A 144,179-nucleotide genomic window follows, 5' to 3' on the forward strand; every position below is an offset into this window, starting at 1 on the left:
GTTCTGATTTTAGAGCCATCAGCAAAGTTCATCCTCCACCTTTCTTCAAAATATCTTCCTCATTAAACGGATGGATTCTTTAATAAATTATGCTGTGTTAACTGGTTACGTACTTGGGAAAATGGTTAAATCACCATTTTTAAAACGTCAATACTTTAAAATGTTAAATGTGAAATTACGAAATAGTAAAAAAACAGTTAGAAAAAGATCTGATGAAAAGATGTTCTAATTTTTAGAATGCAATTTCTTTCTTGGCTTAAAAACTAAGAAAGAAACTATAAAAGATTGATAGATTTAGATCCATAAAAGTTTTAAAAAAAACCTTCTGCACTGATTAAGACGTTTTAAATTAAGCCAGAAAGAAAATTGAAAAGACATTTTAGTATTTATAACAGAAAAAGACTTAATATTCTAAATAGAGATAGTACTTTTCTACATAAATAAGAATCACTCAAACTCACCACAGTCCTTTGCCCATTCACACACTATGGTCACAAGACTAGAATCATTAATAATAGTAATAGTAAATAAAACAATACTAATCACAACAGCTAACATTTATTGAGCATTTCTGCTGAACCAGATATGTTCTTAGTGCTTATGTTTGTTAACTCACTTAACTTTTCCAACAAACTTTTGAGGGAGGTACTCTTATTTTCTCCATTTTACGATTGAGGAGATTAAGAAAAAGGAAGGACATTATGTAATTTCCCCAGGGTTACACAGCTAGGAAGTGGCAGAGATAGAATTCAAACCCAGGCTTTCTGCCTTCAAGCTGTGTGCCACTTCATTTCTTCCCTCAAGAGGCAAGAATAAGTTTTGAAAAGAAGTGACACAATTGGCCAATAAATGTATGCAATAGTCAACCTTATTAATAAACTAAAAAGTGAAATTAAAACAATAAGGACATGTCGGGAATTCCCTGGTGGTGCAGTGGTTAAGAATCTGCCTATCAATGCAGGGGACACGGGTTCGAGCCCTGGTCGGGGAGATCTCACATGCTGTGGAGCAACTAAGCCCGTGCACCACAACTACTGAGCCTGCGCCCTAGAGCCCGCAAGCCACAACTACTGAGCCTGTGTGCCACAACTACTGAAGCCCACACACCTAGAGCCCGTGCTCCGCAACAAGAGAAGCCACAAAAATGAGAAGCTCGCACACCGCAACAAAGAGCAGCCCCCACTCACTGCAACTAGAGAAAGCCCGCGTGCAGCAACAAAGACCCAACACAGCCAAAAATAAATAAATAAATTAATTAATTAAAAAAAAAAAAGGATATGTCATCTTTGCGAAATGGACAAGATTCTAAAAAAAGGATACCAGTGAAAGCAAGAGAGTAAGGAAATGCTTCACAATGACTATAAACAAGTTCAGTTTATAAATATCTACAATAAGTCTTAAATTTGAGCATATCTTTTTACAAAATTTTTGATTTAAAAATTTAAGACAATATTCAATGATTTACATAAAAATACGTGTTCAAGGATAGTCATCCAAGTGGATTTTTTGTTTCTAGAATATTTAATAACTTTTTGTTTCCAGAATGTTTTATCATATAATACATAGAAAGTATAGAAAATTAAATAATAAAACCCACCCAACTGAACATTCTTATTGAGTCTGTTTTTCATCCTTTAAAAAATGTTATGTATAGGGAGTCAAGATGGCGGTGTGGAAAGATGCGGAGTTAGCATCTCCCCACAACTAGGGTGCCTGCCGGCCACTGGTGGGGGACTCTGACGCCCAAGGAGATGGGAGGAACCCCAAAGTGAACAGGTAGGATGTGGGGGGACAGAGAGGGGAGGAGAAGTGGAGGCCAGACAGGATTGGCGCCCCTGAGGCTGGGGAGATCAGGAGAGGCAGGCGAGAGGGACTCTCTGGGAAAAGCTGGAGAGGAGGGAGGGTGTTTGCCTTGCCCACTCCAGCACGGGGAGCCTGCTGAGCTCCCAGGCTGGTCCCTTGCCCTCCAAGGCCACCCCTCCTCCCTGGCCGCATTGGTCCTGGGGGTATAGGAGGGAGGCCGGGGAGATCAGGAGAGGCAGGTGGGAGGGGCCCTCTGGGAGGAGCAGGAGAGGAGAGGAGGGCATTTGCCCTGCCCACTCGAGCCCAGGAAGCCTGCTGGGCTCCCAGGTGAGGTCCCCTTCCCTCCGAGACCAGGGTTGGGGGGCATGCCTGGGCCCCTTCTGTTCCTTGAGCCTAAACCCCCCCAATCCCCTAGGACATTTTCCCGCCCTGTGGGTCCTAAGCATAGGCCCTGCCCACCACCCAAACCTCGCCCTTGCTTAGGCCCTGCCCTCCACAGCCAAGGCCTTTCCCCCCCACCTTTTTTTTTTCCTTTTCCCTCCTCCTCTTTTTTACTATTGTGGTACTGATGTACCTTCCATTTGTTGATTCATCTATATATTCATTTTTATATTCTTTCTAACACATCTGTTAGTTTCCTAGTCTAATTTTATTTTTTACTTTGTATTGTTCTCTCTCTTTTTTTTTTTTTTGGCAGCCCCACGCAGCTGCAGGATCTTGGTTCATGAGCTGGGGGTCAGGCTGAAGCTCCTGCGGTGGGAGTTCTGAGTCTGAACCACTGGAGCCTTAGACAGAGAACCTCAGACCCCAGGGAATATTCATTGGAGTGAGGTCTCATGGAGTTCCTAATCTCAGCACCAAGACCCAACTCTACCCAACAGCCTACAAACTCCAGTGTTGGAAGCCTCAAGCCAAACAACCAGTAAGGCAGGAAGACAATCCCACTCATAAAATAAATAAATAAATAAAATGAGATGGGGAAAAAAATATGTCACAGATGAAGGAGTAAGGTAACCCACAAGACCAAATAAATGAAGAGGAAATAGGCAATATACCTGAAAAAGAATTCAGAGTAATGATAGTAAAGATGATCCAGAATCTCGGAAATAGAATGGAGGCACGGATTGAGGAAATACAAGAAATGTTTAACAGAGATCTAGAAGAACTAAAGAACAAACAAACAGAGATGAACAACACAATAACTGAAATGAAAAATACACTAGAAGGAATCAATAACAGAATAACTGAGGCAGAAGAATGAATAAGTGAGCTGAAAGACAAAATGGTGGAAATAACTGCCGAGGAGCAGAATAAAGGATGAAAAGAATTGAAGACAATCTCAGAGACCTCTGGGACAACATTAAATGCACCAACATTCAAATTATAGGGGTCCCACAGGAAGAAGAGAAAAAGAAAGGGTCTAAGAAAATATTTGAAGAGATTATAGTTGAGTCCCTAACATGGGACAGGAAATAGTCACCCAAGTCCAGGAAGCACAGAGAGTCCCATACAGGATAAACCCTAGGAAAAACACACCAAGATACATATTAATCAAACTAACAAAAATTAAATTCAAAGACAAAATATTAAAAGAAGCAAGGGAATACCAAAAAATAACATACAAAGGAATCCCCATAAGGTTATCAGCTGATTTTTCAGCCGAAACTCTGCAGGCCAGAAGGGAGTGGCGGGATATACTTAAAGTGACGAAAGAGAAAAAACCTACAATCAAGATTACTCTACCTAGCAAGGATCTCATTCAGATTCGATGGAGAAGTCAAAAGCTATTCAGACAAGCAAAAGCTAAGAGAATTCAGCACCACCAAACCAGCTTTACAACAAATGCTAAAGAAACTTCTCTAGGCGGGAAACACAAGAGACGAAAAAGACCCACAAAAACAAACTCAAAACAATTAAGAAAATGGTAATAGGAATATACATATCGATAATAACCTTAAATGTAAATGGATTAAATGCCCCAACCAAAAGACACAGACTGGCTGAATGGATACAAAAACAAGACCCATATATATGCCATGTACAAGAGACCCACTTCAGACCTAGGGACACATACAGACCGAAAGTGAAGGGATGGAAAAAGATATTCCATGAAAATGGAAATCAAAAGAAAGCTAGAGTAGCAATACTCATATCAGATAAAATAGACTTTAACATAAAGACTGTTACAAGAGATAAGGAGGAACACTACATAATAATCAAAGGATCAATCCAAGAAGAAGATGCAACAATTATAAATGTTTATGCACCCAAAAGAGGAGCACCTCAATACGTAAGGAAATTCTAACAACCAAGAAAGGAGAAATCGACAGTAACACAATAATAGTAGGGGACTTTAACACCCCACTTACACCATGGACAGATCATCCAAACAGAAAATAAGTAAGGAAGCACAAGCTTTAAATGGCACAATAGACCAGATAGATTTAATTGATATTTATAGAACATTTCACCCAAAAATGGCAGAATACAGTTTCTTCTCAAGTGCACATGGAACATTCTCCAGGATAGATCACATCTTGGGTCACAAATCAAGGCTCGGAAAATTTTAGCCAAGAGATCACTGAAGAAATCAAAGAAGAAATAAAAAAAAAATACATATAAAAAAATGACAATGAAAACATGATGAGCCAAAACCTATGGGATGCAGCAAAATCAGTTCTAAGAGGGAAGTTTATAGCAATTCAATCTCACCTCAAGAAACAAGAAAAATCTCAAATAAGCAATCTAACCCTACACTTAAAACAACTAGAGAAAGAAGAACAAAGAAAACCCAAAGTCAGTAGAAGGAAAGAAATCATAAAGATCAGAGCAGAAATAAATGAAATAGAAATGAAGAAAACAATAGCAAAGATCAATAAAACTAAAAGCTGGTTCTTTCAAAAGATAAACAAAATTGATAAACCCTTAGCCAGACTCATCAGGAAAAAAAGGGAGAGGACTCAAATCAATAAAATTAGAAATGGAAAAGGAGAAATCACAACTGACACTGCAGAAATACAAAGGATTATAAGAGACTACTACAAACAACTATATACCAATAAAATGGACAACCATGAAGAAATGGGCAAATTCTTGGAACGGTACAATTTTCCAAGACTGAACTAGGAAGAATTAGAAAATGTAAACAGACCTATCACAAGTAATGAAATTGAAACCATAATTAAAAATCTTCCAACAAACAAAAGTCCAGGACCAGATGGCTTCACAGGTGAATTCTATCAAACATTTAGAGAAGAGCTAACACCCATACTTCTCAAACTCTTCCAAAAAATTGCAGAGGGAGAAACACTCCCAAATTCATCCTATGAAGCCACCATCACCCTGATACCAAAACCAGAAAAAGATATCACAGAAAAAGAAAATTACAGACCAATATCACTGATGAATATAGATGCAAAAATCCTCAACAAAATACTAGCAAACAGAATCCAACAACACATTAAAAGGATCATACACCATGATCAAGTGGGATTTATCCCAGAGATGCAAGGATTCTTCAATATATGCAAATCAATCAATGTGGTACACCATACTAACAAATTGAAGAATAAAAACCATATGATCATCTCAATAGATGCAGAAAAGCTTTTGACAAAATTCAACACCCATTTATGATAAAAACTCTCCAGAAAATGGGCATAGAGGGAACCTACTGCAACATAATAAAGGTCATATATGACAAACCCACAGCAAGCATCATACTCAATGGTAAAAAACTGAAAGCATTTCCACTAAGATCAGGAACAAGACAAGGATGTCCACTCTACCCACTCTTATTCAACATAGTTTTGGAAGTCCTAGCCATAGCAATCAGAGAAGAAAAAGAAATAAAAGGAATACAAATTGGAAAATAAGAAGTAAAACTGCAGCACTGTTTACAATAGCCAGGACATGGAACCAACCTAAATGTCCATCAACAGATGAATGGATAAAGAAGATGTGGCACATATATACAATGGAATATTACTCAGCCATAAAAAGAAACGAAACTGAGTTATTTGTAGTGAGGTGGATGGACCTAGAGTCTGTCGTACAGAGTGAAGTAAGTCAGAAAGAGAAAAACAAATACTGTATGGTAACACATATATATGGAATCTAAAAAAAAAATGGTTCTGAAGAACCTAGAGGCAGGCCAGGAATAAAGACGCAGACGTAGAGAATGGATTTGAGGACACAGGGAGGGGAAAGGGTAAGCTGGGACGAAGTGAGAGAGTGGCATTGACACATATACACTACCAGAGGTAAAACAGATAGCTAGTGGGAAGCAGCCCCATAGCACGGGGAGATCAGCTCGGTGCTTTGTGACCACCTAGAGGGGTGGGATAGGGACGGTGGGAGGGAGGCTCAAGAGGGAGGGGATATGGGGACATGTGTATGCATATGGCTGATTCGCTTTGTTGTGCAACAGAAACTAACACAGTATTGTGAAGCAATTATACTCCAGTAAAGATCTATTTAAAAAAATGGTATGTACAGTACAAGGCCAATCTTAATTCAAAATAATTATGAGTAGACAAAAGATTAGGTAAAGAAATTTGGTTGGATTTTATTTTCCTCCTTGTGACTTTATGCATTTGCAAAATTTTCTCTTCGAATATGTATTATAATAAAAAATGTGACTAAGAAATTTAAAATATATCTTTTCCCTTGAGTTTCCAAAAAAAGGGAATGGAGAAGACATTTATTTGTACTTGCTGTTTAAAACACTATTGAAATGAAAGAAAATGCATATAATGTGAGCTATGGGGAGTGGCAGATGAAGCTTCCATCACTCACCAGCTGCTCACCTCCTACTGTGCCGCCAGGTTCCTAACAGGCCGCTGACCGCTATGGGTCCGCATCCCCAGGGTTGAGGACCCCTGATTTAGATCTTGCTACTTTCAAAAAGCACATGAAATCGTTTATAACAAATATCTGTACTATAAACAATAAAAATAGAGATAGGAGTGAACTATTTCACACACATAGAATTAGAAATGAAAGTCATCTATTTCTAGTGTTTTAGACCTGGCCAGTCATTAGTTACCTGTTTTAAAAACAAACCCAGGGCTTCCCTAGTGGCGCAGCGGTTGAGAATCTGCCTGCCAATGCAGGGGACACGGGTTCAAGCCCTCGTCTGGGAAGATCCCACATGCCGCAGAGCAACTGGGCCTGTGAGCCACAACTACTGAGCCTGCGCGTCTGGAGCCTGTGCTCCGCAACAAGAGAGGCCGCGGTAGTGAGAGGCCCGCGCACCGCGATGGAGAGTGGCCCCCGCTTGCCGCAACTAGAGAAAGCCCTCACGCAGAAACGAAGACCCAACACAGCCAAAAATAAAGTAAATAAATAATTAAACAAACAAACAAACAAACCCAGTTTTCACTTTGGCACTCAAATGAAAGCCAGTGGTGGCAAATGTCAGATCCTCATTGTGAAGAGGAGGTGAGGGGATTTTTGTGTTTCATCTGTGGGACTCATTCCTTCCCAACTGTATCAGATCCTCGGAGACTGTATATTCTTCAACTCAGTGTCTGTGAAGCAAGGTCTCTGGCATCTTGATGATTATGCCTGTAAGAAAAATAAAGAAAAAAACTTTGTGTCAAACGAAGGTGTTCACACACAAAAAACTGTTAAAGAATATTAAATAGTTGTCTTTTTTTAAATGCATGGATCCAAAAATTTTTCGACCCAGAGATTTCTGCTGGAGCAGAATCTCTCTCTCTCTCTCTTTCACTCACACACAGACGCACACACGCACGCACAGTATTATTACAGTGGTTAGGAGAAAGGCAACCAGAGAACTTTAGCGCTGTAGAGACTGCTGAGCCCAGAGCCCTGGATGGAGAATGCGCCTGGCCTCGGAAACCTTTAACCACACTGCCCAGGTCGCGGTGGCTAGTGGTCAGCGCGCGTCTGGATAGACGGGAACTTTCGGACACTCCCGACGACCCAGGGAGCCCCTAGAGACAGGGCGTTGGAACCTGGGACAGAGTGGAGGGAGGAAGAGACGGTGTGAGTCGGGGGTGGTGGCGGCAGCGCTCTGGATCTGTCGCCCTCGGGTCCCCCGGGCTGCGGGACAGAGAGACTCGGAAGAGGAGCGCGAGCGCCTTCCCGCCGCTCCTGCAGCCACTCGGGGCGCGCACGGATCCACTGCGCGCTGGGGCCGCGAGTCAAGGCCGGGACTCGAGCAGCTCTCCCCGGAAGTAGCAACCGAGACGCGAGCCTCCGCGCGGCAGGACGGAGACCGAAACGCACGGGGCACGGACAGCTTGGGCCCGGGGAATCCTCGACCAGTGGCCTCGAGCCCGACACCTCAGCTGCGCCGCGCTCCCGACCACAAGTTTGCCTCGCGCCGGCCAAGTTGCGAGTGTGAAGCTTTCCCCGGGCTTCGGGAAGAGCGTGTCTGTTCCTCGCGCGGGCTGGCTCGGGTATGGCCGGGCCCCACCTGTGGGGGTGGCTGCTGCTCGGCGGCTGCCTCCTCGCCAGAGCCCAGGTAAGAGCCCCTGTCCCGCGGCACCTGCTTCCCGGAGCCTCCGGCCGCTGCTCAGCGTTAGGGTGGCCGAGACCAAGGCGCGCGCGGGCGCTGACGCTTACACATCCACGCACTGACACACTCAGAGACAGACAGACAGACGCACACACAAGTGCACCCGGCAAGGTTTGACAGGCATTTAGTGGAGCTGCAAAGATATGCTTTAGGTGAATGATGTCCTGGGGTGGGCACTGTTCCGACCAGCATCTTGGCATCTGCAAAGTAAGAGGATATTTATGAACAACGAGGTTCTGGATCAGGAGGGTAACGTTGAGAGGTGAAGAACTTTTCTTACTCTTAGACTCCTTGATCCCCGTTTAATTAATTCAAATTATTTTTTGTCTGCTGGCAATTTACCGTCACTTCTGAGAACTTAGATTTCTAGGATTGTTTGTGACCACTGTCTGAAAGGATAATTGACTCTTCCTGTTACAGAATCACGTATCATTAAAGCGAGGAGACTAGATAGAAAAATATATATAACTTGTTAAAGCTGAGTTGTTATGTTTAGAATAAATGGTAGTTGTCATTTTCGTACTGCTATTATCGTTTAGAGGTTTTCTGGGTGATCTTTCACAATGGAGCCTTTCTAATGTGCAAGCCACAATTCATTCTCACATTTTTTTGAGTCAAATAAAATGTAGGGTTTACACTCAGCTTTTTAGATGAGCTAGAAAGAGATGCTTGTAGTGTAATGCAATTTAAGAGCCCTGTGACTTTAAATGGAAATCAACGTTATTTCTCTTTTCTGTTCGGAAGGGGGCGCACTTTGACCGTCAAATAAAGCCCCAAATTAGGTTTTTTTTTAAAATTCTTTCCCCATGAGAAAATTAAGGCATTAATTTATGTACTGGTACTGTCTAAACTTAATACTATGTTCTTGGCTTTCAAATGGCCAGTTTAAATTTGTTATTCTAAACGTGCAGTTTTTTGTTTTTGTTTTTTGTTTGTTTGTTTTTTAACCACATAGCTATATACGTTAATAGAAATAGGTGCTCTCCTAAATACTGGGCTTTACCTAATATGACCAGGGTATTTCAAGTGAACTTAATATTTTAAAAAAATCAAACGATGTGTGTTATACATTGACTAATAAGATGGTCAGTGAATGCTCAAAAGTAGAGTATGCTCCAACCTGAAAAATTTCACCAAGGTAACAGAAGGAATATGAATGAATGGAAAAACTCTAAGAATTTGGTGACAGTTATAGAGCTCGGGTGATCTCTAATGTATTTCCTGCATTTCTCTCTCATAAGATATTTGGATAATATGCTTGAAAACACCACTTCCTTGTATAAGGGACAAGTGACCTCTAGCCATTTACTTTATTCAGCGTTCCAGATTACTTTTTCTAAGGAAATAGAGAGACATTGTTTAGTACAACGAAGAAGAAAATCACTGTACGATTATGGGAAGAATATTTAGCTTTCAAAAAAACAATCAGGACATTGAACACTTTTTCTATAATTTTAAACCAAGGTTTCTCAACATTTTGGGCCATATAATTCTTCGTTATGGGGGCTGATGTGTACATTGTAGGACATTTAGCAGCATTCCTGTCCTCTCCACTAGAAACCCGTAGCAGCTCCCAACCCCTGCCTGGCTGTGGTAACCAAAAACGTCTCCAGATATTGCCAGACGTCCCTTGGGAGGCCAGATCGCCTCTGGTTAAGGCCCATTGCTTAAAACCCATTTCCATTTATGTTTATAGATTAAGAATTATGTGAAATGAGTTTGTGATAATACGTTACATTTTTGGCACTTTAAACAAAACTTGAAGGTTACATTAAAGTGATTTACGTTGACACACTGACACCTTCTTTGATCTTCAGTTTCTTCATTCCCAGCAAAGACATATGTTAAAAAATTTAATATATTGATAGAACAGCAAAGGAAACTCATCCAAGCAGAATGAGCTTGTGTAGAATAAATGTTTACTATCTGGCAAATATTGGATTACATTACACAATAGGCAACATAGGCTAGTACTTGCAGTTGTTTTAAGTATCCCTGTGGTTCTTGGTTGATGAAGATGCTGCCTTTGCCTCAGTGCACAGTTCAAAAGCCATGAGTTCATGCATCAGGCATCATTGAAGAGCCCAGCAATGCAGTTCCTAGAGTCAGAGTTTCACATGGTAATGAGGACAACTGTGTGAATATGTGTAGTATTTTCTTTATTGGAGGGTAAAACCTGAGAAAGGTAACAGGGTGAGGAAGCAGGATTGGACAAGGAGAGCCTCAGACTGGGCTGCAAACCTGACAAAGTCTTGGCCAACCCCATGGACAGCTCTGGGGCAAAGGTTGCCCGTCATAGGCATCCCACATGGTGAAGAAATGGCCAGGTCCTGGTTCTTCTGCTGTGCTCAGTCATCGGCTAGGGTTTTTTGTATGATTGTTGACTGGGATCCAGAGCTGAGACAGATGCTTGAAAGCACTGCAGCTGGAGGCTGTCAGCCAACTGCACTCCTTCCAGACAGGTAGCTGGTTCTTTCTAGAAGGACTGTCTCAGTGGTGCACCTCCATGGCTTTTCCCTCCCTTACAAAATTATCAAGGAACAACACTGGTTTTGCTGGGCTTGAGAATGGGCTGACGCCACATGATGCAGGCACCTTCTCCATCCTCCAGGGCTGCAGATCAGTGTGGCTCTCAGTGTGTGAGAGGAAGTGAGTACAAATCCATCACCACAACTGGAAAAAATTCCCAGGAGCTTGTGACATACTGAGTGGAAGTACATCAGTTCCATAGAGTACCAGGTGTGAGCAGATGCCAACGCAGGGCAGGTTTCGTTTTCTAGTTATTACTCATTTTTGCCTGAGTGGAATCCCAGCACCACCGTGGACATTTTGGTACAGGGGAAGGAGCACTGGCCTGGGGACCCCGAAAGCTGCATTCAGATCCCTGCTCTGATAACATGTAACCTCCTCGGGCATGAAACTTGATCTCTCCATTCTTCCTCGGTGCAGTTAGGAGGATGGGCTTTACTGACCTTCCAGTGTGACGATTCAGGGTCTCCTGGAAAGTCAGAAATCTCTTACTGGGTGGGAAGAAAATGATGACCACATACCACATACTGTGTAAGCACTTTATTATTATTTCCTTTAATTCTCACAGTAACTTTATGAGCTAGGCACTGTAAATTGTTCACGCTTTATAAATGAGAAAATGGGGCTAAGAGATGTTATGTAGCTTTCTTGGGTCACACAGCTAACAAGTAGAGTAGCCATGAGTCACACAGGGTCTTCTGCTCCTGAACCCACCCCTCAGACTGGTGCCCTCATCGTGGAGATCAGCTGGGCACTGATTAGCTGGTTATGTATACACACATGCTCTTTCTCAGCAATATCCATCCCTGGGTCTATTTCTCCAAGAATTTCTCACACAAGTCCATAATGGTTATTGCATAATTCTGTGGTGTTAGAGAGCTGGGAACAATCTGGGTGTTCAGTGGGGTATCAGGCAGCAATAAAAAGCAATGGATTCAATGTACACAAAGCAGCATGAATGAGATCCTTAAAATAGGCTGAGATACAGCACAGAAACAATGAGATGTATATTACCATTTACGTACATTCAAATACATGCACATAAAACAGCAATACATATTGTATCAACATGTTTAGTTAATATTTTGTATATATATTTCACGTAAATGGTTGTGTATGGGAAGGTAGAGAAGGAGGAGTTGGGTATAGAGATACAAGGGGATAGATAATCAATCAATCAATCAAATAAAGCAACATGCTGTATTGGAAATTGTGGTGATAATAAATGGAATTACCAACAAGCCATTATTGGTAGACTTAAGAATGAAGACATAGGGCTTCCCTGGTGGCACAGTGGTTAAGAATCCGCCTGCCAATGCAGGGGATTGGCAGGAACACGGGTTCAAGCCCTGGTCTGGGAAGATCCCACATGCTGCAGAGCAACTAAGCCCGTGTGCCACAACTACTGAGCCTGCGCTCTAGAGCCCACAAGCCACAACTACTGAGCCCACATGCTACAACTACTGAAGCCTGTGCGCCTAGAGTCTGTGCTCCGCAACAAGAGAAGCCACTGCAGTGAGAAGCCTGCGCACCACAAGGAAGAGTAGCCCCCGCTCGCCACAACTAGAGAAAGCCCACACACAGAATGAAGACCCAATGCAGCCAAAAATAAATAAATTAAAAAAAAAAAAGAATGAAGACATAACTGGGTCATCGTAGCTTTTCCAAGGTGGTGAGCCAGGGGACTACCCTTAGCAAATCAAACTGGAACTTGACTGCTCATTATATATTATTATATCGTGCTTATTTCCATAAGCACTATTTTTGTCAAAGATCCAATGGTTGGTTTGTTCTTCTTTCCTGTTGACAACCGGAACTTTTCCCATTTGTCTTCTAGTTATAGAGAAGCCTTGTATCCCTGAGGGGTAGACTTCTTGATGACCGCACTAATTCTGGGTAGTCTCTTCAGCCCCAGGGACCCAGAAGCAGCAAGATGGGAGGAGCCAGATGTGGCTTTTTCTTGGCAGTGTATAGCGAGTAGGTCTCATTTCCTCAGAGCTTCCTCAATTCTTTGTGGATAAAAGTAGAACATTTTCAACTAACTATACATGCCATTTATTCCCCTGTCTTGAGCATTGATTGGTTCTGTCATCTGCTAGAATCCATCTCCTTTCTTCCCCCCTGTTTAGTTTTTGCCTTTTCTGAGTTATTTCTTAAATCTTTAACAGCAGTGTGACTTTAGGCCATCCATTTCACCTCTTTGAGTTTCCATTTCCTCCATTCTAAAATGGGGGCAGGGGCTTCCCTGGTGACACAGTGGTTAAGAAAGAATCCGCCTGCCAATTCAGGGGACACGGGTTTGAGCCCTGGTCTGGGAATATCCTACATGCCGCGGAGCAACAAAGCCCGTGTGCTACAACTAGTGAGCCTGCACTCTAGAGCCCACGAGCCACAACTACTGAGCCCACGTGCCACAACTACTGAAGCCCGCACACCTACAGCCGGTGCTCCACAACAAGGGAAGCCACTGCTCCGCAACAAGGGAAGCCACCGCAATGAGAAGCCCGTGCACCGCAACAAAGAGTAGCCCCTGCTTGCCACAACTACAGAAAGCCCGCGCGCAGCAGCAAAGACCCACTCAGCCAAAAATAAATAAATAAGTAAAATGGGGGCAATAATGACATTTATCTCATAGAATGTGAGAGTATTAAAATTAAAAACATATAAACAACAAAAGCCTTAAGGTGTCTGATAATGAAAATGTCACCTCTTTCCTTCTATCAGCCAATTAGTAAAGAGCTTTTTAATGGAATGATTATGAGGTTGAGATAATTTCTAAACAAGATTGGGGGTAAGTGAAAGCTTTTAAAAGGTGTGTGTGTGTGTGTGTGTATGTGAAGTTTGAAAGGCTATTCCCTCTGCCTGCAACACTCTTCCTTCTATTCCTTATGCTTTCTTTTTCAGAACCCAGCTCCTTCAGATAGCAATAGGACATTTTATTCATAATGCTGATAGATGTTATAGTTTGCCATTTATTAATATGAGTCCTTGATTAACACCTATCTCCTCCTTTGAAGAAGTCGTTCTGAAGACAGTACAGCTAATCATAAGGCAGTTGCAGCAGTCTTATAATCACTGGTGTGTCCTTGTAGAAGTGGAGATTCAGGGAAGCAGATGGATTCGAGAGGTAGAAGGTACATTCAACTGAAGGAAGAGTGGGTTGGGGCAGGTGTCATCGATGAGTTAGATTTTTAGATAAGCTGAGTTGGTGGAGCCTGTGAGATATTTAGGAGATGGTTGGATATTGGATTATGGAGTTTAAGAGAAGCTCTGGATTTAGCATCATTCCGTTTTAAATAGGGAGTACTTGAAACCACATGAAAGAATGATATTCTCAGTGAGAGTATAGTGGAATTAAAAGGGTTGGCTAACTAGTTTGAAAAAAGACATGCAGATTGGTTTTCTATAAGATTACCCCTGAATTGTAAATTCACAGGGGAAAAGGGGCTAATAAGCAATTTGGAACCCTCTGTGACAATTAGCTTGGTGCCTTTGGGTGGTAGGTTCTCCGTAAATGTTTGATTAAGGTAATTTGTATTTTATTCATCTTCTTTGATCCCACTTGGAACTCAAGTCTCTGATCATTTACTCCAGTTTTAATTGAAAAAATGTCATTCTATTCTAAGGATCAGAGATGACTGCCCTGGGTACAAATGATGCAGTGGAACCTATATCTGGTCACAAAGATGGAGGAAAGAGAGCTGCTGGTAAAGCAACCCTGAGGGAGTTGGGTGTTTCCAGAGATCTCTTGTCTTAATAACTGACAAACTAGCAGGCTAAATGTTGAGCTTGCCAGTTAGTCCACTGGATGATAGAATTTTATCGACTCTCAAAGAAAGTAAATCATAGCTTTCTGGAGGAAGAGGGAACTACACAAAATGGTCAAGATTATGGACTTTCTGATCGGAACTGAATTTGGAATCTGTGTTTCCTATTCTCATGCTATTACTTATCTCAAAAACTCAGTTTCTTCATCCCAAAAAATGGGATAAAAAAAGGAAAAAAATGGGATGACCTAATGCCAGTTATTTTTTTTTGACGTGTATTACATGAAAACCTCAGGAGAAGCATTTAATGTAGTGCCTGCCACAGAGTTTGCTCACTGAACGTGTCAGCCATCACTGTTGTCGTCATCATCATTACCATAATTTCTATCACACTTTAAATTAGTTATTGTTGGTATAGAGAATTTCTGTTATTTTTATTTATTGAGTCATACCTATGAAGTTTATTCCTGAACAGTAACTATTTTCTCCAATATCTGTATCTGTTCTTTCTTTCTTTATTTTAGAGATAACTTTTATTTACAATAATAACATTAATAACAAACAGTTACTGAGCACTTCATCTGTGACTGTGTTTTACCATCATATTATTTATCTCTGATTATAGTCCAATAGTGTAGATTTTATTTTGTTCACTTTGTATAGATCAGGAAAAGAACTGAAGGACAGAACCTGTCTACTACATTGCTCAAGGTCATACAGCCAGTAGATGGTAAAATGGAACTCAAATTCTGGCTGCTTTAGTTAACTTGGCTTATTCCTTGCAGGGAGGATTTATAAAATTGTTTTTGAGAACTAGTATTTCATGAATTTCTAGAAGGTACATCTTTTTTGTTTTGAATACTTTATTTTATTTTTTTGTAATTTTTATTGGGGTATAGTTGATTTACAATGTTGTCTTAGTTTCAGGTGTACAGAAAAATGAGTCTTTTATACATATACATATATCCACTCTTTTTTAGATTCTTTTCCCATATAGGCCATTACAGAGTATTGAGTAGAGTTCCCTGTGCTATACAGTAGGTCCTTATTAGTTATCTATTTTATACATAGTAGTGTGTATGTGTCAATCCCAATCTTCCAATTTATCCCTCCCCCCTTTACCCCTTGGTAACCATAAGTTTATTTTCTACATCTGTAACTCTGTTTCTATTTTGTAGATAAGTTTATTTGTAGCCTTTATCTGTTATTTCTTCTTATCTTTTTTCTTATGTTACATTAGCTAGAAATTCCATATAAAGTTGAATGATAACAGTAATTATTGTGGGCATCTTATCTTGCTTATTACTTCAGTGGGATGCTTCTAAAGATTTATCATTAAGTATGATAGTTACTGTAGGTTTTTAATAGAAGTAACATCATTGCTAATTTTGTTAAGTTGTTAAATGTAAGGCTAGTATAGAACTTTTGAATGATAACATGTGATTTTTAAGTCACAAATGATATGTTATTTCTTTAAAAAATGTCATATTCATTGTATTGAGCTCCTGTCACAGATATTGGACTACTTGAGGGCAGGAACTGATTCTTAATCACTTTTCTAGAGTGAATGGTACCAGTAGATGCTCATTAAATATTGGTAAGTGTTTTCATAATCATAGGTAGAAGGGCTATTATATATTGCTTCTTAAATTAGCAACTAAGTCAAATACTTTTGTTATTATGAGATATAGGATAACAAATTCAAATGTCTAGCAAACAAACAAAAATGTTGTTTAATACTATTTGGCCAACTTTTCAGTCCCTTGTCTGCCCTCTCTCAAGAATTTGCCTGGATTCTTTCCCCTGTATGCATCACCAAGTTAATTTCCAGTTTGTCCTCTAGATATCAGCTCATGTGTACCTTATTCAGCAAAGCCTGGCTTACCCAGTAAGGCAAAATGTCCTTACAATAAGCTCTCAGAACACTGTATATCTTACTTTCTCTTGTAGCGTTTTTCAGAGTTGTAACTTAACATTTTCTGTGATCATGGTGTAATTACTCTTTCTCCTTTACTAGACTGTAATTTTCATGAAGGCAAAGGCTGTACTTGTTTTTGCTCCTTTTTATCCCAAATGGCCAGCACAGAGCAAGAAATCATAAACACCACTTGAATAAATGAACATTTAGTCAAGTAAAATAAACATTTCTCTGTAATAAAATGTAGTTCCCAAGTTTTCTTGGTCCTGCAGAGATTATGAATATTTTGGTTGATTGAAATGGCATTAATTATACATTAATAAATTGTGTTCTGATTTTAAATAAAAAAAATACTATTTGGCCAAATATTTATATGAGAAGATTGGAAGAAACTTATGTGTATAATTAAGGTAATTAAGGTAAAACTGCCTCTCTTTTATGAAACCATTTACATCAAATTGCAAACTGGCTGAAATTTCCTAGATGAGAATAGTTTATACTGCTTGTCACTTTCCTTACTTTTATAATCAGGTTAGTTCTGTTTTCCATGATAAAAAGTTTCTCAGTTATTTTTTAAAATACATTTTTTTCTGACAGCAGAGATTGTATTTAACAATGCAATTTTGTGGCCATGAGATATGCCTAAGCTTGAATATTCTTCTGCTTACACTGAAAGAGAAGCTGCCTTTAGCAAGCCACTCATGCATGTAATGAGTACCAAGGCGGGACTTCTCCTCTCAACATACATTCTGGCATCTCATTTCCTAGATGAATAAAGTCTGTAAGACACAATATTCAGAAGCTTTTGGTAGTTATCTAAGCAAAATTTAAGCACAATTTCATGTTGATTAATTGAGCTTAGAGATATCTAAAAACTGGAAGAAATCTTGAGTAGATACGTGGGGCTTTCCTGCATCCTCAAGAATGCCTTTTAAAATCATTCCAAAAGACACAGCATATTTCTATTTCCCATCAGATTGGTAATATTTAGTTATAACATTTTGTTTGTGGGTCTATTGCATTTCTTACCACTCATGGTTATAGTGTAGTCTGAGAGCCATATTGTACCTCTTGACCTACCCCCAGGCAAGATCCATGGCTTGAATTTCTTTTATGTCTACCTTTTGCCATAGTATCTTGCCCTTGGGAGGATTCAACGAATACCGTTGAAATAAATACTCTCAACACTCCTCACTGCTAAACCAGCACAATCAGTGTAGAATGAGTAGATGACTGGCCGAAGGCTTTTCTGTGAATTTGAGGAGCTGCCCCCAATTAAAATTCTTTTTCCCTAGGACTTCTCATTTTTAATTCAATAAAATTGCACTGCATTACTAAGTATTATGTTCATTGTGCAGGTTCCGAAAGTGGTTAAGAGATGACTCTGTTCTCCAAGGAGCTTTCACTCTACAGGAGGAGACAAGATTGCCAGTAATGCAAAAAGGAGCTCTTGGCCTCTGCTCTTGACTTCTGTCTCCCCTCCCTGCAGGATCTGTTCCTTTTCCTTCTTTCTAATATATCTTGTCTGTCTTTGACTTCCACATTTTTACAGTGTGAGTGGTAATACTCAACTAGAGCTGGGAAAACCTCTGCCAAAGGTTTCTCATGTTCAGCCTTTTTTTTTTCTTTTTCTTTTTACTTCACTAAATTTATTTTGGTCGAATATATTTAGAATGTAATAAAAGTATAGGCTTGGTGATAATAGCAGTAGTAATAGTTAACATTTATACAGTGTTCACTATATAAAGGCACTTAATTAGGCATCTCTATGCATTATTTTCTTTAATCCTCACAACAATCTTATGAGGAAGGTAATGAGCATTTTTATTGCCTCTCCAAAAATCCACTCCATTTCTTACCAATTTTTTGGCAAACAAGGACAAGTGGTAGAGTAAGTGAAAAAAAAAAATGCAAAACTGAAAATCCCTGCCCTCATGAATTTTACATTCTCCCATTCTCCTGAAGCCTGCTCTACCTATGGAGTCAGATATGTGCACCAAGAAATTTCCTTATGTTATCTAGTTAAGCATATCGTTGGCCCAGTCTTACGCTGAAATTACATAAGATCTGTGCTTTAATTCTGTAGATATGGGAAAACAAAGAATACCTTACCTATTGAACGTCTTCTCATTAAAATTTCAGCCATGTTAGATGACTAAGTTCTAGAGGTTGGCTATTCAACACAAGGCCCATGGTTAACAATACGGTGCACTTTTTTCCCCCCTAGTTTTCTTAGTTTTTTTTTTCTTGGCACTTAGTGCACTTAAAATTTGTTTAGAGGGTAGATCTCATGTTAACTGTTCTTACTACAAAAAACCGAAAACTAACAAAAGGATCAAAAGTACACTTTGGGAGATGTTGGCTACATCTTTTATTTTGATCATGGTGATGGTACTATGAGTGTTTGCACATGTCCAGACTCATCAAATTGCACACATTAAATATGTGCAGCTCTTTGTATATCAATTATACCTCAAAAAAGCTGTCTAAAAAAAAGGTATCCTATCTAATTTAAAAAAAAAAAAAAACCAAAACAAAAAAACCCATAACTTTTTATTCATGACAGTTCCAATCGGCAATATTGATACTTTGATGGTCTCTCATGCGCCAGACAATGTGATAGTCACTGGAAATATAAGTATAGTGAAATACATGCTCACGTTTTCAAGCAGAGCATGTTCAGCATTTTTGTAAATGTTTCTAAATTTGAGTTAATGTTTAAACCAGCCTTTGAGTGATGATGGTTCCTTTGGGAAAGGAAATCAACTTGACAAAACACCTTATTGTTGAATTGCAGCCTCTTGTGTCTCTCCCCCTAGTCTCTCCAAGGTTTGTGTCCCAAGTTACCCTGATCTCTCACAATCTTATCAAATATAGCACCCCCCTTTTTGCCCTTAGTGGGTTAAGTTTTGTTGGTTCAAAACCTCAGGAGCTCCCCGGGTAAAATGCGAAACTGGCTCCTGTACACAGAGGGCAAGAAGAGATGGAAGAAAGAGGCAGACCACTCCACATTGGTAGGTGGCAGGTTTAATAAGCAAGGGAACTTAATATGAAGCTTGTCTTGGGCAGCAGCAAGATGAGTAGATCTCCACACTCACCTGCCACCATCTTATAAGTTGATATAGAGGCCTTACCTGGGTTCAGTCACGTGTACCATCCAGATGGTCTCAACAACATGTTATCTCAAGGCTGCGTCCTTGAAAACAGCTCTCACTGTGGGAACAGTGGACAGAGTGTGCATTCCAAGGGCAGGGGAGGGGGTTAGGAGCCTCTGATTGCCTGGGTCCAGCTCTCGGCTCTACCTGTGGTCATGCCCTCTCGATGACCTCCCCCAACAGTTTTACTTTAGCTACAGTAAGACCATAGACTTTCACTTCTTACTCGTTCAGAACCCCTTTATCATTCCCAATCTATTAACTAAACTGCTCAATACAGCCTACCTTTTCCTCCTTTTTTCTCCTATTATTCACTCAGCTATCTAAGAACTGTTACATCTTGACCTCCTCTTTTTCATTCATAAAACTAGCTGTTGTCTGATGGAAAACTAGCTGTTTCTGATATCATTATATCAGAAATTAGGGAAACCAAAGTTTTATTCACACCTTTTTTGAGAGGCCTTAGAACATTGTTTAATTTACAAGTTCTCATTGTAATTTTGCTTTATTCGCTTAATAAACGTGCACAATTTTTATAGCTAATGAGTGCACAGTGTTTCTACTGTGTGAAACTTTACCTTATAGTTTGTTGACCTATTAATGGTGATTTTACTTCATTGCTTTTGCTCAAAATTATTCTCTTCACTGCTGATGATATAATACCAAACATGTTAATTTTCCAAGCCACTACTCTTTCCCAGGATCCTACAACTGTGCCACATGACAGATGTGTTGCCTGGGGTGGTAACACTAGTTATAAATGGAATATTGGACACTGCAGTTTGGCCTGTAGCCTGATTTTTCTGTAACTCAAATTCTGGTTGCCTACTGCCTGAAGGAAATGATCTTCTTGATGATTTGTTATGTCCCCACAAAGGTCAACACTGTGTGTGTGTGTGTGGAGTGGCTTATTTATTTATTATTTTATTTTATTCTTTTTTATATTATATAATGTGATTTGCAAAAAGGTGTACAACTTGATGATTTAATATCTCTATATATCGTGAAATGATTACCACTGTCAAGTAACCCATTCATCACCTCACGTAGTTATCTTGTGTGTGTGTGTGATGAGACCACTTAAGATCTACTCTTAGTGGGAATTCCCTGGCGATCCAGTGGTTAGGACTTCTGGGTTCAATCCCTGGTTGGGGAACTAAGATCCACAAGCTGTGTAGTGTGGCAAAAACAAACAAACAAAAACTACTCTCTTAGCAAAATTCAAGTATACATACAGTATTGTTAACTCTAGTCACCATGCTGTAGGTTAGATCCCCAGAGCTTATTCATCCTATAACTGGAAATTTGTACCCTTTGACCAGCATCTCCCCATTTCCCCCACCCCACAGTCCCTGGTAACCACCATTCTAGTCTCTGGTTCCATGAGTTTGACTTTTTAGGTTCCACATATAAGTGAGATTGTATACTATTTGTCTTTCTGTCAACACAGTTTTGATAGTGCTAATTATTGTCTGCTTTCCTTTCCACATGAGATGGACTCTGTCATAGTGCAGCACATTATCGAACAGGCTTGAATGACAGAATCAGTCCTGTGTGAGAACATTTCCTTGGGAGACAGGAAACTTGGCTTTTAGTGCACATTTTACTATAACTGAGCTGGGTGACCATAGATAAGTGACTAAACTCTGGGTTTCATTTTTTATTTGTAAAGAGTAGAAGGTTTTGATCTTTAATATATTAGGGATTCAGACTTCTTCAAATTATCAATATAGTTTTAGCTTTTAGAAAGAACTTCATTGAAATTTGTATGTAAACATAATAAGAATCGAAGACAATAACTGCCTACATTCTCATTTAGTCTTTGTCTATGCACATATTCAATGAATACATACTTTCAGTTGTGTTATAAATGAAACTTTATATGTTAATTTTTCACCTGACATATAGTACATATTTTTCCAAAAAATGACTTTTTTTTTCTGTTTGACACACACTTTTCCTCCTTCTGTCCTCTCACCACCGTTCCACCATCCCCATCGCACTCAGGTAATATGTGTCCTTCCACCTTTTTCTGCATAACTTATTTGATTGTATAAAATATAAACATACATGTAGGGGTGAAATAGCATTTTGTTGATGGTTTCCTTTGCTGTACAGAAGCTTTTTAGTTTGATGTAGTCCTACTTGTTTATTTTTGCTTTTGTTGCCTTTGTTTTTGGTGTCAAATTAAAACAAAACAAAACAAACAAACAAACAAACACCTGCCAAGACTGATGTAAAGGAACTGACTTTGTATGTTTTCTTCTAGGAATTTTATGGTTTCAGGTCTTGCCTTCAAGACTTTAATCCATTTTGAGTTTATTTTTGTATATGGTGTAAGATAGTGGTCCATTTTCATTCTTTTGCATGTCCAGTTTTCCCAACACCATTTATCGAGGAGACTATCCTTGAAAATTAGTTGACCATATATGTGTGGGTTTATTTCTGGGCTCTCTGTTCTGTTCCATTGATCTTGTGTCTGTTTTTCTGCCAGTACCATACTTTTTTGATTACCATAACTTTGTAATATAGTTTTAGATCAGGAAGTGTGATGCCTCCAACTTTGTACTTCTTTCTTGAGACGGGTTTGGCTATTCAGGGTCTTTTGTGATTCCATACAAATTTTAGAATTTTTTTTTCTATTTCTGTGAAAAATGCCATTGAAATTTTGATAGGGATTGCATTGAATCTGTAGGTTATTTGGGTAGTATGGACATTTTAACAATATTAATTCTTCTAATCCATGAACATGAAATATCATTCCATTTATATGTGTTTTCTTCAATGTCTTTCATTAATATCTTATAGTTTTCAGTGTAGAGGTTTTTCACATCCTTTGTTAAATTTATTCCTAAGTATTTTATTATTTTTGATGCAATTGTAAATGAGATTTAAAACATTTTTTTCTTTCTGATAATCCATTATTAGTGTATAGAAATGCAACAGATTTTTGTATATTAATTTTGTATCCTACAACTTTACTGAATTTGTTTATTAATTCTAACAGGTTTTTTGGTGGAGTCATTAGGGTTTGCTATATATAATATGTCATTTGAAAATAGAGACAGTTTTACTTCTTCCTTTCTGATTTGTATGCCTTTTGTTTCTTTTTCTTTCCTAATTGCTCTGACTAGGAATTCCAGTAGTATGTTGAATAAAAGTGGCAAGAGTGGCCATTCTTGACCTTAGAGGAAGAGCTCTCAGCTTTTCACCTTTGTTTTGTTTTGTTTTGGTTTTAGCAAGTAATTAGGTTTATTTTTTTCAGGTTTCTATTGACTTTATTTAAAAAAATTTTTATTTTTTATTGGAGCATAGTTGATTAAAAATGTTGTGTTAGTTTCAGGTGTACAGCAAAGTGATTCAGTTATACATAAACATGTATCTGTTCTTTTTCAAATTCTTTTCCCATTTAGGTTATCACAGAATATTGAGCAGCGTTCCCTGTGTTACACAGTAGGTCCTTATTGGTTATCTATTTTAAATATACCAGTTTTTCACCTTTGGGTATAATGTTAGCTGTGGGCTTGTCATATATGGTCTTTATTATGTTGAGGTACATTCCCTCTGTACCCATTTTGTTTAGAGTTTTTATCATGAATTGATGTTGAATTTTGTCAAATGCTTTTTCTGAATCTATTGAGATGATCACATATGACTTTTGTCCTTCATTTTGTTAGTGTGGTTTATCTCATTGATTGATTTGCAGATACTGAACCATCCTTGCATCCTTGGAATAAATCCTTTGATCATGATGTATGATCCTTTTAATATATTGTTTAATTCAGTTTGCTAATATTTTATTGAGGATATTTACATATATGTTCATCAAGGATATAGGCCTGTAATTTTCTTTTCTTGTAGTGTTCTTATCTAGTTTTGGTGTAAGCGTAATGCTGGTCTCGTAAAACGAGTTTGGAAGTACTTCTTCATCTTCTACTTTTTGGAAGAGTTTGAGAAGGATTGGTATTAATTTTTCTTTAAATGCTTGGTAGAAGCCACCTAGTCCTGGACTATTGTTCGTTGGGAGATTTTTATTATGATTCAATCTCCTTACTAAAATTGGTCATTTCAGATTTTCTATTTCTTCCTAATCCAGTACTGGTCAGTTGTATGTTTCTAGGAACTTATCCATTCCTTCTAGGCTGTTTAATTTGTTGGCATATAACTGTTCATCATTTAAGTGTAGTTTCAATCAAAGCCAAGAGATTTTCTTTTCCTAATTGGACTAAAACTTAATCTTTAGAAATTAATATGGAAAAATTGCATAAATAAGGGACTCTTGCTCAACTAGCTGTTAAAGCTTATGTATGGCAGAAATAAATACTTGGGTGTAGATAAAACTTGAGAGAGGGTAAAAGTGTACTAATTTCCTCATTTTTCAGAAAGGTTAAGGTCAAAGGCCTAACTAAACATGTACCCTGGAAACTTAATCAGGAAGAAAGTTAAATGTTAGAATTGTATAGTGGTAAATCCAAGATTAAAAAAATACCAAAAAGAAAGGTATAATTTACAATAAATACATAACTGATATACAATTGTATATGACTAATAACATAGTACTAATATTTAAAGACAAGTAAAGGACAAATCCAATTAAAATATTGGCAAAAATTTGATCACTTTGTAACAGATGATAGTAAGAATGGCCATTAAACACACAAAATTTAAATTAAAATCACAACAAGATACCATTCATACCCTCTAGAATGTATATAATCAAAAAGTCTAATAACAATGTAAAATACTGGAGAGGATGTATACTACGTGAAGTCTCATACATTTCTAGTGGCAGTGTAAAATGGTATAATCACTTTTGAAATATTTTGGCAGATTCTAACAAAGTTAAACATATACATTCACTATTGCCTAGCAATTCCACTCATACATTTTCCAAAGAGAAATGAAAACTATGTCCAACAAAATGTACAAGAAAGTTTAGAACAGCCTTAATTATAGTAGCCAACAAGTGTAGTTGTAGTATATTTATAGAGTAGAGTATAACTCAGAAATAAAAACTAACAATCCATGCAACGACATGGATGAATCTCAAAAACAGTTGTTATGCAAAAGAAGACAGAGGTTAAAAAATACATACTATAAGATTATATTTATATAAAATCCAAGAATAGATAAAAATGATCTGTAGTGAAAGTAGTTGCTTGGGGCTGGGGATGGGAGTGGGAATGCGTAAGAGAGGAACTGAATTGAAAGGGGCACAAGAGAACTTTCTGGAGTGTTGGAAATGTGTATAAAATTGTGAATGCTTAAACTGAAGACCTAAGGATTTTATTGTTAATTAATTAATTATTTGACATGTTATTCGTATTTCAATAAAAAATTCAAAAGGCAGCTACAAATTAACTGAGAATTTTTCACATATTTCACATACATTATGTCATTCATTTAATTCATAGAACAAGATTTGGAACAACTATTTTTCCAGTTTTACAAATGAGATAACTCAAGTTCAGAAAAGTGAACAAATAACCCTAAAGTTTATACCTAATAAGAATTCACATCCAGATCTGCTTGATATTAAAGCACCTGTTCTTAGTTATGATGTCATTCTGTTTTCCAATATCTGGAAGAGGAAATCTACCAGTCTTTTTCACAGAACCTAGGCACTGCTCTGAATAATGATTGTTATAGTCATTAAACTAAACAATTCACTAAAAGCTATTATATGCATTTAAAAACTCTTTATTTTGATAAAATTATAGATTCACATGCCATGCAAGAAATAATACAGAGAGATTGGTTCAAGATGGGGGAGTAGAAAGATGTGCTCTCACTCCCTCTTGCAAGAGCACTGGGGTCACAGCTAACTGCTGAACAGTCATCAACAGGAGGACACTGGAACTCACCAAAAAGGATACCCCACATCCAAAGACAAAGGAGAAGCCACAATGAGACAGTAGGAGGGGTGCAATCACAATAAAATCAAATCCCATAACTGCTGGGTGGGTGACTCACAAACTGGAGAACACTTATACCACAGAAGTCCACCCACTGGAGTGAAGGTTCTGAGCCCCACATCAGGTTTCCCAACCTGGGGGTCCAGCAACGGGAGGAGGAATTCCCAAAGAATCAGACTTTGAAGGCTAGTGGGATTTGATTGCAGGACTTTGACAGGACTGGGGTAAACAGAGACTCCACTCTTGGAGGGCGCACACAAAGTACTGTGTGCATCTGGACCCAGGGGAAGGAGCAGTGACCCCATAGGAGACTGAACCAGACCTACCTGCTAGTGTTGGAGGGTCTCCTGCGGAGGCGGGGGGTGGCTGTGTCTCACCGTGAGGACGAGGACACTGGCAGTGGAAGTTCTGGGAAGTACTCCTTGGCGTGAGCCCTCCAAGAGTCCGCCATTAGCCCCACCAAAGAGCCTGGGTAGGCTCCAGTGTTGGGTCGCCTCAGGCCAAACAACCAACAGGGAGGGAACCCAGCCCCACCCATCAGCAGACAAGGGAATTAAAGTTTTACTGAGCTCTGCCCACCAGAGCACCAACCAGCTCTACCCACCACCAGTCCCTCCCATCAGGAAACTTGCTCAAGCCTCTTAGATAGCCTCATCCACCAGAGGGCAGACAGCAGAAGCAAGAAGAACTACAATCCTGCAGCCTGTGAAACAAAAACCACATTCACAGAAAGATAGACAAGATGAAAAGGCAGAGGGCTATGTACCAGATGAAGGAACAAGATAAAACCCCAGAAAAACAACTAAATGAAGTGGAGATAGGCAACCTTCCAGAAAAAGAATTCAGAATAATGAGAGTGAAGATGATCCAGGACCTCAGAAAAAGAATGGAGGCAAAGATTGAGAAGATGCAAGAAATGTTTAAAAAAGATCTAGAAGAATTAAAGAACAAACAAACAGAGATGAACAATACAATAACTGAAATGAAAAATACACTAGAAGGAATCAATAGCAGAATAACTGAGGCAGAAGAACGGATAAGTGACCTGGAAGACAGAATGGTGGAATTCACTGCTGTGGAACAGAATAAAGAAAAAAGAATGAACAGAAATGAATACAGCCTAAGAGACCTCTGGGACAACATTAAACACAACAACATTTGCATTTTAGGGGTCCCAGAAGGAGAAGAGAGAGAGGACCCGAGAAAATATTTGAAGAGATTATAGTTGAAAACTTTCTTAACATGGGAAAGGAAATAGCCACCCAAGTCCAGGAAGCACAGTGAGTCCCATACAGGATAAACCTAAGGAGAAACACGCTGAGACACATAGTAATCAAATTGGCAAAAATTAAAGACAAAGAAAAATGATTGAAAGCAGCAAGGGAAAAATGACAACATACAAGGGAACTCCCATAAGGTTAACAGATGATTTCTCAGCAGAAACTCTACAAGCCAGAAGGGAGTGGCATGATATAATTAAAGTGATGAAAAGGAAGAACCTACAACCAAGATTACTGTACCTGGCAAGGATCTCATTCAGATTTGATGGAGAAATTAAAACCTTTACAGACAAGCAAAAGCTGAGATAATTGAGCACCACCAAACCAGCTCTACAAGAAATGCTAAAGGAACTTCTCTAAGTGGGAAACACAAGAGAAGAAAAGGACCTACAAAAACAAAGCCAAAACAATTAAGAAAATGGTCATAGGAACATACATATCGATAATTACCTTAAACATGAATGGATTAAATGCTCCAACCAAAAGACACAGGCTCGCTGAATGGATACAAAAATAAGACCCATATATATGCTGTGTACAAGAGACCCACTTCAGATCTAGGGACACATACAGACTGAAAGTGAGGGAATGGAAAAAGATATTCCATGCAAATGGAAATCAAAAGAAAGCTTGAGTAGCAATACTCATATCAGATAAAATAGACTTTAAAATAAAGAATGTTAAAAGAGGCAAGGAAGGACACTACATAATGATCAAGGGATCAATCCAAGAAGAAGATATAACAATTATAAATATATATGCACCCAACATAGGAGCACCTCAATACATAAGGCAACTGCTAACAGCTATAAAAGAGGAAATCGACAGTAACACAATAATAGTAGGGGACTTTAACACCTCACTTACACCAGTGGACAGATCATCCAAACAGAAAATTAATAAGAAAACACAAGCTTTAAATAACACAATAGACTGGATAGATTTAATTGATATTTCTAGGACATTCCATCCAAAAACAGCAGATTACACTTTCTTCTCAAGTGTGCACGGAACATTCTCCAGGATAGATCACATCTTGTGTCACAAATCAAGCCTCAGTGAATTAAAAAAAATTGAAATCATATCAAGCCTCTTTTCGGATCACAACGTATGAGATTAGAAATCAATTACAGGGGAAAAAAAAGTAAAACACACAAACACATGGAGGCTAAACAATATGTTACTAAATAACCAAGAGATCACTGAAGAAATCAAAGAGGAAATCAAAAAATACCTAGAGACAAATAACAATGAAAACACGATGATCCAAAACCTATGGGATGCAGCAAAAGCAGTTCTAAGAGGGAAGTTTACAGCAATACAAGCCTACCTCAAGAAATAAGCAAAATCTCAAACAATCTCACCTTACACCTAAAGGATCTAGAGAAAGAAGAACAAACAAAACCCGAAGTAAACAGAAGGAAAGAAATCATAAAGATCAGAGCAGAAATAAATGAAATAGAAACAGAAAACAATAGCAAAGATCAATAAAACTAAAAGCTGGTTCTTTGAGGAGATAAACAAAGTTGATAAATCATTAACCAGACTCATCAAGAAAAAAAGGGAGAGGACTCAAATCAATAAAATTAGAAATGAAAAAGGAAAAGTTACAACATACACCGCAGAAATGCAAAGCATCCTAAGAGACTACTACAAGCAACTCTATGCCAATAAAATGGACAATCTGTAAGAAATGGGCAAATTCTTAGAGGGGTATAACCTTCCAAGACTGAACCAGGAAGAAATAGAAAATATGGACAGACCAATCACAAGTAATGAAATTGAAACTGTGATTAAAAATCTCCAACAAACAAAAGTCCAGGGCCAGATAGCTTCACAGGCGATTTCTATCAAACATTTAGAGAAGAGCTAACACCCATACTTCTCAAACTCTTCCAAAGAATTGCAGAGGAAGGAACACTCCCAAACTCATTCTATGAGGCCACCATCACCCTGATACCAAAACCAGACAAAGATACTACAAAAAAAGAAAATTACAGACCAATATCACTGATGAATATAGATGCAAAAATCCTCAACAAAATACTAGCAAACAGAATCCAACAACACATTAAAAGGATCATACACCATGATCAAGTGGGATTTATCCCAGGGATGCAAGGATTCTTCAATATACGCAAATCAATCAATGTGGTACACCATACTAACAAACTGAAGAATAAAAACCATATGATCATCTCAATAGATGCAGAAAAAGCTTTTGACAAAATTCAACACCCATTTATGATGAAAACTCTCCAGAAAGTGGGCATAGAGGGAACCTACCTAAACATAATAGAGGCCACATATGACAAACCCACAGCAAACATCATTGTCAATGGTGAAAAACTGAAAGCATTTCCTCTAAGATCAGGAACAAGACAAGGATGTCCACTCTATCCACTCTTATTCAACATAGTTTTGGAAGTCCTAGCCACGGCAATCAGAGAAGAAAAAGAAATTGTATTTCTAATACAAATTAGAAAAGAAGAAGTAAAACTGTCACTGTTGGCAGATGACATGATACTATACATAGAGAATCCTAAAGATGCCACCAGAAAACTACTAGAGCTAATCAATGAATCTGGTAAAGTTGCAGGATACAAAATTAATGCACAGAAATCTCTTGCATTCCTATACACTAATGATGAAAAATCTGAAAGAGAAATTAAGGAAACACTCCCATTTACCATTGCAACAAAAAGAATAAAATACCTAGGAATAAACCTACCTAGGGAGACAAAAGACCTGTATGCAGAAAACTATAAGACATTGATGAAAGAAATTAAAGATGATACAAACAGGTGGAGAGATATACCATGTTCATGGATTGGAAGAATCAATATTGTGAAAATGAGTATACTATGTAAAGCAATCTACAGATTCAATGCAATCCCTATCAAATTACCAATGGCATTTTTTACAGAACTAGAACAAAAACTCTTAAAATTTGTATGGAGACACAAAAGACCCCGAATAGCCAAAGCAGTGTTGAGGGAAAAAAATGGAGCTGGAGGAATCAGACTCCCTGATTTCAGACTATACTACAAAGGTACAGTAATCAAGACAATATGGTACTGGCACAAAAACAGAAACATAGATCCATGGAACAAGATAGAAAGCCCAGAGATACACCCACGCACCTCTGGTCAACTAATCTATGACAAAGGAGGCAAGGATATACCATGGAGAAAAGACAGTCTGTTCAATAAGTGGTGCTGGGAAAACTGGACAGCTACATGTAAAAGAATGAAACTAGAACACTCCCTAACACCATACACAAAAATAAACTCAAAATGGATTAAAGACCTAAATGTAAGACCAGACACTATAAAACTCTTAGAGGAAAACATAGGAAGAACACTCTTTGACAGAAATCACAGCAAGATCTTTTTTGATCCACCTCCTAGAGTAATGGAAATAAAAACAAAAATAAACAAATGGGACCTAATGAAACTTAAAAGCTTTTGCACAGCAAAGGAAACCATAAACAAGACGAAAAGACAACCCTCAGAATGGGGGAAAATATTTGCAAGTGAATCAATGGAGAAAGGATTAGTCTCCAAAATATATAAACAGCTAATGCAGCTCAATATTAATAAAACAAACAACCCAATCCAAAAATGGGCATAAGACCTAAATAGACATTTCTCCAAAGAAGACATACAAATGGCCAAGAAGCACATGAAAAGCTGCTCAACAATCACTAATTATTAGAGAAATGCAAATCAAAACTACAGTGAGTTATCACCTCACAGCAGTTAGAATGGGCATCATCAGAAAATCTACAAACAACAAATGCTGGAGAGGGTGGAAAAAAGGGAACCCTCTTGCACTGCTGGTGGGAATGTAAATTGATACAGCCACTATGGAGAACAGTATGGAGGTTCCTTAAAAAACGAAAAATAGAATTACCATATGGCCCAGCAATCCCACTACTGGGCATATACCCTGAGAAAACCATACTTCAAAAAGAGACATGCACCCCAATGTTCATTGCAGTGCTATTTACAATAGCCAGCTCATGGAGGCAACCTAAATGCCCATCGACAGATGAATGGATAAAGAAGTTGTGGTACATATATACAATGGAATATTACTCAGCCATAAAAATGAACGAAATTGGGTCATTTGTAGAGACGTGGATGGATCTAGAGACTGTCATACAGAGTGAAGTATGTCAGAAAGAGAAAAACAAATATTGTATGTTAATGCATATATGTGGAACCTAGAAAAATGGTACAGATGAACCAGTTTGCAGGGCAGAAACTGAGACACAGATGTAGAGAACAAACGTATGGACACCAAGGGGGGAAAGTGGCAGGGTGGTGGGGGTGATGGTGGGATGAATTGGGAGTTTAGGATTGACATATATACACTGATATGTATAAAATGGGTAACTAATAAGAACCTGCTGTATAAAAAAGTAAATAAAATAAAATTCAAAAATTAAAAAAAAGAAAAGAAGTAATGCAGAGATATTGTATACCTTTCACACATTTTCTCCCAGTGGTAGCATGTTATAACTGCAGTGCAATATCCCAAGCAGGAAATTGACATTGATATAATTCACCTACTTTATGCAGACCTCACTGGTTTTATATATACTCATTTATTTGTGTATTTTGTTTTATGCAGTTTTATCACGTGTTGATGCATGTGACCACCACCGTAGCCAAGATATAGAACAGTTTCAGTACAGGAATCCCTCCTGCTACCCTTTTATGGCCACAACCAGTTCCCTCTCCTCTCTTGCCTCCCCTGCTCCCCCAATAACTGGCAACCACTAATCTGTTCTCCATCTCTATAATCATTATATGACTCTTAAAAGAATTAAATGTGCTTTGTTTCTAATTATTAATTGGAGCTCTATAAATACCTACAATACCTACAATAAATACCTACAATACCTACAATAAATTCGTGTGGTTGAAATGAAAGAGAAAGAATGAATAATAGGTGTGAAGGATGACAGCTCTATGTGATCATGTTCCTAATGCTGTCATCTTAACTGTTAATGAGCCATGCTGTAGATAGACACATTTTATTCTTTAAAGAAATTTTTTTTTATTAAAAATTTTTAAAAAATTTTATATTGTAGTTGATTTACAATGTTGTGTTAGTTTCAGGTGTACAGCAGATTCTTTTCCCATATAGGTTAATACTGAATATTGAGTAGAGTTCCCTGTTCTATACAGTAGGTCCTTGTTGATTATTTTATATATAATAGTGTGTATATGTTAATCCCAACCTCCTAATTTATCCCTCCCCACCACTTTCCCCTTTGGTAACCATAAGTTTGTTTTCTATGTCTGTGAGTCTGTTTCTGTTTTATAAATAAATTCATTTAGATACATTTTATTCTTAAACTGCTTTTGATTTGCTTCTCATATGAACAGGGTCATGGGGAATTTTATACAGCCAAATGTGCAAAATGGCCTGGTATTCAGATTTAGTTCTGGGTTAGAGGTCAGTTTGTGAAAGGATTATAAAACTGAGAAGTATGGACACTTTTGTGGTTTTTATGGTATTTATGCTTGTATTTTATACATATTGCTTGTTTTTCTTTGAATTAAAAAAAGGACAAATTGGGGGAAAACTTCCATAGCTGGTGATTTAATTAAAGGTGGGTGGTTCAATATTTTCCCCAAAACTATCAGTTTATTATGGCAGATTCCTGTCTCTGTTCTAACTGAATATTACAGACAATACATTCTAAATAATTAAAAACATGTTTCATTTTCAAACTCCCTTTACAATATAAAAACTTTGGCCACTCTCAAGGGAATCATACTCTTGAGAGTGTCAGCAGCATTTAAGAATGTAAAATAAAACATTAATAGGCATATATGAACTCTTTTGAGGCCTGTGTGAAAACATGGATTAGAGAGTTAATAAAATGGATTTATTATTTGGCAGTCAATTCTAGAGTATACGAGAAACCCTAAATTCCAAGCAAAATACTTTATATTAGGCCAGCTCATCCTTCTCATGGACTATGGAAAATAGAATGTCGCCTCCAAGGGAATTCATTCTCTTTAAACATATTCTTTTTTAAAATTTATGTCCTGTGAGCTGATTGCCAGCCTTGCTCTGAGGGTCAGCAGCTGTCCAGATCCCATTCCTCAGCAGAATTCAATAAACATATTCTTTTAATCCTTTCCAAATTAGAGTCTAATTTGATATATGAATGTTATAGTAACTTTCTAAGAGGACTTTTAAACGTTAAAGAGACTTCACTTTATGAAGGAAATGTTTTTGCAAAATTATAAAATAATCATATTTGAACAATTCTCACTTACCTTTGTTTTTTACAACCACCTTGTGGCAAATCTTCATTTACTAGAATGAGGTAATGTTTTTACATATTGTGTTTTTTAAAATTAGGACAACATAATTCTTTTTTGAAAAATTAACTTTTGAGATAATTGAAGATTCACATGCAGTTGTAAAAAAAAAAATGCTAAGAGAACTGTGTATCCTTTACCCAGGTTCCCCCAGGGTAACATCTTATAAAGCTATAGCACAATACACAGCCAGCACATTAACATTGATACAGTCAAGATACAGAACATTTCCATCCCCACAAGGATCCTTCCTGTTACCCTTTTACAGCCACACCCCCTTCCTTTCCACTCCTCACTCCTCCTCAACCCCTGGCAACCGCTAATCTGTTCTCCATTTCTATAATTTAATATGTCGGCTCTTTTTTTTCTTGGTCTGCTTGCTAGAAGTTTATCAACTTTATTGCCTTCTCAAAGAACCAGCTCTTTGTTTCATTGATACTCTATAGTGTTTTGCTGTTTCAATTTCACTGATTTCTGTTTTTATCTTTATTGTGTCCTTCCTTTTATTTTCTTTGGTTTTATTTTATTATATTCTTGAGGTGAGAGACTATGTTGTTGATATATGACTTTTCTTCTTTTGTAATATAGGTATTTAGTGCTATAAATTTCTCTCAGCATTGCTTTATCTGTGTCCTATACATTTTGATATGTTGTATTTTCATTTCCATTCAGTTCAATGCATTTAAAAAAAAAATTCCCTTAAGCCTTTCTTTTTGACCCAAGGATTATTTAAAAGTGTGTTTAGTTTCCAATGTTTGGAGATTTTCCTGGTATTTTTCTCTTATTGATTTCTAGTTTGATTCCACTGTGGGCTGAGATCATATTCTGTATGATTTCAGTTCTAAACTTGTTGAGATCTGTTTTATGGCCCAGGATATGGTCTACTTTGGTATCTATTCTGTGAGCACTTGGAAAGAATGTGTATTCTGCATTGTTGAGTGAAGTGTTCTATAAACATCTATTAGATCCTCTTGGTTGAGTTCTTCTGTATCTTTGTTGATCTTCTGTCTAGTTCTATCAATTGAGAGGAGTATTGAAGTTTCCAACTATAATTGTGGAATTGTCTGTTACTTCTGTCACTTCTATCAGTTTTTGCTTCACATGTTTTTCTCTTTTTTGATGTATACACATTTAGGATAGCTATGTCTTGAGGGAATGACGCTTTTATTATTATATAATGTCCCTCTTGGTCTCTGGTAGTTTGCTCAGAAGTCAACTATCTGGTATTAATATAACTGAGGAAATGGGGGCATCTCTTTGTTACTGCTCAGTGGAGGTAGAAGTTGAGGTTCCCCAGCCAGCATCTGTTGCACTCAAGTTGGAGAGTTCCTTGTTACTGCTGGGTGGGGGTGTGAATTCTGCTCCCCATGTGGTCTTCACCGACACCACAGTGGGGTAGCCTCATTGTTTCTAGACTGACTCTCCACTAGGTCTTCTCTGACACCACCCCAGTGCAGGGGATGTAGGGGCATCTCGTTACTGCCAGCTCGGGGTGAAAGTCTAGGCTCCCCTTGTAATCTCCACTGATACCAGGGATGGGGGGACTGTGAAGGGCCTTGTTACAGACCACTGTGGGTAAAAGTAATGACTCTCTACTTTGCTCTGAAACCACTCTGGGGAGGGTGTAGGGACCCCTCCTTACAGCCTGGCAAGGCTGGAAGTCTAGGCTCTCCACTTGGCCTTGGTAGGTATGGGTTGGGGTAGGACTGCAGTTTTTCTGTGGTGTTTGGCTTGGGTTAAGCTGTTATTGTCTATAAGTTTTCTGTCTTGTCAGGCTGCCCCTTTCCTTTCTTTGCTATAGAGAGCAGGGTTTTCTTGAGGCCTTTTTTTTTTTTTTGGCCAGCACCTGTTGGTATTTCAGAGTTGCCCACTTCTCCAACTCCAAGTTCGGAATATATGAGATAAAAAGAAAACCCAGAGAATTTACCACAGTATTGTTCTTCAGGATCTGAGGTCTCTAGCTGGTCTATATTTTGCTCTCCACTTTTCAGAGTCATCTTATGTTCATTTTATATATAATGTCCAGAGTGTTTAGTTGTACTCATTGGGAGGAATAGAGGGAAATGCATATACTCCATCAATGCCAGAAGTAGAAATTCCGGAATGCTTCATTTTGTATGCTACATCTAATTTATGGATTCATGGTTGTTTGAAAATGGAACATATGTGAATATTGTAATTATGAAGATTCACATGTACTGGCACTAACAATTAATATCTATAAGGATAACTCTACGTACTTTTAATAAAATATACATGATCAAATTACAGCTTTTAGCCATCAAATATGTGACAGATTGAAATTTAACATTTAATTTCAAATTGTAAATGATCACTTGCCCAGGAAAAATTGCTAACATCTGTTTTTCTAAATGTACCACTTTGTTTTGGATGCAATTGTTGCTTTTGGAGTAATAGACATTGAATATGAAAACTGTTCTTCGCTTTTAAGTACACTGTGATTTTAATGTCCCTCTATGGTAAAGAACACTTGTTTCTGTAACAAAGGCAGAAAAGAAAACAATATAAAGGAAACATTTTCTTACTCTCACTTGAAATGACTAAAAATCAATTTAACAGATCATCAATTAGCACATGCTAATCAAACTTGCTCCTGGTTAAACTGGCCACATTTTTTAGAACAAAATTATCTTTAGAAGCTGTAGTTTATTTGATGATTATGTGCCTGAAAAGGTTATCCCGGTAAAAAGGCTACATCTGCTCAAAAGGAAACAAAAATGAATTTGTTCAGGTAAAAATGGTACAAGCGGTGATTTGAAATGTTCATGTTTAATATTTGAGGTCAGATTTCTCTGAATCAAATGTATAGTTCTGAAACCTGGTCACAGCTTACCCAGTGTTTTCTGGGATTGAAGTAAAAGAAAGTAACTATTGAACTGAAAAAACAGCCAGAAAAAAATAAAATAAAATAAAATAAAGCCAACCAATTTGAATGGTGCCTGAGTGTTTCTAGAGGATAGATGGGAAGAAGTCAGTTTTTCCTCCCGGCCCACTCACTTGGCTCGTCTCTTTCCATTTCGTTCTCCCTTTTTGATAAGTGAGATTTTTATGGCTCACTTTTTTTTTTTTTTAAACATCTTTATTGAAGTACAATTGCTCCACAATGGTGTGTTAGTTTCTGCTCTACAAAAAAGTAAATCAGCTACACATACACACATGTTCCCATATCTCCTCCCTCTTGCATCTCCCTCCTTCCCACCCTCCCTATCCCACCCCTCTAGGCGGTCACAAAACACCGAGCTGATCTCCCTGTGCTATGCGGCCGCCTCCCACCAGCTATCCATCTCACATTTGGTAGTGTATATATGTCCATGACACTCTCTCACCCTGTCACATCTCACCCCTCCCCCTCCCCATATCCTCAAGCCCATCCTCTAGTAGGTCTGTGTCTTTATTATGGCTCACTTTTAATGTAGCTGCTTTTAACTCAGAATCTGCATTGTGTTAACCTGATAGCTAAATTATGGTGTGTATTCCAATCCCCAAAATTAGTTTTATTTTCTCCTTTCACATTAAAATAAATACGGGCATTGAACTATGACTACTATCCAGAAATCTTTAAACTATATACCTTTTTACTGATCTACTCTTTGTATTACAAATACATTAGAAAATAATAAATAATAAATTCATAATTTTCAGGAATAAGGCAATTTTTTGATGCTAAAACTAGTTCTTATGATAGATATTGTTTCTGTATCCTTCATTTCAGTTTAACCTGACAGTCTATAATTTTATGTCATTTAAAATCTTGATTATCAATAATCTCTAAGTGTACTTCCTATAGCTAGAAATGTAAACATCTTTCTATTTCTAATGTTCAGTCCATAATGTCTTATTGCACAACATTAAAAGATTTGTTTTCCCTCTTTCCTTAAAGAACAATTCTAGAGGATAATTTTATTTGCAGCCTGATATTAAAGATTTGGGGATGGCAAAGGATTGTATTATTGAGAGGTTGTCAATTTAGGTAAATTGATAGGTTTTATTATCATATTTGATTAAAGAATCTCTAAGTCCCTAACAGAAAACAGAAATGAAAAGCTCTGGACCCTATTATTGTTAACAAATCCACAGAAAACATAATTTTCAGTATTCTCGTTCTAGAAAACAGATGACCACCTGCAGAAAATTGTGATTGTTTAAAAATATCTTGCCATTTGTGACATCACAGACCTTGAGGGTATTATGCTAAATGAAATAAGTCAGACGGAGAAAGATAAATACCTTTTGATTTTGCTCATATGTGGAAAATAAAAAGAAAAAAAGAACAAATCAAACCAAACAAAAACAAATACATGGATATAAAGAACAGAGTAGTGGTTATCAAGGGGAAGTGGCAGGGGGAGGGCAAAATGGATAAAGGGGATCAACTGGAGACTTCCCTGGTGGTGCAGTGGTCAAGAATCTGCCTGCCAATGCAGGGGACATGTGTTCAATCCCTGGCCCGGGAAGATCCCACATGCCGTGGAGCAACTAAGCCCATGCACCACAACTACTGAGCCTGTGCTCTAGAGCCCGTGAGCCACAGCTACTGAGCCCATGCACGCACAACTACTGAAGCCTGCACACCCCAGAGCCCGTGCGCCACAACTACTGAGCCCGCATGCCGCAACTACTGAAGTCCACACACCCCAGCGCCTGCGTGCCACAACTACTGAGCCCATGTGCCGCAACTACTGAAGCCCACGCGCCTAGAACCCATGCTCTGCAACAAGAGAAGCCACCGCAATGAGAAGCCCGTGCACCACAACAAAGAGTAGCCCCCACTCACCGCAACCAGAGAGAAAGCCCACGCGCAGCAACGAAGACCCAATGCAGCCAAAAAAAAAAGGGGATCAACTGTATGGTGACAGATGAAAAGTAAATTTTTGGTGGTGAACGCATTGTAGGATATACAGAATTAGAAATATAATGTTGTACACATGAAACTTATATAATGTTATAAACCAATATTATCTCAATAAAAATTTTTTTTAGAGAAAGAAAAAAATATATTTATAGATTTTTTGATACCTTTCTTTAAGAGGTAGAGATTAATTCCTCTCCCCTGGAATGAAAGTTGGTGACTTGCTTTTAACCAGTAGAATCTGATGGGACTGACTGTAAGTGATATCTGAGACTGGATCATAAAAGGCATCGAAGCTTTCTCCTTTCTTTCTCTCTAGAATCACTTACTCTGTAGGAAGCCAGTTGTCATGTTGTAGACACTCAAGCATTCAAATGGAGAGAACCATCAGCTACTGAGGAACTGAGGCCCCCTGACAATAGCCATGTGAGTGTGCCATCTTGGAAGTGGATCCTTCAGTCCTAGTCAAGTCTTTAGTTAACAGCATCTATGGCTAAAGTCTTGACTGAAACCTCATAAAAGACTCTAAGCTAGAAGCACCCAGCTAATCCTCTCCTAAACTGTGAGATAAGCAATGTTTGGTGTTTTATGCCACACAGTTTTGGGTTAATTTGTTACACAGCTATAGATGAGAAATACAGATTTTTCCCTCCTTAAAATTCTGTCCCTCTGGAATCACTCTTGGTACCAAATGAATTGTATCATGTTAGATGGAAGCATGACTTTGTTATTGAGTTTTCTGGAAATTGTGTGGTTTAAAGAGCTGTATATGGGTGCCAAGTTGACAGATGTGGATTTTGGTGGCTTTGTAATGTCAACTTGGCTATGTTAAACTGTATTTCCCAGAATTCCCTTCCCTTCATATTTTTAGCTAAGATGAGCCACAAGAGACATTTTTTCATGAGTGTTTGAGGGCAAAGGTGAAGCAGCAGCTATTTTGTTTTTTACACTCAGATAGTCAAAGCAGGCACTTCTGTATCTCATGGACATTGTTGCTTGTCTGCTGGCTGGGAGAGGGATAGCAGCCAGGCCTGCAACTATGTCATCTTTCCCTGGGTCCTCCTTTAACTTACCTGATTCCTTGGCCAAGTATGTATTTAGGTCCATGATGAGAGTGCCGGCTTCTTCTGCTGGGCACCCCCAGCATGAAGGTTGGAGGCACCAAGAATTCACACGGATTCCAGTGTGTCCTCATGGTTTCTAGCTCATGCTGATGGTTCCAGCTTGTTTTCACTCTCCTTATCTTTACACTCATCTTCTCCTTTTGACTACCTGACCTACAGATTTCTAGCTTCAGCATCAGACAAAAATATTAGCCTTCTGGAGACTGTTAAACCAGCTCCCACAACTGTATAGGTCAAATCCCTGTAACAAATACTTTATTCTATTTCTAGCTTTATTTCTATTTCTACCTCTATCTTTTTTATCTGTAATCTATTTCAATCTCTTAATTGTTCTGCTCCTCTGAATGAACCTTGACTAATAGCGTGATCTTCATCATCAACTTGTACCTTCAAATATGTTTGTTCTCAAACCCATTAAAGTAAGTACAAGAATCAAGGGTTCCTGTGAAACATGAAAATTACCAATCTCTACCTTCAGAAAAAAATTCTGATTCACTGGGTGGGTGTGCAGCCTAAGAATCTACATTTTACATAGGCATCAGATTCAGGTGGTCCAAGCACCATACTTTGAACAAATGCTTACGAATGTTTTATCATACTTAAAAGATATTTCCTTGAAATTGAAGTTTTCCATAATAGAATTGCCTTTTAATGCTGGTAGTGTTAAAACTAAATCTAGGTGAATTCATCCAACAAACATTTATTATTCATGTGTTATATGTTAGAAACATGCTCCAGGGTGGGAAAATGTATGAAGGTATCTAGTGAAAGATACCCAGGAGAAAGAAGCATTGTGTTGGAGTCCTGTAAAATGTTGTTATACATCTTTCTATTCCTATTAATAGTGATTTTTTCTGACAATGCTTTAAAAAGCCCTGTGGTTTTTCAGAGCAAGTTCAGGTATAGAGGAAGGTTCAGATTAGTGAGACAGTATGATTCTGCAGTTGCCTCTGCCTAGGTTTCAGCCAGGGAAGTTCTGTTATTTTACACACACACACACACACACACACACACACACACACGAGGTTTTCTCATGAGGTGTTCTATTTGAAGAAACTGTACTACATAAAAATAATTGAAAATGAAATCTTCACTATAAAATATTAAGCATATTATTTTTCACATAAAAAGTATTTAACAAATATTGATTAAATGGATAATGGATATGTTGATGCATCTTACCATTATAGAGTCACAGTATTAATGCAAAAAGGGCAAATCATAGCTAACATCATATGCAATGATGAAGTGTTGAAAGTTTTCCCTCTAAGACCAGGAACAAGACAAGAGTGCCCACTCTCACCATTCCTATTCAACATAGTACTGGAAGTCCTAGCCAGAACAATTAGTCAAGAAAAAGAAATAAAAGGCATCTAACTCAGAAAGGAAGAAGTAAAACTGTGTCTAATGGAAGATGCTATGATCGTGTATTTAGAAAACCCTAAAGATGCTATCAAAACTAATAAATGAGTTCAGTAAAGTTTCAGAATACAAAATCAACATACAAAAATCAGTTGTGTTTGTATACAGTAACAGCAAACTTCTGAAAAAGAAATAAGGAAAACAGTTCCATTTACAGTAGAATAAAAGATAATGAATAAATTTAACCCAAAAGAGTAAATATCTGTACACTGAAAATTCCAAGACATTGATGAAATAAACTGAAGAAAACAGAAATTAAGGGGAAGGTATCCCATGTCCATGGATCAGAAAAATTAATATTGTTAAAATGTCCATACTACCAAAAGCCATCTAGAGATTCAGTGAAATCCTTATAAAAATTACCATGGCATTTTTCACAGAAATAGAACAAATAATCTTAAAATTCATGTGAAATCACAAAAGTCTCTGAAGAGCCAAAGCAATCCGGAGAAAGAAGAGCAAAGCTAGAAGCATCACAATTCCTGATTTCAAACTTTATTACAAAACTATAGTAATCAAAACTGCACAGTTCTGGCATAAAAACACACATAGACCAATGGAAAAGAATCAAGAGCCCAGAAATAAACTCACGCATACATGGTCAGCTAATCTTTCACAAGAGAGCCATGAATACCTACTGGAGAAAAGACAGTCTCTTCAATAAATGGTGTTAGGAAAACTGGGTAGTCACATACAAATGAATGAAATTGGACCCCTATTTTATGCGACTCACAAAAATTAACTCAAAATGGATTAAAGACTTAAATGTAAGACTCAAAACTGTAAACCCACCTGAAGAAAACAGGGAAAAAGCTTCTTGACATTGGTCTTGGCAATGATTTTTTTGGATATGACACCAAAAACGCAAACAACAAAAGCAAAAATAAACAACTGAGACTACCTCAATCTAAAAAGCTTCTGCACAGCAAAAGAGACAATCAGCAAAATTAGAAGGCAACCTATGGAATGGGAGAAAATATTTGCAAACCATCTATCTAATAAAGGGTTAATATCCAAAATATATAAGGAACTCATACAACTCAATAGCAAAAATTAACAATCCAATTAAAAAATGGGAAAAGGACTTGGATAGATATTTTTCCAAGGAAGACATACAGATGGTCAATAGGTACATCACTAATCATCAGGGAAGTGTAACTCAAAACCACAGTGAGATATCACCTCACATTTGTTAGAATGGCTATCATCAAAAAGACAAGACAACAGGTGTTGGTGAGGATATGAAGAAAAGGGAACCCTTGTGCACTGTTGGTGGGAATGTAAATTGGTACAGCCACTCTGGAAAAAAGTATGGAGTTTCTCAAAAAATTAAAAATAGAACTACCATATGATCCAGCAACCTCACTTCTGGATAATATCCAAAGGAAATGAAATCACTATCTCAGAGTTTAGATATCCGTACCCTTTTGTTTATTGCAGCATTGTTTACAATTGCCAAGACATGGAAACAACCTAAGTGTCCATGGATGGATGAATGGATAAAGAAAATGTGACACACACACACACACACACACACACACACACACACACACACAGAGGAATATTATTCATCCATAAAGAAGAAGGAAATCCTGCCTTTTGTGCAACATGGATTGACTTTGAGCACGTTAGGCTAAGTGAAATAAGTCAGACAGAGAAAGACAAATACTGTATGTTCTCACTTGTTTGGAACCTAAAAAGGCTGAACTCATAGAAATAGAGAGTAGAATGGTGGCTGCCAGGGTCTGGGAGGTGGGGGAAATAGGGAGATGTTGGTCAAAGCATTCAGACTTCTAGCTATAAGATGACTAAGTTCTGGGGATTTAGTGTATAACATGGTAACTATAATTAACAGTACTTTTATTATATACTTGAAAGTTAAGAGAGTAGATCTAAAATTTTATCATCACACACACACATAAAAGGTAATTATGTGGGGGGAAGGAGGTGTTAACTAACCTTATTGGGGTAGTCATTTCACAATATATAAATGTATCAAGTCATTACATAGTACACCTTAAACTCACTTATGTTATCTGTCAATAATATCTCAATATAGCTGGAGGTAAAAAGACAAAAAGTTAACTAGAGACCATTTGGTGTAACCCTCTTATTTCATAGATGAGTAAACCAAAGCCCCAAAACATGGAATGATTTGCCCAGTTTCACTGGTAAATTTTCAGTAGAGCTAAGCGTAGTCTTCTAGGCCATTTCTCCTTTCTATGTGCCATAACTGACATATTGTAAGAGGATTAATAAATATTGGTCTTTGTAACATTTCAGGAAATTTTCAATATGTTTATTATTTTTTCTGATTATATTATATCTATTAGACTTACCTAATTAAATTAAAAATTTCTGAGTTTTTAAACTTTTAACAAAGGGGATTTTTTTCTTTAGGCTAATCAGGTAAAAGTATGATTATTCTAAAATCTTATACGTTGATGGGTTTTTGAATTTTTGATTCAGATAAAGAACTATTTCAGATAACTTCACATCAAAACTAATTTTTAATTATATTAGAAGGTGAAATAATGAAAGGTTGTATCGTGGCTTTTAAAAAAAGTAATAGGCATGTTTTTCTCCGTTTGTATTTTGTTCATGTCTACAGCTGGATTCTGATGGCACCATTACTATAGAAGAGCAGATTGTCCTTGTGCTGAAAGCTAAAGTGCAGTGTGAACTCAACATCACAGCCCAGCTCCAGGAAGGAGGTAAAGATGCTGAGAACACCGTGTTCCCCATGTGTCTCACCCTGGTCTTCACAAAAAATGCACATTTCCTCCTTAGTGAGTATTAGGGAGTTCTTCATCAGTCATTCCACGCTTCCATGTGGAGAGCTGTGTAGCAGAATAACGCTCTTTTCATCTCTTTAACCTACCAGCTCTTCGCTCCCTGTGGATGAGTGACTTGCCTGGTTTGTGAGTTTGAGAATGACCGGGCACGTGCACATCAGCGTCTTCCTCAGACCTGTCTTTGGGATCTGTCTGTCTGCAGAGAGCATGCATATTGTTTTGCCCTTGACCGTGCAGTAAGCTTGGAGAAGCAGGCTCTGTACTTGTGGGTATCACCTGCAGTTTTAGGGAGTATGTAAAATTCAAAGGAGCCAATAAGCAAGCCCATTGATACATACATAGACCATGTTCTCCAAAAAACTTTCTGCTTAATAAAATGATTATTTTCTCTTCATCTGCCTGACTCCTTATGTAATTTCTCAATTAGTTCCAAGTTCAAGTGGGAAACTACAAAAACAAAACTACAAAACTGCAGATGAGCTTGTGGTAGTGTTGGTGCTCTTGTGCGCCTCCACCGTTGCAGCTGCACAGGGACCTGTGGCTTGTGTTCCTTGGGGTCTGGTGGTCACTCACAGTTCTAAACGGGGCCACTGAGTAAAGTCATTTATTGAACTGGAGTAGTGGGAAGATTATAATGTTTTATGTAGGGAAATGCCTTGCCTTGATAGTTGAATATATTCAAAGACATTTTTAAAAAAGAGGGAGGTGCTATTTACTGAACTCCTTAAATTCCCAACAATCTGAATGAAGTAGATAATGTCCTTAAAGCTATGCTTTAAAAAAAATTTGTGATTGATTTCTCAGTTGGTTATGATCAGAGAATGTGGTCTGCATGATACTAATTTTTAAAAGTGTGTTGAGACTTAATGGCTTATATTGGGGTCAGTTTTGATAAATATCCTATATGGTCTTCCAGAGAATGTATACTGTCCAGTTTCTGAGTACAGTGTTTTATAGTGTCCACTAGGTTAAGCTTATTGGGTGTGTGGTTCATGTATTCTGTATCTATGATTTTTCATCTATTTGACCTATTACTTTCTGATATATATCTCTTAAAATATCCCACTCTGAGGATGAATTTTTTTGCCTCATATATTTTGAAAATATGTTATTGGGTATATACAAGTTTATAAATGTTATATTTCCTGGTAAATCAAGCCTTCCATTGATATGAAGCAGGCTTCTTTATTTCTAGTTTACTTTTGTTTTAAATATTAACTAATAAACATCCCTATCCAAAAATGGGCAGAAGACCTGAACAGACATTTCTCCAAAGAAGATATACAGATTGCCAACAAACACATGAAAGAATGCTCAACATCACTAATCATTAGAGAAATGCAAATCAAAACTACAGTGAGGTATCACCTCACACCAGTCAGAATGGCCATCAAAAAATCTACAAACAGTAAATGCTGGAGAGGGTGTGGAGAAAAGGGAACTCTCTTGCACTGTTGGTGGGAATGTAAATTGATACAGCCACTATGGAGAACAGTATGGAGGTTCCTTAAAAAACTAAAAATAGAACTACCATATGACCCAGCAATCCCACTACTGGGCATATACCCTGAGAAAACCATAATTCAAAAAGAGACATGTACCACAATGTTCATTGCAGCTCTATTTACAATAGTCAAGACATGGAAGCAACCTAAGTGTCCATCGACAGATGAATGGATAAAGAAGATGTGGCACGTATATACAATGGAATATTACTCAGCCATAAAAAGAAATGAAATTGAGTTATTTGTAGTGAGGTGGATGGACCTAGAGTCTGTCATACAGAGTGAAGTAAGTCAGAAAGAGATAAACAAATACCGTATGCTAACACATATATATGGAATATAAAAAAAAAAAAAGGTTATGAAGAACCTAGGGGCAGGACAGGAATAAAGACGCAGACGTTGAGAATGGACTTGAGGACACAGGTTGGGGAAAGGTAAGCTGGGACGAAGTGAGAGAGTGGCATGGACTTATATATACTACCAAATGTAAAATAGCTAGTGGGAAGCAGCTGCATAGCACAGAGAGATCAGCTCGGTGCTTTGTGTCCACCTAGAAGGGTGGGTTAGGGAGGGTGGGAGGGAGATGCAAGAGGGAGGAGATATGGGGATATATGTATATGTATAGCTGATTCAATTTCTTATTTAAAAAAATTTTTTTATGTAAACACATACAGTGTATTGAGACCATTTGGACAGGAATTAATCTCACTCTACATATAATGGACAAAAGTGATCATTATTTCATTAGTCATTGTCGATTCAATTTCTTATAAAGCAGAAACTAACACACAATTGTAAAGCAATTATACTCCAATAAAGCTGTTAAAAATATTAACTAATATATAATATAAAATTATTATATTAAAATAATATTTAATAAACAACATTAGTTCTTTTTTCTTTGGTATTTGCCTTGCACATCTTTTCCCATCCTTAAAAAATCTTTAATTATCATACAATACACATAATATTAAACTAATCATATTAAATGTTTTTAAATGTACAGTTCAGTAGTGTTAAGTGTATTTACATTGTTGTGTAAACCAATCGCCAGAAAATTTTCATTTTGCAAAATTGACACTCTAAATCCATTAAACAGCAATTCCTTATCTTTTCCCATTCTTCTATTAAACTTTTCTGTTTACTTATGTTTTGGGAGTATCTTTTATAAACGAGACACAGGTGGACTTCTTCTTGTTATTTATTCTGTTAGGCTTTGTCTATTAACTGAAGAGTTTAGCCAATTCATTAATTATGATAATAAATATACAGTATTTGAATTTAATTTTACCATCTTATTTGGGCTTTTCATTTCACCAGCTCTTCCTGTGTGTCCTTTCAACTTCCCGCTTCCACCTTCTGTTGGCTTCTTTTGAATTGATTGAAGCTTTTTTCCTCATTTCATCCTCCCTCCCCCTAGTTTGGAAGATATATGTTATATTTAATTCTTTAGTGATTAACCTAGAATTTTTTCATGTATATTTAAGAAAGTTTAATGTTATCAATAACTTCCCTCTCTCAAATAATGTAAGCATTTTGAAATACTTTGCTTCCAAATTATGTGCTATTATCATATAGTTTTATCTTAAGTGTATGTTTTTATAATTTTTCTTCTTCCTGAAATACATCTTTTTTTTAAATAGTATTTTATTTCTTTCTATATTTTTTTAACATCTTTATTAGAGTACAATTGCTTTACAATGGTATGTTAGCTTCTGCTTTATAACAAAGTGAATCAGTTATACATATACATATGTTCCCATATCTCTTCCCTCTTGCATCTCCCTCCCTTCCAACCTCCCTATCCCACCCCTCTAGGTGGTCACAAAGCACCGAGCTGATCTCCCTGTGCTATGCGGCTGCTTCCCACTAGCGAACTATTTTACGTTTGGTAGTGTATATATGTCCATGCCACTCTCTCACTTTGTCCCAGCTTACCCTTCCCCCTCCCTGTATCCTCAAGTCCATTCTCTAGTAGGTCTGCATCTTTATTCCCGTCTTGCCCCTAGGTTCTTCTGACCATTTTTTTTTCTATTTTTAGATTCCATATATATGTGTTAGCATATGGTATTTGTTTTTCTCTTTCTGACTTACTTCACTCTGTATGACAGACTCTAGGTCCATCCACCTCATTACAAACAACTCAGTTTCATTCCTTGTTATGGCTGAGTAATATTCCATTGTATATATGTACCACATATTCTTTATCCATTCATCTGTTGATGGACACTTAGGTTGCTTGATGTCCTGGCTATTGTAAATAGAGCTGCAATGAACATTTTGGTACATGACTCTTTTCAGTTATGGTTTTCTCAGGGTATATGCCCAGGAGGGGGATTGCTGGGTCATATGGTAATTCTATTTTTCGTTTTTTAAGGAACCTCCTACTGTTCTCCATAGTGGCTGCATCAATTTACATTCCCACCAACAGTGCAAGAGGGTTCCCTTTTCTCCACACCCTCTCCAGCATTTATTGTTTGTAGATTTTTTGATGATGGCCATTCTGACCGGTGTGAGATGATACCTCATTGTAGTTTTGATTTGCATTTCTCTAATGATTAACGATGTTGAGCATTCTTTCATGTGTTTGTTGGCAATCTGTATATCTTCTTTGGAGAAATGTCTATTTAGGTCTTCTGCCCAGTTTTGGATTGGGTTGTTTGTTTTTTTGATATTGAGCTGCATGAGCTGCTTGTAAATTTTGGAGATTAATCCTTTGTCAGTTGCTTCATTTGCAACTATTTTCTCCCATTCTGAGGGTTGTCTTTTCATCTTGTTTATGGTTTCCTTTGCTGTGCAAAAGCTTTTAAGTTTCATTATGTCCCATTTGTTTATTTTGCTTTTATTCCCATTTCTCTAGGAGGTGGGTCAAAATGGATCTTGCTGTGATTTATGTCATAGAGTGTTCTGCCTATGTTTTTCCTCTAAGAGTTTAATGGTATCTGGTCTTACATTTAGGTCTTTAATCCATTTTGAGTTTATTTTTGTGTATGGTGTTAGGGAGTGTTCTAATTTCATTCTTTTACATGTAAGTATCCAGTTTTCCCAGCACCACTTATTGAAGAGACTGTCTTTTCTCCATTGTATATTCTTGCCTCCTTTATCAAAGATAAGGTGACCATATGTGCATGGGCTTCTCTCTGGGCTTTCTATCCTGTTCCATTGATGTATATTTCTGTTTTTGTGCCAGTAACATACTGTCTTGGTTACTGTAGCTTTGTAGTATAGTCTGAAGTCAGGGAGCCTGATTCCTTCAGCTCCGTTTTTCTTTCTCAAAATTGCTTTGGCTATTCTTTGTGTTTTTTGTTTCCATGCAAATTGTGAAACTTTTTGTTCTAGTTCTGTGAAAAATGCCAGTGGTAGTTGATAGGGATTGCACTGAATCTGTAGATTGCTTTGGGTAGTAGAGTCATTTTCATAATGTTGATTCTTCCAATCCAAGAACATGGTATATCTCTCTATCTATTTGTATCATCTTTAATTTCTTTCATCTGTGTCATAATTTTTTGCATACAGGTCTTTTGTCTCCTTAGGTAGGTTTATTCCTAGATATTTTATTCTTTTTGTTGCAATGGTAAATGGGAGTGTTTTCTTAACTTCACTTTCAGATTTTTCATCATTAGTGTATAGGAATGCAAGAGATTTCTGTGCATTCATATTGTATCCTGCTACTTTACCAAATTCATTGATTAGCTCTAGTAGTTTTCTCATAGCATATTTAGGATTCTCTATGTATAGTATCATGTCACCTCCAAACAGTGACAGCTTTACTTCTTCCTTTCCAATTTGGATTCCTTTTATTTCTTTTTCTTCTCTGATTGCTGTGGCTAAAACTTCCAAAACTATGTTGAATAATAGTAGTGAGAGTGGGCAACCTTGTCTTGTTCCTGATCTTAGTGGAAATGGTTTCAGTTTTTCACCATTGAGGACAATGTTGGCTGTGGGTTTGTCATATATGGCCTTTATTATGTTGAGGAAAGTTCCCTCTATGCCTACTTTCTGGAGGGTTTTTATCATAAATGGGTGTTGAATTTTGTTGAAAGCTTTCTCTGCATCTATTGAGATGATCATATGGTTTTTCTCCTTCAATTTGTTAATATGGTGTATCACGTTGATTGATTTGCATATATTGCAGAATCCTTGCATTCCTGGGATAAACCCCATTTGATCATAGTGTATGATCCTTTTAATGTGCTGTTGGATTCTGTTTGCTAGTATTTTGTTGAGGATTTTTGAATCTATGTTCATCAGTGATATTGGCCTGTAGTTTTCTTTCTTCGTGACATCTTTTTCTGGTTTTGGTATCAGAGTGATGGTGTCCTCATAGAATGAGTTTGGGAGTGTTCCTCCCTCTGCTATATTTTGGAAGAGTTTGAGAAGGATAGGTGTTAGCTCTTCTCTAAATGTTTGATAGAATTCGCCTGTGAAGCCATCTGGTCCTGGGCTTTTGTTTGTTGGAAGATTTTTAATAACAGTTTCAATTTCAGTGTTTGTGATTGGTCTGTTCATATTTTCTATTTCTTCCTGGTTCAGTCTCGGAAGGTTGTGCATTTGTACGAATTTGTCCATTTCTTCCAGGTTGTCCATTTTATTGGCATATAGTTGCTTGTAGTAATCTCTCATGATCCTTTGTATTTCTGCAGTGTCAGTTGTTAGTTCTCCTTTTTCATTTCTAATTCTATTGATTTGAGTCTTCTCCCTTGTTTTCTTGATAAGTTTGACTAATGGTTTATCAATTTTGTTTATCTTCTCAAAGAACCAGCTTTTAGTTTTATTGATCTTTGCTACCGTTTCATTTCTTTTTCATTTATTTCTGATCTGATCTTTATGATTTATTTCCCTCAGCTAACTTTGGGATTTTTTTGTTCTTCTTTCTTTAATTGCTTTAGGTGTAAGGTTAGGTTGTTTATTTGAGATGTTTCCTGTTTCTTAAGGTAGGCTTGTGTAACTATAAACTTCTCTCTTAGAACTGCTTTTGCTGCATCCCATAGGTTTTGGGTCATTGTGTTTTCATTGTCATTTGTTTCTAGGTATTTTTTGACTTCCTCTTTGATTTCTTCAGTGATCTCTTGGTTATTAAGTAGTGTATTGTTTAGCCTCCATGTGTTTGTATTTCTTACAGATTTTTTCCTGTAATTGATATCTAGTCTCATAGCGTTGTGGTTGGAAAAGATACTTGATATGATTTCAATTTTCTTAAATTTACCAAGGCTTGATTTGTGATGCAAGATATGATCTATCCTGGAGAATGTTCCATGAGCACTTGAGAAGAATGTGTGTTCTGTTTTTTTTGGATGGAATGTCCTATAAATATCAATTAAGTCCATCTTGTTTAATGTTTCATTTAAAGCTTGTGTTTCCTGATTTATTTTCATTTTGGATGATGTGTCCATTGGTGAAAGTGGGTTGTTACAGTCCCCTCCTATGATTGTGTTACTGTCGATTTCCCCTTTTATGGCTGGTAGTATTTGCCTTATATATTGAGGTGCTCCTATGTTGGGTGCATAAATATTTATAATTTTTATATCTTCTTCTTGGATTGATCCCTTGATCATTATGTAGTGTCCTTCTTTGTCTTTTGTAATACTCTTTGCTTTAAAGTCTATTTTGTCTGATATGAGAATTGCTACTCCAACTTTCTTTTGATTTCCATTTGCATGGAATATCTTTTTCCATCCCCTCACTTTCTGTCTGTATGTGTCCCTAGGTCTGAAGTGGGTCTCCTGTAGACAGCATATATATGGGTCTTGTTTTTGTATCCGTTCAGCCAATCCATGTCTTTTGGTTGGAGCATTTAATCCATATACATTTAAGGTAATTATCGATATGTATGTTCCTATTACCATTTTCTTAATTGTTTTGGGTTTGTTATTGTAGGTCCTTTCCTCCTCTTGTGTTTCCTGCCTAGAGAAGTTCCTTTAGCATTTGTTGTAAAGCTAGTTTGGTGGTGCTGAATTCTCTTACCTTTTGCTTGTCTGTAAAGCTTTTAATTTCTCCATCAAATCTGAATGAGATTCTTGCTGGGTACAGTAATCTTGGTTGTAGGTTTTTCTTCTTCATCACTTTAAATATGTCCTGCCACTCCCTTCTGGCTTGCAGAGTTTCTGCTGAAAGATCATCTGTTAACCTTATGGGGATTCCCTTATGTGTTATTTGTTGTTTTTCCCTTGCTGCTTTTAATATTTGTTCTTTGTATTTAAGTTTTGATAGTTTGATTAATACGTGTCTTGGCGTGTTTCTCCTTGGATTTATCCTGTATGGGACTCTCTGTGCTTCCTGGACTTGATTAACTATTTCCTTTCCCATATTAGGGAAATTTTCATCTATAATCTCTTCAAATATTTTCTCAGTCCCTTTCTTTTTCTCTTCTTCTTCTGGGAACCCTATAATTCGAATGTTGGTGTGTTTAATTTTGTCCCAGAGGTCTCTGACCTCAATTGAGACTGTCCTCAATTCTTTTCATTCTTTTTTCTTTACTCTGCTCTGCAGTAGTTATTTCCACTATTTTATCTTCCAGGTCACTTATCCATTCTTATGCCTCAGTTTTTCTGCTATTGATCCCTTCTAGAGAATTTTTAATTTTATTTATTGTGTTGTTCATCACTGTTTGTTTGCTCTTTAGTTCTTCTAGGTCCTTGTTAAACGTTTCTTGTATTTTCTCCCTTCTATTTCCAAGATTTTGGATCACCTTTACTATGATTATTCTGAATTCTTTTTCATGTAGACTGCCTATTTGCTCTTCATTTGTTAGGTCTGTTGGGTTTTTACCTTGCTCCTTCATCTGCTGTGTGTTTCTCTGTGTTCTCATTTTTCTTAACTTTCTGTGTTTTGGGTCTCCTTTTTGCAGGCTGCAGGTTCGTAGTTTCCATTGTTTTTGGTGTCTGTCCCCAGTGGCTAAGGTTGGTTCAGTGGGTTTTGTAGGCTTCCTGGTGGAGGGGACTAGTGCCTGTGTTCTGGTGGATGAGGCTGGATCTTGTCTTTCTGGTGGGCAGGTCCACTTCTGGTGGTGTGTTTTTGGGTGTCTGTTGCCTTATTATGATTTTAGGCAGCCTCTGTGCTAATGGATGCAGTTGTGTTCCTGTCTTGCTAGTTGTTTGGCATAGGGTGTCCTGCAGTGTCGCTTGCTGGTCGTTGAGTGGAGCTGGGTCTTGGCATTGAGATGGAGATCTCTGGGAGATTTTTGCCATCTGATATTATGTGGAGCTGGGAGTTCTCTTTTGTACCAGTGTCCTGAACTTGGCTCTCCCACCTCAGTGGCACAGCCATGATGCCTGGCTGGAGCACCAAGAGCCTGTCCTCCACACGGCTCAGAATAAAAGGGAGAAAAAAAAGAAAGAAAGAAAGAAAGAAGATAAAATAAAGTAAAATAATGTTATTAAAATAAAAATAAAAAATAATTATTAAGAAAAAAAATTTTTTAAGTAAAAAGAAGAAAAAAATAAAACGGACATACAGAACCCTAGGACAAATGGTAAAAGCAAAGCTATACAGACAAAATCACATAGAAGCATACACATACACACTCACAAAAAGAGAAAAAGGGAAAAAAAAAATATATCATTGCTCCCAAAGTCCACCTCCTCAATTTGGGATGATTCGTTGTGTATTCAGGTATTCCACAGATGCAGGGTACATCAAGTTGATTGTGGAGATTTAATCCGCTGCTCCTGAGGCTGCTAGGAGAAATTTCCCTTTCTCTTCTTTGTTCGCACAGCTCCCGGGGTTCAGAGTTGGATTTGGACCCACCTCTGCGTGTAGGTCTCCTGAGGGCGTCTGTTCTTCTTCGCTCACACAGGACGGGGTTAAAGGAGCCGCTGATTTGGGGGCTCTGGCTCACTCAGGCCGGGGGGAGGGAGGGGTACGGGTGCAGGGCGAGCCTGTGGCGGCAGAGGCCAGCGTGACATTGCAGCAGCCTGAGGCGCGCCATGCGTTCTCCCGGGGAAGTTGTCCCTGGATCACAGGACGCTGGCAGTGGCGGGCTGCACAGGCTCCTGGGAGGGGTGGTGTGGATAGTGACCTGTGCTTGCTCACAGGCTTCTTGGTGGCGGCAGCAGCAGCCTTAGCGTCTCATGCCCGTCTCTGGGGTCCGCGCTGATAGCCGCGGCTCGCGCCCGTCTCTGGAGCTCCTTTAAGCGGCGCTCTTAATCCCCTCTCCTCGCGCACCAGGAAACAAAGAGGCAAGAAAAAGTCTCTTGCCTCTTAGGGAGGTCCAGACTTTTTCCCGGACTCCCTCCCGGCTAGCCACGGCGCAGTAACCCCCTTCAGGCTGTGTTCACGCAGCCAACCCCAGTCCTCTGCCTGGGATCCGACCTCCGAAGCCTGAGCCTCAGCTCCCAGCCCCCGCTCGCCCCGGCGGGTGAGCAGACAAGCCTCTCGGGCTGGTGAGTGCTGGGTGGCACCGATCCTCTGTGCGGGAATCTCTCCGCTTTGCCCTCCGCACCCCTGTGGCTGCGCTCTCCTCTGTGGCCTCGAAGCTTCTCCCCTCCACCACCCGCAGTCTCCACCCATGAAGGGCCTTCCTAGTGTGTGGAAACCTTTCCTCCTTCACAGCTCCCTCCCACTGGTGCAGGGACCGTCCCTATTCTTTTGTCTCTGTTTTTTCTTCTTTCTTTTGCCCTACCCAGGTACATGGGGAGTTTCTTGCCTTTTGGGAGGTCTGAGGTGTTCTGCCATTGCTCAGTACGTGTTCTGTAGTGGTCGTTCCGCATGTAGATGTGTTTCTGATGTATTTGTGTGGAGGAAGGTGATCTCCACGTCTTACTCTTACGCCATCTTGAAGCCGTTCCTGAAATACATCTTTTTAAAGATTTTCTTTACATTGGAATCTACTTATAGTGAATTCTCTCAGTTTTTGTTTGTCTGAAAAGGTATTTATTTCAGTCTCAATCTTCATAGATACTTTTTCTGGACTTATGATCCTTGGATGAGAATTGTTTACTTTTAGCTCCTAAGGATATTGTTTTACTTTTCCACCCTGGCTTCCATTGTTGTTGCTGACAAATCAGTTCTCAGTCTTTGTTGGTGATTAGTTTTTCCTCATTGGCTCCTTTTAAGAGTTTCTCTTTGATTTTGATGTTCTGCAATTTCATTCTGTATCTAGGTATGAGTTCATTTGATTTCTGGAGTGTAAGGTTCTGTGTCTTTTTTCAGTGGTGAGAATGTTTTGCTATTTTGTCTTTGAAAATTTGCTCTCCCCCATTCTCCTATTCTCTCTTTCTGGAACTTTAAGTAGACAAGTATGGGAACTTCTCACATTACCCTTTGTATCTTTATGTCTTATATGATTTCCTTTTCTTTGTTTTTCTACTGCTGTTTTGTTAACTTCTGCAAATATATTTTCCAGTTCACCAACTCTTTATTCAGCTTTGTCTAATGGCTCTTTAATCCATCCATTAAGCTAATTTTGATTATTCTATTTTTCAGCTTTTGGGATCTTCCTATTTAATTTTGATAGTTTCTTTATCTTAAGTATCATTTTAATCTCTTTTCTTTTTCCTTCTTAGACATATTCTGTATTCTGCATTTGATATTAAAATAACCACAGACTTTGCTTGTCAATACTGACTACCACACTAGGGGGCTTATTTCCTTGTGTGTCTAATGATTTATGATAAAGAACTTATAAGGTACTCATGTAATGTGCATTCTTCCAAAATTTCTGTTTTCTGCAAGGTGCCTAGTGGAACTATTGATCTAGTTCCACTTTAAACTAAGACCACATATTAGACCACACATGAATGTGAGCTTGTGGTTAGAAATTGTCAGAGAAGAATCTTTTTCTGCATTGTTTCCTAGTCCAACTCTAAATGCAGCCAGGAGTGAAACAAGCCAATCTCTTTCTGAAAGATACTTTTGTTCCTTGTTCACTCACTAAGGGCTTCATATTTTGGGGATCCTGACCTTATACAGGAGTTTCCAGTCCAGTTTCCCACTTCATCAGGTCCCAGACTTATCTTTTGTTACCAGAATACAATCAAAATCCAAGGTCTTAGCCAATAAGTCAGTAGAGGCCTCTAACGTAAGCCCCAAATGCAGTGCCTACTGATCCTATGGAATAATTTCTGGTCTCAGATTTATTCCTTTAATGTGTAGCCAGCTAAGCCATGTTTTAACAAAGAAGGTTTGTATATTAATTCAGCCTTTGTAGGTGTCTTATACTAGGAAAGAGTTCTCTGAATGGCTAGACTAATAATGTCAGGAAAAGGAATCACTTACGTTACCTTTAAAGAACACTGACCCTGATATCTCAAACATGTAGGTCTACTAACAAAGAGCAACACTGTCATGAAGTAATTTATAAAGATTGTTATCTAAGAGGGCTAAATGAACTATTTTCTATGAAGTCTCATGAAATTTTGAGCTGGAAGATATCTTAGAGACTATCTAGTCCAACATTATCATCTTTATTGTCCCTTTAACAGTTCAACAAAGATGTTATGTGCCTACAGTGTGGTGCTTCTGTAGTAAGCACTGGAAAAAATGAATCAAAATCTGTCCTTACCCCATGGAAATGATGATCTAATAAGGGAAGTAGACACCTTTCAGATGGTGTATAAGTGTAACAACAGAGGTATCACAACTATGGAACCACTGAAAAAGCATCTTAATTCATCAGGGAGGAATCAGAGAAAGCCTTCTGGACGAGCAATCTTGAAATTAAAGGAGTAGGATTTAGATGTGTACAGGAGGAAGTAAAAAGACATTCCAGGCAGAGGGAATAGGGTCGGCAAAGACAAGCAACTGGGAATCAGTCACACACCTCAAGAGTTAAAAATAGTAAAAGATCTGGATGTAAACTTATGTAACATCTAAAATTTGTGATGGTGCAACTCATGTGAAATGTGTAGATGAATAAATATTAAAAGAGAAAAGGCACTTTCTTTGAGATCTTTCTCCATACAATAGGATAGAATTAAATCTGGTTGAACTTTGGTCTCCCTTTCAATGAAAAATGTCTATATATGTAAATTGACTCAGCATTTCTTCACTTTACAAGTGTGAAAAGATAAATGACATTTTGAATTCACTAGTTAATTTAAGAAGTTTTCATTTTAAAATTCTCCTAAAATTGAGGGATGCATATCAGAATATTTAGGAGTGAGCTGTTATGCTGCCTGCAACTTACTTTAAAATACCATAGCATTCATTTAGATGAAATAAATATGGTAAAATATTACCAACTGTAAATTCTAGATTGTGGGTATATAATATCCTCTGTTTTATTTCTGAAAAAAATTTTATAATAAAAATAAAATATAATTTTTCTTCTTGTCTATGAAAGAAAGAAAAGAAAACGTAAATGCAAATACCTTGTTATACAACTATTTAGGTATTTAAGAACAAAACCCAAAATATTAATGATCCCAGTTTTATTTCACAATTGTATGGTTGTATTATGTTATGGGTAACTGTAGAACCGAAAAGAGTCAAAGTTACATTCTCCAAATTTTAGATTGCTCTGTGTAAATATCATGGTTTGACAAGTTTCACTAATGATCAGTTTGTCCTGGCACACACAAAAGATTACAGGGAGTGTAATTAATGGTGTTAATTTATAAAGGGAGTTTGGTGACTCATTAGGCAATTAATTAGTTTCTTGCTAAATAATGAAAGTATTTACTTGCATAGAATGTGAAATGATGATCAAAGAGAAGATGTTATTTAAGATCTCTGTATTAGGTGTATGAGGGCATGGCTTTCCCAATCTTTTCAACCTTTTGTGAATATTGATTATTCTCTTTGTCAAAGAGCCACCAGAGAGATGATTACAATCTACGGAAACATTATTCTGGGGGAGTGTTGATTTTCTGAATTTTGAAATACGTCTGTGTGTGTATGTGTGTGGGATGGTATCCTTTTTTTTTTTTAAAGGACATGTTATTCTATTTTTAAAAACTTTTTAAAATTGAAGTATAGTTAACTTACAATGTTGTGTTAGTTTCAAGTATACAGCAAAGTGATTCAGTTTTATATATATCTATGTTATATATGTTATTTCCGTTATAGGTTATTACAAGATATTGAGTATAATTTCCTGTGCTCTACAGTAGGTCCTTGTTGTTTACCTATTTTATATATAGTAGTATGTATATGTTAATCCTAAACTCCTAATTTATCTCCCCCCTCCACCTCACTATCCCCTTTGATAACCAATAAGCCCCTTTGGTAACCAATAAGCTTGTTTTCTATGTCTGTGGGTCTATTTCTGTTTTGTAAATAAGTTCATTTGTATCATCTTTTTAGATTCCACATATAAGTGATATCATATGATACTTGTCTTTCTCTGTCAGACTTTCTTCACTTAGTATGATAATCTCTAGGTCCATCCATGTTGCTGCAAATGACATTGTTTTATTCTTTTTTATTGCTGAGTAATATTACATTGTATATATATACCACATCTTCTTTATCCATTCCTCTGTCGATGGACATTTAGGTTGCTTCCATGTCTTGGCTATTGTAAATAGTGCTGCAATGAACAATGGGATGCATGCATCCAGTAGTGGGATTGCTGGATCATATGGTAGTTCTATTTTTAGTTTTTTAAGGAACCTCCATACTGTTCTCCATAGTGGCTGCACCAATTTACATTCCCACCAACAGTGTAGGAGGGTTCCCTTTTCTCCACACCCTCTCCAGCATTTATTATTTGTAGACTTTTTGATAGCCATTCTGATAGGTGTGAGGTGATACCTAATTGTGGTTTTGATTTGCATTTCTCTAATAATTAGTGATATTGAGCATCTTTTCCTGTGCTTGTTGGCCATCTGTATATCTTCTTTGGAGAAATGTCTATCTAAGTCTTATGCCCATTTTTTGATTGGGTTGTTTGTTTTTTTAGATATTGAGCTGTATGTATATTTGGACTGGTATATTTTAGGGAACAAAAATACGATTCCTTTTAAAGCGTAAGGAAAATATCAGCAGTGTTCTTTACTGCAGTTTAAAAACTACATAATTATAGAATGAACTGATCATTGGCTTTTAGACTTCTGTGAAGACCTTAGTCCATCACATGATCAACTCTTGTCAGAAAATCTCATGTGACGTTGCAGCATATATTTTAGAGGGACAACTAGTTACAAGAACACAGGAATATATGTCTGGGTCCATTTTATGTAGATTGCACCATAGATACTGTATCTGGTAAAGGATTGGATCCAGATAAATAAGGATGCATGACTTATTAAAGATAAAATGAATGGATGGGAAGCCATATGGAATGCTATCAACACGTAGAAGAGTATCTAGTGCAAAGTTTATGGAAGAGATTGATTCATTATACTCTGTTTAAACAAGAAGGAAGATAAACACACAAAAAGCAGGTCATGGTGGAAAGAAGCAGGTGAAGCCGTATACCAGAAACAGGAGCCAGTGTAATGAGTTCCTGGGTTACTTGCAATATGCAAAGCCCAGGCTTTTATTATGAGAGCAAAGTGAGGCTGTTTCCAAGAAAACATTCTCTTCTATGAGAACAATGTGGGTGAGGGAAGATATTTTCTTTTTCTTATTGCTTCATCAATTCACAAAGCAAATCAAGTACTTGTTTCCATGGGATATGGTGGACACTAGCAAGTTAATTTCAGGTTTATGCTGAATTCTTTTCTGTAGAAATCGGTGTTTGCATGAGGTTCTATCATGCTGACTATTAAAAACTGAACAACTCGACATAATGAATGTTAGCTATAACAAAAATCCTCAGCTACAGTTAGTGTAATTGGTAACTAAAAAATTGAGAGAGCTGCAATGGTACTTGTGGTAGCAGAATAATGTCCCCTCAAAGATGTCCAAACCCTAATATCTGGTGTTCTGCCCGTGTATGTTATGTTACAGGGCAAAAGGCATTGCAGATGGAATTAAGGTTGTGGGCCTTAAAATAGGAAGATTATTCTGGATTATTTGGACGGGACTAATGTAATCACATGGGTTCTTAAAAGTGAAAGAGGAAGGCGGAATAGTCAGTAATGGAAAAAAAGAATGGAGGAGAGACTTGAAATGTGAGAAGGACTTGACCTCCCTTGCTGACTTTGAAGATGGAGGAAGGGGGCCATGAGCCAAGGAATGCAAGTGGCTTTCAGAAGTTGGGAATAGCCCTCAGCTGACAGCCAGGAAGGAGACGGGAACCTCAGTCTTATCACTACAAAGAAGTAAATTCTACCAACAACTGGAATGAGTAAGGAAATGGATTTTCCCCCAGAGCCTCAGAAAGCATCACAGTGCTGCCCAGCCCTTGATTCAACCTTGTGAATCTATAAGCAGAGGTCTGGCTGAGCTCACTGGACTTCTGACCTACAGAAATAGTGAGATAATAAATTTGGGGTATTTGAAGCTGCTAAGTTTGTGCTAATTTGTTATGGAAGCAATGGAAAAAATGAATACAGCACTCATTAAAAATAGTCTCTTTTGGGTAAGTTGAAATATGACATGGCTGATAGGCTCTCTTCTTGAAAGTTTCATACACAACTAATGGAGGGGAGTCCTGAAAAACACAGAGTGACAAACGCATGAAACAAAACAGGAGAAAATATTTGCAAAGGAACCAACTGACAAAGGATTAATCTCCAAAATATACAAATAGTTCATGCAGCTCAATACCAAAAAAAACAAACAACCCAATCAAAAAATGGGTGGAAGACCTAAATAGACATTTCTCCAAAGAAGACATACAGATGACCAAGAGGCACATGAAAAGGTGCTCAACATCACTAATCATTAGAGAAATGCAAATCAAAACTACAATGAGGTATCACCTCACACTGGTCAGAATGGCCATCATCAAAAAATCTACAAACAATAAATGCTGGAGAGGGTGTGGAGAAAAGGGAACCCTCTTGCACTGTTGGTGGGAATGTAAATTGATGCAGCCACTATGGAGAACAGTAGGAGATTCCTTAAAAAACGAAAAATAGAATTACCATATGACCCAGCAATCCCCCTCCTGGGCATATACCCTGAGAAAACCATAATTGAAAAGAGTCATGTACCACAATGTTCATTGCAGCACTGTTTACAATAGCTAGGACATGGAAGCAACCTAAATGTCCATCAACAAAGGAATGGATAAAGAAGATGTGGTACATTATATACAATGGGATATTACTCAGCCATAAAAAGGAATGAAAGTGGGCCATTTGTAGACATGTGGATGGACCTAGAGACTGTCATACAGAGTGAAGTAAGCCAGAAAGAGAAAAATAAATACCATATATTAATACATATATGTGGAATCTAGAAAAATGATATAGATGATCTTATTTGCAAAGCAGAAATAGAGGCACAGACGTAGAGAACAAACGTATGGATACCAAGGGGGAAGCGGGGGTGGGATGAATTGGGAGATTGGGATTGACATATATACACTATTGATACTATGTATAAAATAGATAACTAATAAGAACCTAAGTATAACACAGGGAACTCTACTCAGTGCTCTGTGGTGACCTAAATGGGAATGAAATCCAAAAAAGAGGGGATATATGTATATGTACAGCTGATTCACTTTGCTGTACAGTAGAAGTTGTCACAGCATTGTAAAGCAACTACATTCCAATAAAAATTAATTTTAAAAAACAGACAAAATTCCTCACCCTCAAGCTCCTTAAATCCTATGGTTTAAGAAAATGATAATAAAATAACACTTAATAGTGGAAGGTGATGAGAGCTCAAGTGAAAAATATAGTAGGAAAGGGGATAAGGAGTATGGGTTGGGGTAGGTGAGTGGGGAATAAGCCAGGGGAGAGAGAAGATCCTGAGGGGCCATTAGGCCTTGGAAAGACTCGACTTCTGCTCAGAGTGAGATAGGAAGCCTTTGGAGGATTTTGGGCTATTGCGTGAAGAATAAATGAGAGGATAGCAAGAATGGAATTAAGAAGACCAATTGGGGGCCATTGCAATAATTTAGTCTGGAGATGTGGTGACTTGGACCAGAGGTGTGGCAGTGGATGTTGTGAGAAGTAATAGGGTTCTGGATTCAACTCGAGGAGAGTAGAGTTTCTGAGAATTTTGTTTAAGATGAGTGTTAGACTCAAAGAAATTACTAGTAATTGGTAAAAAGGCAAACCCAAATCTTGGAGCTTACCTGTGAAGGTCAATCTATTTCATGTGTCATATTTTTTAACAGTAATTTAAAAAAAAATCTAGGGTAAAAAATGTAGCTACAACTATGATAGACTTTTACTAACAGAAATTGTTCTTATCTCCCGATTCATCCCACCCTGCCCCCTTCCCCCCTTAGTATCCATACATTTGTTCTCTACATCTGTGTCTCTATTTCTGCTTTGCAAATAAGTTCATTTGTACCCTTTTTCTAGATTCCACATATAAGCGATATTATCCAATAGATAACTAATGAGAACCTACTGTACAGCACAGGGAACACTACTCAGTGCTCTGTGGTGACCTAAATGGGAAGGAAGTCTAAAAAAAGGGGATATACATATATGTGTAGCTGATTCACTTTGCTGTACAGCAGAAACTAACACAACATTGTAAAGCAACTATACTCCAATAAAAATTAATAAAAAAGAAATTGTTCTCAATGAATTCTGATGTTTCTTATATATTAATTGCTATAACTCATATATACTGGAGTCACTAAAATATGTTTAGTTTATGCAAATCAAATATTCCTATCAATGGGCCTTTGATGAGGCTAGGTGGATGAGTTTTGGGATATTTGCATCATATCTACCCCATTCTAGTTTCCAAAACTACCGATTTGTTTTACAGTGCCTGTGTTTTACATAGGCAGTGACCTGAAATTTTGTATTTTGAATGCATTCATTCTCTGGTTCTAACTGCATTTTTGTTTATTTGCTTTTTAATTTTTTTCCTTATCAGAGGGAAATTGTTTCCCAGAATGGGATGGACTCATCTGTTGGCCTAGAGGAACAGTGGGGAAAATGTTGGCTGTCCCATGCCCACCTTATATTTATGACTTCAATCATAAAGGTATTGAATTTTTCTGAAATGATTAATTTGGAATAGAAATTTTTTTTTTTATAATGGACTCTACAAGAACTGAGCAATCTCAGTGTTTTTCTTCATGTCTTCACAGGAGTTGCTTTCCGACACTGTAACCCCAATGGAACATGGGATTTTATGCACAGTTTAAATAAAACATGGGCTAATTATTCAGACTGCCTTCGCTTTCTGCAGCCAGATATCAGCATAGGAAAGGTAATAGTATCTTTGTATTTGTGAACCCCTAAGGGAAAGCAAAAGGTTTTTATACAATTCTTGATTGTCAACCACTATTATAAAAATCCTTATATTATATGACACAAAGATCAAAAAAGATAAAAGCAAGTTTGGAATCTTTTCAGATACCTAGTTAAGGAAAGGTCTAGGATATGAAACATTTTTTTTTTCCTATTTTAAGAAGTTAGTATTTTATTTTATTTTTTAAAAATTAATTTTTATTGGAGTATAGTTGCTTTACAATGTTGTGTTAGTTTCTACTGTACAGCAAAGTGAATCAGCTATACGTATACATATATCCCCTCTTTTTTGGATTTCCTTCCCATTTAGGTCACCACAGAGCATTGAGTAGAGTTCCCTGAGCTATACAGTAGGTTCTCATTCGTTATCTATTTTAGGACCTGAAACATTTTGATATTTTCTTTAGGTTAGAGTGACCTGGGTGAGGTATATGCATATATACTTATAAATATGTGTCTGTTGTATTATATTATGTTTATATTACACTATATGATGCTATATTATTTATGTATAAAAATTCAAATTGGTAGTCAGCAACATGATGCATGATTTTTTTCTTGGTTACCTATGAATGGCTACATCTCATCTCACTCTGTATTCCTGGAGGAGCTTTGTATTTTAGAGATGTATTTTCCATATCATAAGATTTGCCAGCAGGTGATTTCATTAGTATATGAAAGATTAGAGTTTCAGAATTAAAGAGGAGCAAGGGGTGTCTTATAGGTCTTCTCACACAATACCTTAATTTTACATGTGTGAGTCAATTCAGAACCAAAGGTTAAGTGTTGGGCAAAGTGACACAGCTGGATCATGGCAGGGTCAGTGCTGTTTCCGGTATGGTAATCATATGTAAATTTCAAAACCTTCTAGATAGTTACTTTTAGGTTATATGTGGTGGATTAAAAGCTATGCCTAAATTCCTATCACGCAGACCTCGTCAGTAAAATGCATGATGCTATAAGCATATGATGCTAGGAATGAACATGGTGAGTTGATGTATAAATGATTTTATGAGGATCCTGAGAACAGTCATAATACATAACTCTCCTAACATTAGACATTTTTCTTTATGCTTGATGATATTTATTTTTTGGTGGGGACGGAGGGAGAGCAGTGGCAGAAGTGGTAAGTTGGAGTTTTCTTCGTTTGATTTCTTTTTTTTTGGCCGCGCTGAGCGGCATGTGGGATCTTAATTCCCTGACCAGGGGTCAAACCCACGCCCCCTGCATTGGAAGTGTGGAGTCTTACCCACTGGACTGCCAGGGAAGTCCCTGTTTGATTTTGCATTAATAGTCAGAACTTCCTTTCTTAACTTTTTTTTCTAACACAAAGCACTACCACCTTAATGACTCTTTAGTAAATTGCCAAAGGCCTCAGTTTTGTATTCCATTGTTGACATGCTTCTTAGATAAAATTAGTCAATGTGAGGAGACGATTATGTGCTCTACAATGGAACCAAAGCCAACAATGAGTTAATATAAAATACTTCAAAATAATTTCAATTTCATTGATATAAATAAACGTTCACAATATTTAGTATACTCTGTTATGAATTTGTGCATTAAATGATGACAAGTGCAAGTCTTCACAGCTTTTAAATGACCATTAAATTATATCATGATTTTATTTACACTGATCTCTATTCAGAGTATTACAGCCATTCTTTTTAATTACTATGTATTCCAAGGATCAAAATAGCTAAGGATGGTGAAATACCCAAAATATATACTATTTTATATAAACATGATTTAAAAGTTAACTGAAAAATTTGATTAATTTTGTTAGTGTAAGTAATTTTATCTCTTTAATCAAAAATATAAAGAGTGTTTTCTATTGTTTACAATCCTTAAGCAATAATTTGAGAAAACTTAAGAAATGTAAATATCCTTTAATAAGAAAACTGGATACCTTCTAAAGTTTTGATATAGTGTAGGGCAAAATGATATTACTTATGAGATATTAATTATTAATGGTTATAATCAGAGTTTTTGTATAAAAAAGGTAAAAATGAAAAAGTGCATTTAGAATAAATGCCACATCTTTATAGGGGAAATAAGGTGAAGATTTTTAAAACATCTATTGTTTTGTTCTTTAAATAATTTCCATATCATTGACTTGACAAAATGTGCTAATTACTTTTAATAAAAAAAGTGAGGAAACTCTTATGATGGGCCATGAGATTGTTAAATTCTTTAGAGTATGATATTTTAAATAGTAGCATACTGTACAAATTACCATATATCTCATGTCTAAAGGTTATATGGACTTTTGGACAGCAATTTAACAATATATATTAAGAAATTTCAAGGGGGTCATATCCTTTGATCTTATAATTTTACTTCTAAGATTCAAGCATAAAGATTTGAAGTGGGGGGAACTGAATGGAATAATATTCATTGAACCATTAATTATTATAGTGAATATTCTGAAGACTTTAAATTTCCAATGAAGAAATGGTTAAATAAGCTCAAAAATATATTTTGTATAAAGAGTTTGTGGTCTTGGGAAATTCCTTTGTTATACAGTTACCCGGAAAAAAAAATCAGATAATAAACTTGTATATAAATTGGGAATACAAATATTCAAAACAGTAGGAAATGGTACATAGAAATAGAGTGAAAAGAAATACATGAAATACAGTGTTTCTTTTTGCTTGGTGGGAATTAGGGAATTTTTTTCCTTCTCTTTTTTGTATTTTACACATTATCCAGATATTTTCTATAAAACGTTTAACATTTTATTAAGAGAAAATAATATGTAATAAATGTTTTAAAACAGGAACAAGAGACAAAGTCAGGGTGTGGGAAGTTGCAACAATAAGAATAAGTTGAGTAAGATGCAAAATTAATAATTTGTAAAAACCTATCAGTAAGATGAGGGTGCCAAGAAATCTGAATGAACCTAATTGCAGAAGTGGGAAAGCCCTTCTTATGAGAGAAACGACCTATGGCTGCATTTATCCCTGGCCCTGCACCAGAAGAGGAGCAACCAGGCTATGGAAGGGGATAAAAAGAAAAGAACCAGACTTTTAAAACAGCATTTGTCAGACAAGGACTGGAATAAGGGCTTAGAATTCCAAGGAATGAACCCCAGTCACAGTGAGCTATTACCCATCAGCCAGTTCTTTCCCATAAGCCTTCACTGAGTGTCCGGAGCCAGTGTGCCAAAGGCTGGTGTGGAGCAGGTGGGCCACGAGAAATTTCCCAAGATGTGCGTAGGACCCTCACAGAATGAGAGGTAGCTGTTAGCTGAAGGCATGGGATGGAACAGAAGAGCTAAGAGACATCTCTTGGGGTATCTGCGGCTCTCTCTAAGTGCATGACTGCTGCAGCTCATAGACCAGGGGGCGGGCAGGAAAGCTGAGACAAACCCCCAAGATGACAAATCTCACTAAGTGAAAGGCAGCAGCCTGACAAAATAGAGCTGAGAAAGATCTTTCCTAGGCACAGGAGGTCTTCATCCAGAGCAAGGCAGTGGCTAGCTGAGAACTGGAGCAGAGCAGCATAATGGAGTGACATCTTCTGAGATGCAGAAAGCCCAGGGCAGAGCTGGAGAGCAAAGTGAAATTTCCAGCAGCTCCAAAGCTGATGGATGGTTCAAAAAGCAGAAAGAGTCCTTCTGTGGCTTGGAAAACTGTCAGATGTACTAAAACCCATATACTGGCCACTAGAGGCTGCTGGTGCTCAGATCCCATGGTCTGCTGAAGGAAAAGTCTTGAATCTGCTCTCAAAACCTAAAATCAGGATAAAAGGAATCATAAAAACAAAAACAAAACCAAAGCACTACAACAAACCCAATCCCAGTTTAAAAACAAAGTAATCCATCCTCCCAACCCAAGAAGCCTGGTAGAGGAAGAGGACTGCCCTTTTCAGGCTGTTAATATTACATACTCCAGTCCTTACTCTTCTTTTACCTACAATGCCTGTAGTGTAATAAAAAATTACAAGGTAAGGACACAAAATCTAGAGTAAAAACAAAAGCAGGAATGATCCAGATGTTGTAATTTGCAGATGAGGACTTGATAATAACTATTATAAATATGTTAGATGATTTAGTGAAAAAGCATAAAACAGATGGGAAAATCAGCAGAGAAATGAAAACTTAAAGAAAAAGGAAATTGTAGAATTGAAATATTCAATTAAAAAATGAAGAAGTTATTTGATCTGCTCAACAGCAAACTGGACACAGCATGATAAATATCAGTGAACCTAAAGAGAGGTCAGTAGAAATTATCCAACTGAAGCATTAGGAGAAAAAATAAATTTAAAAAACAACCATCTGAGACTGTGAGATAATATGTAATTGTCTAAACATATGTGAAATTAGAGGTAAAGAGAGAGGGAAAGAATAGGACAAGATAAATATCTGAGAAGGCAATAGCCCATAATTTTCTAAAATGGATGAAATAAATCAATCCACATGTTCCAGAGATTCAGCAAACCCTAGGCAGGGTAAATAAAAAGAAAACCATACTTAGACACATCAAAGTTAAACTGCTGTGAATCAAAGTTAAAAGAAAATCTTAAAAGCAGTGAGAGAAAAAGGGCACATTATATTCAGGGGAGCAACAACTAAAAAGATGCTGTGTTTTAGTAATAAACAATGGAGGCCAGAATACAATGGAATGATATCTTTAAAGTGATAATATTCATTAAGACAGAGGCAAAATAATGATATTTTTCAGACAGAAAAAATCCAAGAGAGGTCATCTTCATCAGACTTTCAGTATAAGAAATGCTCAAAAAAATTCTCTAAGCAGGAGAGAAATATACCAGATGGAAGCATAGATTGTCAGAAAGGCATGAGGAGTACCAGAATAGGTGTATATGTGGATAAAAATGACAGACTAAAATAATGAACAAAACTATATACCTATCCTTATTTATTGCTATGTTTATATCTGTCTTTATAATTTAATTCATTTAAAATCTGTTGACTGCTTAAAGCAAACATAATAGCCTCTTATTGGTGTTTATAAATTATGCAGAACAAAATCTAAAAGGGACAAAGGCTAGGGGAGCAAAATTGAGTATATGATTTTAAAGTTCTATTTATATGGTGAAATAGTTCAATATTACTTAAATGTAGGCTCTAATAAGTTCAGATGCATAACCAAGTCTCTATAGTAACTGCTAAAAAATAACATAATTTTTGGGAATTCCCTGGCGTTCCAGTGGTTAGGACTCCAAGCTTTCACTGCCAAGGGCCAGGGTTCAACCCCTGGTCAGGGAACTAAGATCCCTTAAGCTGCCCCCCACCCCAAAACAAAACAAGACAAACCCACATATGAAATACTAAGAAATACTTGATTGACTTCCCCATCCCCTACCCCCCAGTCAAAGGTAAGGAAGTAGGTACAGAGGAACAAAGAAAAGATAGGACATTTAGAATGCAAATACCTATATGTTAGGTTTAAACCCAGCCATAGCAATGATTGTGTTCAAGGTAAGTGAACTAAACATTTTGCTTAAAAGGCAGAGGTTGTCAGAATGGATAATAAAAGTATGACTCAGTAGTTTGCTGTCTTTGAGAAATGTACTCTAAATATAAAGATACAGATAAATGTAATTACCAAGATGGAGGGACATTTCAAATTATAAAGAATCAATTTACCAAGAGGAAATAATCCTAAATATACATGCATTTAGGAGCTTCAAATTACATGAAGCAAAATTTGTCAGAGCTAAAGGGAGAAATAACCAAACTCCAGCATGCTGACATTTTAAAGAATGCCATTTTCTTAGTAATTGATAGAACAATTGGACAAAACCTTCTATAGAATATATTTCAAACAATTTGAATAAATTGACATTTATAGAATAATATACACAATAACTGCAAAATTTACATTCTTTTAAAGTACTCACCAAAATTTTATCAAGATAGAACATATGCTGGGCTATAAAACAAGTTTCAATAAAGCTCAAGATTAAAATCTTATGGAGTATGTTCTCTGACCACAAAAGAATTAATTGAAAATAAATTAAAATATGTATACAATTCATAAGTAGTTGGAAATTATGTGACCAATGGCAAAAGTTTGAACTGAATAAATATGAAAGCTCAATATATATAAAAAATAGTGGGAAACAGCGAAAGCAGAGTGTAGAGAAAGATTTATACTTTTCAATGTTTAATTAGAATAGAAGAAAGGTGAAAATTCAATGATCAAATCTTCCACATCAAGCTATATAATGTAATACCGAGAACCACCACCGAAAGCACTATACAAAAATATAAATCAAAATGGAATTCTACAAAATGTTCAAGTAACCAGGGATGGCAGGAAAAGCAAAACACAGAAATGAAAAACATAACAGAAAATAAAAATATAAAATGATGGACTTAGCCTTAACATATCAATATTATATTAAAAGCAAATGGTCTTAATATACCAATTAACAGAGATTGAAAGAGTCTATAAAAAACATGACCCAACTTTGTATGTTATCTACAAAGTTTGAAACTCATTTCAAATATGATATATGTAAGTTACATGCATACCATGCAGTACTATGCAGAAATAAAAAAGAACAAACTTGGTATGTGTAACAACTTGAATGGATCTTGAGGTTATTACTGTGAGTGAAAAAAACCAATCTCAAAGATCATGTTCTGTATGATTTCATTTCTATAACATTTACGAAATGACAAAATTATAGAGATAGAAAACAGATTAATGTTTGGCAGGTGATAAGGATGGTGGAGAGGAACAGGGTAGGTATGACTGTAAAGGAAACAGCACAAGGAACATCTTTGTGGTGATGGAATAGTTCTGTATCTTGATTGCAGAGGAGGTTACAAAAATTTTCATATGTAATAAAATGACACAAAACTGTAAACACATGAATTGCACCAATGCCAAATTCCTGGTTTGATATTTTAGTGAACTTATGTAAGATGTAAGCATTGGAGGATACTGCGTGAAGGGTACATAGGACCCTTTTTACTATCTTTTCCACTTCTTTTGAATCTAGAGTTATTTAAAAAAAAAAAAAAAAAAAAAAAAGAATGAGCCATTGATTCATGCAACAATATCAGTGAATATCAAAACAGTATATTGACAAAAAGAGTATATACTATATAATTCCAAGAAGTATAAGAACAGTTGAGAAATATATGAAGTACATGAACAGATAAAGCCAATTTGTGGTGACAGAAATTGGAACAGTAGTTACCTGGGGGTGGATGGTGGGTGGATTTTTGACTAGCAAGCAGCACAACGAACTTGGTTTGTCAAAACCCATCAAACTGCTCATTTTAAATCTGCACATTTTGTTTCATGTAAACTACAGCTCAATAAAAAAGCTAAAGAAAACTAGAACTAATATTCCAAAAGTGACATATTTTTTTTACCAGTTTTAAAATAGTCTGTAACATGTGTTTTATTTACTCCAAATATCACATGTTAGATATACAGTTCCAATTAGTTAAAATGAACACTGTAAAAATACATGAAGTAAATTTTGTAACATTGAATTTGGCCTCACTTAAGCAAGAAGAAATGCCAAATATTTTAATTATATCTTTAACCCTGACCTGAATTTAGGGAGTAAAAGGAAGACCAGAAAAATAACCTGTATATTATACGAATGTGGTCACACGTTGCCTATCTTTAAAGAGGTTAAAAGCACGATTTTTAAGTTTACCTACATCAAATTATTTGTTCAAACCTGCTTTTCTGATTAAATCTGTTGCCCTCCAGCAAGAATTCTTTGAACGCCTCTATGTCATGTACACTATTGGTTACTCTGTCTCCTTTGGATCTCTGGCCGTGGCTATTCTCATCATTGGTTACTTCAGGTGAGTGATTCCCAATCACTTTCTCCATGAAGGGGCAGTTCTGTTTCTTATTCATCAAAGACACAGACCTCTCATAATCTGTGTGCCTCCAAATACTTTTCCCAAACACAAGTTTCTGAATTCAGCCTAGTGTAAAATTATTTGACTTTGACAATTTATTTTTGATGAAAAATTCAGGGTTCTTCTTTGTTGTTTGTTTGTTTAAAAACTTAAAGCATCAAAGCAGTATGAAACCATTAAGCCAATAGATCTGCATTGTAGTATATTTTTGCAAAGTGACGCAGACTATTGTCAAGTGAGTTACAAAAATTTTCACTCATGATGTAAAGACTTATTTCACTTTTCCCAAGTGATTTTGGTGCCATGGGACAGAAATTCATTTTAAATAATCTCTAATTGATTTGATATCATATATAAAGAAATACTATATATTGCTTTTGCTGTGGTTTAATTTTTATCCACTTAAACTTTTGTCTAATTCAATTCAACTTAATCTAAATCAACACAGAATTTTGAACGCCAATATGGAGATAAAACAGTGAACTATGTGTATAGGCTGATGCTTGCAGCTGGTTTGTGACACAAATAGCTGAGAAAACAATGAGTTCACAGTTTGAGAAGTGCTGTGATTCAGGTGGCTTATAGTGATTTGGGAGGACAGAGGAGGGATAAGAGAGAAGACTTCCCAAATGAAGTGACATCTCAAATGACACATGAGTATACACAAAATTTAACCAAAAGAGGAGACTGAGGAGAGAGTTCCAAACTGTTTAGATCAAGAAAAAGCATGGAATATCTGAGAATTGAGAATTTTGCTGTAGGCAGGTGATGGACACTGAGGCTAGAGGTAAGCAGGGTTGGGAATGTATTGAGACCTGTATATGGAATCTGAACTTCACCCTAAGAGCCAGTGAGGAGCCATGAAGGATTTTAAGCACAGGAGTGACATGGAACGTGCATTGTAAGGTGGAGTGTGAACTGGTGGTAGGAAGCCCATTTGGAAGATGCTAGTAGTCATTAGGACAAGAAGATGGTGGCCTGGCCTAGGGCAGTGGCCTTGGGGATTGGATAGAAATGGACAGTTTTGAGATATATTAAATTAAGATTGTACAATTGAAAAAATTTAGTGCTAAATTATATGCAGGAAAAGAAGGAGTGAGGTTAGATGATACATTAGAAAATAGAATTAGAGGATTTAGAAATTAACAGAAACTATATCTAAAAGAAAAATTTTATATGTTGTTTCCTATTATCTTACAATCCTCTCTTCCTTGAAACTTCTCATACCTATTTCCTAGTTTACTTTTCTCCTCTGATTTATAACTGTCTAATGTATTATCTGATGTTTTACTTATTTATCTTTTTATTTTTTGTCTCTCCCTCTAGAATGTAAAGCCACACAAAAGTAGGCATTTATTTTTTTCTGTTTGCTCATTGCTGCACTCTCAGTAGTACTTGATATGTCCTGGTGCTCAGTAAATATTTGTTGAATTAATAAATAATGACTAGTTGTAATATTCCAACCACTTCCAACAGTTTCTCATATAGTAGTGGTATAGTGGTGTAGTTTATATTTCCAAAGCTTTTGCTTTATTGATTTACTAGTCCATTGGTTCAACAAGCATTTTTCTCTATCATGTGATAGTCCCTTTTTGGTATTGATGGAGGCCAAGTTAAGATATGTTGAAGACCAGAAAAGTAGTATATACAACATTGAGAGAAACTGACACATTAGATGATTATCAATTAAAATATTATTAGTACTGTAATGCAGGTTTCATAAAGGGCTTTGGGAATACTAAGGAACTAGTCTAAAACTAACAAGATAAGGGAGAGATTTCCCAGAACAACTGGTGTGTGAGCTGATACTGAATGATGAGAAGGAATTTGGCATATTCCAAATGATGGGAACAGAATGTGCAAAGGTCAGAGGCACAAAGGAGCAGAGTATACGCAGGGAATATAGAAGGGTCCCATATGAATGCAGCATTTGATGCATAGGGGGGAGTGGCCATATGGGAATGGCCAGGGAGAAACTAGATTTTGTGGCATTAGGTTTTACAGACTCTTGTCAAGGGCTTTGAATTTTGTCTTATAAGGTAGTGTACAGGGAGCCAATGAAGTTTTTAAGTAGAAGGGTAACACGATCACATTTGTGGGGTTGTAGAGGGGTTCCTCAGAATAGCCTCGTGAAGTTGGCTTGGCAGGGATGATCTCATTTGAGAGACAAGAAGCTGAAGCTCAGTGTTCAAAGTCACAAGGTCATAGGTGGTCCAGCTGGAAACAGAACCTTCATCTTCTGACTTGGATCCAGAGTTCATTCCATTACATCAAACTTAGCTGTGGTTGTTCAGAATAATAGATAGATATTTATGAGAATAAAAGTTACGTGAAATTTCAGGAGGATACAAATGACTAAGTAATAATTCCTCAGTTTACATAATAGTTTATCAGAGTATTTAACAGTAGATTCTTTCTATATTATGAAATATAAAAATATATTACTGGATTAAAACATTTCTTCTTTTTCTTCTGGATTAAAACATTTCTTACTTCCTTATACTTGAGTACTTTGTCTTTTCAGGAAGAGACGTAGTATCAGTGTGTTCATTGTACACGAAAACTCAGCTCTTTTCATAGTCAAACAATGGTAGAGCTGGACCTTTTGACCAGATTATACATCCCTTTTCCTGGTGTTTTTGATTTAATCAAACTTAAAAGAAATCTTTTTTTTTTGGAGTTACCTTTCTGTACTAGTTGATGCTGCTATATCTACTCCTGAGTATGTTACTGACTTAACTTGTGTCTAAGATCCTTTTATAATTCCAAAGCTTTTTATATTAAAGGAAGCTTGTTTTCTCTCTAACATTCCTAGGAAATAAAACTGTGTAAGTCTATCAAAATATCTTACTTTTTCTTATAGAGAATATATTGAAAATGTGAACATTCCAGTTTTAATAAGGCTTATCCCTGTTCAAGGTGGTTCTCCATCAATTATTTATTACCTTAATATATAGTATAATGTAATGCTATAGTATAACGTAGCATAATATTTAACACTGCATAATCTGGATAACCATGGTAGCCAATCAGGATAAATTTGAAATTAATTCTCAAAAAGCTACATTTTAGTTTTTGACCCCAATTGTTTCTGTCTTTGTTCAGGTTTATTATATTTCTTCTTTTCTGGGAGGAGTTTGAGCTCATTTATGTATTTTCTTTCTCCATTTCTAATTTTATTCAAGTCTAAATACTGAATATTTTCTCTCCATAGACGATTGCATTGTACCAGGAACTATATCCACATGCACTTATTTGTGTCCTTCATGCTGAGAGCTGCGAGCATCTTTGTCAAGGACAGAGTGGTCCATGCTCACATAGGAGTAAAGGAGCTGCAGTCCCTGATAATGCAAGATGACCTACAAAGTTCCATAGAAGTGCCTCCTGTGGATAAGTCACAATATGTAAGTGTTTTCACCATGAGCCCTTGCATGGCTCACCACTTTCAAAAGTAAAAAGTCCACCTGCAAGACCAGGAGCTTGGGATTTAAAAACCCAGAGCATTTAGTTCCTTTATTGTAGACTTAAAGACTTGTTCCCAAATAAGATTCCATGGTACTTGATTCTGCTCTTAAATGTCCTGTTGTTATTTAGTAAGTAGAATCACCCAATAATTCAGTTAATGAGACGCATTATCACCATTGAAGCAATATATCTGGAAATTAAGTAGAATAGATTGATTGTATTGATGGTGTGAATTAACGCTGTCGGTATCTTTGCCCTTCGCCCTGCAGTTCATTGTTGTCTCTGCTGATTCTAATTCTGGATTGGCTTTGTGACTTTTTAAATGAACTAGAATGAAGTAGGTGTGATGGTGTGTCAGTTGAGGGTAGACCTCTATGAGTGAGCCTAGCCAAGATTAGCTGAGCTTTGCCCAAATCAGCAGAATCATCTAGCCAATCCATAGATTCATAAGACATATTAAATGTTTATCATTTTAAGCCATTAACTTTTGGGGCATACAAAAGACCATAATAAAATAAATTTATGGTAGAATGATGGATAATTTTTCCTCTTTATGCTTTTCTTTATTTTCCTAATTTTCTCTGATGATCAAGTATTTTTATAAACAAGAAAACTTAAGGAAAAGTGATTTCTTATAACTTCTAAAGGAATAAAAATCTTATTTTAAAAATAGAATCAAGCCAGCAGTCTTAGAAATGCTATGTTAAAATAACTTTGTTCTGGTCTCTTTCAAAAGTCTTGGCCTTCCCAGGTACAAGAGATATTAGATTATAAAAAAGAAATGGAGGAACTGCTTTTTAGTGGTCTAATGTTGGAACAAGTACGATTAGGAATTCTAATATGGTGCAATGTTGGTTTATTTGTAACAGATTGGGTGCAAGATTGCAGTTGTGATGTTTATTTACTTCTTGGCTACAAACTACTATTGGATCTTGGTGGAAGGCCTCTATCTGCATAGTTTAATCTTTGTGGCGTTCTTTTCGGACACCAAGTACCTGTGGGGCTTCACCTTGATAGGCTGGGGTAAGGCATTTCTGTCTCCTTTCCTTTTCAACTGGATTATGGATTGCAGGGCTTTCTGTCTTGCCTGTCATTCGCATTCTTTGTCATTTTCCTGAAATAATCCCTCCCTATTCTATCTTTATCCTTTCTTTCTCTTTATTTATTCAGGAAATTTACTAATATCAAGTCTATAATCCTCCCAGCGGTAACAAACTTTTCACTTTTAACTTAGGGTTAGTGTTCTTAGGCCAGATTCTTCAGAGGATTCTTTGGGGGAAATGCCTTGTTAGCCATGTACATTTAGAACTGCTGTGCTTATGTCAATGTCTTGATTTAACAATAATTTCATCCTAAAATTTTGATTTTTGAATTTCTAAGCTATAATGATGCATCTTTGATTTGTAATTCTAGGTCATATGATGAGAATGCCAGAAAGGAATTTATAGGACCATCTTGACTGCATTTAACAATGCAAATTACAAACTAATTATGTAGGTATACCATGTCTTTTGGAAGGAAATAATTCAAATTACTTTTGGCATAAATAATTTTTAAAAAAGGATATTCAGCTCACATTCCAAAAATGCCTTGTCAGTACTAGAGGGATTACTGAATTAGGCACTAACTCAATGTGATGTGGAGAAAGGATGTTGTTTGTTTGTTATAATTTAAGAAAAATTAAAACTCATACGTGGTTAAAATTAAGAAGTCTCAATATTAACAGTTGCTATTTTAATATCCAAATTATGACGTGCTCAGCACAGGGGAAAAAATCAACCAAGTGGCTCAAGATTAAATTTGAAGTTTTTTTTTTCCCATCAAGATAAGAATTTTTTGGCCTGTTTTATCTTAATATTGTCTTAACATTTGAAAACATGAAGTAAAGGATATTGAATTTCCTGTTAGTTAATAACCTTGAAGAAGACAAAGGGTCAATTTACTGTCAAGCATTATTTATTATGAAATAATAATTGTTGTGAATAAAATTTTATTTCTGAAAGCAGTTTGTTTTTAGGCTCTCCCTTATCTTTGACTAACAGTTACTAAAATAAAAAAAGATACACTTTATTTGTTTAGGGTACTTTGGAAATTTTCTCAACAGTTTTTGGTAGTTTGCCTTCAAGGCAAAATTATATCTGTGTACCCACATAATTACTAGAAGTTGGTAAAGATGTTGATAGAAAATTCAACAATGAATTTGTCTGAGTTCCATTTTATTTTTTGGTTTTCTATGACATTGGTCACACTAGTAATAAACTTGTTTTTCTTTATTTACATATTGGTTTGATAGCAAATTCCCCTGTCAGCTCTTATTTGGGCTGTATCACTCAGTCTGTCGCTCTATAAAATCAGGAGTTTGCCTCACTGAAACCCAGGAAACTAGTTTTCATATCTTTCTATGAAAATGAGAATTAAAAACACAGTGAGGGTTCCAGTGAGCTTCTATGCAAGTATGAGGTTCTCACCTTCCTTTACAACTTAATTATTTGTCCACAAAATTTTGTCATAAGAGTGACAATTACAGTAGAGAAGCATCACAACTTGAAATCTTCATTTCACCGAATGGTTTAAGAACATGCATGAAAGCAAGTAGTATCTACATGGAAGATCACTTTACAAAAAGCATCTTACATGCAATATTATGTAATTAACCACAATTAAAACAGTAACAAGTAATCTTTACAGAGTTATGGTTCTATGGTTGGTCTATCTTCCGGCTTCTCTCTTTGCAACTCCAAAAAAATAAATGCTCTAGGCTAGGGCATATATAATTAAAAAATAGTAATATTCTTTTAAGAATTTCTCTCTGCTACTGAAGTAAATATCCAACTCTATTTGATGAATAGATTATTTTCTCTTATCTCAACACTGAGAGTATGATTTTAAAATATCATTTTTATTTCAGACTCATTTTTCCAACTTTCTATAAGAAAAATAAATATCAAAACATTATAGCTGCTTTGCAGGATCCTTGCTAGACTAATCCATAGTGAACCCAGTTTCAGACTTTCTTCCAGCGATTTATTGGCTTCACTAGAGAAGAGAATTTGCTTGGATTCCTTTGTTGTTCATTTGGACCCAATTATTATAACTTTAAGCTCTCTTTAGCTAGGTAAATACTCAGCACTTTATTACTCACTTTGTAATGATATGTGGAGTTGCATTATTTACATTGATTTTGCTGGTTCTTAATAATAAGTTGGCAGGGAAGGAAATTACCATCTAAAGAGGAACATATGCCATGTCTGCCTTAGTAAATTGAAGGCAGATATTTAAAATGACTGTTTTTTGTATATCTTTATCACAAAACAAGATGTATAGAGGAGTAAAGGCAAATTCTAATGATGACTATGCTTCTTTTCTTTCAACTAACCATTTTCTTCATTTTTCCTGTCCCTGCTCAATTTTCTCATGAATAAGGCACTTTATTCTCAGTTCCAACTACATATTTAAAAAATATATTTAATTCTATATTTAAAAGATCAGTCAAAAGGTAACAAACTTCCAGTTATAAGATAAATAAGTACTGGGGATATAATATACAACATAATAGGAAAAAAAGTGTCATTCTTGCTTCTTTATCCTTATTGAATGTGGTAATTTACCTCTGTATTAGCAGCCATTCTTAATTTTCACCTGTCAGATGAGATGCCAGAATGTACGTATTATCATATAAAAGCACCTATCCTGGTTATACCACGTAGTCACGTCCCTGTTGCCAAGCTTTCTTGTAGAATATTTTCATATTTTGTATTATCTTAAAATAATCAGGAGAAGGTACTACACTTCCAATTTTATTATCTCTGTATAAAATTATTTCAATCCAGCAAACATTTTTTGATCATCCATTTGGCAGTATATATAATTGAAATACAAGATATATGTTAAAGTCCCAGCACACAAGAAGCATGGAGTCTGACCTTTTAGGTTATTTTATTTTTTGTAGGCCTATTCTCACCATATGTATTATATTCAAAATATTTAATTTATAAAATCTGTTCTTCATAAAATTATTTATGATAGTCAACATAACACCTTTATACAATTAAAAATCTTCGTTGTTTGCTTTAAGCAAATTTTAAAAATCTAGAAAAACTGTTTCTCCCTTGCCCTATGATTTTTAATGTCATTATTAATTCTACCTTAAAGTTATCTTAAAGTTAAAATTATATTTAACCATTAGAGTCAATAAGAGATCTATATTTTGGCCTTACTTTATGAAAGATAAGGAATTTGGTTCTCCCTGCTTATTACTTTTTCCAGACCTTCAAGATGTAATTTGGGGTTTTACTACTTATCATTAAAAAATTCTACAGGTTATTATCTGTTTAAAAGAAAATAAATTATAGTCAAATTTAAATTTATATTTGTAACCATTATGTAGATTTACCTCTGTGCGTTCACCTGGTTTCAAGATTCCACTTCCTCTCCACCAATTGATTTTCTACAGTTTCTGCCTGCTGGCAATATTTAATTCAGTAAACATTTTCTTTTCCATTTAGCTCTTCTGTTTTAGATTGGTCCTTTTTCATAATGCCTTACTCTTCTTCTAGAGCAGATTTTAGAGTATGAATTAGATATATTTTTTAAAGATTTCTTTTGTTTACTGTAGTAATTCCATCTCAGGAGAGGGTAACTCTTCTGAAGTTTCATAAATAGACACCTTTGTAACAATGGAAACCTTTAAAGGCTCTGCAGTTTTCCTTACAGAGAGGAAAGGCTCATTCAGTATTGGCCTTAGAGTCCTATGAGACTTGAGAACAATTCTATCAAAATTATATAGACAAATTTCTAGGTTCCTCAAAGAATGAATCAGCAAGTGATAGATACTAAATTCCAGCATCCTGCAGTGAGTAGAGAGGGAACTGAAGACATAGCTTGGAGCTTTATGTCTGACCAGTCAACATAGACTGGATTCCCAGGGGAATCAAGGTTTCTGGTTAGTAAGACGTTGTATGTCTGTAGCAAATCTGGGAATCCCCATATGATGATGGGTTTCTAATTTTTAGGGTTAACTCTACAATTTATGATCAAGCTATGGCTTTGCAATACCACAGTAGCATTTCAGGAGGAGGGTAAGGCTGAGGTTGGGTTCTATGAAGCCTCTGAAGTGTCCAAAACAAGATAAAATTACGTGGGCCAATATGGCAAGACCCTTTTACCCCACTTTGGCTTCAAGGCATCTCTGGCTTATGCGGTGGGCTGCTGTATAAGTTTTTATTTGAAGAAAGTGTTTAATTGCTAAAGTTTTTTTGACTACTATTAGTCCAAACCTTCATTTTAAGGGAGAATAGTAATGAAGCCACACCAAAACTCGAGTCTATTTATTCTTAGACCAGAGATTGCCTCCCTCTCAGGATCACTTATTTATACTGATTGTATTTTATGAAAATAACTCAGCTCTTAAGATAAATGCAAATATATAATAACATTCCAATTTACATTAAATTTACTTAAAGTAACACTTAAATTTAAAATAACGTCCAGACTTCAAAGATTTTCCCCTTTATTTAAGTGTTCTCAATTATGTAATAATGTGATACTAAGATTGGTGACCAAAAATTCTTAGAAAGCCTCAAGGTGGTTTCTGTTCTTTATTCCTCCATGGTTGTCTCTGTGCTCATCTTGTGAATGAGGGTCTTCCAAGAGGATGAGAAAAGCAATTTCATTAAGACATGGTGTCTGATATAAAGTATTTGCTATAATTATCATTTAAAACATAATTCCAAATCCAGCACCATTAATCAATGTTCTATATCTAGAACATCATTCAGGAAATTGCCTGATCAGGAGATTGTAAAGGAAGCAGAAGATGAAGACCTGCAAATGAGAAAATGTGAACATTTTGATCAAAGGCAGACACTTTTTAAAGATAACCAAGGCAGTAGAACAGCAAAGGGATCCATGTCAGACCTTTTTGAACCATTCTGTCAGAAGGAGCCGTGCTCTCTCCATTACATAGTATCATTCTTATTTTTTATTCATAGCGCTAATTGATAACTGAAGTTGTGTTATTAATTTTCCCTCCCATACCAGAATATAAGTTTCAGGAAAACAGGGATATTGTTTATTCTGTTCTTTTTTTTAATCTTCTGAGACTATAACAGTTCTTAACAAATGAAAAGGCATTTAATAAGTGCTAAGTGGATATATGTTTATACAGATGGTTGGATAGGTGGACTAGATAGATAAATAGAATAGCAAGCTGAACCTAAGAATTAAGCAGAATTGGGTAGATCTCTTTTGACAAAAATTTCCTAGAACATAGAATTCCAGCAGAATTTTTAAAAAAGGAGTTATATAAAAACAATAAATAAAATGGGAATATAGAGTCATAAAGTTAAATAGCCACACAGGCAGGCTGAGGTTAAATTCAATTAGATCACTAAGGAGACCAAAGAAATTCCCTTCTGTGGGATATCACCTTATTTTAATTTTTTTCTGAAATTTTTTTCGTCTGAATCTATTTTTATGTTTACTTTTTTTGCTTAGGAAATATATCTGAAAATTTAGAAGTGTGTTTTTTTTGTTTTTTTTTTTATTTTATTTTATTTTATATTGATTGATTGATTGATTGATTGATTGCTGTTTTGGGTCTTCATTTCTGTGCGAGGGCTTTCTCTAGTTGCGGCAAGCGGGGGCCACTCTTCATCGCGGTGCGCGGGCCTCTCACTATCGCGGCCTCTCTTCTTGCGGAGCACAGGCTCCAGACACACAGGCTCAGTAGTTGTGGCTCACGGGCCCAGTTGCTCCGCGGCATGTGGGATCTTCCCAGACCAGGGCTCGAACCCGTGTCCCCTGCGTTGGCAGGCAGATTCTCAACCACTGCGCCACCAGGGAAGCCCTAGAAGTGTGTTTTTTAAAAGGTAAAGAATGTTGTGTTAAAAAATGTTCTGAGTTAAATTTTTTTCCTCTCTTTGTAAGGTGCCTCCTATGGTTTCTCTTTCTTTTTTTAAAACTTCTTTCTAAAAGGCCATGTAATGAAAAGTTATCCATTAAATCCTTTGATCTTCTGTTGCAGTGCTGCATAAAAGTTATGGTTTGTGATTTTTTGTGATGTCAGAGTCCAAGTATAGCGTGAACTGAGCAGTCAACCTTTACTGGGGGCAAAGGACTCATGGAAAGTCAATATAATAGAGTTGATGTTGCAAGCTCATAGGTGTTTATTGTTTATGAAGGACAAATATGTCATGCTCAAATCATCAAACTAATATAGCACCACCCTTTGCTAAGCTTTCAGTGCCTGCAATGCTTCTGTCTGGAGCCGATATGAACAAAAAAAAAGAAGGGCTAAACTGATCAAAACTTTCTAATTTTGTAACTTGCAGTGTAGCCTCTCTATGCCTTCAACTTTTAGAATGAGAAAATTTGACTATTTTAGAACAGCAGCCTTCCTGCCACTTCTCATGAATCCCTCTTGTTGCTTCACTCCTCTTGGAAAGCATGTGGCTTTCGGCATTTCAAGAGGCAAAGTTGGATGCACTGACCACCGCCTGCCTTTGACCCCGGGAACTTCAGTCCCCTCCATACATGGCTTAACCTTACACCCCTCAAAGGAAAATAGAGCCAGTGTTCATCTTCAGACTTTTGAGAATGAATAACATCAGTGTACCACCTCCCTTCTCAAATGGACAAGATGAAAATTAAGTGGACTTTTCATATTCACATAGCAACATTTTTCATGCCTGTTTTGATCTCTCATCTTTTAATAGTATATTTTTATGTGATGAATATAAGAAAAAAATCCCTTAATCTTAAAAGAAATATGGTCTCTGAATCCTTTTCTGATTGCAGGGTTTCCAGCGGCATTTGTTACAGCCTGGGCTGTGGCACGAGCAACTCTGGCTGATGCAAGGTGAGTGGAAACAAGAAGAGGTAAAGCAAGAGCCTGGGATTTTCTCAAGACTTGCTGCTGTTCTTGATGACATTGCCCTTTAGGGATGTTATGTGGGAAATTACCTTGTAGCCTCTGATACATTACCAGCAAGCTATTCATCCCAGAGTCATGGGACAGAAAGACTCACAGACCCGATTAGGATGGTCATAAACTCCATGGTTTATGAAATCAATTTGAAACATACAGTGAGAAGCAAGGGGAAAGAGATGGGTAAGTTAACACACTTAGGATATTATGCACACAGGTGAAAGGACTGCACTACCTGAGTCCTGGGATAGGCAGTACTCATATCTGCTCTCTGTCTCTCTCTCACTCTCTCTGCCACATCAGCATTCCCCACTGATGGTGTGGTTATGAGGACCAGAAATGTGGTTGCAACAAGGGGACCCACAGACAGAAGGTGCCTTGAGCCAGAGACACACACTTGCTGTCTCAGAGAGATATAAGGGCAAGTTCACCTGGCCATGGCTCTAGCTTGCCACTTAGCCTGCTGAGCAGCTCTGGGTTTTATTTGCGTTCTTTGGGCAAAGGATATGTGGCCATGGGTTCCACTAATCAGTGGCTGAATTAAGACATCAAGACTATCGAGTACTTCCTGCATATTGGGGATACTTCGTGCCTCTTATATATTTAGTGCATCATGACTATTTAGTGCTCAGTTGCCCCAGATATTTAGTACCTGTGCTTAACACGCATGTGCTCTACTTACTAACTACTGATCTACATTTAATGCAAACTGTAGGTTTAATCCACCCCATTTGTTCTCTTGTCTTCTATAGCATAATTAAATATTCTTAAATGATAAAACAAATGCACATTAGAAGTGGAATCCATCCTAGGGAATCACTAGCCCCCCAGTTGTCTGTTTCTCTTTGGGTGCTACATGATGAATGGATACTGAAACATTCATTTTTTCATATTATTTCTGTTTTTAGTAATGGTGAGTCAAAGAAAGAAAAGGAGAACATGGAGAAGCATTCAGTGCCTGTTCTTTGCTTTCATGGTCAAACTTATTGCTTGGAATGAATTGTGTCTCCCCAAAATTCATATGTGGGAAGCCCTAATCCCCAGTGTGACTGTATTTGGAGAGACGGCCCTTAAGGAGGTAGTTAAGGTTAAATGAAATCCTAAGGGTATGGCTCTGAAATGATAGGATTAGTGTCTTCATGAGAAGAGACATGAGGGAGCTCCTTCTCTCTGTGTATGCACATGAAGTAAAGGTTTTATGAGCACACAGCAAGATGACAGTGCCTTGCATTTTGATCTCAGACTTCAGCCTCCAACTCTGAGAAAATAAATGTCTGCTGTTTAAGCCCTCAGTCTATAGTATATTGTTATGGCAGCCCGAGCAGACTAATACACTTATGATACATGAAAAGGCGATTTAAAGAGAGACAGTTTTAACTTATAGATGTAGTAATGCTGAGCATTCTTCCCTGTTAACAGAATACAGTTTAATATCCACAGATCGTGTACATTTCCTGACAGCAACTCCTTTTTGTTTGCTCCTTTCTTTCATTGAGCCCGTACATTTGTTTTGAGTCACTGAGTATTTCCTTCAGAATCATTTTGTCAGTTGTGCAGTGAAGAAAATGCCACATTATGTGAGCACCTGAATTCTGCAAAGAACCTACCACTGTTCCCCCAAATCTGAAGTCTACAGATCATTATCTTTAGGTGCAGCCTTGCTCCAGAACTCCCCATTCATCAGCTTTCCCTCAGTTGTAGAACTTACTGGCTTTGCTTTTTTTTACACAGCGATATTGGAAATCTCAAAGAAAACTTGCAGCATTGCTGTTTGGTTTCTTGGAGGAGGGAGGGAGGTTGAGTCAGTAAAGAGGTACTAAATAATGCTAAATAATTTTACCCTGAGATGTGTAACCAAATCACTTAGATTTGGAATTTTAGAGAAGGTAGAACTGAAGGCATTGTTTGGTCCAATCCCCACATTTGAGAGGTGAATAGAATGCGACCCAGAGATACCAGGTTACATCTCCAAAGCCTACAGCTAGCCTGGAGCAATTTTGACTCATTCATCCATTCAACAGCTATTCCAGGCCTTGAGCAAGGAAAGAAAGCAAATATATTCATAGTACATTTTATATTGAATTAGATAATTAGTTTTCTTAGTTATCTTGCATTTTTAAAAGAATCATAAGCTAGATATTAAATCATTAATAATCATAAGTCTTTTTGCTGAAAAAATAAGAAATACATGTTTATCATTTTTTAGAAAAAATCCATTAGGTATGTAATACTTTGAAAAATACAACTGATACTAAATATTGCTCTAAAACAGATGTATTAATGTAAAAATATTAAATATAAGTTAGATCATGTGACTCTTCTGCATAAAATATTTATTCCTACCTTACTTAGAATAAAATCTTGAATTCTATAGTGCCCTGATCTGAGTGCGATAATTGGGTTAAGGGGTCATTTTATATTTATTTTGCATAGAAAATAAAACTGTATTACCACATTCATGGCATGATTTTATAATTGCCAGATCTGATTTCTCATGAAATTCAGCTTGTCTAAGATAAAAAGTTTTTGTGGGTTTTCTTGAGCGTCATCATCTGACCTATGTACAGTGCTGTGTCACAAAGTTCAAGTGGAGAGAGCAGACTTGGAGCATCTCCAAAGGACAGATTGGGCCCCTGCTCGTGTCTCTTATAGTTGCGATTTATCTTTTTCTGATCTGGCCTTTCAAAGCTAGAACTCTGATTTTCTCTGTTATCTTGGACATTTAGAGATAAGCAGATAAGACCCAGTTTTAGCTCTAAACTCTATAGAATATACAAAAGAAGTCTCTTCCAGTTCTAAAATTCTATCAAATTCTATCAAAGTGTTATTTGACTAAGGTAGGGTAAGATAATTGGGAAGTTTAGATTGGACAAATGACTTAAAAAGTGAATAATTTTGTTTTTCTTTTTACTTACAAAAGCAAAAACACCTTACAAGATACCTTATTACCTTCTCCCGGCTCATTCAAAGGAGATAAGAGATGCCAGCAGGAACCTTAGGGCTTGCAATTGAAAGGACCAAGAAAAGATACACTCCCTCATTCCTAGGAAATCTGCATGGCTCTCAGGGGACTTCACTTCCTCTACTCTGATCAGAGTGTGAGTTGTGGAGACAATACAGTATTCGATCAATATAATGCCCTGGATCCCTCTGGTGGAACAATGCATTTCCTGTTTCCAGTCCTGGCTGCAGGAAATCCTACTTTCTAGTCTGTATGCTTTACCATTCAGCATACAGACTACTGTGTTTCATGCTCTACCATTCAGAACTACGTTTTTACCGACATTTAGTCCTGCATTTCCTAGAGTGTTAAAATTTATTTTAAAAAATCTGGACAGAGGGTAGTTTCTCAGCCATGTTAACAAACACGGTGTGAGCTGGGACATTGAAGAATTAATGAAAAATAAGGATTAATAGCATTTTCTTTAAAATATCTGAAACCTCAGTTGCCTCTTATCAAAGGGCAAATTTGAAACTTTGACATTGAAAATGATCAAAGTCAAGTTTTTCCTGTTTTTCGAAGTAGCTGGTTTGACCTACTTCCAGACACAAGTATTTTGTAGAGCTGAAGTTGTGTAATTGAATTCCAGTGTGTCAGGAGACACCACCATGAAATGTCATTGAAGCAAAGAGAGAAGATTATGAAGATATTACCAAATGTCAAAGCTGAAAAGAAAATTTATGAAATCCAAATTTATGAAATCCAAAATTTAGTGAAGCAATGTTCAATTTATATTCTCACAATATGTGCCACTTTCCTTACAGTGGGAAGCCTTTTTAGCGTAGTGTGATAGATGTTTTGCACGACTCAGTAACACTTTTATCTTTCTTGCCTGGCTGAACAATGTGGAAAATAGATGCATACAAATAATATGGGCAATGTTCAATAATGTGTAAACAAGTAAGGTGTATGCAAGTATAAAATGTCCCTGTGTTTGATTTCCATTCTTATTCAGTCTTCAAGCCCATTGACTTCGCAGATTTCAGTGTGGCTGGACCAGAATTACACTTTGGTCTAGGGGTCTGGTTGATTTAACTGTGGTACTTCCTTCCAATGGAATGCTGGGCTACTAAGCTGTCTTGGTACTGATATGGAAAGAAATTAAAAATATACTATTAAAAGGAAAGGGCAAGTTACAGAACAGAGTGTACATTGCACTTTTGTAAGATGGGGAAAATAAGATTATAATATTTGTATGTGTTTGTATATGCATAAAGAAATACTGAAAGCATATACAATAAAGTAATAAAAGATGTTACCTGTAAGGAGAAAGGCAAGGTCAGAGGTATACAGGAACATGGGGAGGACTGAGAGGTCTCAATGTCTATCTTTTTATAGTTTGTTTTTTGAAATGAGAATGTATTGCCTATATACAAAATTATATTTAAAAAATATGTTGTTATTACATGTGTACTGAAAATGTTTTACCTTCAAGCAATAGTTGAAATAGCTTTTTATTATCCATGATTTGTTCATTAATTTAAAAGTAACTTTCTTAATAAGTTTATTATCCAGAATTTAAAAGTTATCATTAAAATTTCTTTATAAAATTTCATTTACTGTTGCCACAATCAATGCTAGGTTTTGTCTAAGGAGAAAGAAACTGAAGGCTTTTATTTATGTATCTTTAATTTAAAAAAAACATTTAAAGTGCTACATTAAAGTTTCAAGTGGAACTAGTTTTTCTCAACTCTGTTCCATTTATTCTAGTGTAAGACCTTTACCACGAACCAGATTGAGTGAGGTTGAGTCTAACTTACTTTGAATTCAATTCAATTCAACAAATGTTTATTGACAACCTACATGCTATGTACTGTTCTAGGCACTTGTAACAGAAAACAAAAACAACAATGATCCCTGACTATGTAAACTTAAATTCTAGTTGGAGTGAGCAGGAAGCAGAAAATAAATATAACAAATAAGTAAATCAAATCGTGTTTTTATTAAGTACTGTTAAAAACTAACTTTTTAAAATAGAAGGTAAAATCATGATCTTATGCAAATATAAAATGAGCACCTATCAAGATTTTTTAACTCACTAATTAATGAGGAAACCAGTAAGATGTTGTAACTGGTTCAAAGGAGAAATAGAAGAATTACATGTTTATATCTAGTAATATGTACACTGAAATAATTTTACAAATAAATGTAAAAACTGGTCAATATTCACAGATCACAGAGCAATTACATTCCACCAAACACAGCTAATTTTCCTTTCTATGGACAAAAATCATTTGCATTCAGTTTTCTTCTACATTCCTATCAACAAGAATCATTTGCATGATTGTCAGTTTTCTGTTGCATTTCTGTGGATAAGAATATACTAATGTCAATGTTCTACAACCAATGGAGTAAATTCTGAAAGTGAGAGGACTTTCTCTATCAACAGGGTTTAATTGTTATGGATCTCCAGTGATAACAAAAATAAAGAATCAATGGTACCACATTTAGAAGACTAACTTTTTGGGGCTCTAGAAACATAGTTTTGACTCTTTTATAAAAACAATAAACCGCTATTTATAATACTTATCCCCAGGAGGTAGCTAATAGTATGGAAACCAGGACTGTTACACTTTTTTTTTTTTTTACTGTTTTGGGTGTTCTAGGAGATTTTTTAATTTTCCTGTCTACTTGTTTCTTAATCAAAAACCTGGGTCTGGAATTTTGGGTAAAACAAAATGTTACATCTCACTGCTTATTTGCTTTGATGATTCTTTAATGGAAGTTCTTTTTCATGTCTCAGATGCTGGGAACTTAGTGCTGGAGACATCAAGTGGATTTATCAAGCCCCAATCTTAGCAGCTATTGGGGTAAGTTTAAAAACCTGTATAGTTTAAAGAAAGAAGAAAAAGATGCATAATTCAACTACTGCTAAAACCCAGAGAAAGTTTGTCTGTCACTTTGTTTCCTAAACCTCACATTACAGTAATAGCTGTTGGGAAAGTCTGGATTGGGGATCAGACCCTTATTCATGGCTGACACTGCGATCCATGAAGAAAGTGCAAACCCTCCCTTTAATCTGCTAACACGTAGGGAAAATTCCGGGACTTCAAAATATCTATGAACATTTATAGGTTCAAGCAGTTAGGGTGGTCCTTAAACTCTTCCCCCTTTTCAGCCATTATTTTATAAAGTTCTGACCACCTGATCACCTGGTAATAGGTAGGAGGAGGGGGCAAAGATGGAATAGCAAGAGAACAGAGGAATTATCAAGAGAGAAAGATGATAGTGTGATTTATTATAAAACATTGCCTAAAGCTTTTATTTCACATACTTTCCCCAAGGAGTTAAGAGGAGTCCATACTCTTTTGGACTCTCTAGTCCAAAAAAGACTAGAGTTGGCAGTCATATTGCATGGGACTTATCTGCCTGTATATTACATCTGTGTTACAAAAGAAAACAAAATCACACACTTTGTGTCTAATAAAACTCACCAAAATGCTCAATATTCTGTAATAACCTAAATGGGAAAAGAATTTGAAAAAGAATAGACACGTGTATATGTATAACTGAATCACTTTGCTCTGCACCTGAAACTAACACAACATTGTTAATCAACTATGCTCCAATATAAAATAAAAATTTTAAAAAAAGAAAAGAAATGTTTACTCTTGACCTTCCCTGAAGAGTTTATGGTATTAGCTTCTCTGTGGTTTGATGAAGAAATTATACCACCTTGTGTTTTCCTGGTTTTCATGTATTAACCCAAGGTTATAAACATCTTTAAAAAAGGACTGATGTCCCAATATTAAATGTTAAATAATTTGAAAGTAATATAGCAGCCTGATTTTTTTCTATTTTTTTAATTGAAGTATAGTTGATTTACAATGTTGTGTTAATTTCAGGTGTACAGCAAAGTGATTCAGTAATACATATCTATCTATATCTATCTATCTATCTATCTAGCTATCTATTCTTTTTCAGATTCTTTTCCATTATAGTTTATTACAAGATATTGACTGTAGTTCCCTGTGCTATACAGTAGGTCCTTGTTGTTTATCTATTATATATATAGTAGTGTGTATATGTTAATCCCAAACTCCTAATTTATCCCCCCCAACCTTTCCCTTTTGGTAACCATAAGTTTGTTTTCTATGCCTGTGAGTCTATTTCAGTTTTGTAAATATTTTCATTTGTATTATTTTTTTAGATTCCATGTATAAGTGATATCCTGTGATATTTGTCTTTCTCTGTCTGACTTACTTCACTTAGTATGACAATCTCTAGGTCCATCCATGTTGCTGCAAATGGCATTATTTCATTCATTTTATGGCTGAGTAGTATTCCATGGTGTGTGTGTGTGTGTGTGTGTATACACATATATATATACATATACATATGTGTGTGTATATATACACATATATATATATACGTATATATATATGTGTATATATACACACACCACATCTTCTTTATCTGTTCATCTATTTATGGACATTTAGGTTGCTTCCACGTCTTGGCTGTTGTAAATAGTAGCAGCCTGATTTTTAACCAATTTTTTCAGTCTTTCTTTGTTCTCCAGTTTCTTACTTTTCTCATTTTGTTTTCTTTTGGACAAGGTGTGTCAGCATGTTGGCATGATGGATCCAGAAGGACAGCTATTAATGTGGTTGAGGTTTTGTAAGATCTATCCAGATAGTCAGATAAAAGCTTATTTATCTCATAGGAAAAATGCAGATAGCAAGGTAGAAGAGATCGAAAAGGAATCTTCATTTCAGAAGCTCATTGATGTAAATATTTAGAGGGGAAAATAAAGTACAGAAGTTTTAGAGAAGCCAGTTTGTACCCTTGCTACAGCAGCCTGTTATCAAATTAGACCCGATTCTAAGTCCTAGGGGAAGCTCAAAAATGGGTTGTGGAAATGAGCATATCTACAAAACAAAAACAGACTCACAAATATAGAGAACAGACTTGTGGTTGCCAAGGGGGAGGGGGTGGGGGAGGGAAGGATTGGGAGTTTAGGATTAACAGATGCAAACTATTGTATATAGGATGGATAAACAACAAGGTGCTACTGTATAGCACAGGGAACTATTTTCAACATCTTATGATAAACCATAATGGATAAGAATATGAAAAAGAAGATATATGTATAACTGAGTCACATTGCTATACAGCAGAAATTAACACAACATTGTAAATCAACTATACTTCAATAAATTAAAAAAAATGGGTTGTGGATAAATGAATGAATGAATGACTTCAGTTTAGAAACTCATATTAATTTTAATGAAGTGCTGCTGTATTAATGTAGTGATAAACCATCCCATCAAACCTAGTGATAAACTATATCCCTGAGAGATTATCAATAAACTTAAAGAAGATAATTAACTTTATAAATTAACTGGGGTTTACTACTCTGATTTCCCTCTTATGCACTGATACACTAACCTTATCTGCATTTCCAAGCCTTTAACTTGCCTTTCTCTCTCTTCCTTCTTTATTATGTTTGCTCCTCCATCTCTTACTACCACCTTTTTAAAGGGATAACCCATGTCTTAATACTTTTTGTGTCTTCAGTGCCTTGTACTTGATAAATAAGAGGTAATTAAATATTATAAAAATGAGGCAAATTTAAGAACATTAAGTTTGTGTTTTCATTTGATGAAAAGGAAAGGCTTATTAAAATCCAGGGGATCCTTGTAAAATTATTAGGAATTGAAGCAAAGAACAGTGGAGAAAAAAGTAAATCATAGGACATTTTCCATTGAAATAGTTGATTTTTATCCAAAGCTTTGTTGTTTATTTATAGATCTTAGTTACTCACATCACCAGTGTGGATGAGAAGTTTATTTGCTGAGGTTTCTAAATTGCAATGTGAAACAGTACAGTTAGGTGATTATAGAGGTTCTGAAAGATTCACCATTGATGAAAGAGAACCAGAAATGATGGTACACTCAATAAATTTTGAAGGAAACTTAGGTGGGATGCCATTTTCGTCTTCTAGAACTAATATTATGAGCAATGCAAAGCAAGAATTCTTAAATATTTTTCCAATATTACAACATCCATTTAATCTCAAAAATCAGAGAAGAGATTCAAGAGCACCTTTCTGTTCACTTAAAGTTACCTTTCTGTTTCTTTATTACAATTCAGGGTTATCTCAGTTCCTTTTAAGGTTTCCTCATTTTACTGTGGAAACAGCCTGTATGGGAAGAGATGCACCTGGAGCCCTGGTCTCAGCACCTGGAGTGTAGTACTCCTTCCTCTGAGCTCTTCTGTGTCCTGAAGCCAGGAAGAATGATGCTAATAATAACAACATACACAGCAAAGTGCTTACCACCACTGGGCACTGTTTTAAACACTTTATTTACATTGATTGATCTAATCCTCCCAATAACTCTAAATGAGGAAACTGCCCAAGGTCACTCAGCTAGTAAGTGGTGGAGCTCAGATTCTAACTTCAGGGTCAATGTCCCTACCTAGTGAGCTCACAGTAAATAATGTGAGCTCTTATAATAAAGAGCTTACATCCCGCACTTATAATAAAAGCTAACATCCCTGATAGTCCAGAGGAGACCCTGTCACTCATGCCCGCACCCCTTTATGCTCTCTGCCTTAGCCTCGTTGTTTCCCTTTCGGTTCCTTGAACTTGTCCATGTCTGCCCCTCTCAGGACTATTCTTCATTTTGCCCTGTACCCCTGGAAGGCTGGGATATGCTTCCTTTTACTCCTCACTTTAAATGTCACTTCTTCATTGTGGCTTCCTTGTTGCCCCCAGTCAAAATTAGGTCACCTATTATAACCCGCAGAGCACGGTGAGGTTTTTCTTTCTCAAGATCATCATCAAGTATAATGCTTCTGATTGTTTGTTGAATGTCCATCTTGCCCACTAAACTGAAAGGTTTTTGTGAACAAGAACCATATTTTTCTCAACTTCTATATTCTAATGCCTTGTAATTTTCCTGGCACAGAGTGGACACTCAATAAACACTTGCTGAAAAAATAAAACATGCATACAAAGTAAATATTCTGGGAAACGGTAAGAGGGAAGAAGTGATATAAGAGCAGAAAGCTCGTATAATTACAGAACTTTTGAGTCCATTTTACGCAACCTTTTTATTTTCTAGAGAAGGAAACTAAAGCCCACACAGATAAAGGTCACACAGCCAGTGTGACAAAGACTATAACCTGCATTTTTGGACCATGTTCTTTTCACTTACATTCCAAAGCATGTCAAAATTTTTTCTCGACGTTATGGGAAAATAATCTTTTCAATTTTATGGCTACATTTATAATTTTTTATATGTTAACTTTAGAATAAAAGGTTTGTTTGTTTTCTAGTCTTGCATTTCGTAGTATGGATGAGAGTTCATAGGTTCTAACTTGAAGAAGTCATATCAAGATAATTACATTTTAGAGATAATCACAGACTTTAGTGCATATTTGGAAGGAACAACTTGATTTTGGAATCATAGAATCTAAAATTGTAGCACTATGGTTTTCTGTGTTTTGTTCATATGTGGTAAAATTATGTTTAAGAGAATTAAGGTCATTCGAAACATTAATTTTCGTTCTGAAAATAAATGTCTCTAAATATAATTAATTATTCACCCTCAACATCTTGATGTTGATTTGAAGATGATTTTAAGTTCTTCTATATACCATTAAAATATGAAAGGAATGGGCTTCCCTCGTGGTGCAGCGGTTAAGAATCTGCCTGCCAATTTAGGGGACACGGGTTCGATCCCTGGTCCGGTAAGATCCCACATGCTGCGGAGCAACTAAGCCCGTGCACCACAACTACTGAGCCCTCGTGCCACAACTACTGAAGCCCGGACGCCTAGAGCCCGTGCTCCGCAACAAGAGAGGCCACCGCAATGAGAAGCCTGCACACCGCAACGGAAAAGTAACCCCTGCTCATCGCAACCAGAGAAAGCCTGTGCGCAACAATGAAGACCCAACGCAGCCAAAAATAAATAAATAAATAAATTTATTAAAAAAATATGAAAGGAATATTTCCTAATTGACAACGGGACATGAAGCATTGTTTTGGTCCTGGGCCTCCCAGAGCAGCATTAGGAGGAACAGTGTGCTTGGCCCACAGAGTAGGAGAAGCCACAGGCAGGGCAGGATGGATTAGAAGTGGTGAAGATGAAGTTGGCAGAGGTGATAAATCCCGACCAAGCGGGACACTGCCCCCTGACACACGAGAACCTACGTTTTCACTGGCGTCAACCAGAAGAGACTATAATAGCTGAAGAGAAATAAAACCACAGACGTAAAAATACAGATTGTAAAATTGAGCAGATTTGCTCATGAGCATTTACAAGATGGTCTTGAAGAGGCCAGTAATATGGGGTGGAGAGAGCTTTGGTCTTAGCAGAAGTCTGAGATCTTGGATTTACAGGTTAGGGAAAAGAAAAACAGAAACTCTGCGGTATTTGTCTTTACTTGTTTCTTTCATCCTGTGTTAGTCTGCTTCATTCCTCCATCCTTTCATTCATCATCCTCTGATGTGTGATCAAATGGTCTTTCTAGTACCTGCTCAATTTCATTTTTACCAAAATGTCTTTTCTTTTGTCCCTTGACAGAGTTAAATCTCTTTCTATTTATCATTTGATGAATAAATATTTTGGGGTGTGTTTTTTTGCTTCATGTTTTGTCTCAAAACCTTTTCTTCATTAACCCTCAAACAACTTTGAGATTGTTATTTTCATTATTCTTAGTTTGAGTCCAAGAGCAGTTATGTAACTAGCTTAGGTATATACATTTAGAAAGTGCTGAAGTCGGAGTCAGGTTCAGGCAGCGTGGTTCCAGAGCCCACAGTTTTCCCTGTTTGTGGTGATTGAATTTAAGCTCGGCCAGTGTTTGCCAGGGTGAGAGCACATACCCTGGTGCATGAGAGGATTGATTTAGGTAGTGCGTGCAAGGTTATTAAGTAAAATCAGTTAACATTGAGAATATTGGTCCCTCTCCAACCCTTCTGAACACATCTCGGAGGTCTCATTTTGATACTGATCTTTAACACTTTTCTAATGTGTGTGGTGTCTTCCTTTGGGGAATGGAGGTGGGGGACAGGCAACCCAGTCTAGGTAAAAATTTCATATGACTTGTTTCCATTGTATTTATTTTTACAGTTGCCTCTTGCTTGTAGCAGCTTCTATTGGTTTTCCATTGCTGGTAATGATATGAAATTTAAATTTTAATAATTTAATAAAAGTGGATTGCTTGAAGAAGGGTATTAAGTAAATAATAGTAGATGAATAATATTGATATGGCCAAAATCATGGTGGTGGTATCCTAAGCCACTTGGAAAACGCTGAACTAGATCAGTTCCTTTGACAATGAAATTTGGAGTTACTGCAAAATGCCTGACCAGTGTAACCAGTGAGTGTCCACATGGTTGTGGGAGGTTAGTTATGTTTCCTGTGATCAGGAACGTTAAGGGTATAAATGGACGGGTCATGTTTTCTGTGGCTGGAAGGATGGGTGCATCTGTTGAAAATGCAAGAGATAAGACTGGAAGTGGATAGGGGTTGAATCATGATTGGACTCGTATTCTGTGCTATAAGGACATTGGAATTTTCCTTAAAATTATAAGACATTGAAAGATTTTAAGCAGGATAGTGATCTGATTAGATTTGGGTTTTGGCCTGATGGGGATGGTGCCCCAGGCACAGGATGCTCCTAACCCTGGAGATGCTGCAGAGAAAATCTGTTCACCGCAGGCTCCCACGATGAAGAAGGATAGGCTGAGTCAAGCAAACTCGGTATTCTTCCCACATTCACTCATCAAATACTTCAACCCATCCCCTCCAGGGATGGAGACAGTAAGGGGGACTGAGGAGCACAGACATGCACATCAGTTGAGCTGCCTTCCCTGGAAGGAAAAATCAGGAATGGGGATTAAATGAACTAGTCTGGAGGTACGGACATCTGTCTAAGAGAGCTATTGGCTATTCACTTTTTAAAAAAATTTTGTTTATTTTATTTATTTAGTTTTGGCTGCATTGGGTCTTCATTGCTGCACGCGGGCTTTCTCTAGTTGCTGTGAGCAGGGGCTGCTCTTTGTTGTTGTATGCAAGCTTCTCATTGCGGTGGCTTCTCATTGTGGAGCACGGGCTATAGGTGCGCGGGCTTCAGTAGTTGTGGCACGTGGGCTCAGTAGTTGTGGCTCGCGGCTCTAGAGCGCAGGCTCAGTAGTTGTGGCACACGGGCTTAGTTGCTCCACAGCATGTGGCATCTTCCCAGACCAGGGCTCGAACCCGTGTCCCCTGCATTGGCAGGCGGATTCTTAACCACTGCGCCACCAGGGAAGTCCTGGCTATTCACTTTTAAGTACATAATTCTATCTGACTGACTCTGACATCAATTATGATATTTTGAACGTCCTCAGATTTCTATATGAGAGGTCATTTTTTTGATGCAGGCTTCCAAAGAAAGATACAGGAAGTAAAAAGTTGCATTAAAATTGGAACAACCAGAACTTCCCTGTGGTCCAGTGGTTAAGACTTTGCTCTCCCAGTGCAGAGGGCCCAGGTTCGATCCCTGATCAGGGCACTAGATCCCGTATGCCACAAATGAAAAATCCCGCATGCTTCAACTAAAGACCCCACATGCCACAACGAAGATCCCACGTGCCACAACTAAGATCCGGCGCAGCCAAATAAATAAATAAATATTTAAAATTGGAACAACCATAAACAGTGTTAAACTAAGGTGAGCAACAAAGGGACATCAGTGCTTCAGCAGTTGGTGACCATGAGCAGGGTGACGGCAATCCTTGTTTTTTTCTTCTTTTGATAGGAGTCAAGCCCATATCTTCAATTCATATAAATCCATTCCTTTGGAGAGACCACAAACTCCCAAAATATTTCTCTGTACAATGTATTGCTTCATCGTAGCTGAACTAAGATGTAAATGTGCAGTAAGAACTATTTTTTTTAAAGGTACCAAGAAAAGGTAAATATCATCAATAAAAATGTAAATGTATTACTAATTTAATTACTAATTTTAATGTATTACTATTTAATAATATATCTTTTATACCTGGAGGGTCGAAATTTCTTCCAGAGTTACTTTTCTTATAGTACATACATCTAAGCAATGTTTATACAGTGGGAGTAGTAAAATAGAAAATCCAAGATTCAGTCTTAAACCAACCCAAAGCTTTTATTAAAGACACTGAAATTGGAAATCAGGGCCAGTCACTCGTGGAGACGTTAGAATTTATGTACTTGTTTTTCTATAGGCAGTAGTTCATTTTCTGGTAACTCCTCAAAAGTAAGCCATAGAATCAAAAAATGTCCATGTTGGGAAGCATTCTGGGGGGCTCTTGCCTGATGTTAATCTGGCAACACTATTGCAGAGATTTTTGAGCTTTAAATAACCCTACAGAGAACTGATAACTGTGAGAGTTTATAGTTTACTTTATATATGTTGATGGATTTTAGGAAAATACAGGGCAATAGTCCGTCCCTCCTTCCCTCTCCCCTCCCCTCCCCTCCCTTCCTCCATCCCTTCCTTCCTTCCTTTCCCTTTCTTTCTTTTCCTTCCTTCCCTCCTTCCTTCTTCCCTCCCTCCTTCTCCCTCCTCCCTCCCCCTTCCCTTTTTCTTTCCCTTCCTTCCTTCCTCCCTTTCCGTCTTTCTTTCTTCCTTCCTTCCTTTCTCTCTTTCTCTCTTTCTCTTTCTTTCTTTCTTTCTTTCTTTCTTTCTTTCTTTCTTTCTTTTCTTTCTTCCTTCTTCCTTCCTTCCTTCCTTCCTTCCTTCCTTCCTTCCTTCCTTCCTTCCTTCCTTCCTTCCTTCCTTTCTTCCTTCCTTCCTTCCTTCCTTCCTTCCTTCCTTCCTTCCTTCCTTCCTTCCTTCCTTCCTTCCTTCCTTCCTTCCTTCCTTCCTTTTGGTATATTTGCTTGTTTTTAGATGTCTACCATGGCTTACAGCACCACTGTGTACCTAAGCTAAGGACTAATGTCTGACGTCAACAAGTAGTTTGTGGTGTTTGTCATGGGCTTGCTCATTCTATGAATAACGATCTAATTTGAATTACTAACTAAGTAGTGGCCCTTGAGGAGACTGCATGCTACTCAGAGTGCATTAAATGGAGAGCTCCAGACTTTCAATTTTTTTCTTATACATGTTTTGTTCCCTGTACCTGTCAAAGGATATCTCAGGGAATTCTGGCAGATGGAATAAGATGGTACTTCTAATAAATTCCTTTAAGAAAAATTCTAAAATGATATGTTTAAAAAATCATATCCAGTGCACTTTATAAAATATGAGAAGAAGGGGACAAACAGAGCATGAGCTTCTCAGCTGCTGTTGAGTCAGTGATTCATTTCCGCCCAGTTGTTATTAAAGGAGGCTCGATCATGAAGCACAAGAAGGGAGCATGAGAGGGATGACTGGTAAGGGAGAAGTTTTAAGTAAAATGGATAAAATTTAATCTCTGATCTTTGATAGAATTGCAAATACAAAAATTTTTTTTTACCCAGAGGAAAATCTCTGCTCCATAATCTCTTTCTTCTTCTAAATCAGTCAACTATAGAACCTTGAGTGAAATTAAAGCTCTAGCATTTACCCCTAAGTTATAAATTGAATTCCAAAGGATAAGAAGTGAACTACATATTTTGTCTTCATATCTATTATACAGATAATCAAATTATAGTAGCTGATATAGATTAAGGAGTTTATTATCTATCATTTAAATGTTCAACATTTAGAATTGATACACATATAAACAAAGCAAAAATGTTTCTCATGTTCATGATATTGAAAAAGAAACCAATATATGGGGTGAGATGTGATGTTTTCAGAGAATCTCTGAGGGCAGCTAATACATAGCGTCCCTCTTTGCTGCTCAGATTCTAAATAAGTCGAGATATAAAACAAAGGAGGAGAGAGAGAAACAAAGCAAAACCCTTATAGCTGTTAGAGTCTGGGTTGGAAGTTGTGATCTTCGGTCTGTTAGCCAAGTGAACCAGTTGAAGAACCCCACAGTTAGGCAGGATCTGCCCACCCAGGCACAGATTGCTGAGGGGCAGGCTCCTAAGCCTGGAGATGCTGAAAGTCTGCTCACTACAAGCTCCCAAAGAAAAGAAGGATGGGCTGAGTTAAGCAAACTCAGTATTCGTCCCATATTCACTCATCAAATACTTCAATCCATCTTCTCCAGGGCTGGAGACAGTAAGGGGGAGTATGGAGAACAGAAGTGCACATCAGTTGACCTACCTTCACTGGGAGGAAAAATCAGGAAAGGGGAGATAGCAAATCTTCCCCATCATATATCCAAAGGCATTGATGAAATTTTTAAGTGTAAATAGATAGTTTTAAAGATATTTTATAACAGTGGAATTTCTTATACATAAATTTTGACTTCTTTCTCTACTTATGTCTTTTGTGATAGACACCTAGAAGTGAAAATTCTACATTGAAGGGGGATATGCTGATTTACCTCAATATAAGTAGGGTTTAGAGAGTGCACGTTTCATTCACTCATTTATTCATTCACTCATTTAACAAATCTTGATTAAACACCAAGAACATGGCAGGTGCTGTGTGAGGCAATGGGGATGAGATGGGGGAACAGGCATCAATTTCTCCTTAAATTTAAGCATAGTGGGTGAGACAGACATTAAAATGTGACGAGTGCTGTGGTGGGGCTGGGGTGTGGGGAATAGCTTTTGAGAAGTGACATTCAGCTTAAAGCCTGAGAATGAGCTGTCCTAGTAAGGGTGAGAGAGCGGAGGGAGTAGGGAGAATGATCCAGGCAAAGGTGATTCTAGGAGCAGTCTCTGAGACGGCCTGAGGAGCCAGAGGTTTCACGGCTGAAATTTTGACTTTGAAACTCATCTGTGGTTAACTTTGAATAAATCTTTAAAAATTTAATTGAGAGAGACTCTAATGTTTATATTTGCATTATTTTAAAACCACATTTGCATAAAATTTATTCTATATGCTACTGGCTTATTAACGGCTTTAAGCAAAATTTTCCCTCCAAGATTACTTGAGATATGCAAGGACTCTCTAAATGATTTTTTTTCTCTCTGAATGATACTTCATTTAAAAAAATTTTTTAAAATCTCACCAGAATGTGTTGTTCTTTTTCATTCCATTTCCCCATATATAGAGTCATTTTTCCTTCTGTAGACTTGGATCTTTCTTTAGAGCAGGATTTTTTCTTTTATGTCTTTCTTGATTTGTTCTATTTATCATTTCCTTCAGAAAGAGAAATAATCTTCATAATGACTCTGAATTCCGTGCTCTCCATGTAAGCATCTATCCCTCATCACAAAAGTCTTTGTTCTTCATTCCTTCATTTGGGAAGATTCTTCAAGTGTCTTCTAAATTGCTAAATCCACTTTCCTGCTCTGTTAGACCTAATGTTTAGGTTTCTAATACTGACTTTAAAACTGGGTTATAAGTTAGATTCTTTACAATCTTTTCTTAATCCATCCTGCTCTTTAAAAAATTTCTGTCTCCATCTCAATCTGCTATTAACTCAACTCTATTTTATGGGCAGTTTGGTGCAGTGGTTAAGAGTCCATGCTATGCATCCAGGCTGCATGGGACTCATTAGGGCTCTGCCACTTGCTGGCTGTGTGATCATGCATAATTTGTGTAAGCTGTGACTCAGATTCCTCATTTGTAAAATGGGAGCAATATGCCTATCTCATAGAGCTGCTGTGAAGACTAAGTGTCAATTCACCTAAGACACTTAGAATAGTAAGTAAGTAGTCAATAACTTAGTTTCTAATTAACCTATAGTCTATACTTTCCTAAATTATTTATAATAATTTTTTGGAAATTTATTCAACTGTTACTGCGTGTATCAATATGTGTGTGTGTGTGTGTGTGTGTGTGTGTGTGTGTATGTGTGTATTTTGTTTACCTATCTTTTAAGGCAGCAAGTTCTATTTTTCTTAATTCTTAATTCTTTCTATAATCCACTTTGCTGTCCTTTGAGTTATAAAACCAATGGACTGATTGGTGTGTGTCTTCTTTAATAAGTTTCTGGGAGTTTGCAGTATTTACTTAGTATGGTCTACTGACTTGAGTACAGAGTCCGTGGTCATGGGCATTTTAATATGGACGGAGTTTAAGCTTGGCCCATCTGAAGCCATTTGTAATTCTTTATTTTTTCCAGGAATAAGGAGTGGCAAATGACAATACCCAGCTAACATTGCTTCCATAGCTCTGCCAGCTTCAGCTCCTAGCACTTGGTCCTTCACACAGTAGTTACACAGCATCACTCCCCACTGTTTTCACTCCCAGCTGCATTTGTATTGCCAGGGAGTATAGTCTTAGGGAGAGAGGAATTAATGAAGCATGAAATAAGTTTGGCCATTCAGAAAGTAGCGCTCATGTGATAGACAAGTAGCAGTTTCTCACCTTCTTATTGAAAAAGATTATGTGGACATGAATCAGGTGTTGTAGTGGGTGAGGATGAATGAAAATCCTCAACTCTCATGTTTTGCATCTTTTTATCCTCCTGAAAAGAAGGTATAAGAATAGTGGTTAAGAGTGACATCAGCATCATGGCAGTGTGTGGCACTCTCTTTGCCTTTCCCCTTCAATCTACAACCAGTAAAAACATCCACAACTCAACAAAGGTGCCTTTGCTCAACACAGCAGGACATCAGAGAATTCCACACATCTAAAGGTGGGTGGACTGAAACACATGGAAGAGGCAGAACCAGGCGGAACAGCAGAGGTGGTGCCTGTGCTCCTGGACCCTCAGCCATGATAACTGAGCCTGCAGCCCCAGAGAACCTGGTAACATCAGGGGAAGCAGAATATATGACTCCAGGCTCCCAGCCAAAGTGGTGCCCCTGGCCAAAGAGATCCAGGCGACAGTGACAGTGGGCCTATGACCCTGTCCTTCCAGTTATGGAGATGCCTATTACTCTGGCTCCCCCCACCTGCCCCTATCCACAGTGGCAATGCCTATGAGCCTGACAACCCTGGACATGGTAAGGACACCTGGGACCCTGGCTCCCTCCCCTCCCCCCCCCCACAGGGGGGGTAGTGGAGCCTGAGCCCCTGGACATAGCAGAAGTACCCACCAACCCAATGTCCCAGGTAGTGATGCCAGCAGCAGCAATGCATTAATGACCCCAGAGGCACAAGCAGCAACAACCAGGGCAATGGATGACACCTCTGACAGAGGTGGTGGAGAGTGGAAAATGCTGATGCTCAAATATAACCAGAAGCAGCTCAGGTAGGAGACCAAAAACTTGTGCTATATCACCCCTACTGGAAAACAAGAGAGGCCTCTAGTTACTAATCTGTTGAACCTTTTGAATCAAGTTTTTTTTAAAAAAGCTTTACCTAAAGAAGAAAGGTGTTCTCTACTTCAAATGTGTTGGCAGAAGAACAACTCATCAAGCTCAATGAAGAACCATGGTAACACTGTATCACAAAAAGAAAGTGACAGTTCTCCAAAAACCAAACTTAAAGCCACAGAATATTGCAATCTTATTGATAGAGAATTCAAAATAGCTGTCATAAAGAAACTCAGTGAACTAAAGGAAAATATAGAAAGGCAATTCAATAAGCTCAGGAATAAAATTGATGAACAGAAGGAATATTTTGCCAAAGAGACTGAAACTCTAAAAAAGAACCAAAGAGAAACTCTGGACTTGAAGGACTCAATAAACGAGATGAAGAAAGCACTGGAAATAGAGCAGATGATATGGAAGAGAGACTAGTGAGCTTGAAGATAGGAATATAGAAATGATACGGATAGAAGGGAAGAGAGAATTAAAATCTTAAAAAAAGAAGACATTCTATGAACTATTTGACTCTATTAGGAAGGGCAGCATTATGTTAATGGGTATCTCAGAAGGAGAAGAGTGGAAGCAGGGAGGAGAAAGTTTATTTAAAGAAATAATAGCAGAGAATTTTCCAAACCTGAGGAAGGAACTGGATATAGAAGTCCATGAAGCTGGGAGAACAACTAATTACTTCAATGTGAAAAAACCTTCTCCACAACACATTATATTAAAGCTGTCAAAATAAATGACAAAGAAAGAATTTTAAAGGCAGCCAGGGGAAAAGACTGGCAACCTACAAAGGAACCCCAGTTAGGCTATCAGCAGATTTCTCAGCAGAAACTCTACAAGCCAAGAGAGAGTGGAATGATGTACTCAAAATATTGAAAGATAAAAACTCTCAGCCAGAAATACTCTGGCAAAGTTATCATTTAGATATGAAGGAGAAATAAAATTTCTCAGACAAACAAAAGCTGAGGGAGTGCATTAGTACAAGATTTGCCTTGTATGAAATGTTGAAAGGAGCTGTTCTTCCTAAATGAAAAGGTAAAAGTGTGCAAAACTCTGAGTAAGGTGATAAATAGAATCAGAAAATTGCAACTCTATATCAGAATAGCACAGAGGTTAAAGGGAAAAAAGCAGTAAAAGCAACTATAGCTATTTCAAGTTGGTCACAAACTCACAACATAAAAAGGGATAATTTGAGATGACAGAAACATAAAAACGGAAGAGGAAAGTACAGAAGTCATATAGTCAAATGACGATAAGATGCTATCGGCAGAAAAAGAACAATTTTATCTATGAGAATTTTAAACAAACATGGTAACCAGAAAGCATAAATCTAGAGCAGAAACATGAAACATAAAAAAGAGGAAATGGAGAAAATATCATAGAAAACCACCAAACTAAAATGGCAGTCAGAAACACAAGGAAAAAGAAATAATGGAGATATAGAGCAACTAGAAAATAAAAGATAAAATGGCAGTACTAAGTCCTCATTTATCAATAATCACCCAAAATGAAAATGGATTCAGTTCACCAATCAAAAGACACAAAGTGGCCGGATGGATTAAAAAAACATGACCCAATGAAATGCTGTCTCCAGGAGACTTATGTCAGCTTTAAAGACAAACATAGACTCTAGTGAAGGGATGGAAGATGATACTCCAAGTAAATGGCAGCCAAACGAAAGTGGATGTAGCCATACTCATAGCAGACAAAATAGATTTCCAGCCAAAAGAGGTAACAAGAGACAAAGATGGACATTATATAATGATAAAGGGGACAACACCAACATGCACCTAACAAATGATCACCAAAATATATAAAGAAATTATTAACAGACCAAAAGGGAAAGATTGACAGCAACACAGTGATAGTTGGGGACTTTAACACCCCACTTACATCAATGGATAGATCATCCAGACAGAAACTTAACAAGCAAACAGCAGCCGTAAAACATTAGACCAGGTAGACTTAATAGATTTATACAGAACATTCCACCCAAATGTAGCAGAATACACATTCTTCTCAAGTGCACATGGAACATTTTCAAGGACAGACCAAAAGTTGGGACCCAAAACCAGTCTCAATAAATTTAAGAAGATTGAAAAAATAACAGCATCTTTTCTGATGAAACTAGAAATCAACTACAAGAAGAAAGCTGGAAAAATCATAAATATGTGGAGACTAAACAACATGCAACTGAACAAATATTGAGTCAAAGAAGAAATCAAAGTAGAAATTAAAAAATACCTTAAGACAAATGAAAGTGAAAATACAACATGCCAAAATCCATGGGATGCAGCAAAAGAGGTACAAAGAGGGACGTTTATAGCAATACAGGCCTACCTCAAGAAACAAGAAAAATCTCATATAAACAATCTAACTTTACACCTAAAGGAACTAGAAAAGAAAAACAAATGAAGCCCAAATTCAGTAGAAGGAAGGAGATAATAAACATTAGAGTGGAAAGAAATGAATAGAAACTAAAAAGATAATAGAAGAGATTAATGAAACTAAGAGCTGTTTCTTTGAAAAGGTTAAAAAAATTAACAAATCTTTAGCTAGATTCACTTAAAAAAAAGAGAGAAGGCTCTGATAAATAAAATTACAAATGAAAGAGAAGAAATAATAATGGATATCACAGAAATGCAAAGGATTAAAATAGAATATTATGAACAGTTATATGCCAACAAATTGGACAATATAGAATAAATGGACAAATTTTTAGAATTATACAACCTTCCAAGGCAGAATCATGAATAAATAGAAAAATTGTAATAGACTGATCACTAGTAAGGAGATTGGAACAGTAATCAAAACCTCCCCAAAATCAAAAGTCCAGAACCAGATGGTTTCACAGGTGAAATCTAGCAAACACTCGGAAGATTTATTACCTATCCTTCTCAAGCTCTTCCAAAATATTGAAGAGGAGAGAATGCTTCCTAACTCATTTTATGAGGACAACATTACCCTGACACCAAGGACAACACACAAAAACAAAACTTACACGCCAATATCTTTGATGAACATAGATGCAAAAATCCTCAACAAAGTATTAGCAAGCTGAATACAATAGTACATTAAGAGTATCATATCTTATAATCAAATGAGATTTATTCCAGGGATTCAAGGATGATTCAATGGCTGCAAATCAATCATGATACACCACATTAACAAACTAAAAGATAAAAATCATATGATCATCTCAGTAGATGCAGAAAAAGCAACTGACAAGATTCAACACCCATTTATGATAAAAATTCTCAATAAAATGCGTATAAAAGGAACATACCTCAACATAATAAAGACCATATATGACAGCATCATAATCCCAGCTAACACATTCAACAGGGAAGAACTGGAAGCTGTCTAAGATCAGGAGCAAGACAAGTATGCTCACTCTTACCACTTTTATTCAACATAGTATTGGAAGTCCTAGCCAGAACAATTAGGCAAGAAAAAGAAATAAAAGGCATCCAAATTAAAAAGGAAGAAGTCAAACTGATGCTACTTGCAGATGACATGATTTTATATATAAAAACCCCTGAAGAGTCTGCAAAACACCTGTTAGAACTAATAAACAAATTCAGTACAGTTGCAGGATACAAATCAACATACAAAAATCTGTTGCATTTCTGTACACTAACAATGGACTAGCAGAAAGAGAAATTAAGAAAATAATCCCATTTACAATTGCAACAAAAAGAATAAAATACCTAGGAGTAAATTTAACCAAGGAGGTGAAAAACATATACACTGAAAACTATAAGACAGCCTGAAAGAAACTGAAGACTATGCAAAGAAATGGAAAGATGTTCTGTGCTCATGGTTTGGAATAATTAACATTGTTAAAATGTCTACATTACCTAAAGCAATATACATATTCAGTGCAATCCCCATCAAAATCCCAAGGACATTGTTCAAAGAACTAGAATATAAAAATCCAGATATTTGTATAGAGCCACAAAAGACCCCTGAATAGCCAAAGAAATCCCAAGAGAAAAGAACAAAGCTGGTGATGTCACACTCCCTGATTTCAAACTGTATTACAAAGCTATAGTAATCAAAACAGCATGGTATTGGCAGAAAAAGAGTCACACAGATAAATGGAACAGAATTGAGAGACCAGCAATAAAACCACACATATATGGACAATTAATTTAAAACAAAGGGGCAAAGAATATACAATGGAGAAAGGATGCTCTCTTCAATAAATGGTGTTGGGAAAACTGAACAGCCACATGCAAAAGAATGAAAGTGGACCACTATCTCACACAACACACAAAAATCAACTCGAAATGGATTAGACTTAAATGTAAGAACTGAAACCACAAACTCCTAGAAGAAAACATATGCAATATACTCTTTGGCATTGGTCTTAGCAATATCTTTCTGGATATGTGTCCTCAGGCAAGGGGAAAAAAAGCAAAAATAAACAAATGGGACTACAGCAAACTAAAAAGCTTCTGTATAGCAAAGGAAACTACCAACAATAAAAAAGACAACGTACCAAATGGGAGAAGATATTTGCAAATCATATACCCAATAATGGGATTAATATCCAAAATATATAAAGAACTTCCACAACTCAGCAACAAAAGATGGGTAGAGGAGCTGAATAGACATACAGATGGCCAACGAGCACACAAAAAGATGTTCAATATCACTAATTATTTGGTAAATGCAAATTAAAACCACAATGAGATATCATTCCATGCCCATTAGAATGGCTATTATCAAGAAAAATGAGAAATAACGAGTGTTGGAAAGGATGTGGAGAAAAGAGAACTCTACATATTGTTGGTGAGAATGTGAATTGGTGTAGCTACTATGGAAAACAGTATAGAGATTCCTCAGAAGATTAAGAACAGAACTACCATATGACCTAGCTCTTCCACTTCTAGGCATTTATATGAAGAATGCAAAGACACTAATTTGAAGTATATGCACCCCTATATTAATCACAGCACTTTTTACAATAGCCAAGATATGGAGATAACCTAAGTGCCCATTGAATGGGTATAGAAGATATGATATCCATATCTATATCTGTATCTATATACCTATATCTATATCTATATCTATCTATCTCTCTCTCTATCTCTCTATCTATCTATCTCTCTATCTATCTATCTATCTATCTATCTATCTATCTATCTATCTATCTATCTATCTATCTATCTATTCAGACACAATGAAATACTACTCAGCCATAAAAAGATGAAATCTTGCCATTTGTGACAACATCGATGGACCTTGAGGGTATTATGCTAACTGAAATAAGTCAGAAAGACAAGTATTGTATGATTTCACTTACATGTGGAATATAAAAACAAAAACAATATCCCCCAAAACAAAATAAATGAAGAAACCAAATAAAAACAAACACCTAGATAGAGAGAACACAGTAGTGTTTACCAGAAGGGAAAGGGGTGGGGAGGACAAAATGGGTAAATGGGATGGATAGAAACTACCTTTTGGTAGTGAGCATGCTGTAATATATACAGAAGTCGAAATATAATGTACACATGAAACATATAATGTTATAAACCAATGTTACCTCAATAAATAAAAAGTTAAATTTAATTAAGAAATAAAGGTAGTGGTTAAGAATTCACAATACAGACTCACATAGGCCTGGTTCAAATTCCAGCTGATAGCTGGGTAGTCTAGGTCAAATCAGTTAATCTCTTTGAGCTAGAGTTTCTTCATTTATAATAAATGGGCATAATAAAAATTCCTGTCTCATATTTATGTGAGCATTTAAACTAGACAGTGTGCAATAACTAGTAGCTCTTATTAGCCTGAAAACATCCTTCTTCCACAATTTCACAGCACAGCTCTGTCCTTCCTCTAGGGTATGGGGCTCAAGACCCAGCCCCCAGTTCTTTTTTTTTTTTTTAGTCTTTATTGGAGTATAAATGCTTTATATTGTTGTGTTAGTTTCTGCTGTTTAACAAAATGAATCAGCTATATATATACATATATCCCCAGATGCCCTCCCTCTTGCATCTCCCACCCTCCCTATCTACCCCTCTAGGTGGTCACAAAGCACCGAGCTGATCTCCCTGTGCTATGCGGCTGCTTCCCACTAGCTATCTGTTTTTACATCTGGTAGTGTATATATGTCAGTGCCACTCTCTCACTTCATCCCAGCTTACCCTTCCCCCCTCCCTGTGTCCTCAAGTCCATTCTCTACGTCTGCATCTGCGTCTTTATTCCTGTCCTGCCCCTATGTTCATCAGAACCATTTTCTTTTTTTTTTTTTTTAGATTCCACATATATGTGTTAGCATACGGTATTTGTTTTTCTCTTTCTGACTTACTTCACTCTGTATGACAGTCTCTAGGTCCATCCACCTCACTACAAATAACTCCATTTTGTTTCTTTTTTATGGCTGAGTAATATTCCATTGTATATATGTGCCACATCTTCTTTATCCATTCATCTGTCGATGGACACCTAGGTTGCTTCCATGTCCTGGCTATTGTAAATAGTGCTGCAATGAACATTGTGGTACATGACTCTTTTTGAATTATGGTTTTCTCAGGGTATATGCCCAGTAGTGGGATTGCTGGGTCATATGGTAGTTCTATTTGTAGTTTTTTAAGGAACCTCCATACTGTTCTCCATAGTGGCTGTATCAATTTACATTCCCACCAACAGTGCGAGAGAGTTCCCTTTTCTCCACACCCTCTCCAGCATTTATTGTTTGTAGATTTTTTGATGATGGCCATTCTGACCAGTGTGAGGTGATACGTCATTGTAGTTTTGATTTGCATTTCTTTAATGATTAGTGATGTTGAGCAGTCTTTCATGTGTTTGTTGGCAATCTGTACATCTCCTTTGGAAAAATGTCTATTTAGGTCTTCCACCCATTTTTGGATTGGGTTGTTTGTTTTCTCGATATTGAGCTGCATGAGCTACTTGTATATTTTGGAGATTAATCCTTTGTCAGTTGCTTTGTTTGCAAATATTTTATCTGATTCTGAGGGTAGTCTTTTCATCTTGTTTATGGTTTCCTTTGCTGTGCAAAAGCTTTTAAGTTTCATGAGGTCCCATTTGTTTATTTTTGTTTTTATTTCCATTTCTCTAGGAGGTGGGTCAAAATGGATCTTGCTGTGATATATGTCATAGAGTGTTCTACCTATTTTTTCCTCTAAGAGTTTTTTAGTGTCTGGCCTTACATTTAGGTCTTTAATCCATTTTGGGTTTATTTTTGTGTATGGTGTTAGGGAGTGTTCTAATTTCATTCTTTTACATGTAGCTGTCCAGTTTTCCCAGCACCACTTATTGAAAAGCCAGCCCCCAGTTCTTGTAGGAGGCTGTGAAATTGGTGAGAGTTACCTATGGGGTAGTCAGTGGTAGGATGGCAAAGAGGGTGGTGGGAATTAAGGGCTGATGCAGATAATCAACTAGATTGGGTAGTGGGGCACATGAATCACCCAGTACCAAAATTCTCCAAATTCCAGAAATGATTGGAGACTCTGCAGGATAATTTATCCCCCAGAATACAGAGTTGATGGGTCCTCTCTTCTAGCTGTTGCTCTGGCATTAACACAAACCCACTCTTGGCAATCCACTATTCCATTATTCCTAAGTACTAGCGCTCCCTGGACTGTAGACATCTCCCTGAATTAAGGGACCCAAGGGGTTTGGGCTTCTACCTCCTTATGACCCCTGACCTGGAGATCTTTTCTTCCTCTTCATGTTGGACCTCTTCACTGATCCTTGAGGCCCTTGGACATAAAATGTCTTATCCCACCAATACTTTCCCATCCCTCCCCCTTTTTAAAGCCAGAACGTGATTGTCTGGTGGTGCCCACACCTCAATTTAATTGCCTACACTGGGACTTTTTCTTATACAGCATCTTACCTGGCTTTTTTTTTTAACCTTGTATACTTCACCCAGTGCTTTTCATATATCATAAGAGAGACAGCATCCCCAAAGCAACCCTATTATTCTTCTCCCTAAAATAGATACAGAAGCTGGGAATTCATTTCAAAAAGGGCTGTCAATTACATTTGTATAATAACTATTATCCTTTATCCAGAAAGTCTGCCACAGAACTTCATCTGAACTTTGGTTTGGAAATTCCCCATGGATTCTGGCAGATTATCCTCTGGTATTTCTAGTTTCTAGTGCTGTTGAAATTTTATCTCTGTGTTTTCATGAGGGCAAATCAAGAATCCCTATCTTTCCAATATCTTACCTCAGATTTCCTCATTCACATTTACAGAATGGGTAATGTTCAGTCTTTGAATACAAAGAAGTTCAATTTATGTAAATTTTTACAAACTACTTGAAGACTAACTTAATAATTCTTTGTAATATTACCTTCTCTTTCAGCTGAATTTTATTCTGTTTCTGAATACCGTTAGAGTTCTGGCTACCAAAATTTGGGAGACGAATGCGGTCGGGCATGACACAAGAAAACAATACAGGTAATTCCAGGACAGACATCCATCAGAGGAAATATTTTGGTTACTATTTAGAGTAAAGGACAGATATCAGTTGATCTGAAATGTCTCTAAGAGACTAAATTGTGAATGTGTATTTTTGTTTGGTTTAATTGTGCTTGTGCTATTTATCAGAAAAGTATATATATTTTAGGAGAATATAAATAACAACAAACCTTCCCAATATGCTTAAATTCTAAGTATATTTTTAAAAATCTGTTCTTAGCAGCTGGGATTTTACCATTAACTATGTAACCTATGTAACTATGTAATCTCTTGTTGATGATCTTGGCAGACAATTTTACTTGCCTTCTTAAAATAATGTCATAACTGAAAAAAAATCAAGAAAGTGTATTTGCTATATTGTTTCCAATCTTCCCATCAAATTGGTACCTCCCAAATATTGATTTTTAAGAACTTTCAAATGTACTGATTGAAGGAGGTCTGTTATTCAGTCTTTGCTAAAGAAAAGGACAAATTAAGTATTTATAATCATTATCAAACTATCTTAAGAATGTGTCCATTTCTCCCAATGATCATTTTGGAAGTTCTGAATAATTTTGGAAGTGGCTTCTATCCACCTGAACATATACACCACTAGTCAGGTGCATGTGGATTAGTTTTTGTAATCCCCAAACAAGAATCTATTTCTTTCTGCCTCACATTGTCATGAAATGCTATCGCAGACACAGAAAGGAAGAAATCATAGTCAACATTTCGATCTTCTCTCACAAACATTCTCTAAGTCCTTTGTGGAATCATTCCCGTGCACCGTGTAGGCAGCATTTACTGTCAGGCAGAGAAGAGTACAGATACAGATGGACTGAAGTCTAGAATAGGATGCACAGTACGAACAAACCGTCAGCTGCTAGCTCCAGTTATTTTCAATATGCTGCAAGTGGTAGTATTAAAATCATGCCTGTGTTTACAGTGAAGGGTCTGTGCTATACTAGAATAACTTGTCTCATGTCACATTCCATTGGTGAAGACAAAGGTCAAAGGATGATAAAAAATGGAAAATGTAAGTAGCCTTTCATTCTTCTTCATAAAATGAAAAAGTGCAGTGGTGTTTGAAAGCTAATTATTTCTCTAGTTCTGAATCAAGGCTATTTATTTCTCTCATTCTGAATAAAAGCTACTTATTTCTATAGTTCTGAATAAAAGCTACTAATTTCTAGAATTTCCGAATGATGTGAAATTATACTTTCAGTAGAAAGTTGCTCAAGAGATTTGAGAAACTCTGGAGAGAACAGAGTGGATTATCTTTAAAGCTAGACAGAATAGACAGCTTATTTTCAAAAAAAAAAATAAGTAAGTAGGGAAAGAAAGAAAGAAAGAGAGAGAGAGAAGGAAAGAAAAAGAAAGAAAGAAAGAAAGGAAAAAGGGAAAGAGAGGGAGAGAGGGAGGGAGGGAGAAAGGAAGAAAGAAACTGAAGGAAAGACTAGTGAGGAAAGGAAGAAGGTTGGAAAGTCAGTTGGTTGGACTGAGGAAAACTCCACTCTTAAGCTCATGTGATTGTTGACAGGATTTATGTTCTTGCTGGGTTGGTCAGATGCCACCTCTCCTTGCCACATGGGCCTCTCAGTAGAGCAGCTCACAACTTGCTTCACTGAATCAAACAAGGGAGAGAGTCTGCTACTAAAATGTATGTTACACTCTCATGCAACATAGTCACAGAAGCGGCATCCCACCATCTTGGCCATAACTGATTGGTTAGAAGTTAAGTCCCAAGTCCTGCCCACACTCAAGCAGAGAGGATTAACAAGGATGTAAATACCAGAAGGTTGGGAATTATTAGGAGCCATGTTAGAGTCAATCCATTATATTGGAAACTGGGATTCCTCTAAATACACAAGAAAATGTGTATGAAGAAGCCGTTAAAGGAAATAAAGTCACATTGCTTAGTTTGTAAACAAACAAACAAACAAACAAACCTACAGCTATAGATAATTTGAGATAGAATATTTGACAGAGAATGTTTAGGGAAGGCAAGAGGTATTGACCACATGTAGCTCATAAGAAAATATGAAATGATAAATGAAGATCCAAGTGTAAGAGACCAGGGAGTAGTTGGTTCTAAAATGAACAAAACAAGCCAAAATGCTGCCTGTGAAAGAAAAGACAGTTACTGAGGATGGAGGTGGTACCTCTTTAAGTCTCAAACATGTAAGTTAAAGAAGACTTAGGACAGAAAAAAAGAAGGCATTTTACAATTTTATGAAAACAGTATCCTTTAAGCAAGAAGAGTGGAAATGAGATTAAAGAGACTTGGGGGATAGTAATCATGGGAAGTGAGAATAAACTACTTGATTTAGTATAGAATTGACAGGAAGAAGAGGGAGAGAAAAAAAAAAACTAGCAGAAGCAGTGGATCCAAAGAGATGGGGGAAAGTCAGCCCCTGGTAGCTCTGCTAAATAAGCTTAATTTTTTCCAGCAAGCTGTCTCTATGGAAAGGCACTCTACATTGACTAATTAAAAGGCTTGCCATTCTCTTCCAGGAAACTCGCCAAATCAACACTGGTGCTGGTGCTGGTCTTCGGAGTGCATTACATCGTGTTCGTGTGCCTGCCCCACTCCTTTGCTGGGCTTGGGTGGGAGATCCGGATGCACTGTGAGCTCTTTTTCAACTCCTTTCAGGTAGAGAGTGCTACTAGTAATTTGATTCCTGTATTTTGCTTTTTTCCTTTCTCTGCCCCTCCCTCTGGCTTTCACTCACCTGTCTCCCAAGGGCCAGGAAAGGGGCTATTTTCTGGCACCTGCGCATTTCTATCCTGCAGCGGTCAGTCAGGTTAACCTCTGACCACAGCAGGAGCTGTTTCTCACAGACAAGCTTGGGCTATGAGACAAGAAAGCACATTGTTGTAAAATACGTGACACCTACAGAGCAGGAATCTCTGTGTGTGTGTGTGTGTGTGTGTGTGTGTGTGTGTATGGAAAGTCAATGAAAGCAAAAGAAGGGATAGGCAGGGGAGAGGAAAAAAGAGAAAGGGAGACAAGTAAGAGGAAGAGGTTGCTTCCTTATATTTGATCTCATTTGAAAACATGATACCATTCTCCCTCACGTGGAGGCTACAGGCGCCTCCTAACTCTTCTTCCTGCTACTCTTTTGCTGCCACCTCCTGCCTTCAATCTAGTCTTCATACAATAGTCTGAAGAATCTTAAAAATAAATCTGATAATGTCACTGACCTGCTGAACATATCCAGAGACTTCTCATTGCAGTCAGAATAAAATCCAAACGCTGTTTCCTGGTGTGCACAGCCCTCCCTGGCGGGGATCCTGCCCAGCTGTGACCTCACCTCACACCATGCTCCCTGATGCCCACTAAGTTCGAGCCACACTAGCTCTGCCACAATTTCTGTTCCTCAAGTTCATTTCTGCCTCAGGGGTTTGTACTTGCTGTTCCTTTTGCCTGGAATGCTGTTCCCTCTAATATTCACATGGCCTGGCTTCTTCTTCTCACTCAAACCAGCTTAAATGTCTCCCCCTCAGGGAGGTCTTCATTGAGTTCCCCCTTTGATAGATCTTCTCCATCTTCTTTTTCAATACCACTTGTTTTGCCTGAATGGCCTTTATCTTATCATCTTACATTTTTCTCCTGTGGCTATTTGTTTATATTTTATCCATCTGTATTTCCTTCTAGGATGTAAGCCCTAAGAGAATAGGGACGTTGTCTGTCTTGATTAAATTGTTTATCCCTGTCATGCTGAGCATTTCACACTGTATAAACTCAATAAATATTTTTGAATGAGTGAAAAAAAAGTTTCTGTGTGTTTTCACCATATAAGACCCTGTGCCTGTAGTTTCCAGCATTCACAGTGTAAAAATTTCACTTACTAACTAGGGGATGTTCTGTGGTCCTGGGGTGGCAACACATGAAACGAATGTAACAGAAATCAATTCTTCGTGTATCTTGGAGTGTTTTATTTAGTTATTTGGTTCAGTTCACACCAAGGAAAGATCTCACAAATTTCATGTATATTTAAGGATTTCGAAATATTAGGAGAGATAATTTGCATAATTTTCTGGAGGAATCATTAAAAAAGAACCCAGGTTTTCAACGTACGCATTGTGGCACAAGACACTTTAGTGCTGTGATCTTCATAATTAAAATTAATTAATTAAAACATTCTATTTTCTCCTCCAGGGCTTCTTTGTGTCTATCATCTACTGCTACTGCAATGGAGAGGTAAGTTTGAAGGAACCCCATACCTCCTGCAGGTCTAGCTCTGAGTAAGCTCGTAAATGGCCATCACAATGTGACCAGAATCTCTTTAGAATCCTCAGGGGTTACAGGACAGAATGGACACAGAGAAGGGAGATATTTTAATCATAAATTATTTTGAGAAAGGAAGAATTCATGTAAATAAGCCAAGGTCTTCCTCTTCCAGCACTTTTCAATGTCAATTCAGTTGCAACCCTTGATATCAAAAACCCAACTTACTGGAATGCAGATTGATAGTTGGAAGGACCGTGAACTTCATATTCCAGTCAATGCTTCAACTTATATTTTATTTCAAGTTCTATAAGAAACTCAAATATAACTTTCCCTGGGAATAATCCATTAGAACATTTTGACATTTTTTAAACTACAAGATGGTGATGGGACAATTTCAGTTCATTTAGGAGTTGGCTGGAGAGAAAGAATGGTACCGATCTTTTAGATGACATCAGCTTACCAGGTTTCCACTGCTTCCAATGGAACTTTCGAAAAGCTCCCTTCTGGGGCTTCCCTGGTGGTGCAGTGGTTGAGAATCTGCCTGCCAATGCAGGGGACACGGGTTCGAGCCCTGGTTTGGGAAGATCCCACATGTCGCGGAGCAACTAGGCCCGTGAGCCGCAATTACTGAGCCTGCACGTCTGGAGCCTGTGCTCCTCAGCAAGAGAGGCCGCGATGGTGAGAGGCCCGCGCACCGCGATGAAGAGTGGCCCCCACTTGCTGCAACTAGAGAAAGCCCTCGCACAGAAATGAAGACCCAACACAGCCATAAATAAATTAAAAAAAAAAACAAAAAAAAAAACTCCCTTCTGGAAAGTTGCAATAGCAGAATTGAATCTTCGACAGCAAGAATGGAAACAAGAGCCCCAACCTACTACGAATGCCCTTGCAGCACCCACTTTTCACCATCCAATCCTTTTCTCAATTTCCCTCCTTCAGTATGCCCGTGCAGAGCAATGGTGTTACAGTTACATTTCCAGCTGAGTACCTTCCATGCCCTTCCACAGCCTTAGCTGGCACTATTTATCCCATTTTCTCCTCCAACCCCGTGTCCTCTTTTCCTCTCCCATGAGTCATATATATGTATTGGCTGCATTTCAACATGTACTACAGTACCGCACCATCTGGGGTTGGTTGAATCCACCAATGCAGAACCCCAGATATAGAAGGCCAATTGTGAAGTCATAGGGGATCTTCAGGGGCATGCGGCGGACACCCCTAAGCCCTGTGTTGTTCAAGGGTCAACTGTATATATAAAGTCCCTGGCGCACAGTGGAACCTTAGTGATTATTACTATCATTGAAATCAGGCAGACATCCATCTAACAAGGTTCCAGGGTCTCTGATGGTTTCTGATGCACAATATGGTCCTTGCGGTTTAGGTTCAGTCTGAGGTGAAGAAGATGTGGAGTCGGTGGAATCTCTCCTTGGACTGGAAAAGGACGCCCCCATGCGGCGGCCACAGATACGGCTCCGTGCTCACCACCGTGACGCCCAGCACCAGCAGCCAGTCGCAGATGGCGGCCAGCACACGCGTGGTGCTCATCTCCCGCAAAGCGGCCAAGACGGCCAGCCGGCAGCCCGACAGCCACGTGACTTTACCCGGCTACGTCTGGAGTAACTCGGAGCAGGATTGCTTGCCACACTTGATCCATGCAGAGACCAAGGAAAGTGACAGGAAGCAGGGAGATGCGATTCCAATGGAGGAGTCATCCGCGCCATTAGAATTTAACCCAAACCCCGAAGGAAGCAAAGGAGAAACCGAGGATGCTCTGTGAATCAACATTTGTGTCTTTAAGCAGCTGGTCCATCTGGCTGTGGCAGAGGAGCTTCGCCAGCATCGCTCTGCTTGAGCCCCAGAGCTGAACAGTTAGGGTTCGAGTGTTCACAGCCTTTTAAGGCTCCATGAATTGGCTCCTGTAAATACTAAAGCCACAAAAGGAGAAGTGTCAGTGGAATAATTACCTTATTTTGGCATCACATTCTCTTCTGAATTGATGTGTAGTACTTGTAGTACTTGCTCTGTGATTGTTCATTTTTCTGCTACTTTTGGGTAGAACAAACGTTTCAGTTGCTTGACTCTAGTTTTCTCTCATAAATATCACTCGAAATATGATAGAGATCATTTAGTATGTGTCATTTTCCTTTTAACAAATTAGTATTCTCTTTCTCACTTTAAGGGACCTCTATCATTGCATTCATTTAGCCTGTGCATCGGAGCAATTAGGATCTGAAAATGTACGTTGAAAGATTAAAGATCTGGGAACAAGTACACACTGGAAAATAAGCTGGCTGGACTTTGTTAAAATAATAAATGTGTGAGAAACTTGTTTTTTTCTAGGAATAAGGAAAATTACTCAAAAAAGAATATTGCACATATTCCTCTTTTTGAATGTCCCCTCTGTGACCAGCCAAATCTCAAGTCTTCACTCTTTTGTAAACCTTGACATGTCACAAGGTTTTCTTAGTCAGTGAGCTTGTGTCTGCAAGCTGATTTTGTTTGTAATCATTTATAGTGATAGTCACACTGCTTCTATGTTTTTTTTCTTTGTTCTGTTACTATATTCCAAATGGCATGTGGGATAAATTAAAAGTTTGTTTTAAAAATATATTTTGGGTCACTTTTTAAAATGTTCTCTTAGCACCTAACTTTGTTTTTGGGAATCAACCAAATGTCTCTTCTCCACATCTACAGAGATCAGCATGTAGCCCCAGAACTTCACTAAGCTTGAAATTTCAGTGTATTGCAGTAGTGAAACATTTACTGAGTCCATGTTATGTACCCAGCATCCTGCTAGGTTTTTACAAGCATTAAGTTATTTAATCCTCACCACAAAGTTATGGAGTAAGTCTTATCGCCGTCCCCCTTTTTACAGATAACAGCGTGACTCACAGAGGTGGAATGACTTGCCCAAAGTCACACAGCTAGTGATTGAGAGAACACGGTTTCAGACACAGATCTGACTTTAAGTCCCATGTTCTTAGCCATATGCATACCGTTGCCAATGTATATATTGCCCATTCACAAAAAAATAATGAATTCCTTCTGGGTAGAGAGTGCTTTAGGAACTCTTATCGTAGTATGGTCTAGCCTCTGACCCTCATGAAGTTTCCACTCTAATGGGGGAACCCAATACACATAGGAAATGAAAACATCACAGAGAAATGTGTTTTTAAGTGAAATGACACAGGTCAAGCTGATCCATCTCACTTTGCTGAATGGTTTAAATATGCAAATAGTGTTATGATGAAAAAGGTACTCTGATGTCTACACGCCCTCTTGAAAAATATTGCACTGTTCTCCCATGTTCATTCTTCCTTCCTCCTCTGTGACACACAGAGGTCATTTCCTTCCCATCCTGTTTACGAAGGTGCCATTGTGCATACTTAATTCATTTGATTCAATGCTATATTGTCACATACTAATGCTACCTCCCTGTTAGGAGAACCATCATGGGCTGAGCCAGAGATTAAGTTCAGTTCCATTGCTACTTTTGTGCAAGGCTTTATAAATCACTTACCTTTCTTTGTAGTTCAAGTTCTCTATCTTTAAAATGAAGATATCTGTCTACCTTAGAGAAATGTTCAGGTGATAAGAGAAATCACATATTGAAAGCACTTTGTAAAATAAAAATTCCATACAAATACTGATACTTGGTTTAGGTTGTTTACTGTTTAAATTTCATTTTGCCCCATTATATTATAAAAGGACTCATTGGTCATTGCAACATAATAATTATAAGAATATATATATTTTGATAATATTGAAAACATTCTAAACCACCCCCAAATTCCAAGGCTAGACCACTATTTCTTTACACTAACAAGTACGAATAAAGCCCTCAGACTCACCAAGGTTTAAGTGAGTCACCAAGTGACTCACTTAAAGTTTAGTCATTCACAAATTGAGTAAACATTTACTTAGAGCCTATTATCTGACAGATACTATGCTATGTGCTAGGGACATAACAAAAAGTAAGGCATAATCTACTCCTTCAAGGAACAAACAACCCCTCAGTTGCTAGGACTCTTTATCTCAACTGTGTACACACATTTTTTCTTCTAGGTTTTGATAATGTTTGCATCCAATTAGACAGCTAGGACTGTAAGTTATACCTGTGTATTGATTTTATCAAGTAAAATATTGAGCACTTACTAAGGATTGCCATTAAACTAGAACGCTCTTTTTTTTGTAATTTTTATTCTTTTATTAAAGTGTGGTTGATTTACAATGTTTCAGGTGTACAGCAAAGTGATTCAGTTATACATATACATATATATATATATTTTTTTTTCAGATTCTTTTCCATTATAGATTATTGCAAGATATTGAATATAGCTCCCTGTGTTATACAGTAGGTCCTTGTTTTTTATCTATTTGATATGTAGTAGTCTGTATCTGTTAATCCCAAATTCCTAATTTATCCCTCCACCACTTTCCCCTTTGGTAACCGTAAGTTTGCTTTCTATGTCTGTGAGTCTATTTCTGTTTGTAAATAAGTTCATTTGTCTCATTTTTTTTTAGATTCCACATATAAGCAATACCATATGATATTTGTCTTTCTCGGACTTTTACTTCACTTAGTATGATAATCTCTAGGACCATCTATGTTGCTGCAAATGGCATTATTTCATTCATTTGTTTATGGCTGAGTAATGTTCCATTGTGTGTGTATGTGTGTGTGTGTGTATATATATATATATATATACACACACACACACACACACACATATATATATATATGACATTTTCTTTATCCATTCATCTGTTGATGGACATTTAAGTTGCTTCCATGTCTTTGCTATTGTAAATAGTGTTTCAATGAACACTGGGGTGCACGTATTTTTCGAGTTAAGAGTTTTCTCCAGATATATGTCCAGGAGTGGGATTGTTGGATCATATGGTAACTCTAATTTTAGTTTCTTAAGGAAACTCCATACTGTTTTCCGTAGTGGCTGCACCAATTTACATTCCCACCAATAGCGTAGTAGGGTTCCCTTTTCTCCACACCCTCTCCAGCATTTATTATTTGTAGACTTTTTAATGTTGGCCATTCTGACTGGTGTGACGTGATACTGCATTGCAGTTTGATTGCATTTCTGTAATAATTAGTGATACTGAGCATCTTTTCCTGTGCCTTTTGGCCACCTGTATGTCTTCTTTGGAGAACTGTCTATTTAGGTCTTCTGCCCATTTTTTGATTGGGTTTTTTTTTTTTTTGATGTTGAACTGTATGAGCTGTTTGTATATTTTGGAAATTAGTCCCTTGTTGGTTGTATCATTTGCAAATATTTTCTTCCATTCCACAGGTTGTCTTTTAATTTTGTTTATAGTATCCTTTGCTGTGCAAAAGCTTTTAAGTTTAATTAGGTCCCATTTGTTTATTTTTGTTTTTGTTTTCATCACTCTAGGAGACATCCAAAATATATTACTATGATTTATGTCAGAGTGTCCTGCCTATGTTTTCCTCTAGGAGTTTTATAGTATTCAGTCTTACATTTAGGCCTTTAATCCATTTTGAGTTTATTTTTGTATATGGTGTTAGAGAATGTTCTGGTTTCATTCTTTTACATGTAGCTGTCCAGTTTTCCCAGCACGACTTATTGAAGATTCTGTCTTTTCTCCATTGTATATTCTTGCCTTGTTTGTCATAAGCGACCATAGGTGTGTGGGTTTATTTCTGGGCTTTCTATCCTGTTCCATTGATCTCTGTGTCTGTTTTTGTGCCAGTACCATACTATTTTGATTACTGTAGCTTTGTAGTATAGTCTGAAGTCAGGGACCATGATTCCTCCAGCTTGTTCTTCTTTCTTAAGATTGTTTTGGCTATTCGGGGTCTTTTGTGTTTCCATATAAATTTTAAATTATTTTGTTCCAGTTCTGTGAAAAATGCCATTGGTAGTTTGATAGGGATTGCATTGAATCTGTAGAATGTCTTGGGTAGTATGGTCATTAGAACTCACTTTCTTACCAGCAATTATTTCATTTTAGAAAAGTAAATATTTATACGGTTGAGTTTATTCAAAAATCTGTGGAGGACAGTCTCATTTTTTCTAATGAGTTATTAAATATTTTAGTTCATTTTTTCTCTCTTTAGACCTGTTCTGCCTATGTCCTCCACTCTTGGACCCTCTCCCTAAGACACACAGGGAAGCAATTGCTCAGTAAATCTCTAACCTGCTCTTCCCAGGAAGTTCTATGCTGAACAGATGGGCAGTTTAGAAATAGCATAGATAAACAGTCAATATACACTGGCTTTGTTTTAAGAACTGAGTTCAGTATTTTCAGTATATTTTATCATATAATCTTCATCACACACTATGATGCAGTTATCACCATTTCAAAAATGTCATGATAATCAGAAGTTAAATGATTTGCTCCAGATCAAAGTGGCTGAGTCAGGATTTGAACCCAGTTCAGTTTGACTCCAAGGCCCCTGATTGTCCTCTCACCCATGTGGCCCTTTTTTACTTTCTTTATCAAGAGCTTAATAGTATGGCAAGTCAATGAGGAAATAAAAAAGATTTAGTTTCAACTATTTTGATGGTAGAATTAGCAATAGTTACAAGAATGTAAAAAAGAAATAATAACATGATTATGGTTTTTAATAAAAGCATTTTATTCTCCCAGTATTTCATGACTATCAAAATTAAAAAAAAAACTTTTGACTCTAAGCTCTTTTTAAAATTTCACCCAAAATATCTAACTTAAGTTTATAAAGGTCTAAATCCTATTTTTTTAAGAACATATGCGTACTGTGTTTATTGACAGTTGGTATGTAAAGTAGTATTTTGTTAACTTTTTTATTTGATGTACAGTAAACAAGGTAATTTTCCCTTAATGCCCCACAGAAGAAAACATAGGAACTGAATTTCATTAAGGTCTTTTTCAGAGACAATTTGTATAACAAGTATCAGCATATATTTTAAAGTAAAATGGATTTCAAAGTGACAATTTTATTTACTAACCAAATAGTTGATCCCTGTTTTCCTAAAGTCTTCCTTTGGAATTAATAGTTAAAAGTTATTAATATATTCAACCACTTTGATTCACAATAGTGACAATTTTGTATTGTTAACCTATATTGTTAGGGAATGTAGTAATAAATATTATAATAAAGTCAAATTATTAAATGATAAATTCAATATTGTGTAAGTATAAAATTTTTTCCCTTTGGTCCCCTCTAAAAACTTACTGACCTTAATGTAGGAGCTAATGTTTACATTATAAACAGTAAGGAGGGATAAAAAAAAGAGAAGGTCATATAATTAAAGGCACAAAACGCAAAAGAGCGTCTCTAAAAGCTCTGACTCCTAAGGAATTCAGTTATTCGTCACCAGTTAACATGCAATGCTCCGATCTTTGCACATGATCTGTTCTTAGTTACTTATTTTACAAATGAAATCCCAGTTTTCTACCTAGAGAACGGCCACAGATCATGTTTTCTTTTGGATTCTTCAATCCTGGTAAAAATAAAATATTATTATTATAAAGTATTCGGTGCAGTATCAATGACTCAAGTTATTAAAGGAAATGTAGTTTCAGTAAATATGTAAAGAGGAGGATCTTCTTCCCATGATGTATTTTGTTTCTGAACATACAATATATTTTTAAACATAAAGAACATTCTTTTTACTTTCATATTTGACACATAGATTTCCAAGCCATTAAATAAGTGTTTCTATCCTGTGTATATAGGTAAAAAATCTTGATAATATCTAAGTCCTATTCTTAAGCTGCCTCATGAGACCATGGAAAATTTGCCCCTGTATTGTTGCAAAATGACTTTGAACAACTTTACCTTTAGATTACTCATCTCTCTGGCATTATAAAGAGAACTTTTATGTAGGGCTTCTATTTATTCACTATTATAAAAATCAATCACAGCAATGGAAGTATCTGTAAATGGTGTAGAGCCAGGCAAAATGGTAAATGTCCTTATTCTCTCACCGACTCTTAATTTAATGCTGTTAGCATTTAAATTCAGCCCCTACTTAGACCCTTAATCTCTTCCAAAACCGCATTTCATTTGGGTGGCTTAAGTGGCTCATTTGATTAATGATTTAAATGGCTAAATAGGAAAACAAATTTAGTAGATGAAACTCTGAATTTGTATAACTTTTTTTCCCACAACTCTAGCACATACAGCAGATTCTTGATGACCAAAGACATTTCCAGAGTCTGACCTTGACCTCCCCAGAGCATGGCAATAGAGTTCAGTGCCTCAGAAAAATGCCAACCTGAGCTGGCAAAAGGCGGGCACCCCCAATTCAGCTTAATTGAGGGGCACTGGCAGCACTCCCAATTCCATTCCAGTTGACAACCAGAACATCTAACATTTTCAAAGCTACTGTAACTTGGAAAGAGTGCCTCAATAAATCATAACAACTCTTTAAAATAAAAAATGGCAATGTGTGATTTAATCTTGCTGGATCTTGTTTTGGGGTCTGACTAGGGACTGAATAAACTAAGAAGGTTTTCACAGGCTTTTATGGCACACAAAGAAAAGGGCTCCTTAAAATGACTACTTAAGCAAGTGCTATTTCCCTGAAAAATCTCATTTTGTCTCAGTTTAGTCATGAGAAAACAGACGAACCTAGATTGGGGAACATTTTACAGCGTACTTGCCTAATACTTCTCAAGACTGTCAGTCATGAAAAGAGAATAGACTGAGGAAACTGTCATGATCAGAGGGGACGGAGAGACAGGACAACTCAATGCAATGTGTGCATGTCAATCCCAAACTCCCTAACTATCCCTCGCCACCAACCTTCCCCCCTGGTAACCATAAGTTCCTTCTCTAAGCCTGTGAGTCTGAATTCTGTTTTGTAAATAAGTTCATTTCTATCATTTTTTTTTTTAGATTCTGCATATAAGCGATATCATACAATATTTCTCTTTCTCTCTCTGACTCACTTCACTCAGTATACATTGCTATATTTAAAATCGATAACCAACAAGGACCTACTGTATAGCACAGGGAACTCTGCTCAATATTCTATAACAAGCTAATTGGGAAAATAATTTGAAAAAGAATAAAAAAAAATAAATGTTCTTACCACAAAAAAGGCATGATAATTACATGAGGAGATGGAGGTGTTAGCTAATGCTATGGTGGTAATCATTTTGCAATGTAGAAGTGTATTAAATCAACACACTGTATACCTTAAACTTATACAATGTTATATGTCAACTATATCTAAATAAAGCTAGTAAGATACTTTAAAAAAAATAAATGCAATGTATCACCCTGAATGGGATCATGGAACAGAAAGAAGAGTCAAAGGTCAAAAACTGGTCAAATCCAAATAAAGTCTGGAGTTTTGTTAATAGTAAATGTGCCAATGTTAGTTTCTGAGGTTTGACAAGTATACAATGGTAATATAAAATGCTAACAAAGGAGGAAACCCAATGTGAGATGAGGGGTGCACTGGAACTCTCTGTACTATCTTTGCAACATTTCTGTAAATACACTATTCCAAAATAAAAAGTCTTAAAAAAATCTCATTTTAGCAAGTTAGAAATAAATTTAGGAAATAAGTATAAATACTATAGTCTAACTCCACTTGAATTTTTTTTTTTAACGTCATTATTGGAGTATACTTGCTTTACAATGGTGTGTTAGTTTCTGCTTTATAACAAAGTGACTCAGTTATACATATACATATGTCCACATATCTCTTCCCTCTTGTGTCTCCCTCCCTCCCACCCTCCCTATCCCACCCCTCTAGGTGGTCACAAAGCACCGAGCTGATCTACCCTGTGCTATGCGGCTGCTTCCCACTAGCTATCTATTTTATGTTTGGTAGTGTATATATGTCCATGCCACTCTCTCACTTTGTCCCAGCTTAGCCTTCCCCCTCCCCGTATCCTCAAGTCCATTCTCTAGTAGGTCTGCATCTTTAGTCCCATCGTACCCCTAGGTTCTTTATGACTTTCTTTTTTTTCTTAGATTCCATATATATGGGTTAGCATACGGTATTTGTTTTTCTCTTTCTGACTTACTTCACTCTGTATGACAGACTCTAGGTCCATCCACCTCACTACAAATAACTCAATTTCGTTTCTTTTTATGGCTGAGTTATATTCCATTGTATATGTGTGCCATATCTTCTTTATCCATTCATCTCTTGATGGACACTTAGGTTGCTTCCATGTCCTGGCTATTGTAAATAGAGCTGCAATGAACATTTTGGTACATGACTCTTTTTGAATTACGGTTTTCTCAGGGTATATGCCCAGTAGTGGGATTGCTGGGTTGTATGGTAGTTCTATTTTTATTTTTTTAAGGAACCTCCATACTGTTCTCCATAGTGGCTGTATCAATTTACATTCCCACCAACAGTGCAAGAGGGTTCCCTTTTCTCCACACACTCTCCAGCATTTATTGTTTGTATATTTTTAATGATGGCCATTCTGACCGGTGTGAGATGTTATCTCATTGTAGTTTTGATTTGCATTTCTCTAATGATTAATGATGTTGAGCATTCTTTCAGGTGTCTTTAGTCAATCTGTATATCTTCTTCGGAGAAATGTCTATTTAGGACTTCAGCCCATTTTTGGATTAGGTTGTTTGTTTTTTGATATTGAGCTGCATGAGCTGCTTGTAAATTTTGGAGATTAATCCTTTGTCAGTTGCTTCATTTGCAAATATTTTCTCCCATTCTGAGGGTTGTCTTTTCGTCTTGTTTATGGTTTCCTTTGATGTGAAAAAGCTTTTAAGTTTCATTAGGTCCCATTTGTTTATTTTTGTTTTTATTTCCATTTCTCTAGGAGGTGGGTCAAAAAGGATCTTGCTGTGATTTATGTCATAGAGTGTTCTGCCTATGTTTTCCTCTAAGAGTTTTTTACTGTCTGGCCTTACATTTAGGTCTTTTATCCATTTTGGGTTTATTTTTGTGTATGGTGCTAGGGAGTGTTCTAATTTCATTCTTTTACATGTAGCTGTCCAGTTTTCCCAGCACCACTTATTGAAGAGGCTGTGTTTTCTCCACTGTATATTCTTCCCTCCTTTATCAATGATAAGGTGACCGTATGTGCATGGGTTTATCTCTGGGCCTTCTATCCTGTTCCATTGATCTATATTTCTGTTTCTGTGTCAGTACCATACTGTCTTGATTACTGTGACTTTGCAGTATAGTCTGAAGTCAGGGAGTCTGATTCCTCCAGCTCCGTTTTTCTTTCTCAAGATTGCTTTGGCTATTCGGGGTCTTTTGTGTTTCCATACAAATTGTGAAATTTTTTGTTCTAGTTCTGTGAAAAATGCCAGTGGTAGTTGATAGGGATTGCGTTGAATCTCTAGATTGCTTTGGGTAGTAGAGTGATTTCACAATGTTGATTCTTCCAATCCAAGAACATGGTATATCTCTCCATCTATTTGTATCATCTTTAATTTCGTTCATCAGTGTCTTATAATTTTCTGCATACAGGTCTTTTGTCTCCTTAGGTTTATTCCTAGATACTTTATTCTTTTTGTTGCAGTGGTAAATGGGAGTGTTTTCTTAATTTCAGTTTCAGATTTTTCATCATTACTGTATAGGAATGCAAGAGATTTCTGTGAATTAATTTTATATCTTGCTACTTTACCAAATTCATTGATTAGCTCTAGTAGTTATCTGGTAGCATCTTTAGGATCCTCTATGTATAGTATCATGTCATCTCCAAACAATGACAGCTTTACTTCTTCTTTTCCAATTTGGATTCCTTTTATTTCTTTTTCTTCTCTGATTGCTGTGGCTAAAACTTCGAAAACTATGTTGAACAATAGTGGTGAGAGTGGGCAACCTTGTCTTGTTCCTGATCTTAGTGGAAATGGTTTCAGTTTTTCACCATTGCGGACGATGTTGGCTGTGGGTTTGTCATATATGGGCTTTATTATGTTGAGGAAAGTTCCCTCTATGCCCACTTTCTGGAGGGTTTTTATCATAAATGGGTGTTGAATTTTGTCAAAAGCTTTCTCTGCATCTATTGAGATGATCATATGGTTTTTCTCCTTCAGTTTGTTAATATGGTGTATCACGTTGATTGATTTGCATATATTGAAGAATCCTTGCATTCCTGGGATAAACCCCACTTGATCATGGTGTATGATCCTTTTAATGTGCTGTTGGATTCTGTTTGCTAGTATTTTGTTGAGGATTTTTGCATCTATGTTCATCAGCAATATTGGCCTGTAGTTTTCTTTCTTCGTGACATCTTTGTCTGGTTTTGGTATCAGAGTGATGGTGGCCTCGTAGAATGAGTTTGGGAGTGTTCCTCCGTCTGCTATATTTTGGAAAAGTTTGAGAAGGATAGGTGTTAGCTCTTCTCTAAATGTATGATAGAAGTCGCCTGTGAAGCCTTCTGGTCTTGGGCTTTTGTTTGTTGGAAGATTTTTAAACACAGATTCAATTTCAGTGCTGTGATTGGTCTGTTCATATTTTCTATTTCTTCCTGGTTCAGTCTCGGAAGGTTGTGCATTTCTAAGAATTTGTCCATTTCTTCCAGGTTGTCCATTTTATTGGCATATAGGTGCTTGTAGTAATCTCTCATGATCCTTTGTATTTCTGCAGTGTCCGTTGTTACTTCTCCTTTTTCATTTCTAATTCTACTGATTTGAGTGTTCTCCCTTTTTTTCTTGATAAGGCTGGCTAATGGTTTATCAATTTTGTTTATCTTCTCAAAGACCCAGCTTTTAGTTTTATTGATCTTTACTATCGTTTCCTTCATTTCTTTTTCATTTATTTCTGATCTGATCTTTATGATTTCTTTCCTTCTGCTAACTTTGGGGTTTTTTTTTGTTCTTCTTTCTCTAATTGCTTTAGGTGTAACGTTAGGTTGTTTATTTGTGATGTTTCTTGTTTCTTACGGTAGGATTGTATTGCTATAAACGTCCCTCTTAGAACTGCTTTTGCTGCATCCCATACGTTTTGGGTCATCGTGTTTTCATTGTCATTTGTTTCTGGGGATTTTTTGATTTCTTCAGTGATATCTTGGTTATTAAGTAGTGTGCTGTTTAGCCTCCATGTGTTTGTATTTCTTACAGATTATTTCCTGTAATTGATATCTAGTCTCGTAGCATTGTGGTAAGAAAAGATACTTGATACGATTTCAATTTTCTTAAATTTACCAAGGCTTGATTTGTGACCCAAGACATGATCTATCCTGGAGAACGTTCCATGAGAACTTGAGAAAAATGTGTATTCTGTTGTTTTTGGATGGAATGTCCTATAAATATCAATTAAGTCCATGTTCTTTTTTTTTTTTTTTTTAATTTTTTTAAGTGTATTTATTTATTTATTTATGGCTGCGTTGGGTCTTCGTTTCTGTGCGAGGGCTTTCTCCAGTTGCGGCGAGCGGGGGCCACTCTTCATCGCGGTGCGCGGGCCTCTCACTATCGTGGCCTCTCTTGTTGCAGAGCACAGACTCCAGACGCACAGGCTCAGTAATTGTGGCTCACGGGCCTAGTTGCTCCGTGGCATGTGGGATCTTCCCAGACCAGGGCTCGAACCCGTGTCCCCTGCATTGGCAGGCAGATTCTCAACCACTGCGCCACCAGGGAAGCCCTAAGTCCATGTTCTTTAATGTATCATTTAAAGCTTGTGTTTCCTTATTTATTTTCATTTTGGATGATGTGTCCATTGGTGAAAGTGGGGTGTTAAAGTCCCCTCCTATGATTGTGTTACTGTCGATTTCCCCTTTTATGGCTGGTAGTATTTGCCTTATGTATTGAGGTGCTCCTATGTTGGGTGCATAAATATTTACAATTGTTATATCTTCTTATTGGATCGATCCCTTGATCAGTAGGTAGTGTCCTTCTTTGTCTCTTGTAATAGTCTTTATTGTAAAGTCTATTTTGTCTGATATGAGAATTGCTACTCCAGCTTTCTTTTGATTTCCATTTGCATGGAATATCTTTTTCCATCCCCTCACTTTCAGTCTCTGTGTGTCCCTAGGTCTGAAGTGGGTCTCCTGTAGACAGCATATATATGGGTCTTGTTTTTGTATCCATTGAGCCAATCCATATCTTTTGGTTGGAGCATTGAATCCATATACATTTAAGGTAATTATCGATATGTATGTTCCTATTACCATTTTCTTAATTGTTCTGGGTTTATTATTGTAGGTCTTTTCCTTCTCTTGTGTTTCCTGCCTAGAGAAGTGCCTTTAGCATTTGTTGTAAAGCTGGTTTGGTGGTGCTGAATTCTCTTAGCTTTTGCTTGTCTGTAAAGGTTTTAATTTCTCCGTCAAATCTGAATGAGATCCTTGCTGGGTAGAGCAATCTTGGTTGTAGGTTTTTCTCCTTCATCACTTTAAATATGTTCTGCCACTCCCTTCTGGCTTGCAGAGTTTTTGCTGAAAGATCAGCTGTTAACCTTTTGGGGATTCCCTTATGTGTTAGTTGTTGTTTTTCCCTTCCTGCTTTTAATATCTGTTCCTTGTATTTAATTTTTGATAGTTTGATTAATATGTGTCTTGGTGTGTTTCTCCTTGGATATATCCTGTATGGGACTCTCTGTGCTTCTTGGACTTGATTAACTATTTCCTTTCCCATATTAGGTAAGTTTTCAACTATAATCTCTTCAAATATTTTCTCCGTCCCTTTCTTTCTCTCTTCTTCTTCTGAGACCCCTATAATTCGAATGTTCGTGCATTTAATGTTGTCCCAGAGGTCTCTGAGACTGTCCTCAATTCTTTTCATTCTTTTTTCTTTATTCTGCTCTGCAGTAGTTTTTTCCACTATTTTATCTTCCAGGTCACTTATCCGTTCTTCTCCCTCAGTTATTCCGCAATTGATTGCTTCTAGAGAATTTAAAATTTCATTTATTGTGTTGTTCATCACTGTTTGTTTGCTGTTTAGTTCCTCTAGATCCTTGTTAAACGTTTCTTGTATTTTCTCCATTCTATTTCCAAGATTTTGGATCATCTTTACTGTCATTATTCTGAATACTTTTTCAGATAGACTGCCTATTTCCTCTTCATTTGTTAGGTCTGTTGGGGTTTTGCCTTGCTCCTTCATCTACTGTGTGTTTCTCTGTCTTCTCATTTTACTTAACTTATTGTGTTTGGGGTCTCTTTTTCGCAGGCTGCACATTCGTAGCTCCTGTTGTTTTTGGTGTCTGTCCCCAGCGGCTAAGGTTGGTTCAGTGGGCTGTGTAGGCTTCCTGGTGGAGGGGACTTGTGCCTGTGTTCTGGTGGATGAGGCTGGATCTTGTCTTTCTGGTGGGCACGTCCACGTCTGGTGGTGTGTTTTGGGGTGTCTGTGGCCTTATTATGATTTTAGGCAGCCTCTTTGGTAATGGATGGGGTTGTGTTCCTGTCTTGCTAGTTGTTTGGCATAGGGTGTCCAGCACTGTAGCTTGCTGGTCATTGAGTGGAGCTGGGTCTTGGCGTTGAGATGGAGATCTCTGGGAGATTTTCACCGTTTGATATTACATGGAGCTGGGAGGTCTCTTGTGGACCAGTGTCCTGAACTTGGCTCTCCCACCTCAGTGGCACAGCCCTGACGCCTGGCTGGAGCACCAAGAGCCTGTCCTCCACGTGGCTCAGAATAAAAGGGAGAAAAAAGAGAAAGAAAGAAAGAAGATAAAATAAAATGAAGTACAGTAAAATAAAATAAAGTTATTAAAATAAAAAAATTATTATGAAAAATTTTTTTAAGTAAAAAAAAAAAAATGGACAGATAGAACTCTAGGACAAATGGTAAAAGCAAAGCTATACAGAGAAAATCACACACAGAAGCATACACATACACACTCACAATAAGAGAAAAAGGGGAAAAAAAAAATATATATATATCTTTGCTCTCAAAGTCCACATCCTCAGTTTGGGACAATTCCTTGTCTATTCAGGTATTCTAGAGATGCAGGGTACATCAAGTTGATTGTGGAGCTTTAATCCGCTGCTCCTGAGGCTGCTGGGAGAGACTTCCCTTTCTCGTCTTTGTTCGCACAGCTCCTGGGGTTCAGCTTTGGATTTGGCCCCGCCTCTGCGTGTAGGTCGCCTGAGGGCGTCTGTTCTTCACTCAGACAGGACGGGGTTAAAGGAGCCGCTGATTCGGGGGCTCTGGCTCACTCAGGCCGCGGGGAGGGAGGGGCACGGATGCGGGGCGAGCCTGCGGCGGCAGAGGCCGGCGTGACGTTGCACCAGCCTGAGGCGCGCCGTGTGTTCTCCCGGAGAAGTTGTCCCTGGATCACGGGACTCAGGCAGTGGTGGGCTGCACAGGCTCCCGGGAAGGGCGGTATGGAGAGTGACCTGTGCTTGCACACAGGCGTCTTGGTGGCGGCAGCAGCAGCCTTAGCGTCTCATGCCCGTCTCTGGGGTCTGCGCTGATAGCGCCCATCTCTGGAGCTCCTTTAAGCGGCACTCTGTATCCCCTCTCCTCGCGCACCAGGAAATAAAGAGGCAAGAAAAAGTCTCTTGCCTCTTCGGCAGCTGCAGACTTTTTCCAGGACTCCCTCCCGGCCAGCTGTGGCGCACTAGCCCCTTAAGGCTGTGTTCACGCCGCCAACCCCCGTCCTCTCCTGGGATCTGACCTCCGAAGCCTGAGCCTCAGCTCCCAGCCCCCGCCCACCCCGGCGGGTGAGCAGACAAGCCTCTCGGGCTGGTGAGTGCTGGTCGGCCCTGATCCTCCATACGGGAATCTCTCCGCTTTGCCCTCCGCACCCCTGTTGCTGAGCTCTCCTCCGTGGCTCAGAAGCTTACCCCCTCCGCCACTCGCAGTCTCCGCCCGGGAAGGGGCCTCCTAGTGTGCGGAAACCTTTCCTCCTTCAGAGCTCCCTCCCACTGGTGCAGGTCCCATCCCTATTCTTTGTCTCTGTTTTCTTTTTTCTTTTTTCTTTTGCCCTACCCAGGTACATGGGGAGTTTCTTGCCTTTTGGGGGGTCTGAGGTCTTCTGCCAGCATTCTGTAGGAGTTGTTTCACATGTAGATGTATTTCTGATGTATTTGTGGGGAGGAAGGTGATCTCCGCGTCTTACTCTTCCGCCATCTTGAAGCTTCTTCTTGAATTTTTAATATAAGTTGACATATAACAAAAATCACACACCAGGATCCTTTGGCTTATAAATATTAATATTTATCCCGATTTTGTGAATAATTAATAATTACTGAATGCCTTTATCTTAAAATGTTAAATGTTTGTTTTTAACTGTTCCCATAGCAAACCTTTTACCTCTTTCACATTCAGTAATTACAATGTAACATTTCTAGTTACAATCGAACCTTAAGGTTTTTGAAAGCTTTGGAAAAAAACAGTAAATTCTGAAAGTGTGGTCTGGAGGCCTTAGCTTTTGGAGTTGTTATTTTGTCACCATTCCCTCTCTGGTAAAGCCTCTCCTCCCATCTTTTGAATGCTGTTTTTATTCTAGTTGAATTTCTGTTACACTGAAGAGAGTTGCTAAAAGGTCAGACTTGGAGCTCAAATCTGGTAGTTTTATTATATTAGCTGTGACACCATCGAGCACATAATATGTACTCTTCTGCATGTTTCCTTTTGGCAATTTCCCTTTTATGAAAGTATCAGTTTCTATAATGCAATCTAGATTACATATTCCCCTTTGTAATGAAATAGTCACAATAATTCCATGTTTTCCTTCATCATAATTGTTATACATATATACATTGATTGAATAGAGTTGGAGTTAAGTAATGTGTGGAATTTCTTCTTTGTCGAGTTTTAGGCTGTACCCTTACAATCTTGGAAATTTCCAGCTGAGCAACAGTGATTGTCAACTCTTTTGTCTAACCAACATCTATTGAACTCTGATTAAAAACCCTAAGTGTAAGATACAGAAATAACAGGCTCTATTCCTACTCTCAGGAAGCTCACAGTCAAATGTAAAGACTGTTATGAGAGAAGATAGTTATGGGGCCACAAAGAGGAGGCACTTGGTTCAGACACAGAGTGAAAAGAAGGCTTCCTGGGAGGTAAAGTAGAATCTCTAAAGAAGAGTAGAAGTGAGCAGGCAGAGAAGGAAGGAAGGTGTCCTAGGCAGTTGAAACCGCAGGTGAAAAGCTACAAAAGTGTGGGAGAATGCGGTACATCCAGGGAGGTTCCAGGGTTTCATGATCAAGTGTGAGCTGTGAAGGAGGAGCTGAGGCTGGAGAGAGAGGCAGAGCAGATGCCTGGAAGGGCTTTTATCCTTTACTGTAATCTAAAGGGAGTAAGGCATCTCTAACAGATATAAGCAGGAAAGAAGCAGGTGTGTATTTTTGAAATAACTCATACTGTCTGAGAATGAGCTAGAAAAGGTTAAGTAGGAGCAAAGAAAGCAGTTAGGAGGTGACTCAATGACACAGATGAGATACAACATGAGTCTAAAGTATGACAAGGGCAGTGAAAATGGAGAGAAGGTACAGGTATTCCCCCACCCCCTTCGAAAGTTCGCTATAGGCCATTTCGCTCTTAGGAAAGACCTACATTAGCATGTACTGTTTTCGTTAACTGAAAGAAATTTAAAGAGAATTTTCACTTTTATGGAAAAAGGCGAAATGCAAAAATAGCGTTCAGCCTTTGTTTTCCAGCCAGAGGCAGCGCACACCCTGAGCAGACCCTGAGCAGTGAAAGTGGGACCGCCAAGCTGCTTACCTGGAACTACACTCAGCATCACAACATCAAGTCGCCAGAGCTTTGAACTGGGTTTGAGCGTCTGTGTTTTATCTCAATTCATTTTGTGCATCCCTTAGCAAGATGTGTCCTAAGGTACGTGCTTCCTTGCTTTCCACTATTTTATGAAAGGTTTCATAAAAACACTCTACTTTTTGATGGGGGCGGGGGGAGGAACCTGTATTTAGAATGTAGAAGTCAGGCAGAAGTACTACTGAGAGAAGCTGGTAGTTCCGGTGTTGGACATGCTGAATTTGAGAGCTCTTTAAGTCAAAGTAGCCTGAGGATGAGAGCAGAAAGAAAGGCAGAGGAAATTTCCTCCGAGGCAAAGGAATTGCTGTCTGCCATGGCTCTAGCAACCAGAGCTTTGCAGGCTGTACCACTGAGACTTTCCTAAGTATTATATATTGGGTTTCAGCTAAAAGAAAAGAGTCATGGTCCCATAATTTAAGGCTGATAAAGGATGGAATGAGCCTCTATGGGGATGGTGATCTCCCTCCCCGTGGAGGTGTTAGGGCAGAGTGGTAACCAGCTGTTAGGAGCTGTAGAAATGTTCATGAACAATGAAAGGAATATTAAGTAACATAGCCTCTGCACTCCTTTCTGTTTTCCGTATTCTGATCAGAAATAGCAGCACTGTGTAAAACTAAATAACATTCAAATAAAATGCTAGGTTTGAATCTAGCTATAATTGATGTCAATTAAAGGATTCAAAGAAAGATACTGTACAGAGCGTCTTGTGTCTGCTGCCCAGCATCTGTTCTCTTTCATTCTGGTAATAATACTCCAAATTTCCTTTGAGAACCCACCCCTCCACTATTCTCAGGCATGTGATTTGGGTGGGATTGATGCCACTTGTGACTTCCAAGAGCCACCTGTTAGATTTCAATTAAGCAACCTCTTTCTTCTGGCCGGTTATTGGGTTGGTGACAAGGGTGTAACAAAGAAGAAATAGGTTGGGCTCTTGGGGAAAAGAAGCTCACTCCCTTATTGAAGCTGCCATCATACAGAGCTTGACAATGGAGCTGGCCGCAAAGAGGCAAAGCTGACGCATGCATCCTGGTGACATTGTTTTGTGGTAAGAATCCCTTCACCTCATGTATGAGCTCTTTAATGATGAAACCAATAAATTCCTTATTTTTTTGCCACTTGAGGTTTTTCTGCCTTTTCAGCCCAAAGTATATTGATATGAAAAGTCACACTTTATTCAGAAGTTTATTCGTTCAACAAATATTTCACATGTGCCATGTGTTCAAGGAGTTGGGATTAAAGCAGTGAACAAGATTGACTGGGTCTTTATTCTCAAGGTGATTATATTCTTTGGGAAAAGAGCATAGACAGTAAACAAATGAAGTCTTACATAGATGAGGTAATTTCAGATTAAGTTAGCTGCTATGAAGAAAATTAATAGAGTGATGTGGCAGAGAGTAATACTGGGGAGGATGCTTAAGATACAGTAGGTCAGGGAAGGATGTGGCTTCTGAGTTGAGACCAAAAAGCCAGCTATGGAAATATGTTTGAGGAAGATGGCACAGCAAGAGCAAGTTCTTCAGCAAGGAAGGCCTTTGAGTATTCTAAAAATGCAATGAAAATCAGTATTATTTGAAGATAATGAGTAAGAAAGAAAGATGTGACTAGAAAGATGAGCTTTGTGTCCCCCCCCCCACCCTGCAAGAAACAAATCCTACCCCTTATTTTAACCCAAATGGATTTCTACTTCATTCACATATTATTCATTCAACTAACACTTAGGCCTTTTATGTGCCAGGCTCTATGATAGATACAGAAAATAAAGGGATGAAAACCTCAGAATTCCTATTCCAGAGGATCTTACAGTCTTTGAGAGTTCTTTTCACTCACAGCCTCTAGAATCTCATGCCCTTTCCCGGTTCTGTGTTGACATCGCAGTGTTCTGAGCTTGAAGTCCACCTCCTCACTTTCATCACCAGTTCAACCAAGCACTGTCTTCTTGCCCTATATCCCATGCTATCTTTCATGTTACTGTCTCAGACCTAAATGTCTTTGCTTACCTCTGAGCTCCCCACTTTCTGGGCTGTAAGTAGTTTTCTAAAGCAAAGCCTTATGTGCTATTAAATAGCACAAATGTCATCAAATTTGGTATATAATTTGTTGTAGTTGCTGGGGTCTTACCACATGCATGCTTGTTAATGTAAATTTTTATAGTATATCTTTTTAAGACAGCCTCATTTGCAACAATAAATTCAGGAATTCTGTACAGAATCTAAGATTATTCTAATGATGTTAATGAAGACTATATGTTTATGAGGTTTTTCTATAAATTTTCTTAAGAAACATAAAGCCAGACTGGCAGATAGGTGATGAAAAATAACTAGAGAAGTTTGCACACACACAAAAATCTGCCATCTAAATTAGGAGACTCAGGAGAAGTAGGCTTAAATATTTATCATCCAGAAGATACTTCATATATTAATAACAAAGAGAATACCAGAAAAGCAATGATAAAGGCAAACAAGATAATTTTCTTTGGCAAATATTTATCAGTAGTTATTTTATACAAAACACTGAAGCAAGATTGACATTGGACTATTCAATGGACATAATTTTGTAACTATGAAAATAATATTTGGAGGCAAAATGATGCGGAATCATAAGACAGTTTCAAATATTGAAAAGTTTGAAAGCTTAGACATACCAAATTTTATTTCAGGCAGTCATTCAGAATGCTAAGACAGGTATTTCACACCAACCTCTAATCACTGTCCTAGTGGGAAAATGAATATAAATTTAATTAGCTTCACCTTACTTTCCCTCCTTTATTATTTAATTTTCCTTAGATTTCTAAGAAACTGTCATCAAGTAGCAGTATGCATATAGATATATAACTATGAATTTTATGTGTGTAGATAGATATATTTAATTTATAGTTTTTTTTAAACTTAAATGCCACCTCTTTTATTCTTTTTTTCTTGTAGAAAGCATGAGAAAATGAAAGACATATCACAAACAGGCACATCACAATGAAAAATAGTGATGTTCAAAAGAAAGAAATAACTTGTAACTCTCCAAAAGGTGATTAAGCATGAAATACAGCATATAAAATGAATCATGTAAATCATGAAACATAAGCTAAAGTTGGATAGCTACTGAATTTGTGTATACATTAAAAATATGTGTCAAGTTAGAAAGAAAAAAGAAAGATAAATCAAAATATGCCAACTCATAGCATGACCTATCAATACTGCTTCAGATATGTGGTCTATGCCTCTATGATGATAGACTTGCTTGCTTGGTTGGGGATGGGACATATACTAATAGGATGAGGGAAGAACTTGGTGATCTGAACCCTCCACTATTAATGAGATACTACAGTCTATTTTCTTTATGATCAAATTGTTATCTCCCCAAAGGATACCATTGTGTTTTTTTGTTTTTTTTTTTTAACTTTGGGTTTATTTATTTTATTTATTTATTTATTTATGGCTGTGTTGGGTCTTCGTTTCTGTGCGAGGGCTTTCTCTAGTTGTGGCGAGCGGGGGCCACTCTTCATCGCGGTGCGCGGGCCTCTCATTATTGTGGCCTCTCTTGTTGCGGAGCACAGGCTCCAGACGCGCAGGCTCAGTAATTGTGGCTCACGGGCCTAGCTGCTCCGCGGCATGTGGGATCCTCCCAGACCAGGGCTCGAACCCGTGTCCCCTGCACTGGCAGGCAGATTCTCAACCATTGCGCCACCAGGGAAGCCCCCATTGTGATTTTAACATCATTTTACTTAAAAGCATTTGTCTCCATATTATTGTAAACAAAAGCAGACATTATTACAGAAGTAACAGTGAAAGTTCACATTTTTCATGCTAAATTTTCCAGTGACTCTACTTCCTTAAAAAAGACAATAAAGTGTTAAGATAAAACGTACCTATTTTAAAGGTACATGAATTTTTAATATTTTTATACAATTTTTAAGCATTACTTTCCATTTATAGTTATTACAAAATATGGGCTATATTCCCCATGTTGTACAATACATCCTTGAGCCTGTCTTATGCCCAATAGTTTATAGCTCCCACACCCCCCCATGTTGCCCCTTCCCCCACTGCTAACCACTAGTTGGTTCTCTATATCTGTTAGTCTACTTCTTTTATGCTATATTCACTAGTTTGCTATACTTTTTAGATTCCACATATAAGCAATATCATACAGTATTTATCTTTCTCTGTCTGACTTATTTCACTTAGCATAATGCCCTCCAACTCCATCCATGTTGCTGCAAATGGCAAAATTTCATTCCTTTTTATGGTTGAGTAGTATTCCATTCTATATATATATAGCACATCTTTTTTTAAAAAACAAGATTGTATTTATTTATTTATTGATGTGGACCACTTTTAAAGTCTTTATTGAATTTGTTGCAATATTGCTTCTGTTTTATATTTGGTTTTTTGGCCCCGAGGCATGTGGGATCTTAGCTCCTTGACCAGGGATCGAACCCGTACTCCCTGCATTGGAAGGTGAAGTCTTAACCACTGGACCACCAGGGAGGTCCCCTACATCTTCTTTATCCATTCATCTGTTGATGGACACTTAGGTTGCTTCCATATCTTGGCAATTGTAAATAATGCTGCTATGAACATTGGGATGCATGTATCTTTTTGAATTAGTGTTTTTGCTTTTCTTGGATATATTCCCACCACATATTCTACCACAGAGTGGAATGGCTGGGTCATATGGTAGTTCTAGTTTTAGTTTTTTAAGAAACTTCCATACTGTTTTCCACAGTGGCTGCACCAATTTACATTCCCACCAACAGTGTACAAGGGTTGCCTTTTCTCCACATCCTTGCCAACGTTTGTTGTTTGTGTTCTTTTCAATGAGCCATTCTGATAGGTGTGAGGTGATGTTTCATTGTGGTTTTGATTTGCATTTCCCTGATTATTAGCGATGTTGAGCATCTTTTCATGTGCCTGTTGGCCATCTGTATTTCCTCTTTGGAAAAATATATATTCAGTTCTTCTGCCCATTTTTTAATAGGGTTGTTTTTTTGATGTTGAATTGTATGAGCTGTTTATATATGTTGAATATTAATCCCTTATCAATCTTATCATTTACCTATTTTATGTACCTATTAATATACCTCTTTTAAATACCTATTTTAAGTAGACTGTGCAGTGAGTTTTGATAAAAGCATATACCTGTGTACTACCACCACAGGTTATGGAGACTTATTTTATGGAGCATTAAATGGCCTATATTTGTTAATGCTCCACATCCACTTGAAAAGAATGTATAGTCTGTTGTTAAAAAGTTAATTATGGGGATTATAGAGTTATATCAAAATTTGTATCATTAGTCATAGAATATAGTAATATTAGTCACTGAGGCACACATTAACACTGTTGACGGGAGTTTTGAGGATCTCACAGGAAAATACTTTTTAACCTTAAAATACACCCATCCCTTAATTAATAATCCATGTGATTGATATTCATCTGGAAATGATTAAGGAAGCAGATGTGATAGAATTTTTGAAGAGCAGTATAGTCAAACTCAATTTGCACCTGAATCTTCCATAGCCGCTAAAAATCGTTCAGTTCTTAATTAAATTTTTATTTTGAATGGGAGCAGTTTTTCCCACCAGTCAGGGAAAAGGCAGGACCATATGCTTGGAACTTGTGTGAGTGGCTTTTATCTTACGCATCAATAGGATAAACAATCTCGGGTGGCAAATGCATTAATATAAATCAAATAAAATATATAACAAAAAACAGAATCAGAGCAGTGCTCTGGGGGACGGGAGATTGACAGGAAGTGGATATGAAGGAATTTTCGGGGGTCATGGAAATGTTTTAGTGCATGACAAGGGTAAAGTTTACACAGGTGTATATACTTGTTGAAATTGTACACGTAAGATTTCTTTAAATCCTATTTGATGATTAAAGCACAAAATAATATATTGTGAGATTTATGAGATATGTGGAATTTTACTTCAAAAAATCCATAAAATTTTGTTTTTAAAAAACCCTCAGTGTGCATATTAATTTTCTGGACATTTGTTAAATATTTTATTTAGATTACCATATTCCACAGCAAAGGTTCTAGTTAATTAGGCCTAGGGTGAAACTTAGGAATTGGCATAATTAGCAACCATACCAGGTGCTTCTTATGAGAAAGTGACACCCTTTGAGAAATAATGGACAGAAAAAATTCCAAAGAGGGTTCCAGGGAAAGACATACTATGTTTCTAGTAGTTGGGAAGAACTTTCTGAGAGTAGGACTTAGGCATTGTAGAATAGAAATAGTTAAGTAAACAGCAAGCAGTTTTATCCATTTTGTAGAGAAAGAGTCGTTGCCTAAAAGTTCTAAATTGTGAGGATCCATCCACTTTGTAAATTTCAGTCCTATTTGGTTTATAGCAAGTTAAAAAAAAAAAAACCAGGCTGGCTACTGACTCATGTGTAACCATAGTTACCTTTTTAAAAGCATAATTTTCCTGAAAAGGAAATAGCAAAAATGGCAATGTAACCAGTAAAATATCTCTTTTAAACATTCAAATGAAAACTAGTTGAAGAGAGGAATTGAATGTAGTGAGGCATGGAATTGCAAATCAAGAAAATACATGATAACACGGTTCGTACTAATCTCTCACACAACCTTCACTCGGAGATAATAGGCAAGATAAGGCATGTTTTATTTTTTTCTTCAAATATACTGTCACGGTGATTGATTAGTAGTAAGTTAGGTGTCCTCAGCTACATTAAAGTGAAGAATTAAACTTTGTACAGGTGACTTTAGAATTTGAAGAAGAACATGGATATATAATTCACATAGAAACGATGTATAATTCATATTAGAGTAGGTACATCATATATTAAAACTGAATGGTGATTTCAATATCAACTAGGAACCTGGGTGATGAAGAGGTTTGGGGAAATGTCAAGGAGCACCACTTTATTCTCCATATCTAGTGATGTCGCATATTCAAAATCCATGCGCTTATTTGTGAGTAATAGAAAAAGAACATATAATCATTATAGTAGTGGAAAGAAGCCATGACCCTAAATTAATAAAAAGCTAAACTCCGATACTAAGGAAACAGGCATAAAACATTTCCCTCTTCCTCGTTTTAACTGTGTGTGTGTGTGTGTGTGTGTGTGTGTGTGTGTGTAGGTATCAGAGTGTGTGTCTGTATTCGTATGCTTTTGAATAAAGTTGGTGGGAGAGATATGGGTACAGATAATAACGTTGACATAATTTATTAAATTCGGTATCAATTAGATAAACATGGTAAATATATAGTGATTTTATTAAAGGTTGAAAATTGAAAACTAACCAAAGAAAGCTCAATTAACACAAAAATATATTTGAATTAATTTATGAGCTGTCACATTCAGAGAGAATATTTCCATAGTAAGTGTGATTAGTTTTAAAATTTCTGCTTAGATTTAAACATCTGAAGCACCTGGAACATATTACAATGATACTAGATTGGAAAATGAAATGTCCTCACCAAATAATGTGCATGATGGTAAATTAATGGCTTATTGAAAGATACCATTAAAATATAAAAAGGAAATTAAAGTAGAATACAAGAATATATGTTCATGTTCATACCCAGGGACGTTAAGAATCTATAAAAAAATGGAGTCATTATCCCTGAATAATAGTAATGGGATTTAATCACGACATTTCAGAATAATGAGGATATAGTAAGAGCTGGTCAGTTACTTCTTTTCATGTTGCCCTTTCATTCCAGAAAACAATGAAACCTTGGTGAAATAAAGTGCCTGAATGTGAATAGGGAGTAAAATATAAAATATATTTAAATATAAGCGATATGACCAATGAGTGCCTCATGCAGAAAGTCCCTATATCAGACAGTATGTCTATATGGAAAGGGAAAATAATATTTTTATCATCTTTCTTTAATCTGTCCTTATTGGATCCTCAGTGGGTTCAGAGTTCTACACTAGACATAAAAACTCAAGGCTTTAAGGAGCAGCTGCTGAGACACGAAATATTGCCTTCTTTAACATCATTGTCTACATGAGTTACCATTGGATCTTATCTATAGCTTGAATAAAGTATTTCTTTTGTAAACAATAAATAATACCACTTATTGAGAAATTACCTTGTGCCAGGTGCTTTGTGTTTTACCCGTGTTAATCCTCACCACAGCCCTGCTTTACCATAATGAAATTGGTGCCAGGCAGGATTTAAAGTTCATTATCCACAGGTTATTAATAATGTTCACATTGATCATTGATTTGCTGTAATTGCTAATTCCTTTTTCAATGGGAATTCAACCAGAAAAGAAAGAACTAACCTCATTTAAGTGGAAGTTATTCAGGGCTGGGATTCACAGGACTTGTTCTAATTCAGCCCTGGAGCAATCTGGCCCTGCAGCCCCCATAAGATTGCAAGATATTCTATTTTAAAATAGGTGGGCCAATATTCCAACTTTCCATCTGAAATCTTCATGTCTAAAAATATTCTATCTGGATAATACTTAATCTTTCCGTTTAGAAAACAGTTTGAGAAAATTGCAAATTTAGCAGTGTGTGGTTTTTTTAAAAAATTAACTAATTAATTTATTTATGGCTGTGTTGGATCTTTGTTTCTGTGCGAGGGCTTTCTCTAGTTGCGGCAAGTGGGGGCCACTCTTCATCGCGGTGCGCGGGCCTCTCACTATCGCGGCCTCTCTCGTTGCGGAGCACAGGCTCCAGACGTGCAGGCTCAGTAGTTGTGGCTCACGGGCCCAATTGCTCCGCGGCATGTGGGATCTTCCCAGGCCAGGGCTCGAACCCGTGTCGCCTGCACTGGCAGGCAGACTCAACCACTGCGCCACCAGGGAAGCCCCAGCAGTGTGCTTTTTTGTCAGCACTGTTATGGTGTTATGTCATGACTCTGTTAGACTAGTCCCACTCCCCGCCCTGATTTTTCACTACTGGTTACCACAGTGGGGAACTGCTGGGTGAAATCAGGGTCCTCCAGGGGCCTAGAGCAGGCATTCCCATGTAGCACAGTCTGCTGCACACCTGGGCAGCAACCAAGGGCACTTTGACTCTGTCAGGCAGTGGCAATCACACAATAGCCTGGGAGGTTTGAAACATTTGATTTGCTCCCCTGTAGTCATTAGTCTAGTTTTTAGATTATCCCAGTGTTCCATATATAAGTAATAATTAAATTCTTTGTCAGATATAGTTGGTTGCCTTAATTTAAAAATTAATTAAATGCAAATATAATCAGAACATTTCTTGATACAAAAATCAGTGATAATGTTTAAGGTATGAATGTGATATTAGTGCATAGAATTGATACATTTTCTGTTGAAGCAGTGAATCTCTTCTTTTGATACTAACATGTAGAAAAAGTGATTTCCTTTTGAAAACTCACTGAAAAAACCTCTGACACCACTTCCTAGAATACGGGGCTGTCAAGATTCCACTTCGAAGCAAAGTGGTCATATTTAACACTAGGTTCAAGGGGGTGAAGATAAGGTTGGTTTCCCTTATCTTTGCTGTAAATTTTAGTAATACCTTCGATTAGCTCTTTATTTGGTCCTTGGTAAAAAAAAAAAAAAAAAGCTTAGTATTTTGTAAATGGATTAATAAGACCAAGTTATAGGTGTGTATAATTATGTTTTCTCTATCATAAATAAAGCCATTTGTCTTTTGGTGTTGCTCTCCTCAGTAATATTGTATTGTAAAAATGAAGGAAAGCTAAACGCAGTCTCTATTTTTTAAAAGCCTCATGTTTTAAAAGCTTGTTAAATCAAGGAAGAAAGTGATTTTAAAGTGTGAGGGAAAATGGAAAGTCCCTCAGGAAATTAAGGCATGTGGATGTAGGCTTTTAGTGCACTTTTTCTAAGCATCTGTCAATATTTTAATTTTTCTTCTTACTATGAATCAGCTAAAGAACTCTTAGGGATGATGCTATTCCTTATAACCCTCTCAGCAGAAACCGCGTTACAAAGGTGAAGCTGTGATAGTATGAGCGCTGGAAATATCTATGTTTGAGCATACACCTAGTACAATATTTTATCATGCTCCTACATGCACTTTCCCTAACGAGTAAAATTGCCCAATAATTCAATTTTTAGATTATATTTACCTGTCTGTGGGTTGTTTTGTTTCTGTGCACTTTCTCTTCATCAATTTCTCTTCATATAGGTGCAACAACATTGCTTCCCATTACTGTGAAAGTTAATGAAATGAAAAAGCATATGTTTTAGTCAACCACTCCCCTCTTTCAGCAGGCATTTTACTAAAAGGACAGGAATTATGCAAACATTGCTCCCACCTACCACTACAATGTGGGCAAATACAGGCCTTCTAATTATGCTGTCAGTAACACAATTTGCCACAAGCGAGAATTTGAAATGGTTAGTCAGAACTCCAGGTACGGAAAACAGTCTTTATTTTTGTATCACAGGGGTAACTCCTCCATTTCAGCTGTTTGGTCTGCTTTAGAATGGCTGTTCTCAAGATGTGTTTCCAGGACCACCAGGGCATCCCCACGACTTTTCTCAGGGCCCATGAGGTTCTTCTTTTTCCAATTACGTATCTGAGTGAGGCCATAGTTTCTTTGTGTACCACAATCAAAAATAGCACACCACAACAAATTAGATGTAAAAGCACATATGAAAATCCAGCTGTCTTCTGTTAAACCAGACATTGAATACATTTTACAAAAATGTAAGACAATGCTGCCCTCACTCTTTTTTTTTTTTTCTGGTTTTTGGAAAATATAGTTATTTTTCATTAAAATGTTTACTATTATGCATGTTATAGAGAATATGTATACTACCATTATTTTCAATGAGTTTAAATAAATATTTTCAAATGCCACAGTATTAATTTCTAGTGTGGTAAATATTGAAGGATAATAACTGACACAAACAAAAGCTCGTTGGTGTTCTCAGTTTTTAATAGTGTAAAGGGGTCCCAAGATCAAAAGGTTTGAGGTCTGAATCTTTACAGCATGTCTTCTATCAATTAAAGCAGAAGGAAAAATTATTTTTCTCTTTAAAATAAAAATCCGTGTAAATACAATTCTGGGTTTATTGTCTCAAGCATATATTTTAAAGTAATCTTCATGGCATTAAATGGTATGAAGTTCTGAGAATATCATTGTTAAAATCAACAAATGAAAATATTTTGAACCTAAAGTATATCTTTTTATCCTACTTGTCTAACTTAAACTTCTATATAAGTGAAATTAACACTGCATGTGTACAACATCATATTTCTACTTCTGTATACCCTACAGAGTGCTCACCACCAAAAATTTAGTTTTCATCTGTCACCAGACAGTTGATTCCCGTCACCCATTTAGCATTCCCACCTCTGCCCCGTCTCCTCTGGTAACCGCTACTCTGTTCTCTATGTCTTTGTTTTTGTTTGTTTTGACTTGTTCCTTTATTTTGTTTTGTGTGTTTGTCACATATGAGTGAAATCATACGATACTTGTCTCTCTCTATCTGAATTATTTCACTTAGCGTAATACTCTCAAGGTCCATCCATATTGCTGCAAATGGCAAGATTTTATCTTCTTTTTTTAATAGCTGAGTGGTATATCATTGTATATAGATATGACATCTTCTCTATCCATTTATCAGTTGATGGGTACTTAGGTTGTATCCATATCTTGGCTATTGTAAATAATGCTGCAATGAACATAAGGGTGCATATATCTTTTCAAATTACTGTTTTTGAATTCTTCAGATAAATACCAGAAGTTTAATACCAGAATATTTTAATTCTTTGAGGAATCTCCATACTGTCTTCCATGGTAGCTGTACCAATTTACATTCCCACCAACAGTGTATGAAGGTTTCCTTTTCTCCACATCCTTGCCAACACTTGTTAATTCTTGCCTTTTTGATAACAGCCATTCTAATGGGCATAAAGTGATATCTCATTGTGGTTCTCTTTCAGGTCTTGTAGTTTCTTGTTGTCTGGAACTAATTTATTTTTATTTTTTTATTTTTTAGCATCTTTACTGGAGTATAATTGCTGTTCAATGGTGTCTTCTTCTAGTTTCTTGAAGCCTGAGATAGTCATATTTTGGGTCCCATTTTCTTTTGGAAACAGATGTTAGGACTCTTCTCCTCATTTGCCTCCTTTCTTATTTTCCTCGAATCTTTACCTTGAAGTCTGATGTAAAGGGTTTAGAAATATTGCTGGTCCACAGTAGAACTTTCATTGGAAACCTGCTCTGGAGGATGTGATCCTCAAATTTTTCAAAGGTGATGTTTGTGAAACATTGAGTG

At 37.1% G+C, this 144,179-nt stretch overlaps 1 protein-coding gene across 2 annotated transcripts; it reads left to right on the forward strand.

The window, feature by feature from the left end:
* The first annotated feature begins 8,077 nt into the window (after positions 1–8,077).
* On the forward strand, positions 8,078–115,381 carry PTH2R (parathyroid hormone 2 receptor). Of its 2 annotated transcripts, XM_036858303.1 has the most exons (13): positions 8,078–8,296; positions 43,289–43,391; positions 61,817–61,927; positions 62,034–62,155; positions 69,903–70,000; positions 73,275–73,464; positions 74,395–74,548; positions 81,323–81,383; positions 87,197–87,263; positions 109,021–109,115; positions 111,630–111,768; positions 113,278–113,319; positions 114,731–115,381. In XM_036858303.1, the coding sequence occupies exons 1-13, from the start codon at positions 8,234–8,236 to the stop codon at positions 115,124–115,126; spliced, it is 1,641 nt and encodes a 546-aa protein (XP_036714198.1). In that variant the 5' UTR covers positions 8,078–8,233; the 3' UTR covers positions 115,127–115,381. The 2 variants fall into 2 exon arrangements, with proteins under 2 accessions (XP_036714198.1, XP_036714199.1); XM_036858304.1 differs by lacking the exons at positions 8,078–8,296; positions 43,289–43,391; positions 61,817–61,927; ... (1 more) ...; positions 111,630–111,768; positions 113,278–113,319 and having other exon boundaries at positions 62,078–62,155.
* The last annotated feature ends 28,798 nt before the right edge of the window (positions 115,382–144,179 follow it).

The sequence above is a fragment of the Balaenoptera musculus genome, chromosome 7 (assembly GCF_009873245.2).
Source record: "Balaenoptera musculus isolate JJ_BM4_2016_0621 chromosome 7, mBalMus1.pri.v3, whole genome shotgun sequence".
In the NCBI taxonomy this organism is placed as follows: domain Eukaryota; kingdom Metazoa; phylum Chordata; class Mammalia; order Artiodactyla; family Balaenopteridae; genus Balaenoptera; species Balaenoptera musculus.

What these genes read in the sequence shown, in the direction of transcription:
- PTH2R (XM_036858303.1), top strand. Translation starts at nt 8,234, where the DNA reads ATGGCCGGGCCCCACCTGTGGGGGTGGCTGCTGCTCGGCGGCTGCCTC. An exon ending in GCCTCCTCGCCAGAGCCCAG is followed by an intron (nt 8,297 to 43,288) that starts GTAAGAGCCCCT and finishes TCATGTCTACAG; the next exon opens with CTGGATTCTGATGGCACCAT. An exon ending in GACACAAGAAAACAATACAG is followed by an intron (nt 109,116 to 111,629) that starts GTAATTCCAGGA and finishes ATTCTCTTCCAG; the next exon opens with GAAACTCGCCAAATCAACAC.